The 142,379-nt window shown below is 51.7% G+C and overlaps 2 protein-coding genes, 1 long non-coding RNA gene and 1 pseudogene across 3 annotated transcripts; 3 read left to right on the top strand and 1 right to left on the bottom strand.

Moving 5' to 3' along the window:
• Positions 1 to 20,395: 20,395 nt before the first annotated feature.
• LOC120374662 lies at positions 20,396 to 26,776 on the bottom strand (annotated as a pseudogene).
• A 39,720-nt stretch (positions 26,777 to 66,496) lies between these two features.
• Positions 66,497 to 71,039, top strand: LOC120374581. The gene is made up of 2 exons (XM_039494448.1): positions 66,497 to 70,642; positions 70,700 to 71,039. Exon 1 carries the CDS (start codon positions 66,726 to 66,728, stop codon positions 70,272 to 70,274), a length of 3,549 nt encoding a protein of 1,182 aa, XP_039350382.1. The 5' UTR covers positions 66,497 to 66,725; the 3' UTR covers positions 70,275 to 70,642; positions 70,700 to 71,039.
• Positions 70,842 to 117,490, top strand: LOC120374490 (zinc finger protein 883-like). Its single transcript, XM_039494237.1, has 4 exons — positions 70,842 to 70,947; positions 85,887 to 86,130; positions 93,814 to 93,896; positions 115,614 to 117,490. The coding sequence occupies exons 1-4, from the start codon at positions 70,842 to 70,844 to the stop codon at positions 117,002 to 117,004; spliced, it is 1,824 nt and encodes a 607-aa protein (XP_039350171.1). The 3' UTR covers positions 117,005 to 117,490.
• Positions 105,136 to 107,115, top strand: LOC120374583. Its single transcript, XR_005586158.1, has 2 exons — positions 105,136 to 105,196; positions 105,852 to 107,115. It is a non-coding gene; the product is annotated as an uncharacterized LOC120374583 (long non-coding RNA).
• Positions 117,491 to 142,379: the final 24,889 nt, after the last annotated feature.

The following is a 142,379-nucleotide window of genomic DNA, read 5'->3' as shown; positions in this document are numbered from 1 at the left end:
GGAGGGGGCAATACAAGCACCATCTCTGAGCCCTTGAATAGCAGCAACTAGGACTTTGGGAGCCAGGGGATTGGTGTGTCTTGCTGGGAGAGCAGAGCTGGAGAGCAGAAAAGGGCATTGGAGGAATTGTAGAAAAGTCAGTGTCATGGCCGGGTCATGAGCAGCCAGACCTAGTGCTCAGAGGCAGAGTCTACACTCAGAAGACAGGAGTCGAGAGTCAGCTGGGTCAGGATACTGGAAGAGCAGAAGCAAAAGACCAAATTGTGTTCAGACCCTCAAATCCGAGGAGCCACAGCGAGTCACATGGTCCAGAAGACAGGGGAGCCCCGGTGAGCAGACAGCTTCTTGTTCCTGCTGTTGGTTTAAGGAGGTCCCGGGGGCCGATTAGCTGCTCTGGGACTTTGCCAATAGGCCTCAGGGATGGAGCCTCAAACTGGGTCTAGACTTTGTAAGTCGTAGGTAAGCAGTTTTTAATAGGCTTCCAGATGGCCTGCTGGAGTGTGGCTGCTCCCATGAACCCTGCAGACCCGAGTGATCTTCTGAGTGATCTCTCCCCGCTCAAACCTCCAGCAGGAAACAGTCTCCAGGATCCCAGACACGTCCTCTGAGAATAAAAAAACAAAGTCATGATGACAACTAGGCTATGGAACAGGAAGCCCAAAGTGCCCAGAAGAGTGAATACCTGGGATCTTCCATCTAAGCCTCAATGGGACCCATGTTGCTTGGTTTGACAGGATGAGATCATGTGTCCCCACTGCTCTCTGAGCTGGGCTGGCTGCAGCATACGTCTGTGGAAGAGGCTGGGCCAGAGACTGGAAGAGAGATGTTGCAGTCAGGGTCCAGGCACCCCAGAAAGAGAACAGAGGGTCTGAAACCGAAAGGCTAAGCAATCAAATCAGCAGATTCGACAGAGAATTTTTGTACCGTACAGGGACATCAAATAAGGTCTGTTAGGAAAGCGGAGATGTTAGTCTGGAAACTGCTAAGGCCACAATTGTGACTCTTATGATTCAGTTTGTCACTACAAAGTGTGTTTTGTTTTGTTTGTCTGTTTGAAATTTGTCTCTTTCTCTTGCTTAGTATCACTTAAATCTCTTCTTTGTTACTGTGCTTCCCAAAGCCCCTCAGTGTTGTGTGTGTGAGTGAAGTGTGAGTCTCCAGCCTACCTACCAGGCTGAGCTGTGCCCTGTTTCTTTCAAGGTAGCGAATAATTTCGGAGCGGTGCGGGGCACAGAGTCCACAGGCAGTTCACCAGACATCTCCTGTGAAGCCCAAAGAGAACAAAGGAGCAGGAGAGATTCAGGCCACACTGACCCATGGGAACTTCCCACAGAAGAGGCTGCACAGTGCTCCAGACACAGCCAGCAGGATCCTTCCCACAAGCTGGGCCATGTCCTTCCCCTCCCAGCCCCACAGCTTCTTCCCCACCCCAGCCTCAGTAACCCCTCCCATCTCCCTGGTCTCCCCACCCACTCGCCAGTACCAGGCTGTTTCCATAATGGAAGCAGCTTTGTACCTGAGTTCACTGGCCACTAGATCCGAGGCTGCTCTGTTTGTCCATGGGCGTAGCAGGTTCATTTCCCTTTGTAGGATCTCTGACAGGTCTTGCTGCTGCTCCTTCAAGATTACCAGCTGCATCTGCAGCTCTGCCTGCACTTCCTTCTGCTTCTGGGGAGTTTCTAGGAGCTGCTGGAGAAACCCCGAGCCCTGCTTTGCCTGCTTAACCAGTCCCTGGAACTCAAATGGGATTCCCACTTGTGGGGATGGACCTTCCTTCAGTATCCAAGACTTCCATGAGCCATCGCAGATGACGGGAGGAATTCATTTCTGCTGACGATGCCAATAATCAATGAATCTACTCATTGTTAGGTGCCTCTGGTCCTCCATCGACGGTCACTCCAGCACCATGGCAGTCTCTCTGCCTGGTAATTCGGCCCTCTGGCCAGCTCACTACTTTTAGTCACCACTTCTGTGGCTCAGTTTGTGACACAGTAAAAGTCCAAAAAGGTCTTCCCAGAGAAAAAAGTTCTTCTCCTCTCACTGGGGCTCTGGCTCAGCCTGCAGCCCCCTTGCTGGGCTTGGTAACCTCTCTGGGTGCATTTATGCCCCCTTCTTTGGGGTCAGTAGAGGAACCCGGTCCCATCCTGAACCTGGTAGCAGCCCAGGGCTCTGTGCTCAACAGCTAGGTCTGCTCTTTTCTCTTTGCTGCAGGTTTCCCTGGGCACATCCTACCTCTCTTCTCAAGTTCCCTTCTAGGCTTTCCTTGCTGCTTTCAACTTCCTACCTAGTTCTCATTCCAGTGCATAGCCCAGCTAGGCTTTATCGCCGCTGCAGTCTGGTTCTTTCGGGGCCAATACATGGTCCCTCGGAGGTAGGACTCATTCTGTAATCAATTTGGCTAAGCCCCAGGCTGTGCCGCCCAGGGGAAAGCACTCTCCTTTCCCTGGTACAGACCTGCTCTGCCCAGGCCTGCTCTTCTTGGGTCGAGGTGAGTCTTGCCCACATGCTCAGGGTTTAGCTGATCGCCATAGCTGGGCTTTTCACCTTCCTCTGCAGTACAGGGCCTGGTTCACTTGCTGGAGGAGTCTCTGCACCTAAAAGTCTTGAAACCATTATTTGAGGACTTGAGGGTGGGGTAGCACGGCCTAGTGGACAAAGTCCATATAATCCCTCTTTGCAGCAGGGTAGAACAGCCTTGCGCCAACGCTCATATAATCCAGGCCTGCACAACATAAGGCCCGCGGAGCCTCACTGTGCGCCCACGAGGATTCTAAATCCCCCGCACACGGAGCTGTGTGGGCAGCCCAGAGCCCTTTGAATCCCGGCTGCGGCCAGGAAGCAGAGAGCTCTGGGCTGCCGGCAACCGCGGGGAGCCCTTTGAATCTCAGCCGCGGCTGGGAGTCAGAGGGCTCTGGGCTGCCGGCAGCTGCGGAGAGCCCAGAGCCCTTTAAATCCCAGCCGCGGCCGGGAATCAAAAGGCTCTGGGTTGCCCACAGCGGCGGGGAGCCCAGAGCCCTTTAAATCCCAGCCGCGGCAAGGAGTCAGACGGCTCTGGGCTGCCCACAGCGACGGGGAGCCCAGAGCCCTTTAAATCCCAGCCGCAGCCAGGAATCAAAAGGCTCTGGGCTGCCGGAAGCCACGGGGAGCCCAGAGCCCTTTAAATCCCAGCCGTGGCGGTGAATCAAAAAGCTCTAGGTTGCCCGCAGCTTCGGGGAGCCCAGAGCCCTTTAAATCCCAGCCGCGGCCGGAAATCAGAGGGTTCTGGGCTGCCCGCAGCCGCAGGGAGCGCAGAGCCCTTTAAATCTCAGCCAGAGTCGGGAGTCAGAGGGCTCTGGGCTGCCCACAGATTCCCGGCTGCGGCTGGGATTTAAAGGGCTCAGGGCTCCCCGCGGCTGCCAGCAGCCCAGAGTGGTTTGAATCCCGGCACGCGACCGCTGTTTGCACCCTCCCCAACTGCCCCCCAGAACCCCCACCCCCTATCTAACACCACTGGTCCTTGTCCCCTGATACCCCTCTCCTGGGACTCCTGCCCCTAACTGCCCCCCCGGACCCCACCCCTATCTAAAAGCCGCTGCTCCTTGTCCCCCAATTGCTCCCTCCCAAGACCCCTGCTCCAACTGCCCCTTGGGACCCCAGCCCCTATCTAAGCCTCCCTTCTCCTTGTCCCCAACTGCCCCCTCCTGAGACTCCCCCAACTTTCCCCCAGGACCCCACCCCCTACCTGTCCCCTGATAAACCCCTGGGACTCCCATGCCTATCCTACTGCTGCCTGGCCCCTGACTTCCCACCTGAACCTCTGCCCCATCCAGCCCCCACAGCTCCCTGTCCCTTGACTGCCCCCTGGAACTCCCTACCCCTTCTCCAACCTCCAGCCCACTTACTGTGCCACTCAGACCAGTGTGTCTGGCTCCATGCAGCTCCAGACACATTGCTGCCATACTCCCCCGTGGAGCCCACAGCCCCCCCCCCACCCCAGTACCTGCCTTCCAGACTTGAACACCTCAGGATTCAGGAGTGCTCAAGCTCAGTTTGGGCAGCTGTTACTTCATTTCTCCCAAATCAAATATACTGATCCACTGTAACTTGCTGTAGAAAAAGCAGGATAAAATTGAGCAAGAAATGCTTATTAGGACTGGAATTGCTATTTTCAGCAGCCATTGCCTTTTTGTTTGTTTAAGGAAGACAGTGATATTGCATAGGCAAATTCCCCATAGAAAGAAAGAGTGGAACAAAAGAATAATAAAGGCACCTCAACTTTTCCTCATTTATGGAGGACAGTCTTATAATATGCATCCAGATATCCTCCAATCACACAAGCTGAAAATTGTTCCACTTTACTGCAGCTCTGTAACCATATGGGAACCAATCCTGTCTGTGTTTTGTGCACATCCAAAATTCCTGCTGAATGACCTGCCCTGGGAGCGTTACTAGTGACCCAGGGCTGGGGAGGCAGGAGGTGTGTCGGGAGGCACTGGTGGGGGGAGCCCAGGGCTGGGGCAGCAGCAGGGTGGAGGGAGGGCACTGGTGGGGAGGAAAGGGGGAAGCCCAGCGCTGGGGCAGCAGGGGGTGTGGGTCAGTGGGGGGAGAGCCCAGGATTGGGGCAGAAGGAGGGTACAGGGGGGAGCCCAGGGCTGGGACGGGGGGCAGCCAAGTTTTTTTTTGCTTGGGGCAGCAAAACACCTAGAGCCGACCCTGCCAGGTTCCCCCAGCCACCGGAGCCCTGGGCCCTTTAATTTGACCCTGAGGGCTCCCAGCCACCTCTTCAGCTGGGAGACCCTGGTTGATTTAAAATAAAGTATCACCTCCCCCCCCCAACCTTCCTTTTTGGCCCACAGCAGTTTTGGTGGGGCGGCGCTGGGGAAGGAGGGTTTGTTTCCACAGGGCTGGGCGGCCCTGGGGCGGGGTGTTTCTGCGGGGCCGGGAGGTTTCGGCCCTCGGCTGTTTTCTTTGGAGGAATGTGGCCCTCGCCGCTTTACGAGTTGTGCGGGCCTGATATAATCCCCCCTTTCAGGCGGGGTAGCGCGGCCAGAGTCCACATAACCCTCCACGGTTGGACTCGGGCCCACCCTCTCCTCTGAGCCCCAAGCCAGGGCCCTGATAGCAGCAAGCTCTACTTGCCGCTCGCTCGGCAGGGATCTGCCCGCAACACGCCGAGTGCTAATACAGCTTTAACACCGTTTATCTCTACTTTCCCCTGGGAATGGCAGTGCTTCTGCAGCGAGGGGTCCTCCGGTCTGTTCCGCCCCTGGGTCGTCCTCCATCAGGGTCTCCGGTGGTGCCTCGGCAGGGCTGACGCCCGGATCGTGGCTCGCAGGCCCTCTCTCTGCAGGAGCTAACAGCGTGCGTCCTTCCCCTCTGGCTGTCAGCCCAGACTGAGCTGATGTGCAGGCTTTTATATCTGAGCTCCAGTTGGAGCATGCCCAGCAGAACTTCTGGGGCGGGGCTTCCTCTGCCAGGGAGGAAGGGTTAACCCCTGCTATACCAGTGTGGGTCCACTCTGCCCCGTCACACACCCTCCCCCTTAAGACAGTCGCCTGGGCCGGCTGACCCTTAGTCGTCTCCTCCCCTTCCCCCTACCCCCCTACCGCCCCACAACTTGGGAAAAGAAATCTGCATCCGCATGAGCCTTTCCTGGCCGGTGTAACACTCGGAAGGAATAGGGTTGGAGGGACATGTACCACCACATGATCCGTGTGTTTGAGTCCTTCATGCTGTTAATCCACCTGAGGGGTGCGTGTTCTATTACCAAGGAGAAGGAGGGCTTCATAGAACTGCTTATAGTCATTCCTGTCCGCATATGCCTGTATTTCATCTGCTTTGGCGCTCAGCCACAAGTCCCGCATTTTGTGCAGTCGGTGCTGTACTGTTCTGCGAGCGTTGATAAAGGCCGTCTTCTTTGCCGCTGAGGATGGGTCGTTCTGATGTGCACGATGCAGGCGATGCTTCTCAGCAAGTAGGACCTGGATTTCTGCATCATTTTCGTCAAACCAGCCTTGCGGCCTGCGTGTGGAGGGCCCCAATACCTTCGATGCAGCTGTATGGACAGTGTTGCGGAATGGCTCCCAGTCTTTCTCAGCGTCATCCTCAATACGAAGATCAGCAAGCTCATTCTCTAGGTCTTCCGCTAGATTTTCAGCGATGCGGCTATTCTTCAGCTTCGACACATTGATCCTTTTGAGAGCCTTACAGCCTTGTGGTCGTCTCTTCGGCATGATACGGAGCTTCATTTTGGATACTATGAGCCTGTGATCCGTCCAACAGTCACCGCCGCACATAGCTTTTGTAACCCTGACATCTTGTCTGTCCCTTCTCCTGATGACGACATAGTCGATCAGATGCCAGTGCTTGGAACGGGGATGCATCCACCAAGTCCTGTTGCGGGTACGGAGGCGGAAGACCGTATCGGTGATCAGAAAGTCATGTGCTGCACAAGTTTTCAGCAGTAACAGGCCATTGCTGTTACACTTTCCCACTCCGTGTTTCCCGATGACTCCTTCCCAGGCTGCGGCATCGCATCCGACTCTTGCGTTAAAATCGCCAAGCAGGATCAGCTTGTCTCTGCGGTGCACTGATGATAACACAGCACCTAGTTCTTTGTAGAATTTATCCTTCACATTCTCTGGGTTGGTCATTGCGGGAGTGTATGTGCTGATCAAAGTAGCTTGTTTTCCTTTTTGAAGCGGAAGCTGCATTCTCATGAGTCGGTCATTCACAGCCTTGGGGGAACTGGCAAGTTTCCGAACAAGATGATTCTTGATGGCAAAGCCAACTCCAGATTCGCGACGCTCATCACTGCTGCGGCCACTCCAGAAGAATGTATAGCCTCTGCCTGACTCGGACAGCTGTCCTTCATTAGCAAGGCGAGTTTCGCTAAGGGCTGCAATGTCAATGTTGTAGCGTGCGAGCTCTCTGGTGACAAGTGCTGTTCTTCTCTCCGGTCTGTCTGCAGTGATGTCCAGTAGCGTGCCCACAGTCCATGTGCCAATGGGGATCGGTGTCACTCTAAGTTTTGTTTTTGTTCAACCGCTTTGATGGGATCCCCACCAGCTGCGGTATGCTGGCCAGGGTAAGGTGAAGCAGGCAATGTTTAGGGCACCTTTTCTAGCCAAGTGAGCAGTGCAGTCCTGAATAGGGCTGCTCAGTTGCTCAAGAAGATGCCGCGCTCCACTGCTGCTTCGGTCAGTGAGGAACGACCATTATACCTGAGCCGCCTGTGTGCAGGTCCGCGGCAACAGCTCCCAGTGTATCCACACCTGCTGCTTCGTCGCTTGCCCATCACCACAGGACTTGATATGTTATGATGTCGAGACTTGCGCGTGAATTGGATTAAAGTGAGGGAGAGTCTATGGTCCACAGTCTTCTGGGAGCTTTCCCCTCCTGAGCTCTGATGGCACTGTGCTCCTTACAGAGAAGATGCAGATTCTCCAGAAATGGGCTGAACATTTTGAAGCAGTTCTCAACTGCCCCTCAGTCATCAGTGATGAGGCCATTGACAAGATGCCCCAGGTTGCAGTCCATGACTCCATGAATGCTTCACCAAAAGAGGATGAAGTGAAGGAAGCCATCAACCAGCTGTCAAGTGGCAAAGCCCCAGGGTCAGATGCCATACCAGCAGAGGTGTACAAAGTCAGTGGACCCGTGCTGCTACGGAAAGTCACTGAGCTGTTTCAGTCCTTCTGGAAGCAGGGATCCATTCCACAGGAATTTAGAGATGTGTCCATGGTGCACCTCTATAAGAGGAAGGGCAATCGCCAGGTATGCAACAATCACCATGGAATCTCGCTGCTCTCTACAGCATGGAAAATTTTTGCACGGGTTCTGTTGAACCGATTGATCACTCACCTGGAACAGGGCTTACTGCCAGAATCACAGTGCGGCTTCCGCAAGGGACGTGGGACTATTGACATGATCTTCGCTGCGTGTCAGCTACAGGAGAAATGTCAAGAACAGAATTGTGAACTCTACACAACTTTTGTGGACCTCACGAAAGCATTCGACTCTGTCAGTCGCCAGGGCCTGTGGAGGATCATGTCGAAATTCAGCTGTCCAGACAGATTCATACCAATGGTACGTCAATTTCATCACGGTATGATGGCTCGTGTCCTGGATGACAGTGAAACATCTGAGGCCTTCCCAGTCACCAACGGCATCAAGCAAGGGTGTGTTTTAGTACCCACTTTGTTCAGCATGATATTCTCTGCCACTCTGACTGATGCCTTTCAATACTGCACTGAAGGAGTAGGCCTGAAATACAGAACTGACAGGAAACTATTCAATCCGAGGCGACTGCGTGCCATTACCAAGGTGAAGGAAACTGTACTTCGAGACTTTCTCTTTGCCGATGATTGTGCTCTGAATGCTAGTACAGAGCCACAAATGAAAGCCAATATGGACAAGTTTTCATCTGCATGTAACAACTTCGGTCTCACCGTTAACATCAAGAAGACTGAGGTCATGCACCAGCCAGCTCCCCACGCTCCGTACTCAGAACCGTCCATCACTGTAAATGGACAGAGACTCCAGGCAGTGGAGCACTTCACATACCTGGGCAGTACCCTTTCCCAAGCAGTGTCAGTCGATGATGAAGTAAACGGCAGAATTGCTAAAGCCAGCTCTGCATTTGGCCGATTGCGCTCCAACGTCTGGGAACGTCGAGGGATCAGCCTACCAATGAAGCTGATGGTCTACCGAGCAGTGGTGCTTCCAACTCTGCTGTAGGCCTGCGAGACGTGGACTGTCTATCAGAGTCATGCACGAAGGCTCAATCACTTCCACATTTCCTGTCTGCGAAAGCTTCTAAAAATCAGATGGCAGGACAAAGTGCCCGATACTGAAGTCCTTACCAGAGCCAGTCTGCCATCAGTTCACACACTGCTGATGAGAGCCCAGACCAGATGGGACGGACATGTCGTGAGAATGTCAGAGGAGCGCATTTCTAAACAGCTCTTCTACGGAGAACTCACCAGGGAAAGCGCTCCCATGGAGGACAAAAGAAGCGGTTCAAGGACACGCTGAAGACCTCTCTGAACTCCCTCGAGATCAACAGCGCCACATGGGAAACCCTCGCACTGAACCGTCCAGCATGGCGCAGCCTCATTCACACAGGCAGTAATACCTCTGAGGCGAGGCGTACTGCTGAGTCTGAAAGAAAGCGTGAGCTGCGCGAGTCCAGAGCTGCCCTCACATCATCGACAGTGCCATCGCATGTCTGTCCAACGTGTGGCAAGACGTTCCACGCCCAAATCGGACTGATCAGTCATCTCCGGTCTCACAGAGTCCGGTCATTGAACGAATGAGTTGTTGAGGTCTTCATCGACAACGATGGACGAACATCACAGTACCTCAGCACCACGAATGCCCATTTCACTCCCAGGGCCTCCCGCTCTGTGGTGGAATACCGGGTCTCTCTGGGGAACAGCTTGTGGCTCAGGTCCAAAATAGGGAGTTCTTCTCCTCCCACCTCTTGCGACAGTACGGCCCTGTAGTGAGGCGGCCTGGCTCCCGGCCGCACCCGAGAGGGAGGAGCCAGAACAGCTGCCACAGTGGGCGGAGCCACTGCCCCTGTCCCCGCCCCCCGGAAGTCAAGGGGCGGGACAGGAAGTATAAAAGCCCCGGTGGCCGGAGAGGACAGACGCTCCTGACCGAGCTCTTGCTGGACCGAGCCTGCCCCAAGCCCCGTACCCTGAAGAAGACTGGCCGAGCCTTCCCCGAGCCCGGTACCCTGAGGAGAACTGGCCGAGCCTGCCCCGAGCCCAGTACCCTGAGGAGAACTGGCCGAGCCTGCCCCGAGCCCGTTACCCCGAGGAGCTGCCCTAGCGTCCCCCCGACCCGTGTCCTGAGTAGCAGCCCGACCTAGCCAGCCCTCAGCACGACGAGGAGCCCATGGTATGGGACCCCGCTGCGGACACCTGCGATGAGCAGGTACCCATGGAGGGGGAGATGGGAAGTAGCCCGGGGGTAGCTGACCCCAGTCTGGCTACTGCAGATTTCGAGCCGATGTCGGTGTGTTGCGGTCAGGACCCCACCGACACAGCAGCAGACTAACTGCTGCTGTTAGGGCCCCGGGCTGGGACACAGTGGAGTGGGTGGGCCTGTGTCCCCCCATCCACCGCCTCACGGGTGGCAGTCTCCCCCTCACATCGGAGCTCAGATCCAGAAGTCTGGACTCACCTATTGTTGCTGCTCAGCTCCTGCTTTAAGGACCTGAGCCCTGAACTATTATTGCTGCTCAGCTCCTGCTTAAGGACCTGAGCCCTGAACAATTGTTGTTGCTGCTCAGCTCCTGCTTTAAGGACCTGAGCCCTGAACTATTGTTGTTTGCTCAGCTCCTGCTTTAAGGACCTGAGCCCTGAACTATTGTTGTTGCTGCTCAGCTCCTGCTTTAAGGACCTGAGCCCTGAACTATTGTTGTTTGCTCAGCTCCTGCTTTAAGGACCTGAGCCCTGAACTATTGTTGCTGCTCAGCTCCTGCTTTAAGGACCTGAGCCCTGAACTATTGTTGCTGCTCAGCTCCTGCTTTAAGGACCTGAGCCCTGAACAATTTTGCTGCTCAGCTCCTGCTTAAGGACCTGAGCCCTGAACTATTGTTGTTTGCTCAGCTCCTGCTTTAAGGACCTGAGCCCTGAACTATTATTGCTGCTCAGCTCCTGCTTTAAGGACCTGAGCCCTGAACTATTGTTGTTGCTGCTCAGCTCCTGCTTTAAGGACCTGAGCCCTGAACTATTGTTGTTGCTGCTCAGCTCCTGCTTTAAGGACCTGAGCCCTGAACTATTATTGCTGCTCAGCTCCTGCTTAAGGACCTGAGCCCTGAACTATTGTTGTTGCTGCTCAGCTCCTGCTTTAGGAACCTGAGCCCTGAACTATTATTGCTGCTCAGCTCCTGCTTAAGGACCTGAGCCCTGAACTATTATTGCTGCTCAGCTCCTGCTTAAAGATCTGAGCCCTGAACTATTGTTGTTTGCTCAGCTCCTGCTTAAAGATCTGAGCCCTGAACTATTGTTTGCTCAGCTCCTGCTTAAAGATCTGAGCCCTGAACTATTGTTATTTGCTCAGCTCCTGCTTAAGGAGCTGAGCCCCTTGAACTACTGCTTATTGCCCCGCCCTGACTAGGGCTAGGGCTTTACTGACTCTGGGTGCTCAGCCCCTGCCTGGGGGTCTGAGCCTAGAACTGCTGTTTGCTGCCCCACCCTGACTGAGGGCTTGGGCTTCGTTGACTTTTTATTTCTGCTCAGCCCTGCCTGAGGGTCTGAGCCCTTGGACCTTCGGAGACTGAACTGCTGATTTAGGCCGTGTAGTGACGCGGCCTGGCTCCCACACCGGACTCTTACACGTGGTGCCTTCTCTGAGGACCTCTCGCCCAGGATGTGGGCGCGAGCTCTTGACGCTGGTGAAAAGGGGGCCGCGGGAGAGAGGCCTCCCGCCAGAGAGATGGATCTGTCCCAGCTCCTGCCCTCATGACGGAGAGCCAGGAGCGACAACAGGCGGCCCAGTCGCAACAGCAGCAGCAGCTCGTCGAGCAGCTAGGTTCGCAACAATGGCAGCTCATTCAAGACCTGGTTACCCAGCACCAGGACTTCCAGCGGCAATGTGTCCAGCAGCTCGCAGCGGTGCTGACTCGACCGGGGGAACCCCAGCCAGGAGATGCTGCAGGGGCCCTGCGGCCCAGCCCCCCAATTCGGCTGACGAAGATGTGGCCCGGCGACGACCCCGAAGCCTTTCTCGTCACATTCGAGCGGGTGGCCATCGTCGCGGGCTGGGCCCAGGACCAATGGGCCACCATCCTGGCCCCATACTTAACGGGGACTGCTCAGACGGTCTATCGAGGCTTGTCTGTGGAGGCAGCCCAGGACTACAGCCAGGTGAAAGCCGCTATCCTAGACACCCTGGATGTGAGTCCAGAGACCTACCGACAGCGGTTTAGAAGCCTGGCGTATCCTCCAGGGGCCCAACCTCGGATAGTGGCCCAGGAGCTTCGAGAGACCTGCAATAAGTGGCTACAGCCCGAACGCCGGACATCAGAGGAGCTGATGGAGCAGGTAGTATTGGAGCAGTTCGCCCATGTACTCCCGCCGCGAGGAAGAGCCTGGGTCCTCCGCCATAGGCCGGCGACAGTGGCCGCGGCCGTTACATTAATGGAGGACTTCCTCGCGGCTGAAACCCCGCTGGGCTTGGCTGGCCGGACCGCCCCGCCCCGGACGGAGCACCCCAACCCAGAAAAGAAGGGTGCACCCACCCTCACAGATGTACGAGTTTCCTCCCGTGGAGCGGAGGCCCGGACCCGTACCGCCACGTCCTCCGGGAGACCCGCTCGGACCCCGGTTCCCGCAGCGAGAGGGGACTACCGGAACCCGCCTGGAGGTAACCCCGGGACCCGGTCACGGACGGGACGAGCAGACCTAGGGCCCTGTTTCTCCTGTGGAGAGTATGGCCATTTACAGCTGAACTGCCCAGGACTGGAGTGTACCTTTGGCCAGGTTTACTCAGGGGAAGGCCGTGCCCGGCGTTGGCAAGCGGCCAAGATCACCGTGCCCGTGGTCGTTGAGGGGCGCCCGACGGTGGTCCTCCTCGATTCAGGCTGCGGCCAGACACTGGTCTGCCAAACCATGGGCCCGCAGGCTGACAACCGCCTGGGGAAGATTCAGCTGCAGTGTATCCACGGGGATATACGGCCCTACCCAAGTACCAGGGCCCAACTGACTATTGATGGGGTCACCCAGCTGATGACAGTGGGACTCGCTCCACGGCTGGCGTACCCGGTGATCCTGGGTCGAGACTGGCCCGAGTTCCCCGCCGTACTACGCCGCCACGCCGAGGGCAACCCGCAGGTCACGCCAGCCTTGGAAGGGGATGCCCCAGAGACTGAGGAAGACGAGGTGAAAGCCCCCGACCACACCAACCCGACGGAAGGACGTGAAGATCCTCCCCCCGGAGTGGGGGAGGATCCCTCGGCGCCCACAGACTTTTGCCGGGATCAACAGGCCGACCCTACACTCACGCGGACATACGACCAGCTGGCCTCCGTGGATGGGACAGTCCTCGACCCCCATCGAGCGGCGCAGTGGCCGCACTTTGAGTTGCGGCAGGAGCGCCTGTATCACGTCGAGAGGGACCCCCGCAAGTGGGATACCCAGACACAACTCCTCGTACCTCGGTGTCACCGCCGGGCGGTCATGAAACTGGCCCGCGACATCCCTGCGGCCGGGCACCTCGGTCACGAGAAGACCCTGGCTCGGATCCTGGGGCGCTTCTTCTGGCCAGGGGTACACCAGGAGGTAAAGAATTATTGCAACTCTTGCCCGGAATGCCAGTTGGCTGCCCCAGCACGAACTCCCAAGGCACCGCTGGTCCCGATGCCTCTGATTGAGACCCTCTTTGAACGTGTGGCCATGGACCTGGTGGGGCCTCTCCCTAAGAGCAGCGCAGGGTTCCAATACATTTTGGTGATAATGGACTATGCTACCAGGTTCCCCGAAGCAATCCCTCTCCGGACCATCACAGCCCGCACCATCACAGCTGAGCTGGTGAAGGTCTTCGCCCGTGTCGGCCTGCCCCGGGAGATCCTCACGGATCAGGGGACCAACTTTACGTCACGGCTGCTCCAGCAGGTGTGCGAACTCTTGGGGATAAAGCAACTCCGGACGTCCGTTTACCATCCCCAGACAGATGGGCTGGTTGAAAGATTCAATCGGACGCTGAAAGAGATGTTGCGTAGGTTCCCCCAGGAGGACCTTCGCCGATGGGACCAGCTCCTTCCACCCCTGCTCCTGGCGGTGCGGAAGTCCCCCAGTCTTCAACCAAGTTCTCACCCTTTGAGTTGCTGTACGGTCGGCGACCTCGGGGCCTGCTGGATCTCATGAGGGAAACCTGGGAGCAAGCCCCATCGCCGGCCCAGGGCCTCTTAAAGTACGTACTCCAGCTTCAGGAGCGCCTTAAGCAGGCGGGGGCCCTGGCGCAGGAGAACTTGAAAGCCGCCCAGGACACGCAGGCCCAGACTTATAACCGGGACGCCCAGACTCGGGACTTTCATCCCGGAGACCGGGTATTACTCCTTCTTCCCTCCAGTGAATCGAAGATCCTGGCCCGGTGGCAAAGGCCATATGAGGTGGTTCGGAAGGTGGGCCCGGTTAATTATGAAATCAATCAGCCGGACCGGAAAAAGAAGACCCAACGGTACCATGTCAACCTCCTCAAGCCCTGGCGGGAACGTGAAGGTCTCCTGATCAACCCCTACCCGCCAGAACCTGAGCTAGGACCCCAGGTAGCCCATACCGAGGACCCCGGGGAACCCCAGCTCGGGGAGACCCTAACAGACGACCAACTCAAGCAGACCCGGTGCCTCCTGCAAGCCTTTTCCCGCACCTTTACGGGCCAACCGGGATACACCACCCTGGTATACCATAGGATCCAGACAGAGCCTGGGGTGGTGATCCGGGGCGCGACCAGGCCCTTGCCGTATCACAGGAGGCAGGTCGTTGAGGAGGAGGTACGAGCTATGCTGGATCTAGGGGTGATTGAACCATCGCAAAGTGAATGGCGCAGCCCTGTAGTGCTGGTACCGAAGCCCGACGGCTCACAGACATTCTGTATCGACTTAAGGCACGTTAATGCTACCTCCAAGTTCGATGCCTATCCCATGCCTCGGATAGATGAGCTGTTGGCCCGCTTAGGGGAGGCCCGCTATATCACCACCCTTGATCTAAGCAAAGGGTACTGGCAGATCCCCCTGGAACCAGCCTCCAAGGAGAAGACTGCATTCGCCACACCCACGGGCCTATACCAGTTTACCCGGATGCCCTTCGGCCTCCATGGCGCTCCGGCCACCTTTCAGCGCCTAATGGACCGCCTCCTCCAGCCACATCAGGACTACGAGGCCGCCTATCTAGATGATGTGGTCATTTACAGTCCTCGGTGGGAGAACCACCTAGAAAGGGTTGCAGCCATCCTGAGGTCCCTGCGGAAGGCCGGGTTAACAGCCAACCCTAAGAAATGTTGCATCGGCTGACAAGAGACCACGTACCTGGGGTATACTATCGGGCATGGAAGGTAAAACCTCTTGTCGGCAAGGTCCAGGCCATCGCAACCTGCCCCCCGCCAGCCACGAAGCGCCAGGTGCGCCAGTTTCTGGGGCTGGCAGGGTATTACAGATGATTTATTCCTCAATTCGCGGCAATTGCAGCCCCCTTACCGGGGCTCCTGACAAAGGATAGCCCGCGGCAGGTGAAATGGACCCGCGAGTGCGACGAGGCCTTTCAGACACTCAAGACGAGCCTCTGCAGCAAGCCAGTCTTGTATAGTCCTGATTTCCACCAGACATTTGTTTTACAGACAGACGCCTCGGAAGTGGGACTCGGGGCCGTCCTTTCCCAAGAAGTAGAGGGGGAAGAGCATCCGGTTCTTTACATCAGCCGGAAGCTGTTCCCCGAGAGAAACACTACGGTGGTCGAAAAGGAAGCCCTCGCTGTGAAGTGGGCCTGTGAAGCCCTGAGGTATTACATCCTGGGAGCCCCCTTCACCTTGGTCACCGACCATTCCGCCCTCCAGTGGTTGGCTCGCATGAAGGACCATAATATGCGGCTGCAGCGGTGGTACTTGGCCCTGCAGCCCTATGCCTTCACTGTGCGTCATCGGGCTGGGAAGGACCATGCTAACGCGGACTTCCTCTCCCAGCTGGGGGGTATGGAAGGGGCTGGCCCCGCTGCACGGGAGCCAGCCTTGAGGGGGGGGCCGTGTAGTGAGGCGGCCTGGCTCCCGGCCGCACCCGAGAGGGAGGAGCCAGAACAGCTGCCACAGTGGGCGGAGCCACTGCCACCTGTCCCCGCCCCCCGGAAGTCAAGGGGCGGGACAGGAAGTATAAAAGCCCCGGCCCAGCGCTCAGTTGCAGCCCGGCAGCCGGAGAGGACAGACGCTCCTGACCGAGCTCCTGCTGGACCGAGCCTGCCCCAAGCCCGGTACCCTGAAGAAGACTGGCCGAGCCTTCCCCGAGCCCAGTACCCTGAGGAGGACTGGCCGAGCCTGCCCCGAGCCCAGTACCCTGAGGAGAACTGGCCGAGCCTGCCCCGAGCCCGGTACCCTGAGGAGAACTGGCCGAGCCTGCCCCGAGCCCGGTACCCTGAGGAGCACTGGCCGAGCCTCCCCCAGGCCCGGTACCCTGAGGAGCACTGGCCGAGCCTGCCCCGAGCCCGGTACCCTGAGGAGAACTGGCCGAGCCTGCCCCGAGCCCGGTATCGAGAGGAGAACTGGCCGAGCCTGCCCCGAGCCCGGTATCGAGAGGAGAACTGGCCGAGCCTTCCCCGAGCCCGGTATCGAGAGGAGAACTGGCCGAGCCTGCCCCGAGCCCGGTACCCCGAGGAGAACTGGCCGAGCCTGCCCCGAGCCCGGTACCCCGAGGAGAACTGGCCGAGTCTGCCCCGAGCCCGTTACCCCAAGGAGCTGCCCGAGCGTCCCCCCGACCCGTGTCCTGAGGAGCAGCCCGACCTAGCCAGCCCTCAGCACGACGAGGAGCCCATGGTATGGGACCCCGCTGCGGACACCCGCGATGAGCAGGTACCCATGGAGGGGGAGATGGGATGTAGCCCGGGGGTAGCCGACCCCAGTCTGGCTACTGCAGATTTCGAGCCGATGTCGGTGTGTTGCGGTCAGGACCCCACCGACACAGCAGCAGACTAACTGGGTCTGGGACACAGTGGAGTGGGTGGGCCTGTGTCCCCCCCATGCCACCGCCTCATGGGTGGCAGTCTCCCCCTCACATTGGAGCTCAGACCCAGAAGTCTGGACTCACCTATTGTTGCTGCTCAGCTCCTGCTTCGAGGACCTGAGCCCTGGACTATTGTTGTTTGCTCAGCTCCTGCTTAAAGATCTGAGCTCCTTGAACTACTGCTTATTGCCCCGCCCTGACTAGGGCTAGGGCTTTACTGACTCTGGGTGCTCAGCCCCTGCCTGAGGGTCTGAGCCCTTGGACCTTCGGAGACTGAACTGCTGATTTAGGCCGTGTAGTGACGCGGCCTGGCTCCCGGCCACACCCGAGAGGGCCGAGCCCCCACACCGGACTCTTACACGCCCCCAACCCTACCTGCGTGGCGTCTGTCTGGAGCATTTAAACCCCTCCCCCACCCATGGAGTGTCCTCTTTTTTGACAGTTCCAATATGGTAACCCTACCCTATGGGCCAAGCGCCCACTCCTGACAGTTCAGGCTAACCTCCCTTGGCTGCTTGGCCTGCCTGCCGAGACAGAGGACTCAGGGATTTCCATCAGGCTGCTCGGTTGCAAATGCAGCCACCCAAAGAAGTGAAGAATGGAAGTGAAAGAGCAAAGCTGGACCATCCGCTGAGCTGCTGCAATCAAGTGAGCAGAGCCTGGGAGAAAAGAGGGAAAGCTCGAAGGTGGCTAGTGGCTGTAGGGAGCCAGGGGAGGAGAAATAAATAGTTAATGAGGAATCCTACAGGCTTTGTCTTGTGTGGTGAAGGGTTTCAAATGGGTCTTGTTACGATCACGTTACACTTGAAAATAGCTGGGGATGGCTGAAGGGCAGGTCTATAAAGGTAAGAGGTCACTCTAGGAGCTTCAAGTCTCAGATTCTGTCCCTACTGCCTGCTTGGATCAGGTGATCTCAACCCAACACATCCCTCAGGTGGGAGCAGGGGCGAGCTCTTTTTCCGGAGTAGCCGCCAGAATAGGGACAGGATACATGTGGCCAAGGAACTAGAGAGGCCTGGGGGTCAATTGCAGAGTTGCCTGTTAATGCAGCTCTTCTGGGGGAGCACGGTAGGGGACTGTGCACACAGGAGCCCCATTTCAAATGGTGGCGGGGGAGGGTAATTTAACCATGATTCCAGGGGCTACTTGCGCTCCTGAAAACTCCAGTGTTTTGGCAGGGAAGTTAGCAATGAGCTGGCAGGAGCCCTGTATCTAATTCCTTTATAAAAGAAAGAAAATTAAATCGATATTAGACCCACTGAGCTCTAATACTAATGTGGTCTGAAAATCACTGTAGGGACACTGGTTAAAATGTGACTGTATATTCTTCCTTTATTACTAACTCTGTCGGGAGAGACCCTGCCAGGAGTCCTGGGTTCGATCCCAGCTCTAGGAGGGGACTGGGGTCTAGTGGGTTACAGTGGGGGGCAGATACAGCTCAGTTAGTTATAAGGACATCAGAATGGCCCGAGTGGTCAGATCAAAGGTCCACATAGTCCAGTATCCTGTCTTCAAACAGTACCAATAAGGCTCTGTTTCCTGGCCTGGGCGTTGAGGCTGCATTAGGGGAGGGAGCTTCCCTCTGGGGTTTAAAGCTGGTACCTGCCTCTTCTGATCCCTCCTCACCAAAAGCTTCTGGCCCCTTCATTGCTGTGTCTCTGCCGCTGAGGATGGAGCAGCCCAAGCAGCAGGGCCGGTGCAAGGATATTTTGCGCCCTAGGCAAAACTTCCACCTTGCAGCCCCCTGCCCCCCACAACAGGAGCAGAGGGGCCCTGAGGGCAGACGTGGGGCTGCAGGGGCAGGACTGAGGGAGGGGCTGGGGCAGAAGTGATGGGAGGGTTGAGGAGGAGAATTGACAGCCGGGCTGGGGACAGGCAGATGTGGGGGTGGCAGGGACACAGAATGAATTAGGAGTTGGGGTTTGGGGGAGAAGCTGGAGGCTCCCCAGGAGCAGGGAGCCTGGGAGAGGGAGACCCAGAAACTGCAGAGTGTGACCTACAAGTCATGAGAGAAGGGAGGCTCTAGTGGGAAGCCGTTAGAGGGTGTGGAGGGTCAAGTACAGGGTAGGTTTACCCAAACCGGGGGAAAGAAATGAAAGAATAAAAGAGAAAAAATAAAGTAAAACCAGTGTAAGGGCAGAAGCCTGGAGAAAGTGGTGGGAAACTCAACTGAAGAGTTTTTTTGCTGTAACCAGTAACTGCACACCGCACCATAGTAACTCTAGCTCAGGAACCAACCCATGCAACAAACCTCGATGCCAACTCTGCCCACATATCTACACCAGCAACACCATCACAGGACCTAACCAGATCAGCCACACCATCACCGGTTCATTCACCTGCACGTCCACCAATTTAATATATGCCATCATATGCCAGCAATGCCCGTCTGCTATGTACATCGACCAAACTGGACAGTCTCTAAGGAAAAGGATAAATGGACACAAATCAGATATTAGGAATGGCAATATACAAAAACCTGTAGGAGAACACTTCAACCTCCCTGGCCACACAATAGCAGATCTTAAGGTGGCCATCCTGCAGCAAAAAAACTTCAGGACCAGACTTCAAAGAGAAACTGCTGAGCTCCAGTTCATCTGCAAATTTGACACCATCAGCTCAGGATTAAACAAAGACTGTGAATGGCTTGCCAGTTACAGAACCAGTTTCTCCTCCCTTGGTTTTCACACCTCAACTGCTAGAACAGGGCCTCATCCTCCCTGATTGAACTAACCTCGTTATCTCTAGCTTGCTTCTTGCTTGCATATATAAACCTGCCCCTGGGAATTTCCACCACTTGCATCCGAAGAAGTGGGTATTCACCCACAAAAGCTCATGCTGCAAAACGTCTGTTAGTCTATAAGGTGCCACAGGATTCTTTGTTGCTTTTGAATCTTGACATGCCCTTAGCATTGAGGCATCGGTGATCAGTTCACAACTAAGTGTGCTGAAATTAACAAGGTTAGATATGTTAGTAAACTGGTTACCTGACAAGCGCAAGACAAAATTTGATTTTTTTGCGTAGTCTGCAACAGAAAAAGTTTGCTGGGCTTGGGTAGCATCCTGGCAAACCCTTTTTGTGTAGATGCAGCACCACTGTGCCAGCTGGAGTTTCTAGTGTGGACGTGGCCTAAGTGAGAAGGTCTGATTCTCTTATTTACACCAATGTAAGTTAACGCCATTCGCTTTAGTGTTGCAAGTGTGTAAGTTTGAGCAGAATCAGGCCCTGGTTTATTTCTATAAATCTATACTATTGAAGTATTGCCAATCCCAGGTACTCAAATGAGAAATCAGCCCCCATCTCCTCCCAGAAATTCATGAGACTTTTAAATAATGTTCAGAGTCTCCTTATTTACAATCTGGTTTCTGGACCTTCAGGGTGTGCTTGGTTCATGTTCTCAGTTTTTTCCACAACCAGGAGGGCCAGAAAATGTTAGTTTTGGATTTGTTGTTTGTTTAAAGATTCCCAAGTGATCATTTGACTCCAGCAGCTGAAGCTTTAACAAACGCCCCAAAAATCACAAGACTCATGACAAAATCATTAGTTCTTAAGGCAATATTAAACTTGAGCTGCATGTTCTGGCTATTCCATGTCTTGCATTTAAGATTTGGTGACCTTAATGTTAACAGCCTCTGTAAAAGTTTTATAGAATTTGCAAAGGTGAAGGGGGGGGGGAGAGAGAGAGAGAGAGAGATTACTCCTCCTTTTTGCTGTTTTTATTTGTGAAGCTATTTTGCACTGTATTCTTGTATAATGATAACACTGAGCAAACACAAGCGAGAGGAGACTTGCAGCGCTTTTCAGGTTCCTTGCATTGGGCAATATCTCCTCTCGTACAGTTCTTCAATCGAACACTGACAATAATGAAAAATAAAAGCAATAATCACGGTCTGACACACCAGCTGCCCCCTAGAACCATGCTGCCTGCACACAATACATAGGGCGAGCCTCCCTTCCCCCCTTTGCCCCCCCCAATAAAAACACACTTGATGGTAACCTTAGGTCAGTCTGCCGTTTCCTTTAGTTCATGCACACTTCTTAGTGTGATTGCTTGGCTCTCGCAGGTCCACGCGTGACTTCTTCCAGGGCTGAGGCTGAGGGGCTGGTTCCTTCTGTTGTTCCTATTTCAATAACTCGGGAGCTGTGAAGAAACTCAGAATAAGAAATTCTCAGTCCTTCTCTGCTGAGCTATTGTAACATTTCTAGCTACATACTCGGAGCCTGCTCTGACTTTGTTAGGGCAACTTTCCATCCGCTAATGGAGCAGCTACGGGTTCCCCTGCTGTGTCCCCCTCCCATCAGCAGTGGGCTGGGGTGTGGCCCAATCCCCAACCAGCAGAATGGTTCCTGGTGGTGAAACTTAGAGCAGCCCCAGGGCTCTTTCAATTTATGCCAAGGACTGACCCACAACAAGCAAGAGAGAGAGGAAAAGGAACCTTAGGAGCCACTTTCTCCATCCCTCATGTGCTTTTTGGCTAGGCCTGGGGATCTGCCCCTCTAAATTTATTAAGATTTAAAATATCTAAATATGAGCAACAGGGGATGGATCACTTGATGATTACCTGTTCTGTTCATTCCCTCTGGGACACCTGGCAGTGGCCACTGTCATAAGACTGGATACTGGACTAGATGGACCTTTGGTCTGACCCGGTATGTTCTTATTTATAATGTTGATTTAAGTTAAGTTTACATTTTAACTTTATTAACTTCCTATTTTTTTACCTTGAGACCCATATGTTTCTTGGCCTAGGACTCCTGCACTTACTATTTAACAAACTTCCATCCACAATTTTCCTCATGCTCCTTTGTTCTTTCTGGAAAATGGTCCCTCCCTCAGGACTCTCCCATACACCTCTTCATTCCCCACCCTAGAACATCTACAGATTCCACCGCACCTGCATCATGGACATCCCCCTAAAAACATCCCAGGACAGCAAATGTTGTATTGCACCAAGTTGTCTGTAGGAAATCCCATTATCAGATAGAATGGTGGTGATGATGTGCAAATCACATCTCTATAAGCTTTAGTGAAATTCTTTTAAAAAGGAAGTAGAAGTAGGAGACCCTAACTTGAAACTGGCATAAGATGGGTGCTAGGTGTCTCATGAATTGTCACTCTCAAACTGCTAGCATTCTTAAGGACCAAGAATATGTATGGGGTAGTAAATGCTTATTATTGGTTCATGATATGTTGTAGGTGGAATCTGTTGCTGCCGTTGTGTCCTATTATTCTAGAGCTTTCTCCAAGCAGTTTCATTAATAGGAACAAACATGAGAAGACTCTAGTGCCATCTGTGAACTAGTGCAGGGTCAAGCGGGAGGGAATGGGTCTTGGAGAGAAGAGATCCTCTGGGAGTGACAGTGAGGAATCTGGGGAGTGGGGAGAAATTCCCACTTCCCCATTGCTAGGGCCAGTGGCTGGTGTTCCAAAGGGTGGGTGAACCTCCTCCCCATTCAGCGCTCAGCAGGTTCCACCCTCACCCCGGCGGCAAAGGCAGAACCACTCCAGAAGTTTGCTTGTCTCAGAAGTTGGGCTGAGGGGCAGCAGGGGGGCAGCCTGTCTGTGTTTGCAATGGGGAAGCCATTGCTCTGGATCTGTCTCGCTCGCTCTTGGCAGCTGTGAGGCTTGACAGGCCAGAGTGTACCAGTCACCTCTAGTCTAGGCCTACAGGCAAGGCACTGCTGCAGTCACAGTAAAGACTTTCCAGTTCCTGGACCTCTTCAGGTCAAGTGACTCAACCCTAATTGCCCCTGAGCAACTGGGAGCAGACAAGCGGTGCTGTGCTATCGCTCACAAGGCAGAGAGCTGGCACAGACCTCTCTAGTGCTGTTACCTGTCCAGCGGCTTCTCACTTGGAACTTACCTATGGCCATAAGCACCTCGGTCACTTGGTGGTTGGATTTTGCCGACGTTTCCATGTAGATTAAGCTTTCACTCTTTGCAAACTCCTCCGCCTCCTAGTTGGGCGGGGAAGGTACAAAACCAGGGTTATTTCAAAGTAGACGTAGGTGTGTTCTGCACGGTAATCACATCCAGCTTGGGAAATGTCCTGGAAAGTGGTGGAAATAAGGGCTCCATTTACAAGGTATTGGCTCTTGTCCTTAGGCCTGGCAGGGAGGCACAGCTCCTCCCTGTATGCTGGAGTGGGACACATTCCAGTGTGTTGTGCACTAACAGGCCTGTGCGTGCTGCAGTGATGCACACTAGGGAACTCTCCGTGCGTGCCAGCAGGCCCTTATGGACCAATTAGTGCACAACACACAAGTGCACCCTAGACCTTGCCCCCCGCTCGTGCAGACAAGCTCTTAGTTTACACTGACTTTAGTTCCTCACCTTTCAGAAGAGCAGCGTGTCCGGTGATAGAGCCACCGTTGCATTCCAGCAGATTCTGCTGCGAAGCCTAAAGCTTCCTATTTCCCCAGCTCACGCTCCTTCTGTTCCAGGCACACGGCTGCAGCCGAACTGTTTAGGCAACGCTTGTTTTCTCTCTTGCACAGCTCAAGGCATTGCAGCTGCTCTCTGACTGCACCATGTTCAAACTCCCTGGCTCACCGGGTTTGGATGCACTAGCCTTGCAGACGGCTTGGTTTGGACTGGACATATTCAGAGCGAGATCTTGTCCAAAGTGTGTGGGGGGGTGAGGAGAAAGGTGTCAACACATTAATACCACAGGGTCAAAGCAGGAGCACAACTGCAACCATAGATGCACTAACAGGCTCTCCTGGGCTGAGATTTGAAGCCCACAAGCCAGGAAGTTGGCAGATAAGGCTACTGCGCGCAGCCTCCCTGCCCCCTGCTCACCCTGCTCCTATCTCCGCTAGAGCTGGTCAGGGATTCTTTGCCAACGTGTTTCTATTGGAAAATGCTGGTGTGGCAAAGCAGAAACGTGGTTTTAAGCCAAACACGCACGTTTCCACAACTTTCCTCAAGAACGTTCTTCAAATCCAGGCTGGCGTTGGGGTGAGAACCCATTTCTCCCCCTCCCCCCAGCCCAGACTAGCCAACAGCTCTGTGTGTAGCGCGATCACTGGGGGTGTGGGAAGCCCAGGTTTGAATCCCTGCTCTCCCTGGTGCCTCTGTTTCTCACACAATGGAAGTCTCGTTTTCCAGCCAGTCCTAACTCCCACCAGAGCCCTGGAGAAGAGGCATCACAACAACCTTTGTCTGCATGATCAAATGGTGCTAGGCAAGGGCACGTGCTATTGATCATGTGTCCAGCTGACACACAGCCTGCGGCTATAGCTGTATTTCACCCTTGTATGTCTTCAAAGCGCTAGCTCAGGTGACTGGCACCCAAGTTGACCTAGCCTGGCTGGCAGCAGCCACATGGCAAGCCCCTAACAAATTGTGTCCCCACTGGTGCTGCGCACTCCCGTTTGTGTTGCTCTGGCTTCTGGAGGCACAGCCCGTGGTTCTGTCTGCTGCAGTACGCTGAACCACTCTAATTCCTTCCCAGGGGATTGTGGGAGAACTCCACGCACTCTCCTCCTGGGCGCACCAGGGGAATTGTGGGAAGACACTGGAGGCCTATCAGCACTGGAATCGTTTATTCTGCACCCTCGCTGCAAAGTGGGTGGGTTTGTGTGTGGATGGGTGGGGGGTTAACGGCACTGAAGACCTACCCATGTTTGACACAGAGGCCCACTAGTGGTTTGTTACTCTGTGTCAGCGACTCTTGTCGGGCATGACATACTCACCAGTGTGGTGAGTGATACTTATTTAAAAGGTGATGTGGAATATGTCATTTGAAATTTAACACCACATTGCACCGTCACTGTGAAATGTTTGGAAGAACTCTGTAGCTGAAATCACAGATATTCATTCCCAGGGCTGGCCTTACCATGAGGCAAACTGAGGTGGCAGCCTCAGGTGCCAGACTGTGGGCGGGCACCACTAGGACCCAGAGTGTAGAAAATGTGTCTGGTGCTGGTGAATATGTATCCAAGAAAGTTAGCAGCTGAAACAGATGGCAAAATGGGATTTATGACCTCTATCATCGCTGGCAGCCAGTGGGGCCTTGCTATATTGCTCACTGCTAGGAGAATGGCGTTCACGTAAACATTTACTTATAAACTGTTCAGTGTGAAAGCCTGAAGTGCAGCACTTGGGAAACACGCTGCCGTGGTGTTTTTGAAAGAGAGAATCTGCCAAGTGCTGAGATCTTACTGCAGTGCACTTACCTCAAAGGTGAATTCCCGCTGAGCAGCAAGATCTATCTTATTGCCGACTAAAACAATCACGAGCTCATCGGGAAGAAATTCCTTCTCTAATTCCCTCAACCATAGCTTTGCTCTCGCAAAAGTTGCCTGGAAAGGTGAGAGAGAGAGACACACACACACCGACATTAAACCAACAGATACTCAGCAGCTGTCACATGGCCCAAAGGAGATTGGCAGGTTAGGGGTAAAAATGGTAGAAACAAATGGGTAATGCACTTGACAGATAGTGATGCTAGGAGCACTACTCAGCATGGAACCAGCTCTAAATATACTTGCTTCCCCAAAACCAAGGATGACTTCTCCTCCATCAGACATGACCCAACCACCATGGATCCCCAGTGGGTCGTAGACCCAGCCTACAGGTGATGGGCTGAGGTGATTGGGCTCTCTTGTGATGGGGCAAGGATTCTTAGTAGCTTGGTCTACCTCTTCAATAAAGCTCTGTTACTGTGAGATGTTACTCGTCAGCAGCCTATGGTCTCCTCCTTCTGTAACTACCATGGCAGTAATACAGACATATGGCCCTCGGTGTTGCGGTTCCTGTGTGTTGCGTATTACCAGTAAAAGGGAAAAAACCTTCATAACGTAGTGGGAGATCATGCGACATGTCCCCCTGGAACAGTCCATCAGAAACAGACATTAGTGTAACTCATTTTATCTCTCTCTAAGTCAGGGCTTGGCAACCTTTCAGAAGTGCTGTGCCGAGTCTTCATTTATTCACTCTAAGTTAAGGTTTCGCGTGCCAGTCATACCTTTTAATGTTTTTAGAAGGTCTCTTTCTATAAGTCTATAATATATCAATTAAACTATCGTTGTCTGTAAAGTAAATAAGGTTTTTAAAATGTTTAAGAAGCTTCATTTAAAATTAAATTAAAATGCAGGGCCCCTGGACCAGTGGCCAGGACCCGGGCAGTGTGAGTGCCACTGAAAATGAGCGTGCGTGCCACTTTCGGCACCCTTGCCATAGGTTGCCTACCTCTGCTCTAAGTGGTGTCGGTGCCACTAGATGGGACAGGACACCACACCCATGTGTGGGGTTACATGAGGGTAGGGGAACAAAGAGCACTTAGTGATGCTCCCTCATTACCTACTTGGCTGGTGAGCTGGACTGGGCTGGGAGGCAGGGGTAGAAAGAGAAATCTTGGCTTTGAGGGGGAAAACGTGAGCATTTATTGTCCACTGTCAGTGAAATGTCTGTACCAGTTCCTTGCATGTCTTCACCCATCTTTACCAGAAGAGAAGGATAAACCTGCCCATGATGTGTAGCCCTTACGTGATGTGCGCAGGAAAAAGCAGTCTTGGTTGAAATGTCTGGAGACGTATTGGGAAGCGACCCTACACTAGAACTATTGCAGCCTACCAGCGGCGTGGCTGCATGATCAAGATTCAGTTGGGATATTTTAGAAAGATAAAGGCAAACCCTTCTGGAGGAGAGAGGCAGGAGAACAAGCCATCGCTGCTCTTACCTTTCTGGCTATGTCAAATACAAGAAGGGCAGCATTCGCCCCCCTGTAATAAAGATGGCAAACCCCCCATGGTACTTCTCCTGTCCTGCAGTGTCCCAGATCACAAGCTTGATCGTGGCAGTCTCTAAACATACCAGCTGGGTGAAGAAAGAACCTGGAAGTGACACAGATGGCACAGCTCCTTGAGAAAGCCATAGCATGCACCTTAATTAATGTTAACCTTCATCTCGGTGATCTGTGTGAAAGATGGGTGTCGAGATTCGGTTGGAAAGGGCTGCAGGGGGAGGGAGGATGAGAGAGAGAGAATTAAAACACCCCCTCCCCCACCAAAAGCAATGTAACAAACAGGCTGGTGAACTGGTCTTACCCAATCACAGCCCGGTAGTACACCAATGCACATCAGCAGGGTGTAGCTGGGAGATGGGGAGGGGAAGAGGAATGAGAACAATGGTTCTTGCTCAATCCATCAATATTAGTGGCATTAGCAAGCTTTGGTTTTGCAGCTGTCTAGCTGGAGGAAATGTGATGGCAGGGTGGGAATTAGGAGTCTTGAGTTCTAATCCAGCTGTACAGTGCCTGGCCCCTGTTGGGTGCTGCTGTAACAGAAATACTGCAATCTCCCCGACACTGATTTGCATGACCTTGGGCAAGTCACTTAAGGCTCGCGTGGGCCCCTAAGCACAGCCCTGATTATACAGAAGCAGCGCTGTCCCAGGAGTAGCCCCGGGGAGGTGCTCAGATGCTTCTGAGCTACAACTGCTTGTTCTTGCTCTTAGCCCATGCCAGCAAACCTGCCCCACCCCCAAACTGGCAGGGCTCTGCTGGCCAGTGGGCGGGGGTGACACCAAGGCCATGCCTGCTCCCCTCTCTCCCTGCTCTAGGGAAGTGAGAGGTGCACGTTTGCTCCTGCACACCTGGCCCAGAGGCGTAAAGGGGGGCAGAGGCCTTTGCTCTCCCATACTCCCCCAGGCAAATGTGTGGGCCAAGTCCCAGCCTAGCCCCTAACCTTCCTGTCTCAGCTTGCCCAGATGGAAAATGGGTCTAATTAAAATCCACCTCCCTGGAGTGCTGCGAAAGCCAGCAAATGTCTGCAAAATGTTTGAAGATCCTTGGTCTGAAAGTGCTATAGCAGCTCAAATGTGCAGCTGTGCGCAGTAGACAGGCAGAAGCCATCTGTTAAGGGCCAGATTGTCTGACAAATACACGGGCTTGAGGTAAAGGGGGCAGTACAGAGCCCAAGCTCTCCAGAGAGCCTGGGAGGGACAGAAGCTTTCTCTGAGTGCCAAGTAACGTAGGCGAATGACACCACACTCCTTGGTCTAGGCACTGTGACTGCCTGGTATGTGTGGCAGCGTGGGAGACCCCTTGGGCCCTCCATCCCCACTCTCCTGGGAAAGGTCGGGGCCCTTCTTTAAAACAGGAAGAAAAGGGTCTTTCTGCCTATTTCTGACGTAAAGACACAGAGCCAGATCCTTGCTTATGTAAATTGGCCTTGCCTCCATTGAAGTCAACATCTAACAGGTGGGGATCAGTCCCATGAACATCAATGGCCTCCCTAGCTCATACCAGGGTCTGTAAGCTTGCAAAACTTCCTAAAGAGACTTAACCGACCTTGGGTTGACATCTCCACTAAAAACTAAAGCCATGTTTTCCACCAATGTTGCCTACTGAGATGAATGTTTTTGCTTCTGATGATGAGAGCGCGTAGCAGAACTGGGTGAATAATGGTGGGTTGGTTTTGTTGTTGGCAATTTGAAAAGTCAAAACAAAATTGATTGCAAGTCCAACACCACATGAAATGTTTCAAAGATTTTGACTCTACGTCAAGAGAAATTTTATTCTGGGTCAAATGAAACATTTATTTTAACTTGGACCATTCGAAATAATTGTTATAAAATAAGACTAAAGGAATTTTTGAAAGTCATTTCAAACCAAAAAAATGAAACATTGTGATTTTTTTAAAAAACAATTCAGTGAAACTACCATGAACTCACAAGGTGGGGGAGATAAGATCTTATCTCGGACCAACCTCTGTTGGGGGAAGGGACACACTTTCATGCTACACAGAGCTCTTCTTCAGGTCTGAGGAAGGAACCGGAGTGTTACAGCTAAATCCTCCGCTTCCTACCCAGAGCCCAAAGAGCTCTGTAAAGCTCAAAAGCTTGTCCCCTCTAGGGTGACCAGACAGCAAGTGTGAAAAATCGGAATGGGGGTGGAGGGTAACAGGCACCTAGATAAGATAAAGCCCCAAATATTGGGACTGTCCCTGTAAAATTGAGACATCTGGTCACCCTAGTCCTCTCGACCAACAGAAATTGGTCCAATAAAACACCTACCTTGTCTCTTCAATATTCTGGGACCAACCTGGCTACATGAACACTGTTACCATGAACTCCTAAAATGTGATGGTGTCCCTGGATCTGCAGCTTTTTCAGAAAAAATGTTCTGCTGAAATTTCACCTAGTTCTAGTGTGAGTGGGTGTCTGTTGAAACACCAGGAAAATGTCAAAGGCAGGTTTGCTGATCACATTGGAGAGGCTAGATGGGCTGCTTTGACTAGAGTGACTGGAGCGATATCATGGGCAGAGCTGCTGGGAGTCTGGGAAGATAGCCTTTTAAATGTCATCCGTTGGAGGCTCTGTTGTCATACGTCCTCTGTCACAAACAGGGCAGAACAGAGTGTTACGTCTATTTATCTGACACCCAGGAATTCAACAAGGGGTGGTTCCAACCAAACCCACTAGATCGGACTCTGAAGCGCAGTTCCTGGGATTCCAGGATGCGCCTGTGTCAGTTTCTGCAGCGAGAGTAAGAACGTGGTGCAATGTCGCAGTGAGCGCTGGGACTGGGACTGGCACCCATCCAGAGATAATGCAGTGCGATTGGTAGTATTTCTGTGGGGGCAGCTGGGAGAGCCAGGACTAGGGGGAGAGCACGGAGAGAACGCAGAGGGGAAAATCTATAACATTGAATAGTAAATGGTGAACACTCTCTTGGGTTACTCAGAACTGGCAGGTGTAGACCAAAACTCTCCGCTGAGGTGACCTATTGAAATGCTGCACTACCTGCAATGAACCGCTAGCTGTCACTCTGACTCCACAATGAACACAGCTGTGTTGCTGGTCCCCTGTTCATGATTTCCTGTCTCCAATCTACCCCAGCAGAGAAATGTGTCCTGCCTGTGGCCTGAGCCTCCCTGCCAGTGAACTCCAAAGGCCCTTTGCCACTGGTGTCGGTGGAGCAGGAGATGCTGAGGCCTGACTTTTTTCAGACGTGCTTCTTAGGTTGGTGCCTAAAGATCCAGCTCTGAAGAGCAGCGTCAGACAAGGCCCAGCTTTTAAAATGGGCACATCAGCCTGCACAGCTTGCGCCGCCTTAACCAGACTTTTCTGGATCTCGCCGTTGTCAGTCCTGTGCCTGAGCTGAGAAACCAAACTAACCCCGTGCTCATGGGCTGTACCGTTGGGGGTCTGTTGGGTCACGTTCCGTTAGCCGCCAGAGCTGCCAGCTGGAGCCCCTAACCCTGCCTGCTGAGTGACGTCCTGCTGCTGCTCTGCTGGGCCTGACAGCTTAAGCAAAACCAAACTTCACGCTAGCGTCGCTCCGCTGACTTCAGCAGAGACACTCCTGCTACAAGGGAGACGCAGATCAGGCCCTTTGTGTTGCACCAAAGGATTGGTTCATTGCTGCCACTCACTCACATCCCACAGTGGGCACGGATTCCCTGGCGTCGTTTGTCACATGGCGGAGGCTGTGCTTGACTTTCACGGCGCGCTCCCCAGCAGAACCACCTTGGAGATGTAGGCTTGCTCCGTGGGCGGCCCGCCCCACCTGCTGCGTTCTTCGGGGCCATATTCTGCAAGAAGAGAACCCTGTTCAAAAGGCATTGACAGTGCGCTCCAGGGCCCTCGGATGATTAGCTGCGTGCACGCTAAAGAGTTAGGCCCCAGGCCTCGATTTCCCCACTCAGCGTAGCAGGAGGCGTGGCTCCAGTTTAACCCTGATATTCTATGATTCTATCTGCTATTCTATGATGCTGTATGATTTAGTTGGGAATTGGTCCTGCTTTGAGCAGGGGGTTGGACTAGCTGAGCTCCTGAGATCCCTGCCAACCCTGATATTCTATGATCCTCCCTGCACCCCCGTTCCAATCATTCAAGCTCAACATGCTTAAAAGAATCCTAATGGGAGTCGAACCCTGCAGTACATGTACAGTACAGGGGCTGTACCGACAGGCTCTGTCACTGTATTGGCCAGTATGACGCCGTGGTATAGACACAGCCCACACCAACAGAAATGGGGTTTCCTTTAGTGTAGGCCACCACTTCCCCGACAGACAGGCGCTTCAGCGATGGAAGCCTTCTTCTGTCAACACAGCTGCAGCCACCGTGCGGGTTAGGTTGCCATGGCAATGTCACGCAGGAGTGTGACCAACCACAGGGCAACGTGCTGACCTAACTTAGGTGTAGACAGGGGCGGCTCTAGAAATTGGGCTGCCCCAAGCAGCGCGGAGCGCTGCGCCGCCCTTCCCCGGTCCCGCGGCGGGTCCCCTCTTCCCGCGGCTCCGGTGGACCTCCCACCGGCATGCCTGCGGCAGGTCCACGGCCGGGGCGAGCGGACCTGCGCGGTCATGCCTGCGGGAGCTCAACCAGAGCAGCGGGAAGGCGGGACCGCGCGATCGCCTGCGGCAGGTCCGCTGGTCGGGCTCGGTGGACCTGCCGCGGGCATGCGGCGAGGCTCCACGGAGCCAAATGCGCCCGAGCGGCGCTAGCGCCTGCTTGGCGCGCTGGTGTCTAGAGCCGCCCCTGGGTGTAGACCAAGTCTAATCCATAGACTCATTAACAGCCTGAGCTGCTGTGGCCACAGTCACAATGTCAGGTGGCCTCTCGTAGCAGCACTGTGAACTCCAGACTCCCTGTCCTAAATACTAGCCATAGCGCTCCAACCTGTTTCCCCCCCAATACCTGACCTCCTGAGAGAGCTCTTCCGTCAATACACTGGCTTGGGCTCTTGGAACCAACTTGATACAGGTGGTCCCAAAGCTTCCAGCGCTAGGCTCACAAGGGGCAGTCCGGATGCACAGCCCTGAATCAGTCGGACTTTTTCCTTACCAAGAAACCTCACTGGCCCTATCCCTGTGGTTCCCCCGAGCATGGGCGCTGACTTACATGGGGCTCTGGGGCTTTAGCCCCATGAATAAATCCCAAGCAGGGGCTCTGCCCCACCAATGTCCGCCGCCGCCGCTGGAGAGCTTCCCCCCTCCCCTCCCCTCCCCTCCCCGCCCGGCCCCAGAGAGCTTAACTGCCTGAACGCAGGCAGCTGCATCTGCCTGTCTCAGTCTCTTCCTTGCCACTCAGCAGTCAGCAGTGAGTGCAAGCTGCTGCTGACTGTACCATCTCCGAGTGAGGGGGAGGGGGAGGGGGGCCCGCCGTGCTGGTGGCAGCCCTCTCCTCTGCCCCACCCCGGAGGCTGGAGGCTTAAACGCAGGCGTGTCTCTCTCCCTTGCCTTGCCTGTTGCCTCTGCTGCTGCCGGCTGCTGTTGCTTGCTGGAGCACTGGCCGGGGGAGGGGAGGGGGCTGTGCCATGCTTGGCAGCCCTCCCCTCCCCCCCACCTGCAGGAGATGCAAAGGGCACTTCCGGCCAGGACTCGGAGACTGACCTCACCCACCTGAGCAGGTCCTGGGCTTCCATGAGTGTTTGACCCTATGATTCCCCCCCAGCCCCCACTCCTGCCCAATGCTGGGGAAGGGGCAGCCCCATGCCATCCCCTCCCACCGTTCGTCCCCCCCCCCCTGAAGCTACGGTGAGGGGCTGCAGGCTGCAGCAGGGGTCAGGGAGGCAGGAAGCCATATATGAAGGCAGTGCCCCTCCCCTCCAGCATCCATCCACCACAGGGCAGATGGGGGAGGGGGATTCATAGACCTACCTGAGCAGCTGGGGCTTAGGTGAATTTTATGACACCCTGCTCCCCTGCCCCATAGCCATCACCGTACAGACCCCACTTCTGCCCCATGCTGGGCAAGGGGCAGCCCCATCCACAGTGAAGTTATGGTGAGGGGCAGCAACATGGAAGGCTACCTGTGATGGCAACCCCACCCCTAGTACCCATCACAGGGAGGTGAGTGGGCTTTCTGGACCTGAGGGGCCCTAGGAAGGAACATATGCAGTGACTGTGGTGCAGAGTGAGTGTGCTGTGGGGGGCAGGGGGGAGAAGAGGGGTCCCTCCCCTGGAGCTTGCTGCTGCCAGTGGTGGTGATGGGGAGTCCTCTCTGGCCCTAGCCCTGGGGCAGCCTGTCTGCACCCCAAGTTCCTCATCCTCAGCCCTGCCCCACCCCAAAACCTGCACCCCCAGCACCAAGCACACTCCTGCACTGTGAACCCCTCATCCCCAGCCCCACCCCAGAACCCTCACCAGAGGGGAAAAACATGCAACTTAAATTTGGTGGTCAGTTTGGAGTATCATTGTATTTAGCACAATATTTGATTATTTTACACCCTTCAAAGTATGTAACTGGTCGTATACAGGTGTTTTCTCTGAATACTGTCTGTGTGCCTCAGTTTCCCCAATGCATTTCTTAAGGCTCTAGATGGTGGGATAAGGGGGTGTGATTGTTGTAAAGCCCTAGAGGGCCAGTGTGATGCTGTCTGCACAGAGAATGGCCAACACCCTGTCTCCAGGCAACTGATGGCCTGGGCCACTCTCCTGCAAGGTGCCAACTGAAGGTGTTTGGAGTATCATTGTATTTAGCACAATATTTGATTATTTTACACCCTTCAAAGTATGTAACTGGTCGTATACAGGTGTTTTCTCTGAATACTGTCTGTGTGCCTCAGTTTCCCCAATGTATTTCTTAAGGCTCTAGATGGTGGGATAAAGGAATTGTGATTGTTGTAAAGCCCTAGAGGCCAGTGTGATGGTGTCTGCACAGAAGGGCTGCAACCTGCCTCCAGGCAACTGATGGCCTGGGCCACTCTCCTGCAAGGTGCCAACTGAAGGTGTTGGAGGACAAAGAGATCAGGTGGCCTCTAATGCCTGGACAGACAGGAGCTTCAGCGATGGAAGCCTTCTTCTGTCAACACAGCTGCAGCCACCGTGCGGGTTAGGTTGCCATGGCAATGTCACGCAGGAGTGTGGCCAACCACAGGGCAACGTGCTGACCTAACTTAGGTGTAGACCAAGTCTAATCCATAGACTCATCAACAGCCTGAGCTGCTGTGGCCACAGTCACAATGTCAGGTGGCCTCTCGTAGCAGCACTGTGAACTCCAGACTCCCTGTCCTAAATACTGGTCATAGCGCTCCAACCTGTTTCCCCCCCAATACCTGACCTCCTGAGAGAGCTCTTCCATCAATACACTGGCTTGGGCTCTTGGAACCAACTTGATACAGGTGGTCCCAAAGCTTCCAGCGCTAGGCTCACAAGGGGCAGTCCGGATGCACAGCCCTGAATCAGTCGGACTTTTTCCTTACCAAGAAATCTCACTGGCCCCATACCTGTGGTTCTCAGGAGTCTCAAAGGCCAGGTGAGGCTGGCTATGGTGGGAGGCCTGGGGGTGTGGGGTGGGGAGCCATCAGTGGCTGAACTTTCAACCCTAACAAATAGCTTCTCTTGAAGTCAGTTTCTAGTGCTTGGTGTTATGAAGATGGGCCACATTTTCAAGTCTATATTCAGTCTCTGGTCTGGCTCAGCTCAGTGCACCAACTGAGTGTGGGGGGGAGGGGTGTGCAAAGAGGTCATTCCTGCAGCTGGGGGTCCTGTCCTGCACTTTAGGAGCGGAGGGTTGCTTAGAGTTCTTGCTGATTGGCCATATAGGGTCTGGGCATTTCGCTTCATCAATAAATTAGCACAGAAGTCTTAGGAAACTGTATTTCACCCCTCTAATGTTGGTCAAGATACACATGGTGCCAGTGATGACCTGCCAAAATCTTAACAACTGGTTCCCTATAAAAAGTTCTGATTTAAGAGGGGACGGGGAGGGGCCAGGGCAGGGAGACATACCCGTGGGGCCAGGAGCCCCTGCAGGGTCTGGGGCAAATTGCCCCAATTGCCCCCCTGGCAACCCTAGAGCTTGCAGCCCCTTCCCCCCTTACCTTGCTGGCAGCTCAAAGCAGCAGGACGACTCAGGATCTCAGCTGAGCTGCCCAGCTGCTGGTCATGCTGCAGCTCTGCGGGGGGGGGGAGGTCTGGGAGGAGACATCCTCATGGGGACAGGGGCCCCCACAGCCCCCAGCCCCCTTGCCCGGCAGCCCAGAGCCCAGCTGAGCTGCAGGCTGCCTACTGGCCGTGCTGCAGCTGGGGTGGGGGAGCAGAGAGGGCCAGAACATCCTCGTGGGGCCAGGGGCCCTGCAGGGCCTGGGCCAATGGACCCACTTGCCCCCTCCCCCCCTGGCCAGCCCTGGAGCTTGCAGCAGGACCCCCCCACACACCTGCTGCCTCAAAAAGCGGCAGCAGGACGACTCCCGAGCTCAGCTGCCCAGCTGGTGCCGGCGGCTGGCCATGCTGCAGCTGGGGGGAAGCGGGGGAAGGGCCGGGGGAGCCTCAGCCTCCCCAGCTGGGACTCCTGGGAGCAACAGATCTTTGCCCACCCCTGGCCCTTTAACAACCGGCTCTCCACGGAGGTCTAATTTTAGCAACCTGTTCTTGGGAACCTGTGGGAACCGGCTCCAGCTCCCCCCTGCATGGTGCCTCCATGGGGCTCCACTGCTGAAACCTATGAGACACCAATGGTGCCCAGAGAGCAGCAACCACTCCTCTGTGGTGTGGTTCAGCCTGCCCGCCCTTGGCCAGTGTGCAGTCACTGGAGCCTGCTAGGCAAGAAATGGAGCTGTTGAGTGCAGAGCCGATCTCAAGGCATGTGCCTAGGACAGCAGCACGCACGAGACCATGACATGGGCATGATGAAAGGAGGCAGTTGGATCTTCCAGGGGTACGTCTCCCCCGGGAGCCATGCTGGTGGCTTCATCTCCTGCTCTGGAAGGGGCAGCGAGGGCAGCCCACGGCGAGTGGAGATGGCAGGAGGAGAGGCACGCAGCTTGGGAGAAGGGAAATGGAAAGCAAACAGTGCGAGTCCCGGGGCGAATGAGATTCATGTCTTCGATCCTGTAGCCCTGAGGTTTTCAGTTCAGTGTCTTGGTGCCTTGCAGGAGACTCAAGACACTGCAATTTTACTAACAATGCCTGGCCTCAGCTCAGAGCTTCACCTTTATTTCCCTCAACACATTCTCCGAAGGGCTGGACAGAGAGGAGGAGGCAGTCCCGTGGGACAGGGAAATCCTGCCGAGTTGTGCTTACAGAGCTCCGGCTCCACCTCGCTACCCAAGCAATCAAGTCCCGAAAAGAAACTTGCTGCCTGTTCCTGACAGGATTTCCAGCCCACAGTGTCTGGCAAAGCAGCCCCAGCTCTTTGTTACAGCACACACCCACTCTGTCTCTTCCCCAAGTCTCCATTGTTGTGAAACCAGGGCATCTGTCTGCATTTGAAAGCAGCGTTGTCAAGGCTGGGAGCTGGGAGGGTTAACTCAGTGGGCCAGATACATGCTGGGTGTAATTCTGGTGGCTTCAGTGGAGTGAGTTGCTTTCCTCTTGGGTTGGTGCAGAGAAGTCAGTGATTGGACCCAGCAGTGTTCAAGAGTTTGCAGTGGATTTAAAGTGCCCACTCCCCACTGCCTTGAATGGGCGTCACGTGCCTAAAACCCAGCCCAACACTCTGAAACTGTGCGGCTAGACGTTTGCAAAGGTCACTCTGCAGTTCTCCAAGTTCTTTCCATTCGCCCCTCTCGCCCCCATGGGCAGGAGCGACAGAAGCTTCCTAAAAGAGGGCTGGAGGCCACCTCAGTATTTTAAAATGGAAACATCTAGTTTAAGAATGATCCATGTGAATCCTCGTGTGAGTAACATGTCATTGCATTAGGCTTTGGTCACGAGCGGAAGCACCGAACCTCTGCAGATCCGTCCTGCAGTCACTTCATTGCAATAGCAGTGAGCTGGATCCAGAGTTACCACATCACAGGAAATTCTGTGCTTTGGGGCATTTTTACCATTCTGAAATGGAACAAAAACAAAATATTTTATCTCCAGCGGAATCAAATTCCAAAAAAAGGTTGGGGGTCAATCAAAACGTTTCATTTCTATAAAACTGAAACCTTTAATTCCCATTTCGATCTCAAAACTTTCAAATGTTTTTAGATAAAAAAGTTGTGGTTTTTTTTGAAAAAGTCATCTTCAACTGAAAAATGAAAATGTTTTAGTCCCAATATGTCAAAATTGGATATTTCAATGTTATTAAAATGCTTCTTGGGATGTGGAAAAAATTCATCAAAATCGACATTTTTTCAAAACATTCTGATTTGACAAAATTTGCATTTTGGGGGTTTAAAAAAGCAAATTTTGATGAAAATTTTCCAACTAGCTGTAGTTGTGACCAACTAATGGTATTTGTATCGTCAGCCTACTGTTCTTATTCTCTTGGTCACGATAGCTGAAATGAACCAATGCGACTTCTCCGCAGCTGCTGCCTCATTTTTAGTATAATTCATGGAGAAGCTACTTAAATGCTCAGATTCCCTTCATGACCCTTTAGAAGTCACTTCCATTCTCACTAGTATAGTCCAAGCTGAGATCCTGAGTTCTCTTTAAGTTGGCATATGGCTAGGCTGTTCCAAGAAACCAGTATAATTATCTCTCTGTTAGAAACCAACTTCTAGCCACAACCATGTCATCACAGCCCCCTGCAAGTCAATTAAATGACCAGTTGTGTATATATCTCACCACTGAGCTGACATCAAGCATAACCCAGTGACCCAGATCCTCAGCTGGTGTAAGGCAACTCAGTTGAAGTCAATACAATGATGCAGATTTATACCAGCTGAGGACACTCAGATGCCCAACTCCCAATGGGGTCTAAACCCATTGGGTCTAAACAAATAAATCCATTTTACCCTGGATAAAGCATACAAGGTAAACTCATCAATTGTTTGCCCTCTATAACACTGATAGAGAAATATGCACAGCTGTTTGCCCCTCCCCCTGGTATTAATACATACTCTGGGTTAATTAATAAGTAAAAAGTGATTTTATTAAATACAGAAAGTAGGATTTAAGTGGTTCCAAGTAGTAACAGACAGAACAAAGTGAATTACCAAGGAAAATAAAATAGAACACGCAAGTCTATGTCTAAGAAACTGAATACAGCTATAACCTCACCAGTTCCAGTAAGCTTCCTTTTACAGACTAGTCTCCTTCTGGTCTGGGTCCAGCAATCACTCACCCCCCCTGTAGTTACTGTCCTTTGTTCCAGTTTCTTTCGGGTATCCTTGGGTTTGGAGAGGCTCTCTCTTTAGCCAGCTGAAGACAAAATGGAGGGGTCTCCCAGGGGTTTAAGTAGACTGTCTCTTGTGGGTGGAGGCCTCCTCCTCTCTCCTATACAAAGTCCAGCTCCAAGATGGAGCTTTGGAGTCACATGGGCAAGTCACATGTCCCTGCATGACTCAAGTTTTACAGGCAGCAGCCATGGCTTACCTGCTACCTTGAACGTCCTCCTGTAGACTTCTTATGTGGATTGGAGCCTCCCAAGATCCATTGTCTCTTAAGTGCTTCTTGATTGGGCACTTAACTTGCACATTCCTTTCTCAAGAAGCTGCTCAAATGCTTTACAGAGGCTACTTAGAAATCAAGCAAGTATACAGCCAATATTGCTAACTTCAAGTACAAAAATGTTACATGCATACAAATAGGAGGAGTGTATTCAGTAGAACATAACCTTTACGTAGATATGTTACATGGCATGTGTAGCATAAAACATAATCCAGTTATATCATGTATACATTCATAAGCATATTCCCATGAAGCCTTATGGGGTTCACCGTCACCCGCAGTTCCCCCTTTAGTTCAGTACCAGTCTATCAGAATCTCATGACAAACTTCGGCAATGTAAATAAGACTCTAGCTTTCAGGCCATTTTGATTTATCTGCTTTCATCTGCCTCTGTCCCTATATATCTGTACATATGTTAAGTCTTACAATAAAGCCGATTTTGTGTTAGGAGATCCTAGCACCCCATTTTGCGTCTGCGTTCCTCCCTCTTGATCTCGGCAGAATTGTTTGCCTCTCCGCTGACTTTCCTCACTTAACCAGGCAGTGCAACTGCATCATATTTGCAAAATACAATTGTTAAAGTACAGGAAATGAAGCTGTGGCGTTGAAACAGAGGATGTGGGGGTTGGGGGGAGAGAAATACATTCATTAACCTGGCATGGATAACATGCCTGTGTTTTCACACTCATTCAGGAGCTACAGAGGAGACTTATTAAACAATGCCCCATACCATACATGCCCTATTGGCTGCATTTTGTTATCTGGGGCCTGTGCCGTTGTGTTTTAAGCACAGGAGCTACCAGAACATCCGCGGATTAACAAATGGGATTGATGGGATAAAAGGAAGTAGGAACAGGAGAAATTCTTTAGAACAACCCTGCCCCCACCCCAACAAAAAAGGTTTGATTTATTGGTGCATTAAGTTCTTTGCTTATTTGAATGGCCACACCTCTGCAAAGACCAAACAAATCACATTCCGATGCTGTGATCTAATTCGGGCTCATGCAGTTTGCAAGCAGGCAGGTTTCATGGTGAATCCCATCAGCTGAGCTGGTGAGCTGTTCAAAATGGCAAGCTGTAAAGTTGAAAACCATGAAAGGATTCCTGGATGCACAAACCAGAAGGGCTGTGGTCATTTTTTCTTTAACGACTGGCTTACAAATTGCGGGACACAACGGCTGATTTATGCAGCTTAACTACAGTTACACAGTAATTTCCATGAGAAACATCCTCGCCTCTCAATGCTGCAGTGCGCTTTCAATTCTGGAACAGGACAAGCGCTTCCATAAAGTAACATTTCCTCGTCAAGGCTCCATTGGCGGGAATATCCCACCCGCTATGACTAGTTTAGCAGTATCTGTGTCTATTGCCACTGTAGCCAAGACCTTTAGAATCCAGCTTTTCCAGCTGAGCAAAGCATATCCTGAGGTTTTGCCCTGATTCCGGTCTTCAGTGTAGCTGGTCTAATACAGTCCCGTTGTAGACAAGGTAAATGGTGTGTTGAACTGGTGTAGCTTATCTCTGCATGAAACCAGGCTAAGCTACACTGGTGACAATTAGCAGCATTACCTTGTTTACACTGGGGTTTTGCAATGGGGCCTGGAAACAAGCCAGATCTCTCAGTGTAGAGCAGTAGTTCTTAACCCAGGGCCCAATCAGCACACAGCTGCAGCCCATGTGACATCCTCAGAGCCATTCAGGTAGTATATATGTTGTGTGGATGCGGCCCACATAACACAGAGAGCTGCATGTGCAGCTCACAATGGTAAATACGTTGAAAACCACTGGTGTAGAGGGAGCCATAGAGAGGCTGGTGGGATATAATTGGTTAAATAACCATGTTACAGTATGTTAGGATTGGTTAGTTAAATGTCAGTACAATGACTGGTTAAGGTCTAGCTAAGCAGAACTCAAGTTTTCTATGTAGTCTGCAGTCAGTCAGGAAGTAAGGGGGGGATGGGAACAGGGGCTGGGGGTGGGGGACTTGGGATCATGTTTTGCTAAGGGGGGACTGAGAAGAGGGAATAGGAACAGGGACACAGGCAAGGCTCTGTGGTGTCAGAGCTGGGAAGGGAGACACTAAGGAAGGAAACTGGAATCATGCTTGCTGGAAGTTGACCCCAATAAACATCAAATTGTTTGCACCTTCAGACTTCAGGTATTGTTGCTCTCTGTTCATGCGAGAAGGACCAGGGAAGTGAGAGGGTGAAGGAATAAGCCCCCTAACATCTCTCAAGGATTAATTCTTGAAAATAAATATCAGTGAACTGCAACGCAATATAAAATCACTGCCACTAACGTGGGTGGGTGATAAAATACTAGCAGAGTGGTAATTAATGCTGAGGACAGGGCAGTGACGCAGAGCAATCGGATCCCGTGATAAGCTGGACCCATTCAAAGAAAACAAGTTTGAAAAGAACCAAATGAAAGGTCCTACACCTAGCAGCAAAGCATGCAGGCCACACCGGCAGAATGGGGAAGTGTATCCAGGAAAGCACTAACTGTGAAGAGGATTGAGAGGCCATGCTGGGCAAGCCATTCAACAGGAGCAGCCAGTGTGATGCTGTGGTGCCCAGGACTAACGCCATCATTGGCTGGATGAAAAGAGCAGTGAGGAGCACAGGGAGGTGACGCACCATCGGTAAGACTGACCCTGGAATACTGCATCCAGTTTTGGCGTCCGCCTTTGAAAAAGATTTTGAAATATTGGAGATGGGGCAGCAAAAAGCAATGAAACGTTTTGAGGGCTGGAGAAAAATGCCTGCTAGTGAACTAGTGAAAGAGCTCAGCATGTTTAGATTATCCAAAAGATCAGGAGGTGATGTCATTGAAGTGTTGAAGTGACTTCATGGAGAGAAAATAGCTGATATTAAAGGTCTCATTAATCTAGCAGAGAAAAGCATAACAAGTCCCAGTGGCTGTAAACTCAAAAGAGACCAATTCATATTAGAAATAGGGCACAAATAGTCAACAGTGAGGATGAATCACCAAAGGAATAAACTAGAAAGGGAGGTGGTGGGAATTCCCCATTTCTTGAGGTCTTCTAATGAAGACTAGATGCCTTTCTAGAACGTGTTTAGTCAAAAACTAGCTACTATGCTATACAGAAAGCAAGTGATATGCAGGGTGTCAGATTCCATGGTCTAATTGTCTCTTCTGTCCATAAAGTCTACTAATTTATGAACAACTGAGCGTAGCATGGGGAAGAGCGTCTCGTGTTCTACTGTATAGTCGGTGTCATCCCCACAATGAAGAGTCATTGAGTGGGGTGATCCAGGGGAAGCAGCACAAACATCCAATGTGGCTGGACAGGGCAGGACATCAGCACTGCAGGGAGCGGTGGGTGTGGCAGTGACATCACAAGGGCCTTTGGCAGGACCTCAGCCTATTGGACAAAGGTGGTGGGAGGCGATGATCTCACAGAGAGCTCTTGACATCATCCAGGCAGGACAGGGGTGCACGACAGGGGCAACCTTGGAGATCCCTGTGGCTTTGCTTCAGCGCGTCTCCATCTCGAGGTCTCTCCTTGAGTACCGAGATAATTCACGTTTACCTACGTGAGCGTAACGAGGACCCTCTTCAGAGTTTTCTCTACTTCAATTATTGATTTTGCCAGAAAACAGACGTCCCTATATAGAAGGTAAGAGCCTCTGAAAGATTTGGAACCTGTTCAGTCTGATCCATCAGGTGCCGGCTGATTTTTAGGAAAGGAAAACACTAGATTGTGGGGCAGCATTTTATTTCTGACCTAGGACTTTGTCCCTTAGAATCACTGGGGACATTGGGGTTTCTCCTTTTTGTTTTCCCTTTTCCTGTCTCTCCCTCCTTTCTCTTCTTCTCTTGCATCTTTGTCCTTTCCCCCTGCTCTCCTTTCACCACCAGGACCTGTGTGCGCATGTGGAGTGGGGGGCAGGGGTGGGGGGTTGTGCTCCAACTCTCCTTGCGGGAGGCCCTCCCAAAGATGTGGCTGGAATAGTGCTCTAAGCGTGACTCCCTCCGGTGGTGACCTGCGACAGCTGGTGAGACCTCTCCGCTTTCTGAGTCTCAGAGTCTGAATGCTGATTGGGCCGAGCATGGGGCTATTGTGAGGGAGGAGACTCAGGTCCTTGTTACTCTCTTTTAAGATCAAGGAAATAAGCCAGAACCAAACGTGTTTGTTTGCTCTTGCTGCTTTTCTCCATTCGTTGTCTTTGAGCAATTCATGAGTCTCTCTCTAATGGGCTAGTTCTTCTAAACTACTTACTGAATCATTAGCTTTTAATAAAGCCACATGCAAACCCAGCCTGCCAGTAACAGAGGAGTCAGGCAGCACCCTACAGAATGGGGGACAGTCCGCTGGAAAGCTGTGACTCTGAAAAGGATTTGGGGGCCATAGTGGATGAGCTGCTCACCATAATCTGTCAATGTGAAACTGTGGTAAAAAAGGTTAAAGCCATTCTTGGCTGGATAGCGTAGTGAGTATGGAAAGGGAAGTGATCCAGCATTGGTGAGCCTGAAACTGGAATGTTGAATCCAGTTCTTGTGTCCACATTTTGAATATTATGTTAAAAAAATTAGAGAGGGTGCAGAAAAGATTCCTAATTGAGTGATTATTTCCTGGGCTCTCTCCCTGCCTCTGTGGGGGTTGTTGTCTGTTAGTTAGAACAGGAGTCAGGACTGTTGGCTTCTCTTTCTGGCTCTGTCCCCGCTTTGCTGTGGGACTCCTTGGGTAGGTCCAAGGGGAATAGGGTGGATTCTCTAACTCCTGGCAGCAGTGAGCCTGGGTGAGGAGGGATGCTCAAGCTGTCTGCGAAGGAGAAAGGGATGTTTCCAGGTGCTGAACGTCAAGAATTCTAAACTTGGCTAAAATGGCAAGTGTAGAGAAACAAGAAAGAGTTGGGGCCAAACTTTAACCATTGTCTTCTTTAAAGCCCATTCGGGGATGTGAGGCCCAGAGAGCCCAGTCCCACAGATCAATAGGCAGCAATGGAGCCAGGAGTGACACTCCCTCTCAAAGGCAGGGAGGCGGACACTGGGGCCTGGTTGCGATTGCCAGCTGTGGGAGGAGTGTGCAGCAGTGGTTAGGAAGGGGTCCATCCATGGCTCTGACACTCGGTGTGACCCTGAGCCAGTAGCTGAGGCCTGTTTGCCATCAGTAGGGTCGGGGTCCCATGGCTACAGGCCATGGGGGTTGGGAGGCTGCAGGAAGGTGTGTAAAGTGCTGGCATGTCAGGATCCTGGAGGGAGCTGCTTGTCCAGAGTAACCGATGGTCTTTGGGACTGACCCCATTGCTCTAAAAGGATGAGACTTCCTGGATCTTGCAGCAGCAGCAGGGATGACGAGGGGAACGTTGAGGGGAGCAGATCATGCAATGAACTCCTGCCAGTGTGTGTAGCTTGCACTCCCTGCACTCCTATGGGGAGAAGGGGCTGCTGTGGTTGGAGCAGGGCTGAGGAGGGACCGAAAAGGCCCAGGAGTGACCCCAGACTCACACCTGTTCCCGCTCGATTCCAGGATGGCCAAGCTCCTGCGGGGTTCAGGAGGAAGGCTCTGCAGGTGCCCCAGAGCCTTCGGGAAGGGCGGCCATCTTCCCAAGGGGCAGAGCCACCTCTCCGTCCCGCTGGCGAAGCAGCTCCCATCCAGGCCAGAAGGCGGAAGTTCCCAGCCTTCTGGAGAACAAAGCCAGCTCGGCGCAGGCGCCGACCTGGGAGAGACCCCGACCAAGCCCAGGTGGAGCTGGTTCAGGATCAGGATTTGCGGACAGGACCCAGCCCAGGAGGGGCGCCGGGCAGGGAGGCTCTGGGGCCTGTTATGTGGGCAGCAGCGGCCCCAGGAGCCCAGCCCTCATTCCCAGCAGGGGGCATCGCCCTGCCCGGGCTCTGAGGATCTTTCAGCCCCCTCAGACCAGGAGGTGGAAGATCCCAGCACTAGCACCATCAGCGCAGCACGGGACAGCAGCAGTGCCTGGGGCTCCAGCAGCAGCGACGCCTCTGGACGCTGCTGCTTTGTTCCAGGTGAGGAGCCAGGCTGGGCTGAGGGAGGGGTGAGGACGGGGATGTGAACACCCTGGGCCCAGACACTCTCCCAGGGATATGGCGGGCGGTCCCCAGCCCAGGTGTCTGGCCTGAGCCACGTGAACCCCACTGACACCAGCAGCAGTCACACAGCTGCCCCTGCAGCAAGGGGAGCTGGGGGCGGGGGCATCAAGAGCTGCTGCCACTTTGTCCCTTGATGCTCCAGGGCTGGGGGAGTCGGCACCTCCCGTGGAGTCCTGGACAGTGGACGGGGGGGAGGGCTCTGCTATGGGCTTCTGAAGCTGTTGGGGGCTGAAGGCAGGCCTGAGAGGGAGGTGTGGGGCCCGATCTGCCCTGGGTGCCTGAGGTGGGAAGGGGAGTCCTTAATCCTGCGCTCCCAACCACACCCCTGTCCTTCCCCCAAGGGGCAGCAGACATCCCCCTGTTCCCTTCTCTCCCGGGTGCAGGGACCCCCACGGAGTCAGCGGCGGAGGAATGGCTGGAGATGACAACACACGAAGCTGCACTCAAGGACATCGGATAGCAGATCAAGGGCAGAGACAAGGTACAAATGTTCCCCACCTGGGCTGGAACCAAGATTGTCCTGTCCCTTCCCAGCATCCCCACCCCCTGCCGAGGGTCTTGTCCTTGATGATCCACCACCCCTAATGGGGCCCTTGTACATCCTTGATATGGGACCCTCAAGATGGGGGTGTTTGTCCCACAACAGCCGAGGTCTCCTCCCCTCACAGGCACTGTCCCAGTTCCCAGTCCTGCTTGTGTAGGAGTCGTGGGGGATTTGGACACTAGGCGGCTCCCCACAATCCCCACTGAGGCCTGAGCCCTGGAGCTGGTGTGGGTGGGGAGGAAGGTCCCTAGCTAACAGGTTCTCTCTCGCTATCCCCACTCCCGGTGGGTACAGGATGAGGGCAGCAGCTCAGGTTCCTGCGGGCCATCTACCCAGCGTGTCTTGCTGCACAGGACAGAGGGCAGGACACGCTGGAGCCGCTGCTGCAAGGCGGCTGTGGTGGAGAGGATTGTGGTGAGTGAGACCCGTCATCGGGGAGCTGGAGGGGGGAGAGAGACAGGGACGTGGGATTGGCCGGGGGCTGGCCGGGCTAATGGGTGGGGGCGGGGGGTGTGGGCGGGGGCAGCAGAGGGCAGGGATTGCTGGGGCTGAAGGCAGGGAGAAGAGAAGGGAGAATTGTGAGATTGGGCAGTGGGGGAATTGTGGGGCTGGAGGGCAGCTGTGACTGGGGGACAAGGAATCACATGGTCCCAGCTCGGTCGTGGGGATGGTGCTGAATGGGGCAGGTTTGACAGGGAGGAGGGAAGAAGGGGATTGGGACTGAGCTGGGCAGGAATCCTGGAAGGGGCCCAGTTTGCTGGGCAGGAAGAAATGGGAGGAGCGGGAGGTAGTGGGGGATCCTGCTGGCCATGTGGGGCACTGGCTGTGTCATCTCCTCACTGGGAGGTGTCAGCAGGGCCCGAATCCCTCATGCTCCTTTGTCTCCTTCGCGTCTCACAGGAGCTCATTGAGGAGCTTCCTAAAGACTCTCCACCCAGCGAGATCCTCGCCAGCTGCCTGGCTGCTGTGGGCAACCTCAGGTACCGAGACAGCCCCCTCTTCCCCCCCCACCTGCCCCCCGCTGGCTCCCCTAACCCCAGTGCTGCTCAGGCCCCAGGCTGGGAGACTGTCCCTCCCACTCCCAGGTCGCTCACCTCCCAGGAGTGGCTCCTCTGGCAGAGCTGGGGGGGCGGGAAGGGTCACTCTCTCCTGGCTGGGCTCTTCTTTTCACCCCACTAACATTGCAGGGGCCTTGGGGAGGGCTCACTCCCGGCCTCAGATACAGGAGGGCAGCAGGCTCCAGGGACCAGGCGCTATTCCTGCCCTGCCACTGTCTGTCTGTGACGCCTCGGCCTTGTCATTCCCTAGCTCAGTGCCTCAGTTTCCATTCTCGCCAGCCTGTGCCTGTAGCCCTGTGGTTTCGTGTCCGTGTTGGCGACAGTCCCACCCCCGCACTGCGCAGTCTAATACCAGCTCCTCTCTCTTGCCAGCACCATGAAACCAGCCCTTGAGCCTGAGCTAGAGTCCCGCCTCTTGCAAGCTGCCCTTGGCTCGGTCTTCACCCTGGGCACGGAGACGGACGCCACCGACATCCAGGTACATCCTCCGCCTCTTCCAGAGTGGTCCTTGTCCGGGCTCCCTTGATTCGCTGGAGCTCCAGATTTAGGGGTGGGGTAGGCAGAGATGGAACAAGCTGTAGGGTTGGATCCTTCCCTCCAGAGGATTACCCCCTTCTTTCTTTCTTTCTTTCTTTCTTTCTTTCTTTCTTTCTTTCTTTCTTTCTCTTCCATATGCCGTGTTTTGCCCAGCAGCCCAGCTTCCATCCATAGCAACTTGGCTGTATCCTACTCTTCCGCCTACAAGGCCGTCTGCAGAGACCTGCTAAGCTCATGGATCAAAGATCCAGGTGTCATCAATCCTTGCTAATTGCCTGCAGTGGGACATGAATGAGCGAGGCCAGGAGATGTGTTTGGGAGTCTCACCAGTGCTTCCCAGAGACCCCTCTTCCCATCCTGTGGCAGGGGTCGGCCCAGTTTCCCTAACTCTGACCCATGCTTTGCAGGCTCTACACAAAGTCATGCCAGAGCTCCTGGATGCTGTGCTGGGGAACCTGCTGGCAGAGTCCCCAGACGCAGGCAGGCTCCACTTCATCTTGGAGGTGAGTCCCATAAGGAGGGGTGGGAACCAATTTTACCTTAACTCTTTGGGGGCTGGTAAGGAGAGACTGGCAGATCCAGTTTCTATTCTGTCCTCCTAGCTGGGTCCCCATTGGGGCGTCCTTGGCTGGGACGGTCAGTGCAATGCAGTGTCAGGTCCTGCTTTCTTGAGGGACAGAGGAAGGAGCTGGGACGTCAAGCCAGAGCTCTGCCTGCTTCTGTTGAACACTAATCACAGGGCCCCTGGTTGTCTTGGGGAGTGAGAGTCTGAAACCCCCCCTTCCCCGCCCCCAACACACACACCCCACGAGTTTCCAGAGATGGTTCTCAGAGAAGAGGCACACGCTCCTTCCTAGAGAAACAGGAGGAACCCAGGGAATCAGCCCTTCTCTCTGATATGCTCTGAAATTCCTGGGGGGATTGTGCTCTCAGTGACTCCTTACATCCCACCAAGGATTTTAGTGGCAGGGAAGGGCGAGGATTCAGTCTCCTTTCTGGTGAACTCTTCAGGAATCAGGAGCTCTGGGAGGATGGGACCAATCTAGAGAGACCCTGACAAGTTGTGACCTGCAGGATACAAGCTGCGTCCTGGGGGAAAGAATCCCCTTCTAAAGCTCTGTGATCAATGACTCAGCTATTCTCTCTGCGCATAATGTCTCGGGCCCCTGGGGCTGGGGCGGGGGGTGGGGCTCATTTGCAAAGCACCACCTGCCCATTCATCCTGACCTGCCTCCTTTCCCCACAGCATGTCAACCGCTGGATCGTGTCCAGGGTGCCCCAGGAGAGCCAGGGCCATTAAGAGCAGCACGGCCCTGCTGAGATTTGCAGTCACCCTCCCCGAGTTTGACGTAAGTGACCTCTGACCCCAGCTTCCTGACTCCAGGCGCAGGCGGGCTGGCTCCACCGGGCTGTAGGATCTGCTGCTGCAGGGGCTGTGGGTTCGCAGTGTTCCTCTTGGGAGGCAGAGTCAGAGCAGGGAATGAGATAGGCTTGAGTCAAGTTCTTCTTGTCCTGGTCAAGTGTCGTCCCTGGGCCTTGAAGGGGATTGTCATAACTATAAAGGGAAGGAACAGCCCTCCTGTGTACAATACTATCCAATCCCTCCTGGCCAGAGACACCAAAATCCTTTTCCCTGTAAAGGGTGAAGAAGCTCAGGTAACCTGGCTGACACCTGACCCAAAGGACCAATAAGGGGACAGGATACTTTCAAATCTTGGTGGGAGGGGGAGGCTTTTGTTTGTGCGCTCTTTGTGTTGGGGTTGTTCGCTCTTGGGACTAAGAGGGACCAGCCATCAATCCAGGCTCTCCAAATCTTTCTGAACCAGTCTCTCATATTTCAAACTTGTAAGTACCAGCCAGGCAAGGCGTGTTAGGTTTCTCTTTGTTTTCTCAACTTGTAAATGTTCCTTTTTGCTAAGAGGATTTACCTCTGTTTGCTGCAACTTTGAACCTAAGGCTAGAGGGGGTTCCTCTGGGCTCCTTGAATCTGATGACCCTGTAAAGTTATTTTCCATCCTGATTTTACAGAGATGATTTTTACCTTTCTTTCTTTAATGAAAAGCCTTCTTTTTAAGAACCTGATTGATTTTTCCTTGTTTTAAGATCCAAGGGTTTGGATCAGTGTTCACCAGGAAATTGGTGGAGGAGTCTCTCAAGGCTACCCAGGGAAGGGTTCTAGTATTTGGGAGGGAGATATTCTAGGGGGGAGGTCGACAGAGTTTCCCAAATAACTCTTAAATGCTTTGGGTGGTGGCAGAAAAACCAGATCTAAGCTGGTAATTAAGCTTAGAGGTTCTCATGCAGGTCCCCACATCTGTACCCTAGAGTTCAGAGTGGGAAGGAACCTTGACAGGGACCATGTTCCAGCCCCTGCTTGGCATCCCAAAGCAGCTCCTGGCTCCCTTGGCAGCAGAGCAAATGAAGGGTCTGTCTCAGGCTCCTCTCCCCCAGCATCTCCTGCAGAAGGAGCCTTCTGGCCCAGGGGGGACAGGGAGCTGACAGGAAAATGCTGATGGAGTCTCCTCTCCTCTCCCTTCCATTAGATCTCAGCAGAGTTCCCTAGGCTGGGTCAGCACGTGGCCCAGCTGGCTCTGTTTGTGAGTTACCCAGACCAGGACATCAGCCGGCAGGCCAGGGAGGACTTACCGGCTGTACCAGCTGCTGCTCGAACAGAGGGGTAAGGAACCCACTGGGACACGGAACCCATCAGGGGACTGAGAGGGACCACAGGTGGATAATGGGACCCCAGACAATTTCCCTCAGCCTGACCCCAGCTGGAGAACAAGTCTCTCTCCACCTCTGTTCTTCTCCACTCCACTGGGCAGCCACCAATGGGATTGGAAGGACACAGAAACTGCAACCAGAATGATCAAAGTGTCTCTCTCTCTCTCTCTCTCTCTCTTCCAGGGCTGAGCATACACGAGGTGGAGGATCTGTGGTGCCACAACTGGTACCAGGACAGCAGGCTCCTGGGCTATAAAAACACAGCCAGGGTGGGGGAGGTAAGGACACTGTGGCAGGGTAGGACACAGCTCAGGGAGTGGGGCTGGCTGGGGTCCCTGCAGTGGATGCCTCCTGGAGACAGGACAAGAGCCCACTCCTTATTTCCAGCTCAGAGTTCCTCACCCAGCACCCAGTGGGACAGGCTGGTGCTAAAGGTCCCACATTGGAACCTCGCTAGTTGCTGTGATTTGAGTGTCTTCCATGGAGCCGTTGCTACGTGGCATAAGGCGAATCCCCGGGTGGGTGAGTTAATAGAGGATTATGGCTCTGGGTGTCTCTCTGCTCCTTGTCCCCTGGCTGATCCCCAAGTGTCTGAGAGAAGAGCACTGGGTCCGTCAGTCACTAGTGCTTGAGCAGACCCTTGTTTACTTCCCTGCACCCTGTAGAAGCAGAGAAAGGAGGTGGGGTTTGCCCAAGTCCATTGCCAGTCAGGAAGCAGAATGCCCCAAGCCGAGAACTGGGAGGAACACAGTGAGCTCCAGAGCCAATATGCACCACATGCGCCTCCTCATGTCTCCAGTCCCGGCCAGGGAATGGCAGAGTATCTGGACCTCAGCCACTGTGCCAAAGAAGCACATTGTCACTGACCCAAGTTGCGACTACTTGCTGCACAAGTAGAAAATCAAAGACCTCCCGGCCCCCTGTCTCACACCTGTGCTGAGAACATCCAAACCTTGGAACACACCATAACCCAGTGCCCCCAGATTGGAGTCAAAGGTGAAATGGGTGATTTCCACAACATCACAGAGGAGGCCTTGGAATGGCTCCTGGATCTCCAAGTGCATCTACAGAATGCTGCCCTATAGACGCCACGTGAGAGAGACTCTGTGAGCTTGTCCTGCCTCTCACAAGCTGAATTGCTGCAGCAGAAGAAAAGTTTCCTAGGAGTGTCTGTGATGGGGACTGGGACATGAGTCTCCTTATCCTGGTCAGGTTGCAGATTGGATTCCCTTTGGCAGAAACCAAGGAGCTGCCGAGGCCATAGCCAGCTACTAGAGAAATCACTAATTTGGGGGCAATAGACCTTTGGTCTGTCAGCTCCAACCCCTTTCCCTCCCCCCACGCACACTCCTCTAGCCACTGAAGTGCAGGAGATCTCTCTGCTGGAAGCAATACAGGGTCCCCTATCATCTCGGTGCGCTGCACAGCAGAGTGGGCCCTGCTCACCCACATTAGAGATCTATTTCCAGCCCATCATGGCCCCTGCGATCAATTGCCCTCCAGAAAGAGCCACTGGAGGCTTTGGTCCCTAAGCATCTGCCATCTTTTCATAAAGGGGCTTCCCTGAGCCATGGGACCCTGAAAGCCTCCTGGGGAATGAACGGCCTTGGCTACAGCAGCTCTCTTACCCTTCCTTTGGGGCACCGGACACTGAGGCCATTCTATCTCCAGGGCTTGGAGGCTGGCTCTGGGCAATCTGCTACAGCCTCCTGTCCTGTTGGTTTTAGGTCTTTGGAAAATTCTTCTCTGCGGGGCAGAGGAAATGCTTCCTCAAGACAGCCGTGCCAGCGATCTACAACCCCCTGCTGTGCATTAGCCAGGCTGGGCTTCTCCTCACGTACGCCATCCTGGGGGAAGCCGAGCAACTGCTGGGGTACACGGTAAGCAGCTGCATTCGACTCAGGAGATTGGAGCGGGGCCCAGGCCTCATTCCCATCCTATCACCATTTGCTGGCCTGGGAGCAAGGAGCCTAGTGGGGACTTGTGGACTTCATGGACTTGTGTTCTTAGGATGTGATGCTCTGCTCTCACTCCTGGGAAGGGCAGGAGAGTCCCCTAAGTGCCCTGTGTGAACCTTTCCTGCCCCACAGAGCTGCACCTATTTCCCCATGGCCTAGTGTCCATGTCACCCCAGCCACCACCCAGAGTTGCTCCCATCACTGGCAGCCTGGGAGGCCAAGGACTGATGGGTGATGGCGACCGGCCAGGCAGTTCTGAGGCACATGGGTGGGGGAAGCTTGTCCTGCTGCTGGCAGGGCTGGACCCGCTCTAGAGAGAATGGGAGGATTCAGCCAGCAGGGGCTGCTGACCTGCCCCGTTCACCAGGGCTGCCATCCTCTGGCTTCAGCATTTGTCACTGGGGTGACTTGGGAAAGGTCTCAACCTCCCGCAGGCCACTTCACTGCTGTCAGAATCCCTCCTGCCCTACCTGGGTGGGGATGGAGGCAGGGGTGGAGGAGAGGTTCTACCAACTTGGCGGTGTCCCCAGGTGGGTTGGAGGTGGAACAGCTGTCAGGGGCACTGAGGGGGAGGCGGCAGGAGCTAACCCTACAAGGAGGGGGGCTGGCACTGGAGGTCACTAGAGAGGACAAGAAGCCTCCATCCTGAGGATCAGGAGGGTGAATCCACCACTCAGACATGAGCAGCTGCTGGGTGGAAATGGTGCTGGTTCCAGGTGCCCTTAATCCTCCCTGATTCCTGGGCAGTGTCTCAGTCTCTGACATGTTCTCCTTCCCCTGCAGCTGGAGGACACCACCGCCAAGGTGATGGGTCAGCTCCGCAGCATCCGGCAGCTGCACCAGGTGCCTGAGGTGCTGCAAGGGCTGAGCCTCACCTGATGCCCTTAAAGGTCCCCCCTCAGCAACTCCGCTCCCTGCTGCAGGTACTGCTCTGTCTCCCTGGAAATGGGGGCTAGTGGAAGGAAATGGAGGCCCCTGTCACTGACAGAAACTCTCTCCCCTCTCTGTGGAGCAGGGTCCTTCCCTCTGACCCCAAACGTCCTTCACCTGGGGCATGAGCTCTTCCCCTCACTCCCATACCCCTCCCCTCTTTCCTTGCTCTCACCCCCATCCCATTCCCCGGGCTCCCAGGCAGAGCTCTCCCTGCCCCAGATGGCGCAGAAGCACCTTTGTGCCAGAGCTACATTTTCCGTCTGCCCAACTGAAGCTCAGGAAGCTCCACATTTGAGGAGGTGAGGATGGGACAGAGGCTCAGGGCCTGCTTCACCTCTTGCCCTTAATTCTTCCTTTGGCCCTTCTGTGGGCTCTCAGAGGGTGACATGAACAGGAACCTCCTCCCCACCTGTCTGCTAGGCCCTGGGGTGTGTGACAGCCTCCCAGATGGGCCACCTCAGGGAGCAGTGGGGACAGGTCACCTTGTCCTAGGAAACCAAGCAGTGCAAGTTCTCAGAGAGGCTGAGAGGGAGACCCCGCTCCCTCGTGGAGGTAAGAGCCATTGACTGCTTTGGGCAGATGGCAGTGGTGAGCTGGGCAGTTCGCAGGAACTGGTTGTTAAATTTAGAAACCCTTTTAGAACCAGCTGTTCCAGGACAACCGGTTCTGAAAAAGCTTTCCATTTAACAAAAGCTCGGGCAGCCGTCCCTCCGCCCCGCCCCAGCTCACCTCCCCTCCTCCTGAGCGCTCCGCCCTCCTTCTCCTCCCCTCCCCTGCTTCCCGCGAATCAGATGTTCGCTGGAAGCCTGAAACAAGCAGCAGGCAGGTAGGCTGGGGCTGGGGTGCAGTACAGCTCAGGGAGGCACAGCGGCCCTGTCTGGCTCCATCTGGCGGCTTCCCTGGCCCTGGCCTGGCGCCGGCCGGCGCCCAGCCCAGTCGGCCAAGCACCCGGCTCTGGCCCCAGTGGCTCGGCCCGGCTCAGCCCGTGGCGCCAGTGCTGGTCCCGGATCAGCGGCTCCTGCCCGGCCCAGCCCAGGGAGTGGGGCCTGCGGCGCCGGTCCTGGTCCTGACTGACCAGCTCCGGCCTGGCTCGGCCCAGCCTGTGGAGTCGGGCCCCACTGCACCAGTCGGTCCTGGCCAAGCGGACCTGGCCCGGCCCGGCCCCAGGCAGTGTGGTAAGGGGCAGGAAGCAGGAGGGGGTTGGAAGAGGGCAGGGAGTTCGGTGGGTTGTGGGGGGGGTGGATAGGGGTTGGGGTGGTCAGAGGGCAGGGAACAGGGGGATCGAATGGGAGCAAGGTTTCCAGGGGGGCAGTCAGGAAGGAGCAGGGGTTAGATGAGACGATGGGGGGCAGTCGGGACAGAGAGAAGGGGTGGTTGGATGGGGCAGGGGTCCTGGGGGGCCATCAGGAATGAGAGGAGGGGTTGGATGGGATGGCAAGGGGCAGTCAGGGGACAGGGAAGGGGTGGATGGGTCAGGGTCCTGGGGAGGCGTCAAGGAACATGGGGGCTGGATGGGGCATGACCCCTGAAGTGCACGGCCCCCTTGTGGAGTGAGCAGGAGGACACCCTTTGAGCGGATGGGCATGGACTTAGTGGGGCCTTTGGAGAAGAGTAGCTCCGGCCATAAGTATATCAGGTTGTGGTTGACTATGCCACACGGTATCCAGAGGTGGTACCACTATGGTCTGCCACGGCTCCAGTTATCGCCAAGGAACTCTTGCAGATCTTCAAGCGGGTCGGCTTGCTGCAGGAGACACTGGCGGACATCATCATCTACAGTGCCAACTGGAAGGAACAGCTCAGCTGCGGGCGCTGGGCAGAGCAGGACTCACATAAACCAGACCAAATGTCACCTGGGCCAGAAAGAACTGATCTACCGGGCTATCACGGTGGGCCGAGGAAAATACGGTCTTTGGTCTCCGAGCCACAAGCTGTTCTCTCAAATAGCGAACCCCTTATCCTTGGTAACAGACCACGCACCCCTCAGGTTGATTAACAGCATGAAGGACTCACACACACGGATCATGTGGTGGTACATGTCCCTCCAACCCTATTCCTTCCAGTGTTACACCGGCCGGGAAGGCTCATGCGGATGCAGATTTCTTTTCGAGATGAGGGGGTCGGAGGGTAGGGGAAGGGGAGGAGACGACCAAGGGTCAGGCGGCCCAGGGGACTGTCTTAAGGGGGAGAGTGTGTGATGGGGCAGAGCGGCCCGCACTGGCATAGCAGGGGTTAACCCTTCCTCCCTGGCAGAGAAGCCCCGCCCGGAAGCTCTGCTGGGCATGCTCCAACTGGAGCTCAGATATAAAAGCCTGCACATCAGCTCAGTCTGGGCTGACCGCCAGAGGAAGGACACACGCTGTTAGCTCCTGCAGAGAGGGCTGCGAGCCAGGATCTGGGCGTCAGCCCTGTCGAGAGCTCCACCGGAGACTCTGACGGAGGATGACCCAGGGAGGAACAGACCGGAGGACCCCTCGCCAGAAGCACTGCCATTCCCAGGGAAAGTAGAGATAAGCAGTGTGTTAATGCTGTATTACTACTAGGCGTGTTGCAGTCGGATCCCTGCTGAGCAAGCGGCAAGTAGAGCTTGCCGCTACCAGGGCCCTGGCAGGGCTCTGTGGAGAGGTGGGCCTGAGTCCACCTACCCCCACCCTGAACCGTGAAGGATTATATGGACTCTGGCTGTTAGGCGTGCTACCCCATGTGTACTGGGGATTATATGGACTCTGGCCACTAGGCCATGCTCCCCGCCTGCAAGGGGATTTTATAGACTCTGCTCGCTAGGCGCTACCCCACCTGCAAAGGAGGATTAAATGGACTTTGGCTGCAGGGGAGAGGAGGCCAGGGAGAGGAGACCAGGAGGGCTCTGACTACTGGAGGCCCGGATGTGAGTGGCTCAATCGGGCCTGGCCGCCCGTTTCAGCTGAGTCACACTCTGCATTGGGTGGGGCCGCCCAGAGGATTCAGGGGTCCCGGGGTCTTTGGCGGCGGGACCCGGGCGGAAGGACCCCCACCGCTGAATTGCCGCTGAAGAGCCAGAGCAGAAGAAGCTCCGGGGCCGGGCCCGTGAGAGTTTTCTGGGGCCCCAGCGCAGTGACAGACCCTTCTCCAGAGGCCCCCAAAAACTCGTGAGGGCCCCTGCAGTCCAGGGCCTGGGGCAAATTGCCCCACTTGCTCCCCCTCTGGGTGGCCCGAGCATTGGGAGGAAATCACGGACCTTTAGATTTTTACAAATTCCTTTTTAAAAACAAAAAGCTGGACATGTCTTGGAAAATCCGGATGCATGGTAACCATATCATAGGGACTCCAGGATCTGAAGCTGCTGCCAGCTATATGGTGAATCCTCCAACAAGGCACCAAACAGCTCTTCCACATGCTGCAAACTGGCCTCACTGGCTGACTATGTAGGAGAACAGAAACCCTTTGTTACCGCAGGAGAGTCTCTTCAATGCTGCACTCTTTGCATGGCTTTCAGAGGTCACCGTGAAACACGACTACCCTGCGCCTAGGAGTCTCTCAAGGAGCTGCCTGCGCACTCACTTGGCACCCACCAGTAATGGTCTCTGACAGTGGCATTGCAGAGGGAGCTTAGCAGACCGTCCCTTCTATGACTTCCTGAATTGCTGCCAGGACTGATTCTAAGAGAAGAGCGGATTTCTCCTCTGCGCTAGGGAGATTCTCATAGGAAAAGCAGCTGTGGTGTGGGAGGGGGCAATACAAGCACTATCCCTGAGCCCTTGAATAGCAGCAACTAGGACTTTGGGAGCCAGGGGATTGGTGTGTCTTGCTGGGAGAGCAGAGCTGGAGAGCAGAAAAGGGCATTGGAGGAATTGTAGAAAAGTCAGTGTCATGGCCGGGTCATGAGCAGCCAGACCTAGTGCTCAGAGGCAGAGTCTACACTCAGAAGACAGGAGTCGAGAGTCAGCTGGGTCAGGATACTGGAAGAGCAGAAGCAAAAGACCAAATTGTGTTCAGACCCTCAAATCCGATGAGCCACAGCGAGTCACATGGTCCAGAAGACAGGGGAGCCCCGGTGAGCAGACAGCTTCTTGTTCCTGCTGTTGGTTTAAGGAGGTCCCGGGGGTCGATTAGCTGCTCTGGGACTTTGCCAATAGGCCTCAGGGATGGAGCCTCAAACTGGGTCTGGACTTTGTAAGTCGTAGGTAAGCAGTTTTTAATAGGCTTCCAGATGGCCTGCTGGAGTGTGGCTGCTCCCATGAACCCTGCAGACCCGAGTGATCTTCTGAGTGATCTCTCCCCGCTCAAACCTCCAGCAGGATCCCAGACACGTCCTCTGAGAATAAAAAAACAAAGTCATGATGACAACTAGGCTATGGAACAGGAAGCCCAAAGTGCCCAGAAGAGTGAATACCTGGGATCTTCCATCTAAGCCTCAATGGGACCCATGTTGCTTGGTTTGACAGGATGAGATCATGTGTCCCCACTGCTCTCTGAGCTGGGCTGGCTGCAGCATACGTCTGTGGAAGAGGCTGGGCCAGAGACTGGAAGAGAGATGTTGCAGTCAGGGTCCAGGCACCCCAGAAAGAGAACAGAGGGTCTGAAACCGAAAGGCTAAGCAATCAAATCAGCAGATTCGACAGAGAATTTTTGTACCGTACAGGGACATCAAATAAGGTCTGTTAGGAAAGCGGAGATGTTAGTCTGGAAACTGCTAAGGCCACAATTGTGACTCTTATGATTCAGTTTGAGTCACTACAAAGTGTGTTTTGTTTGTCTGTTTGAAATTTGTCTCTTTCTCTTGCTTAGTATCACTTAAATCTCTTCTTTGTTACTGTGCTTCCCAAAGCCCCTCAGTGTTGTGTGTGTGAGTGAAGTGTGAGTCTCCAGCCTACCTACCAGGCTGAGCTGTGCCCTGTTTCTTTCAAGGTAGCGAATAATTTCGGAGCGGTGCGGGGCACAGAGTCCACAGGCCGTTCACCAGACATCTCCTGTGAAGCCCAAAGAGAACAAAGGAGCAGGAGAGATTCAGGCCACACTGACCCATGGGAACTTCCCACAGAAGAGGCTGCACAGTGCTCCAGACACAGCCAGCAGGATCCTTCCCACAAGCTGGGCCATGTCCTTCCCCTCCCAGCCCCACAGCTTCTTCCCCACCCCAGCCTCAGTAACCCCTCCCATCTCCCTGGTCTCCCCACCCACTCGCCAGTACCAGGCTGTTTCCATAATGGAAGCAGCTTTGTACCATTGTTCACTGGCCACTAGATCCGAGGCTGCTCTGTTTGTCCATGGGCGTAGCAGGTTCATTTCCCTTTGTAGGATCTCTGACAGGTCTTGCTGCTGCTCCTTCAAGATTACCAGCTGCATCTGCAGCTCTGCCTGCACTTCCTTCTGCTTCTGGGGAGTTTCTAGGAGCTGCTGGAGAAACCCCGAGCCCTGCTTTGCCTGCTTAACCAGTCCCTGGAACTCAAATGGGATTCCCACTTGTGGGGATGGACCTTCCTTCAGTATCCAAGACTTCCATGAGCCATCGCGGATGACGGGAGGAATTCATTTCTGCTGACGATGCCAATAATCAATGAATCTACTCATTGTTAGGTGCCTCTGGTCCTCCATCGACGGTCACTCCAGCACCATGGCAGTCTCTCTGCCTGGTAATTCGGCCCTCTGGCCGGCTCACTACACAGTCACCGCTTCTGGGGCTCAGTTTGTGACACAGTAAAAGTCCAAAAGGTCTTCCCAGAGAAAAAAGTTCTTCTCCTCTCACTGGGGCTCTGGCTCAGCCTGCAGCCCCCTTGCTGGGCTTGGTAACCTCTCTGGGTGCATTTATGCCCCCTTCTTTGGGGTCAGTAGAGGAACCCGGTCCCATCCTGAACCTGGTAGCAGCCCAGGGCTCTGTGCTCAACAGCTAGGTCTGCTCTTTTCTCTTTGCTGCAGGTTTCCCTGGGCACATCCTACCTCTCTTCTCAAGTTCCCTTCTAGGCTTTCCTTGCTGCTTTCAACTTCCTACCTAGTTCTCATTCCAGTGCATAGCCCAGCTAGGCTTTATCGCCGCTGCAGTCTGGTTCTTTCGGGGCCAATACATGGTCCCTCGGAGGTAGGACTCATTCTGTAATCAATTTGGCTAAGCCCCAGGCTGTGCCGCCCAGGGGAAAGCACTCTCCTTTCCCTGGTACAGACCTGCTCTGCCCAGGCCTGCTCTTCTTGGGTCGAGGTGAGTCTTGCCCACATGCTCAGGGTTTAGCTGATCGCCATAGCTGGGCTTTTCACCTTCCTCTGCAGTACAGGGCCTGGTTCACTTGCTGGAGGAGTCTCTGCACCTTAAAGTCTTGAAACCATTATTTGAGGACTTGAGGGTGGGGTAGCACGGCCTAGTGGACAAAGTCCATATAATCCCTCTTTGCAGCAGGGTAGAACAGCCTTGCGGCCAACGTTCATATAATCCAGGCCTGCACAACATAAGGCCCGCGGAGCCTCACTGTGCGGCCCACGAGGGGATTCTAAATCCCCGCTGCGAGCTGTGTGGGCAGCCCAGAGCCCTTTGAATCCCGGCTGCGGCCAGGAAGCAGAGAGCTCTGGGCTGCCGGCAACGCTGAGAGCCCTCTGAATCTCAGCCGCGGCTGGGAGTCAGAGGGCTCTGGGCTACCGGCAGCTGCGGAGAGCCCAGAACCCTTTAAATCCCAGCGCGGCCGGGAATCATAAGGCTCAGGGGTGCCCACAGCGGCGGGGGGCGCAGAGCCCTTTAAATCCCAGCCGCAGCGGGGAATCAAAAGGCTCTGGGTTGCCCGCAGCCGTGAGGAGCCCAGAGCCCTTTAAATCCCAGCCGCAGCCAGGAATCAAAAGGCTCTGGGCTGCCCGCAGCCACGGGGAGCCCAGAGCCCTTTAAATACCAGCCGTGGCGGTGAATCAAAAAGCTCTAGGTTGCCCGCAGCTTCGGGGAGCCCAGAGCCCTTTAAATCCCAGGCGCGGCCGGGTGTCAGAGGGCTCTGGGCTGCTGGCAGCCGCGGGGAGCCCAGAGCCCTTTAAATCCCAGCCGCGGCCAGGAATCAGACGGCTCTGGGCTGCCCACAGCGGCGGGGAGACCAGAGCCCTTTAAATCTCAGCCAGAGTCGGGAGTCAGAGGGCTCTGGGCTGCCCACAGATTCCCGGCTGCGGCTGGGATTTAAAGGGCTCAGGGCTCCCGCGGCTGCCAGCAGCCAGAGTGGTTTGAATCCCGGCACGACCGCTGTTTGCACCCTCCCCAACTGCCCCCAGAACCCCACCCCTATCTAACACCACTGGTCCTTGTCCCTGATACCCCTCTCCTGGGACTCCTGCCTAACTGCCCCCGGACCCCACCCCCTATCTAAAAGCCGCTGCTCCTTGTCCCCCAAATGCTCCCTCCCAAGACCCCTGCTCCAACTGCCCCTTGGGCCCCCAGCCCCTCTCAAAGCCACCCGTCTCCTTGTCCCCAACTGCCCCCTCCTGAGACTCCCCCACCTTTCCCCCAGGACCCCACCCCCTCCCTGTCCCCTGATAAACCCCTGGGACTCCCATGCCTATCCTACTGCTGCCTGTCCCCTGACTGCCCCCCTGAACCTCTGCCCCATCCAGCCCCCACAGCTCCCTGTCCCTTGACTGCCCCTTGGAACTCCCTACCCCTTCTCCAACCTCCAGCCCACTTACTGTGCCACTCAGACCAGCGTGTCTGGCTCCATGCAGCTCCAGACACATTGCTGCCATACTCCCCCGTGGAGCCCACAGCCCCCGCCCCCCAGCACCTGCCTTCCAGACTTGAACACCTCAGGATTCAGGAGTGCTCAAGCTCAGTTTGGGCAGCTGTTACTTCATTTCTCCCAAATCAAATATACTGATCCACTGTAACTTGCTGTAGAAAAAGCAGGATAAAATTGAGCAAGAAATGCTTATTAGGACTGGAATTGCTATTTTCAGCAGCCATTGCCTTTTTGTTTGTTTAAGGAAGACAGTGATATTGCATAGGCAAATTCCCCATAGAAAGAAAGAGTGGAACAAAAGAATAATAAAGGCACCTCAACTTTTCCTCATTTATGGAGGACAGTCTTATAATATGCATCCAGATATCCTCCAATCACACAAGCTGAATATTGTTCCACTTTACTGCAGCTCTGTAACCATATGGGAACCAATCCTGTCTGTGTTTTGTGCACATCCAAAATTCCTGCTGAATGACCTGCCCTGGGAGTGTTACTAGTGACCCAGGGCTGAGGAGGCAGGAGGTGGGTGTGGGGAGGCACTGGTGGGGAGCCCAGGGCTGGGGCAGCAGCAGGGTGGAGGGAGGGCACTGGTGGGGAGGAAAGGGGGAAGCCCAGCGCTGGGGCGGCAGGGGGTGTGGGTCAGTGGGGGGAGAGCCCAGGATTGGGGCAGCAGGAGGGTACAGGGGGGAGCCCAGGGCTGGGACGGGGGGCAGCCAAGTTTTTTTTTGCTTGGGGCAGCAAAACACCTAGAGCTGACCCTGCCAGGTTCCCCCAGCCACCGGAGCCCTGGGCCATTTAATTTGACCCTGAGGGCTCCCAGCCACCTCTTCAGCTGGGAGCCCCTGGTTGATTTAAAATAAAGTATCACCTCCCCACCCCCAACCTTCCTTTTTGGCCCACAGCAGTTTTGGTGGGGCGGCGCTGGGGAAGGAGGGTTTGTTTCCGCAGGGCTGGGCGGCCCTGGGGCGGGGTGTTTCTGCGGGGCCGGGAGGTTTCGGCCCTCGGCTGTTTTCTTTGGAGGAATGTGGCCCTCGCCGCTTTACGAGTTGTGCGGGCCTGATATAATCCCCCCTTTCAGGCGGGGTAGCGTGGCCAGAGTCCACATAATCCTTCACGGTTGGACTCGGGCCCACCCTCTCCTCTGAGCCCCAAGCCAGGGCCCTGATAGCTGCAAGCTCTACTTGCCGCTCGCTCGGCAGGGATCTGCCCGCAACACGCCGAGTGCTAATACAGCTTTAACACCGTTTATCTCTACTTTCCCCTGGGAATGGCAGTGCTTCTGCAGCGAGGGGTCCTCCGGTCTGTTCCGCCCCTGGGTCGTCCTCCGTCAGGGTCTCCGGTGGTGCCTCGGCAATGCTGACGTCCGGATCGTGGCTCGCAGGCCCTCTCTCTGCAGGAGCTAACAGCGTGCGTCCTTCCCCTCTGGCTGTCAGCCCAGACTGAGCTGATGTGCAGGCTTTTATATCTGAGCTCCAGTTGGAGCATGCCCAGCAGAACTTCTGGGGCGGGGCTTCCTCTGCCAGGGAGGAAGGGTTAACCCCTGCTATACCAGTGTGGGTCCACTCTGCCCCGTCACACACCCTCCCCCTTAAGACAGTCGCCTGGGCCGGCTGACCCTTAGTCGTCTCCTCCCCTTCCCCCTACCCCCCTACCGCCCCACAACTTGGGAAAAGAAATCTGCATCCGCATGAGCCTTTCCTGGCCGGTGTAACACTCGGAAGGAATAGGGTTGGAGGGACATGTACCACCACATGATCCGTGTGTTTGAGTCCTTCATGCTGTTAATCCACCTGAGGTGCGTGTTCTATTACCAAGGAGAAGGAGGGCTTCATAGAACTGCTTATAGTCATTCCTGTCCGCATATGCCTGTATTTCATCTGCTTTGGCGCTCAGCCACAAGTCCCGCATTTTGTGCAGTCGGTGCTGTACTGTTCTGCGAGCGTTGATAAAGGCCTTCTTCTTTGCCGCTGAGGATGGGTCGTTCTGATGTGCGATGCAGGCGATGCTTCTCAGCAAGTAGGACCTGGATTTCTGCATCATTTTCGTCAATCCAGCCTTGCCGCCTGCGTGTGGAGGGCCCCAATACCTTCGATGCAGCTGTATGGACAGTGTTGCGGAATGGCTCCCAGTCTTTCTCAGCGTCATCCTCAATACGAAGATCAGCAAGCTCATTCTCTAGGTCTTCCGCTAGATTTTCAGCGATGCGGCTATTCTTCAGCCGACACATTGATCCTTTTGAGAGCCTTACAGCCTTGTGGTCGTCTCTTCGGCATGATCACGGAGCTTCATTTTGGATACTATGAGCCTGTGATCCGTCCAACAGTCACCGCCGCACATAGCTTTTGTAACCCTGACATCTTGTCTGTCCCTTCTCCTGATGACGACATAGTCGATCAGATGCCAGTGCTTGGAACGGGGATGCATCCACCAAGTCCTGTTGCGGGTACGGAGGCGGAAGACCGTATCGGTGATCAGAAAGTCATGTGCTGCACAAGTTTTCAGCAGTAACAGGCCATTGCTGTTACACTTTCCCACTCCGTGTTTCCCGATGACTCCTTCCCAGGCTGCGGCATCGCATCCGACTCTTGCGTTAAAATCGCCAAGCAGGATCAGCTTGTCTCTGCGGTGCACTGATGATAACAGAGCACCTAGTTCTTCGTAGAATTTATCCTTCACATTCTCTGGGTTGGTCATTGTGGGAGTGTATGTGCTGATCAAAGTAGCTTGTTTTCCTTTTTGAAGCGGAAGCTGCATTCTCATGAGTCGGTCATTCACACCCTTGGGGGAACTGGCAAGTTTCCGAACAAGATGATTCTTGATGGCGAAGCCAACTCCAGATTCGCGACGCTCATCACTGCTGCGGCCACTCCAGAAGAATGTATAGCCTCTGCCTGACTCGGACAGCTGTCCTTCATTAGCAAGGCGAGTTTCGCTAAGGGCTGCAATGTCAATGTTGTAGCGTGCGAGCTCTCTGGTGACAAGTGCTGTTCTTCTCTCCGGTCTGTCTGCCGTGATGTCCAGTAGCGTGCCCACAGTCCATGTGCCAATGGGGATCGGTGTCACTCTAAGTTTTGTTTTTGTTCAACCGCTTTGATGGGATCCCCACCAGCCGCGGTATGCTGGCCAGGGTAAGGTGAAGCAGGCAATGTTTAGGGCACCTTTTCTAGCCAAGTGAGCAGTGCAGTCCTGAATAGGGCTGCTCAGTTGCTCAAGAAGATGCCGCGCTCCACTGCTGCTTTGGTCAGTGAGGAACGACCATTATACCTGAGCCGCCTGTGTGCAGGTCTGCGGCAACAGCTCCCAGTGTATCCACACCTGCTGCTTCGTCGCTTGCCCATCACCACAGGACTTGATATGTTATGATGTCGAGACTTGCGCGTGAATTGGATTAAAGTGAGGGAGAGTCTATGGTCCACAGTCTTCTGGGAGCTTTCCCCTCCTGAGCTCTGATGGCACTGTGCTCCTTACAGAGAAGATGCAGATTCTCCAGAGATGGGCTGAACATTTTGAAGCAGTTCTCAACTGCCCCTCAGTCATCAGTGATGAGGCCATTGACAAGATGCCCCAGGTTGCAGTCCATGACTCCATGGATGCTTCACCAAAAGAGGATGAAGTGAAGGAAGCCATCAACCAGCTGTCAAGTGGCAAAGCCCCAGGGTCAGATGCCATACCAGCAGAGGTGTACAAAGTCAGTGGACCCGTGCTGCTACGGAAAGTCACTGAGCTGTTTCAGTCCTTCTGGAAGCAGGGATCCATTCCACAGGAATTTAGAGATGTGTCCATGGTGGACCTCTATAAGAGGAAGGGCAATCGCCAGGTATGCAACAATCACCATGGAATCTCGCTGCTCTCTACAGCGTGGAAAATTCTTGCACGGGTTCTGTTGAACCGATTGATCACTCACCTGGAACAGGGCTTACTGCCAGAATCACAGTGCGGCTTCCGCAAGGGACGTGGGACTATTGACATGATCTTCGCTGCATGTCAGCTACAGGAGAAATGTCAAGAACAGAATTGTGAACTCTACACAACTTTTGTGGACCTCACGAAAGCGTTCGACTCTGTCAGTCGCCAGGGCCTGTGGAGGATCATGTCGAAATTCAGCTGTCCAGACAGATTCATACCAATGGTACGTCAATTTCATCACGGTATGATGGCTCGTGTCCTGGATGACAGTGAAACATCTGAGGCCTTCCCAGTCACCAACGGCATCAAGCAAGGGTGTGTTTTAGCACCCACTTTGTTCAGCATGATATTCTCTGCCACTCTGACTGATGCCTTTCAATACTGCACTGAAGGAGTAGGCCTGAAATACAGAACTGACAGGAAACTATTCAATCCGAGGCGACTGTGTGCCATTACCAAGGTGAAGGAAACTGTACTTCGAGACTTTCTCTTTGCCGATGATTGTGCTCTGAATGCTAGTACAGAGCCACAAATGAAAGCCAATATGGACAAGTTTTCATCTGCATGTAACAACTTCGGTCTCACCGTTAACATCAAGAAGACTGAGGTCATGCACCAGCCAGCTCCCCACGCTCCGTACTCAGAACCGTCCATCACTGTAAATGGACAGAGACTCCAGGCAGTGGAGCACTTCACATACCTGGGCAGTACCCTTTCCCAAGCAGTGTCAGTCGATGATGAAGTAAACGGCAGAATTGCTAAAGCCAGCTCTGCATTTGGCCGATTGCGCTCCAACGTCTGGGAACGTCGAGGGATCAGCCTACCAATGAAGCTGATGGTCTACCGAGCAGTGGTGCTTCCAACTCTGCTGTAGGCCTGCGAGACGTGGACTGTCTATCAGAGTCATGCACGAAGGCTCAATCACTTCCACATTTCCTGTCTGCGAAAGCTTCTAAAAATCAGATGGCAGGACAAAGTGCCCGATACTGAAGTCCTTACCAGAGCCAGTCTGCCGTCAGTTCACACACTGCTGATGAGAGCCCAGACCAGATGGGCTGGACATGTCGTGAGAATGTCAGAGGAGCACATTTCTAAACAGCTCTTCTACGGAGAGCTCACCAGGGAAAGCGCTCCCATGGAGGACAAAAGAAGCGGTTCAAGGACACGCTGAAGACCTCTCTGAACTCCCTCGAGATCAACACCGCCACATGGGAAACCCTCGCACTGAACCGTCCAGCATGGCGCAGCCTCATTCACACAGGCAGTAATACCTCTGAGGCGAGGCGTACTGCTGAGTCTGAAAGAAAGCGTGAGCTGCGCGAGTCCAGAGCTGCCCTCACATCATCGACAGTGCCATCGCATGTCTGTCCAACGTGTGGCAAGACGTTCCACGCCCGAATCGGACTGATCAGTCATCTCCGGACTCACAGAGTCCGGTCATCAAACGAATGAGTTGTTGAGGTCTTCATCGACAACGATGGACGAACATCACAGTACCTCAGCACCACGAATGCCCATTTCACTCCCAGGGCCTCCCGCTCTGTGGTGGAATACCGGGTCTCTCTGGGGAACAGCTTGTGGCTCAGGTCCAAAATGGGGTGGTGTTCTCCTCCCACCTCTTGCGACAGTACGGCCCTGTAGTGAGGCAGCCTGGCTCCCGGCCGCACCCGAGAGGGAGGAGCCAGAACAGCTGCCACAGTGGGCGGAGCCACTGCCCCTGTCCCCGCCCCCCGGAAGTCAAGGGGCGGGACAGGAAGTATAAAAGCCCCGGTGGCCAGAGAGGACAGACGCTCCTGACCGAGCTCTTGCTGGACCGAGCCTGCCCCGAGCCCGGTACCCTGAGGAGATCTGGCCGAGCCTGCCCCGAGCCCGTTACCCCGAGGAGCTGCCCGAGCGTCCCCCCGACCCGTGTCCTGAGGAGCAGCCCGACCTAGCCAGCCCTCAGCACGACGAGGAGCCCATGGTATGGGACCCCGCTGCGGACACCTGCGATGAGCAGGTACCCATGGAGGGGGAGATGGGAAGTAGCCCGGGGGTAGCTGACCCCAGTCTGGCTACTGCAGATTTCGAGCCGATGTCGGTGTGTTGCGGTCAGGACCCCACCGACACAGCAGCAGACTAACTGCTGCTGTTAGGGCCCCGGGCTGGGACACAGTGGAGTGGGTGGGCCTGTGTCCCCCCATCCACCGCCTCACGGGTGGCAGTCTCCCCCTCACATCGGAGCTCAGATCCAGAAGTCTGGACTCACCTATTGTTGCTGCTCAGCTCCTGCTTTAAGGACCTGAGCCCTGAACTATTATTGCTGCTGCTCAGCTCCTGCTTTAAGGACCTGAGCCCTGAACAATTGTTGTTGCTGCTCAGCTCCTGCTTTAAGGACCTGAGCCCTGAACTATTGTTGTTGCTGCTCAGCTCCTGCTTTAAGGACCTGAGCCCTGAACTATTGTTGTTGCTGCTCAGCTCCTGCTTAAGGACCTGAGCCCTGAACTATTGTTGTTGCTGCTCAGCTCCTGCTTTAAGGACCTGAGCCCTGAACTATTGTTGCTGCTCAGCTCCTGCTTAAGGACCTGAGCCCTGAACTATTATTGCTGCTCAGCTCCTGCTTAAGGACCTGAGCCCTCAACTATTATTGCTGCTCAGCTCCTGCTTTAAGGACCTGAGCCCTGAACTATTATTGCTGCTCAGCTCCTGCTTAAGGACCTGAGCCCTGACTATTGTTATTGCTGCTCAGCTCCTGCTTTAAGGACCTGAGCCCTGAACTATTGTGGTTGCTGCTCAGCTCCTGCTTTAAGGACCTAAGCCCTGAACTATTGTTGTTTGCTCAGCTCCTGCTTTAAGGACCTGAGCCCTGAACTATTGTTGTTTGCTCAGCTACTGCTTAAGGACCTGAGCCCTGAACTATTGTTGTTTGCTCAGCTCCTGCTTAAGGAGCTGAGCCCCTTGAACTACTGCTTATTGCCCCGCCCTGACTAGGGCTAGGGCTTTACTGACTCTGGGTGCTCAGCCCCTGCCTGAGGGTCTGAGCCTAGAACTGCTGTTTGCTGCCCCACCCTGACTGAGGGCTTGGGCTTCGTTGACTGTTTATTTCTGCTCAGCTCTGCCTGAGGGTCTGAGCCCTTGGACCTTCGGAGACTGAACTGCTGATTTAGGCCGTGTAGTGATGCGGCCTGGCTCCCGGCCACACCCGAGAGGGCCGAGCCCCCACACCGGACTCTTACACGTGGTGCCTTCTCTGAGGACCTCTCGCCCAGGATGTGGGCGCGAGCTCTTGACGCTGGTGAAAAGGGGGCCGCGGGAGAGAGGCCTCCCGCCAGAGAGATGGATCTGTCCCAGCTCCTGCCCTCATGACGGAGAGCCAGGAGCGACAACAGGCAGCCCAGTCGCAACAGCAGCAGCAGCTCGTCGAGCAGCTAGGTTCGCAACAACGGCAGCTCATTCAAGACCTGGTTACCCAGCACCAGGACTTCCAGCGGCAATGTGTCCAGCAGCTCGCAGCCGTGCTGACTCGACCAGGGGAACCTCAGCCAGGAGATGCTGCAGGGGCCCCGCGGCCCAGCCCCCCAATTCGGCTGACGAAGATGTGGCCCGGCGACGACCCCGAAGCCTTTCTCGTCACATTCGAGCGGGTGGCCATCGTCGCGGGCTGGGCCCAGGACCAATGGGCCACCATCCTGGCCCCATACTTAACGGGGACTGCTCAGACGGTCTATCGAGGCTTGTCTGTGGAGGCAGCCCAGGACTACAGCCAGGTGAAAGCCGCTATCCTAGACACCCTGGATGTGAGTCCAGAGACCTACCGACAGCGGTTTAGAAGCCTGGCGTATCCTCCAGGGGCCCGACCTCGGATAGTGGCCCAGGAGCTTCGAGAGACCTGCAATAAGTGGCTACAGCCCGAACGCCGGACATCAGAGGAGCTGATGGAGCAGGTAGTATTGGAGCAGTTCGCCCATGTACTCCCGCCGCGAGGAAGAGCCTGGGTCCTCCGCCATAGGCCGGCGACAGTGGCCGCGGCCGTTACATTAATGGAGGACTTCCTCGCGGCTGAAACCCCGCTGGGCTCGGCTGGCCGGACCGCCCCGCCCCGGACGGAGCACCCCAACCCAGAAAAGAAGGGTGCACCCACCCTCACAGACGTACGAGTTTCCTCCCGTGGAGCGGAGGCCCGGACCCGTACCGCCACGTCCTCCAGGAGACCCGCTCGGACCCCGGTTCCCGCAGAGAGAGGGGACTACCGGAACCCGCCTGGAGGTAACCCCGGGACCCGGTCACGGACGGGACGAGCAGACCTGGGGCCCTGTTTCTCCTGTGGAGAGTATGGCCATTTACAGCGGAACTGCCCAGGACTGGAGTGTACCTTTGGCCAGGTTTACTCATGGGAAGGCCGTGCCCGGCGTTGGCAAGCGGCCAAGATCACCATGCCCGTGGTCGTTGAGGGGCGCCCGACGGTGGTCCTCCTCGATTCAGGCTGCGGCCAGACACTGGTCTGCCAAACCATGGGCCCGCAGGCTGACAACCGCCTGGGGAAGATTCAGCTGCAGTGTATCCACGGGGATATACGGCCCTACCCAAGTACCAGGGCCCAACTGACTATTGATGGGGTCACCCAGCTGATGACAGTGGGACTCGCTCCACGGCTGGCGTACCCGGTGATCCTGGGTTGGGACTGGCCCGAGTTCCCCGCCGTACTACGCCGCCACGCTGAGGGCAGCCCGCAGGTCACGCCAGCCTTGGAAGGGGAGGCCCCAGAGACTGAGGAAGACGAGGTGAAAGCCCCCGACCACACCAACCCGACGGAAGGACGTGAAGATCCTCCCCCCGGAGTGGGGGAGGATCCCTCGGCGCCCACAGACTTTTGCCGGGATCAACAGGCCAACCCTACACTCACGCGGACATACGACCAGCTGGCCTCCGTGGATGGGACAGTCCTCGACCCCCATCGAGCGGCGCAGTGGCCGCACTTTGAGTTGCGGCAGGAGCGCCTGTATCGCGTCGAGAGGGACCCCCGCAAGTGGGATACCCGGACACAACTCCTCGTGCCTCGGTGTCACCGCCGGGCGGTCATGAAACTGGCCCGCGACATCCCTGCGGCCGGGCACCTCGGTCACGAGAAGACCCTGGCTCGGATCCTGGGGCGCTTCTTCTGGCCAGGGGTACACCAGGAGGTAAAGAATTATTGCAACTCTTGCCCGGAATGCCAGTTGGCTGCCCCAGCACGAACTCCCAAGGCACCGCTGGTCCCGATGCCTCTGATTGAGACCCTCTTTGAACGTGTGGCCATGGACCTGGTGGGGCCTCTCCCTAAGAGCAGCGCAGGGTTCCAATACATTTTGGTGATAATGGACTATGCTACCAGGTTCCCCGAAGCAATCCCTCTCCGGACCATCACAGCCCGCACCATCACAGCTGAGCTGGTGAAGGTCTTCGCCCGTGTCGGCCTGCCCCGGGAGATCCTCACGGATCAGGGGACCAACTTTACGTCACGGCTGCTCCAGCAGGTGTGCGAACTCTTGGGGATAAAGCAACTCCGGACGTCCGTTTACCATCCCCAGACAGATGGGCTGGTTGAAAGATTCAATCGGACGCTGAAAGAGATGTTGCGTAGGTTCCCCCAGGAGGACCTTCGCCGATGGGACCAGCTCCTTCCACCCCTGCTCCTGGCGGTGCGGGAAGTCCCCCAGTCTTCAACCAAGTTCTCACCCTTTGAGTTGCTGTACGGTCGGCGACCTCGGGGCCTGCTGGATCTCATGAGGGAAACCTGGGAGCAAGCCCCATCGCCGGCCCAGGGCCTCTTAAAGTACGTACTCCAGCTTCAGGAGCGCCTTAAGCAGGCGGGGGCCCTGGCGCAGGAGAACTTGAAAGCCGCCCAGGACACGCAGGCCCAGACTTATAACCGGGACGCCCAGACTCGGGACTTTCATCCCGGAGACCGGGTATTACTCCTTCTTCCCTCCAGTGAATCGAAGATCCTGGCCCGGTGGCAAAGGCCATATGAGGTGGTTCGGAAGGTGGGCCCAGTTAATTATGAAATCAATCAGCCGGACCGGAAAAAGAAGACCCAACGGTACCATGTCAACCTCCTCAAGCCCTGGCGGGAATGTGAAGGTCTCCTGATCAACCCCTACCCGCCAGAACCTGAGCTAGGACCCCAGGTAGCCCATACCGAGGACCCCGGGGAACCCCAGCTCGGGGAGACCCTAACAGACGACCAACTCAAGCAGACCCGGTGCCTCCTGCAAGCCTTTTCCCGCACCTTTACGGGCCAACTGGGATACACCACCCTGGTATACCATAGGATCCAGACAGAGCCTGGGGTGGTGATCCGGGGTGCGACCAGGCCCTTGCCGTATCACAGGAGGCAGGTCGTTGAGGAGGAGGTACGAGCTATGCTGGATCTAGGGGTGATTGAACCATCGCAAAGTGAATGGCGCAGCCCTGTAGTGCTGGTACCGAAGCCCGACGGCTCACAGAGATTCTGTATCGACTTTAGGCGCGTTAATGCTATCTCCAAGTTCGATGCCTATCCCATGCCTCGGATAGATGAGCTGTTGGCCCGCTTAGGGGAGGCCCGCTATATCACCACCCTTGATCTAAGCAAAGGGTACTGGCAGATCCCCCTGGAACCAGCCTCCAGGGAGAAGACTGCGTTCGCCACACCCACGGGACTATACCAGTTTACCCGGATGCCCTTCGGCCTCCATGGGGCTCCGGCCACCTTTCAGCGCCTAATGGACCGCCTCCTCCAGCCACATCAGGACTACGTGGCCGCCTATCTAGATGACGTGGTCATTTACAGTCCTCGGTGGGAGAACCACCTAGAAAGGGTCGCAGCCGTCCTGAGGTCCCTGCGGAAGGCCGGGTTAACAGCCAACCCTAAGAAATGTCGCATCGGCTGACAAGAGACCACGTACCTGGGGTATACTATCGGGCATGGAAGGTAAAACCTCTTGTCGGCAAGGTCCAGGCCATCGCAACCTGCCCCCCGCCAGCCACGAAGCGCCAGGTGTGCCAGTTTCTGGGGCTGGCAGGGTATTACAGACGATTTATTCCTCAATTCACGGCAATTGCAGCCCCCTTACCGGGGCTCCTGACAAAGGATAGCCCGCGGCAGGTGAAATGGACCCGCGAGTGCGACGAGGCCTTTCAGACACTCAAGACGAGCCTCTGCAGCGAGCCAGTCTTGTATAGTCCTGATTTCCACCGGACATTTGTTTTACAGACAGACGCCTCGGAAGTGGGACTCGGGGCCGTCCTTTCCCAAGAAGTAGAGGGGGAAGAGCATCCGGTTCTTTACATCAGCCGGAAGCTGTTCCCCCAAGAGAAAAACTACGCGGTGGTCGAAAAGGAAGCCCTCACTGTGAAGTGGGCCTGTGAAGCCCTGAGGTATTACATCCTGGGAGCCCCCTTCACCTTGGTCACCGACCATTCCCCTCCAGTGGTTGGCTCGCATGAAGGACCATAATATGCGGCTGCAGCGGTGGTACTTGGCCCTGCAGCCCTATGACTTCACTGTGCGCCATCGGGCCAGGAAGGACCATGCTAACGCGGACTTCCTCTCCCGGCTGGGGGGTATGGAAGGGGCTGGCCCCGCTGCACGGGAGCCAGCCTTGAGGGGGGGGGCGTGTAGTTAGGCAGCCTGGCTCCCGGCCGCACCCGAGAGGGAGGAGCCAGAACAGCTGCCACAGTGGGCGGAGCCACTGCCACCTGTCCCCGCCCCCCGGAAGTCAAGGGGCGGGACAGGAAGTATAAAAGCCCCAGCCCAGCGCTCAGTTGCAGCCCGGTGGCCGGAGAGGACAGACGCTCCTAACCGAGCTCCTGCTGGACCGAGCCTGCCCCAAGCCCGGTACCCTGAAGAAGACTGGCCGAGCCTGCCCCAAGCCCGGTACCCTGAAGAAGACTGGCCGAGCCTTCCCCAAGCCCGGTACCCTGAGGAGGACTGGCCGAGCCTTCCCCGAGCCCGGTACCCTGAGGAGGACTGGCCGAGCCTTCCCCGAGCCCGGTACCCTGAGGAGGACTGGCCGAGCCTTCCCCGAGCCCGGTACCCTGAGGAGGACTGGCCGAGCCTTCCCCGAGCCCGGTACCCTGAGGAGGACTGGCCGAGCCTTCCCCGAGCCCGGTACCCTGAGGAGGACTGGCCGAGCCTTCCCCGAGCCCGGTACCCTGAGGAGAACTGGCCAAGCCTGCCCCGAGCCTGGTATCCAGAGGAGAACTGGCCGAGCCTGCCCCGAGCCCGTTACCCCGAGGAGCTGCTCGAGCGTCCCCCCGACCCGTGTCCTGAGGAGCAGCCCGACCTAGCCAGCCCTCAGCACGATGAGGAGCCCATGGTATGGGACCCCGCTGCAGACACCCGCGATGAGCAGGTACCCATGGAGGGGGAGATGGGAAGTAGCCCGGGGGTAGCTGACCCCAGTCTGGCTACTGCAGATTTCGAGCCGATGTCGGTGTGTTGCGGTCAGGACCCCACCGACACAGCAGCAGACTAACTGGGTCTGGGACACAGTGGAGTGGGTGGGCCTGTGTCCCCCCATGCCACCGCCTCACGGGTGGCAGTCTCCCCCTCACATCGGAGCTCAGACCCAGAAGTCTGGACTCACCTATTGTTGCTGCTCAGCTCCTGCTTCGAGGACCTGAGCCCTGGACTATTATTGCTGCTCAGCTCCTGCTTAAAGATCTGAGCCCCTTGAACTACTGCTTATTGCCCCGCCCTGACTAGGGCTAGGGCTTTACTGACTCTGGGTGCTCAGCCCTGCCTGAGGGTCTGAGCCTAGAACTGCTGTTTGCTGCCCCACCCTGACTGAGGGCTTGGGCTTCGTTGACTGTTTATTTCTGCTCAGCCCTGCCTGAGGGTCTGAGCCCTTGGACCTTCGGAGACTGAACTGCTGATTTAGGCCGTGTAGTGACGCGGCCTGGCTCCCGGCCACACCCGAGAGGGCCGAGCCCCCACACCGGACTCTTACACGCCCCCAACCCTACCTGCGAGGCGTCTGTCTGGAGCATTTAAACCCCTCCCCCACCCATGGAGTCTCCTCTTTTTTGACAGTTCCAATATGGTAACCCTACCCTATGGGCCAAGCCTCCACTCCTGACAGTTCAGGCTAACCTCCCTTGGCTGCTTGGCCTGCCTGCCGAGACAGAGGACTCAGGGATTTCCATCAGGCTGCTCGGTTGCAAATGCAGCCACCCAAAGAAGTGAAGAATGGAAGTGAAAGAGCAAAGCTGGACCATCCGCTGAGCTGCTGCAATCAAGTGAGCAGAGCCTGGGAGAGAAGAGGCAAAGCTCGAAGGTGGCTAGTGGCTGTAGGGAGCCAGGGGAGGAGAAATAAATAGTTAAAGAGGAATCCTACAGGCTTTGTCTTGTGTGGTGAAGGGTTTCAAATGGGTCTAGTTACGATCACGTTACACTTGAAAATAGCTGGGGATGGCTGAAGGGCAGGTCTATAAAGGTAAGAGGTCACTCTAGGAGCTTCAAGTCTCAGATTCTGTCCCTACTGCCTGCTTGGATCAGCTGATCTCAACCCAACGCGTCCCTCAGGTGGGAGCAGGGGCGAGCTCTTTTTCCGGATTAGCCGCCAGAATAGGGACAGGATCCATGTGGCCAAGGAACTAGAGAGGCCTGGGGGTCAATTGCAGAGTTGCCTGTTAATGCAGCTCTTCCGGGGGAGCACGGTAGGGGACTGTGCACACAGGAGGCCCATTTCAAATGGTGGGGGGGGAGGGTAATTTAACCATGATTCCAGGGGCTACTTGCGCCCCTGAAAACTTCAGTGTTTTGGCAGGGAAGTTAGCAATGAGCTGGCAGGAGCCCTGTATCTAATTCCTTTATAAAAAAAAGAAAATTAAATCGATATTAGACCCACTGAGCTCTAATACTAATGTGGTCTTACATCTTGTGGAAAATCACTGTAGGGACACTGGTTAAAATGTGGCTGTATATTCTTCCTTTTTTACTAACTCTGTCGGGAGAGACCCTGCTAGGAGTCCTGGGTTCGATCCCAGCTCTAGGAGGGGACTGGGGTCTAGTGGGTTACAGTGGGGGGCAGATACAGCTCGGTTAGTTATAAGAACATCAGAATGGCCCGAGTGGTCAGATCAAAGGTCCACATAGTCCAGTATCCTGTCTTCAAACAGTACCAATAATTCTCTGTTTCCAGGCCTGGGCATTGAGGCTGCATTAGGGGAGGGAGCTTCCCTCTGGGGTTTAAAGCTGGTACCTGCCTCTTCTGATCCCTCCTCACCAAAAGCTTCTGGCCCCTTCATTGCTGTGTCTCTGCCGCTGGGGATGGAGCAGCCCAAGCAGCAGGGCCGGTGCAAGGAGATTTTGCGCCCTAGGCAAAACTTCCACCTTGCCACCCGCCCTCCTCATAACATCGCCACATTGAGGGGCAAATCCCATCGAGCCCCTCCTGCCCAGGCTGTGGCCCAGCACCCTCCCTCCTGGGGGCTCCTGCAGCAGATGCATGCGGGCAGAGGCCCCCGTGCACCCCCTCAGCTCCCGCCTCGCCACACTCAGGCACTGCTGCGCCTGGGAGTGTGCACGGCTCAGGGCACCGCACCCTGGTGCTGGCTCACATGCCTGGGACCCACAGAGCCCAAGTGCAGCAAATGGGGAGCTGGAGGGCACATGGGGGCCGGCGCCCATGTGCATCTGCTGCAGACTGCAGGAGCCCCCAGGGGGACGCCAGGCTGCAGCCTGGGCAGGAGGGGCGGGGGTGCTCCCCGCTAGCAGTGCTGCTGGCTTTGCAGGGCTCCTGCACCCCTGCTCTGCGCCGGCTCCTCCATGGCTGGAGCTCACCGCCCCCACAAGCCGACGCTCTGGCTCTCTGGTGCCTTTGCAAGGCGGCTCCTCCCTGACGAGCCAGGGCACTGCTTTTTGGCACCCCCAGGGCCATCCTTAGGATTTATGGGGCCCTATGCAGTATTATTAAACTAGTGCCCCTATGCCCCACGGCAGCCTGAGCTTACAGCCTGGTGGGAGGCTGGGGGGTGGAGGGACAAGGCAGAAAGAATAAGACGCCCGGCCCACCTCACGGTGGCAGAGAGTCACAGTTCCCCGCAGAGACCCCTGTACCCTCTCCCTCACGCAGAATGGATGTGCAGAAGGTACCTAATTAAAAGCACTACACTTGAGAATAAAAAATGTCAGTCACAGGTTTTTTGATAAGCCCTGAAGTTTGTCTGACATTTATTTGCAAAAACTTTGTAGTAAGTGTGAGTCAGCTGTCTTGCTGAGTACAACATTAAATATTACATGATGCAGCTCTTCTCTATTTTACATTTTCTTAATCAGTAATTCTAAGCTAATTTTATATTTTAAATGTACTCTTAAGCCTTCATAAAGCAATCATTCCAGATTACTACATGTTTAACTCACTGAAACAGACATTTTAAATTAATCAGTCACAGAGGTTTAGTGTGTTCATAACAATGCTCATTGCTTTTAGAAAAAGGGGACACTAATTTACTGTGTGTGATCCCCATAACAATACACGTTTATGAAATTCTACCAACTTTACAAAATATGTTTCCAAAGATTTTAGGCCTAACAAATGATTTTCTATCTTACTAAGGTACTGATTTTGCTTAAAACTAGTTTATTATATAGAGGTAAAGAAAGGGAAACTCTTTGTCCAGCTATCTAAGGGCTCTCTTTGGGAGTGGGGGGTGGGGGGGCAGTGAAGGGAGAAATGGATCGACAGAAAGGACAGGAGGATTTTGGAAGTAAGTTTTTTTACTATAGTAATTAAAAACTGTATTTTAGGTAAGGGTGGTCTTTTGAAGAATTTATTTAAAAAAACGTGTCTGAAGATCCAAGCATTAAAGGCTAAGGATGATTGTGCATCTAAAAACCTATGCAAAGATTTTTAGAGATGTGATTTTATAATCATCACTAACTCACTAATGAAATATTTTTAAAGCAAATTTTAAGCCAGGGGTAGGCAACCTCTGGCACACATGCCGAAGGCAGCACGCGAGCTGATTTTCAGTGGCACCCACACTGCCCGGGTCCTGGCCACGGTTCCGGGGGGCTCTGCATTGTAATTTAATTTTAAATAAAACTTCTTAAACATTTTAAAACCTTATTTACTTTACATACAACAATAGTTTAGGTCTATATTATAGACTTATAGAAAGAGACCTTCTAAAAACGTTAAAATGTATTATGGGCTCACAAAACCTTAAATCCGAGTGAATAAATGAAGACTTGGCACAGCACTTCTGAAAGGTTGCCGACCCCTGTGCTAGAGCTTTCTCCAAGCGGTTTCATTAATAGGAACAAACATGAGAAGACTCTAGTGCCATCTCATGGACTGCCAAGGTAATGGCAGCGGTTTGCCATTTGTGCACTAGTGCAGGGTCAAGCGGGAAGCATACCCCACGTTTGAATCCCCATATGGCAATACAGGGTCAGCTGGCTAACGTCTGTGGGGTAAGCTACGTATCAGAGGCCCAGGAGGCGAAGTGGGATGGGTGGGACAGAGCCCCAGGGTTCCAGGCCTGCATGCGGGGAAGAAACGGCTCGCCAGAAGTGTCTGCAAACTGCTGGTTCTGGTTAGCCTCCCATGAACCCAGCGTCGTTGGCGGCTTGGCAGTAGTCGGCGTTCGTGTGAAGGGAGGACTGACCACTCGGGATTGTCTCTGGGCATAACTGGTTCTTGGGAGGGGGCTGGATCTGTCTGTCCTCTGAAGAAAGAAGAAAGCTCAAAGACTCTCTGGGCCAGTAGCAGATGAGGGTGGATGGGGTCATTCACTCCTGTCAGAATTTTCTACCCCTCTGAAATCTCAATATGAAAGAAAAAAGATTCTAATTTAGAAAATATTATTGTAACAAGGTGTCACTACAAGAATATTTTAATTTACATTTCAACAGTATCTCAAATACAAGCATCTAAACATATTTTTAGAAATGGAATTATTTACATGTATTTTTTTATTCTTCTCTCAAATCTATATTGAAGTTTAACTTCTCTAATGTTATTGGAATGCTGTGGAATTTCAATACATCTAAAATATTTATCTTAACAAAATAAACTATTAAATTGTCAGACTGGGTTGTTCAGTTACACTGTACATGTGTCATAAACATCACAACTACACATATGTGCAGCTGCTCTCTCTCTTGCTTCCCCTTTTCTTTATTGTCTTGACTGGTTCTCTCTGCAAGGCAGGGCACATACACCCACCTCCTGCACTATACCTGTCAGCATTAATTCATGTGATTTTTTAATTTTTTAGCTACTGTGACAAAGATCCTCCTCTACCTTGGTGGGTCCTGCACTTATTGGCAGATTTGCTCACCTTAGTGATCTTCCCCACAGTCTGGGTCAACCCCTCCTGTGTCTGATTAGGAGTTGGGAGGTTTCGGGGGAACCCGGGCCCGTCCTCACCTCCGGGTTCCAGCCCAGGGCTCTGTGGACTGCAGCTGTCTAGAGTGTCTCCTGGTACAGTTGTGCAACAGCTACAACTCCCTGGGCTACTTCCCCATGGCCTCCTCCAAACACCTTTATCCTCACCTCAGGACCTTCCTCCTGCTGTCTGATGACGCTTGTACTCCTCAGTCCTCCAGCAGCACAGCCTCTCCCTCTCAGCTCCTTATAGGGTGACCAGACGTCCCGATTTTATCGGCACTGTCCCGATATTTGCTTGTTTGTCCCGCGTCCAGACCAATGTTAGGTCGGGACACGGGACAAACAAGCAAAGGCTCCGGAGCCCGGAAGGGCTCGCGCCCTCCCCCGCCCCAACTCCGCCCCTCCTTCCCCCATGGGATCCCTCCCCAAATCCCCCCCTCTTGCCAAGCACCCCATGCCCAGGAGACTCATGGGAGCATGGGGTCAGGGTGAGTGAGAGTCCGGCCTGGCCCCGAGCTGGCAGGACTCGGGCGCGGTATCTGGAAGGAGTAGGGGGTGGCCTGCGGGGCCAGGCAGCAGCTGTTCTCCCTACCTGGGCAGCGGGACTCGGGAGCAGCCGCTGCTGCAGCACCCACTGCCACGGGGGAAGGAAGTGGCCGCTGGCCAAGCTCGGCGGCTGCGGCTCTGGCGCCCACGAACCCCCTGAGCCTGGGCCTACTGCGGGGACCCAGCAGCGCACATGCTGCACCCAGCCCCTGGCCAGTCGCGTCTGGGCTGGCTGCCCAGCTGGTGCAATCCCACAGCGGAGGCATCGGCAGCCCAGCCCCGTTCGTTCCCCTGCGGGACCCAAGTGGGATCGGGGGGCTGGGGCCTGCTGCCCCCACTCCGGGGCCGCCTGCGGGATTGCACCTTAGTCTCATCTCAAGCTCTTTCCATCTATCGAATGTTCCATGGTGACTTGCTGCCTTCTCATGGCATGCCAGATTTCTAGCCAGAGTTTTCCAGTCCTTTGTCCCTGTAGAACCCAATGTGGCTGGAACATTAGACTGGAAGAGTTTGCAATAAAAACAGTATGCAGCATTCTGGGTTTCTGAGTACATAAGCCGTGGCCTCTCCACTTTGTCACCATTGGGGATTTCACACCAGTAATGTGTTGGATGGAAACTTCTATTTTCATTGTCTTTGGGGAACATGAAGTTTCACTTGCTGTGGCCCATGCAGAACAAGGAAGTCCCTCAGGCTACTGCTCAAGTGGGTCCACAGTCCTGGATCATCTAGACTTAAGGAACTAAACTCAGCAGCAGCTGCTTCTTGTGCCTCCACCACACTCTTCTCTGATCTACAGTTTTCTTCAGGAATGTGCTTGGTTACATCCATTTGAGATGGAGATATGGATGCTGCAGTAGCTGCCAGGTCACCTACACTCTGCCTAACTGGAAGATCTGGCATCTCCTCACCACTCACATCCTCACTGGCCGGAAGGCTCACGGTAAACGTTTGTGTCTATGTATCTCAGGAGAGCTCCTTCCTGCTTAGATAGAAAAGCTTCCTTTGCTTGCTTTCTTTTTCTGAATGCTGCCCCAGAGGGGAGTTTTCTTCTTTCACTCATGACTGTTGTTCTGTGCCAGCTAGAGTGACTCTCAACATTCAGTTGAAGGGGACAAATAAGCAGGCTGGTAGCAGGGCCTAAGTGAGGGAAGATATCAGCATCTTAAGGGCCTAACTGGCTCCTATTATGTCAGTTGACTGCCTGTTCTCCTCAAGTGGGTTCAGGGAAGCATCAGGAAACAGGAAGCTCCCTAAGAAGCTGGTGTTAATCAGTCCAGGCTCCTGGGGGTGCTGGAGAGGTACATAAGAGGCGCCTCCTCCTCTCTCTCCCTGCAGCTCCTGCTGCTTTCTGTCATTCCCTCTCACCTTTCCTCCTGCCTGCCTGTTATGTCTCTTTTGCCCTCCTTCCTCCAGCACAGCACTCCACCAGCTCTGTGCATCTAGAGCAGGGAGAATACATATGCACCAGCACCAGACACAATTTTCTACACTCTGGGTCCTAGTGGCACCCCCCAGAGTCTGGCACCTGAGGCGGCCACCTCAGTTCGCCTCATGGTAAGGCCAGCTCTGTTGCCACCCCATAAACTTTGGGTTTGAAACTAGGACAGGGTTCTTCCACTGCCTCCTCCCAGTCCTCTCCAGGGAGTGGGGAGGGCAGTGAATCTACATTCCTCCAGTTGTCCACTATCTTGGCTATAGCCTGGAGAGTCTTTACCCCTTGGTGGTAGTAGGAAGTGAACCCTTAAGAATGGTGGCCAAAGCATGAAGGGGCATGTCAATGTTTAGCATCTCTGGCACGCAGTGACCTAGCTAGTGGGGTGCAGGGGAAGCAGTTGCTTCCCCTCAGCACATTTTCAAAAAAGCTGCGCCTTAGGCGGGGTTATCATGGCACCAGGGGCAGGGCCCATGCTCCGCTCTGAAGCTTGGCCTGCCCGGCTTCCCCCAGCATGCTGCATACCCCGCCGATCAGCTGTGTCTCGCAGCAGGAGGGAAGGGGAGGGGAAGAACTGAGCTCCAGCAAGCTGGGCTCCTGCAGGCAGGCTTTGCCGGCTTCCCCTGCATAAACCCTGCCCTGCCGATTAGCTGTCTCCCAGCAGGAGGGAGCCAGACAGCTAATCAGTGAGGGGAGGGGGAAAGAACTGAGCTCCAGCAAGCTGGGCTCCTGGGGAGGAGGAGAGGCTGGGGCCTTGGGGAAGAAGGGGGTCGGTCAGGGCATGCCCCTATAGGGGGCAGGGGCATCCACCCACCAGTCAGCTGTTCGGTGGGGGCAGGAGGGTAGCTAGCTAGGGGAGTGTGAGTGCTCGCAGTTTAGCTGGGTTTTGGCCACCAGCCAATCAGTGAGGGGAACTGCTCCTGGAGCAAGGGGCTGAGCAGCTGAGAGACCCCACCTCCTTCTCCTACCTGCTTCTTGTGGCACTGGGGCAGGTGCTTTCTCGGGCTCTGCAGCAGCAGCTCCTAACCTCTCGCCCAACTAAAGGCAGCCAGTAGCAGCAGCCTGTAAGTGTATTTCAAAGGGGGTCTTTCTTGTGGTGAGGGTGGCTTGAGGGAGGACTGGAAACCCCCCAGGTGGCTGTGAGAGCCAGCACCTGGCTGCTGGTGGGATGGTCGTCTGCACGGTGGGGGGCAGGGGGCTCAGCCAGAGGCATCTCCAAAAACATCCCCTGCACCCGGCAGCTGGACCAGGACAGGCATTGGTGGGGGGAAGGGGGAGGTGTATCTCCTGGTCTCCTGTGGGGTGGGGTGTCCCTGCTTGCCCTCCCTGCCCAGGGAGAGACGCCTGCCTCACCTCTCAGAGCCAGTGGCCATGTAGTGTGCTTGGTTCCCCCCTCCCTGGCATCTGGGTGACTGCCTCTTAGGGGGTGAGGGGTGGAAGGGAAGAGGCAGTGGGGAAGGGATGGGGTGGGGGGGTAGGAGAGGAAAACTGAGACTATCAGGGGAAATCGTCATAGCAGCACAATCTCTGCCTTGGTGGTGTGGATGGAATTGTCTCCCAAGGGAAGGCTGGAACGAACTATCTGCTGTTGTAGTTTAGTTTAGTCCATGTGCTCTGGCAAACACAAGTCCAGGCACCATGTTGGGGGGCAGGGAGAAGTTGCCTGATTTTCCCTCTCCTATCGGGGGAAACCTGAATTGTCTCCTAAGGGTGTGGCTACACTTGCAGCTGTACAGCGCTGCAGCAGGAGCGCTCCCGCGGCAGCGCTTTGAAGTGCGAGTGTGGTCGCGGCGCCAGCACTGGGAGAGAGCTCTCCCAGCGCTGCAGGTACTCCACCTCCCCGAGGGGATTAGCTCCCAGCGCTGGGAGCCGCCCTCACAGTGGGGCTTTACAGCGCTGTAACTTGCTGCGCTCAGGGGGGTGTTTTTTCACACCCCTGAGTGAGAAAGTTGCAGTGCTGTAAAGTGCCAGTGTAGCCAAGGCCTAAGGGAAGGGCTTGTGATCCTGTTGGGAGGAGCGGGAGGCATTGCTGAGTCCCAGGGTTGGGTCATTCTCTGGTGATGGTGGTCATTAAGTTACTAATTGTCATTCACTTGCTGCACACAATGGCTGGTGATGGTTGTTTAACATCCACCAGCCCTTTGGTCAATGCCTTGTTTCTTGGGAGTTGCCTTCTGTAACTTCTCTAATTTCATCCCACCGTCCTGTGAGTACAAATTCTGGTTCTAAGGACCTGGTGCCTGGATCCCATATTGCCTTGCACTGGAGTTGGGAATTAGTGCCCTGACATGCAACTCCTCCTATTGTGCCAGTGTAGATCCTGCTGTTAGTACAGCTATTTGCAGGTGCCCTTGTGTTTAGCTGAAACTTTGGACTTAGTTTAGTGGGGATGGACTCAGAGGCTGAGAGCTAAACTGACACTACTATCCTGCTGTGTGGATCCCAGTGCGCTTGTACTGTGAATTTTTGGCATGCACTTGTGGCTGTATTTATCTCATTGTGCTGATAGTGCTACTTCCTCGGTGTGATGATGACATTATGCTAAGATGAATTGTGAAAATAGTGTCCTGGTGTGATGATGGTCACTCTGTGCTGTTCATGTGAATCTTGCATTTTTGTATGCTGGCTTGGTGTAGCCCTGTTGTTCCCAGGAAATTAGAGCCACAAGGTGGGTGAGGTAATATCTTTTATTGGAGCAACTTTCATTGGTGAGAAAGAGAGAGAAGCTTTGACAGAGTTCTGTCTTCTTCCTGAAGAAGAGTTCTGTGAAAGCTCAAAAGCTTGTCTCTCTCACCAACAGAAGCTGGTCCAATAAAATATATTTTACCTCACCCACCTTGATATATATTCCCCCACACACACACACACTCACCCAGCTTTCCAGGAGTGAGTTTTCATGATGACATGGGAAGTGCTCTGACTGGTCCTGACTTCTCTGTATCAGCCCCTCTTGCTTGCACTGCAGCCCAGTACCTGGGGGCTGGGTGCCTGCAGCACTGAGGGCTGGTCCACACTAAGAAGCGGGGTCAAACTAGGGTACGCAAATTCAGCTACGTGAATAGCGTAGCTGAATTCGACGTACCCTAGTTCGAACTACTCACCCGTCCAGACGCCGCGGAATCGAAGTCCGCGGCTCCAAGGTCGACTCCGCCACCGCCGTTTGCAGTGGTGGAGTACCGGAGTCGACCGCGGCGCTTCCGGAGTTCGAACTATCGCATCCACATTAGACGCGATAGTTCGAACTCCGAGAAGTCGAACTCACCGCGTCGACCCAGCTGGTAAGTGTAGACTAGCCCTGAGACTCTGAGATCAGGGACACACAGACCCAGCTGGGAGGGGAAAGGCACGTCCTCCTCGGCCTCTCTCTCTTGCTGCCTCCTTTTCCCGAGTGGCCTCATGATGCACAGAGCCAGCGTGGCTAGGTGCTGCATTGGAACATAAGAACATAAGAAAGGCCGTACCGGGTCAGACCAAAGGTCCATCTAGCCCAGTATCTGTCTACCGACAGTGGCCAATGCCAGGTGCCCCTGAGGGAGTGAACCTAACAGGCAATGATCAAATGATCTCTCTCCTGCCATCCATCTCCATCCTCTGACGAACAGAGGCTAGGGACACCATTCTTACCCATCCTGGCTAATAGCCATTTATGGACTTAGCCACCATGAATTTATCCTCATAGTCTACCTTCTCTAAACCTTCCATATACATTTTAGTTCTTCTTTAACTTTTCTTTAGTTGCTTTTTCTTTTTTGAGGTTTTTTGAGATAGGAGATGACACGAGTACAGACAGATGCATCATGCGTATATATTGATATATGATATATAAATATATATTCTCTCTATTTCTTTAATCTCCCCTAATTTTATGTTTGCTTTCCTTTTGCTTTTTCCTTTGTTGCATGACATGCACAGAACTATCCAGAGAACTAGAGAGATATAACCGAGAACCAAGAGATCTTTTCCTGTAGCTAAATAGCTAAATATCATGTATTATGTTGTATATTGTTAGTTTTTTTTTTTACTTTACATTTACATACATTTAATTATTTTTCATTTCATTTTTTTTTTTTAATCACTTAGTTTTGTTTTGTTCTTTTTTTCTCTCTTTTTTGTCTGATCTTCTCTTAACTATCTTGAGTAGTCTAGTATCATCTGCTCACTTTTGCACCCTTGTTTTTTTTACCCAGATCATTTTATGAATAAATTGAATAGGATTTCCTTGGACTAGGACTGACCCTTGGGGAACACCACCCCCTCTCCATTCTGAGAATTTATTTCCTTCCCTTTTTCCTTTTACCCTTTCCTTTAACTCAATCCATTCCATGATCCTTCCTTTCCCTTTATCCCATCCATGACAGCTTTATTAATTAAGAGCCTTTGGTGGACCTTGTCAAAGGGCTTCTAAAATCAAATTGGATCCCCTCCCCTGGTCCCCTTGTGGTTTGTTGTCCATGTTTCCTCTTCTAATAGATTAGTAGATATAAGACACTTTTTTCCCTTAGATAAATGTTGTTGATTATTGCTCAGAGTTTATGTTTTTCTATATGTCTGACAATTTTTTTTATTTTTATTGTTTCAACTAATTTGCGACCGATGTTAGACTTACCGGTGTCTGTGTACCACAATCTCCCCCCCCTAGAGCCCTTTTTTAATTATTGCATTAGCTAACCAGCTTGGGCAGTCATTGGGGCCGATTTAAAGGCTTCGCTCTTTTTAAAGTCTCCCATGCCCATGCGAACAACCACCCCCCCCCCACTCTGCCCAATTCTCTCTCTCATATGCATGACTGTGCCCCCAACCCCCCTTGCCTGTGTGTGCCTGCTGCTTCCAGGAGCCACACAAGAATGATATTGTTTTATAAGTACATGTGTTATTTTGCATTTAAAATATAAAAAAAGGTTTACAGTATGAAATATAAAATAAGTAAATAATGTGTTTTTATTGTTTTGATTTTATATACAATACTGTAAACTTTTTTTATATTTTAAATGCAAAATAACACGTACTTATAAAACAATATCATTCTTGTGCATTTTATTTTAAGTACAAAATAAATATGTATAACAAATTTAAAAGTATGTATCTAGTAATTTGATATGGCAGCGGGTGGTGCCTTTTTTTATGTGTTCGCTCCCCCTTATGTTAGAACCTGGCTACGCCACTGCTGGCACATAAATACCTTGCAATGCTGGCTACAAAAGTGACATGTGAATGCCTGTTTTCACGTTCAGTGACATTGTAAATAAGAAGCGGGCAGCATTATCTCCCATAAATGTAAACAAACTTGTTTGTTTTAGCAATTGGCTGAACAAGAATTAGGACTGAGTGAACTTACAGGTTCAAAAGTTTTACATTGTTTGGTTTTTGAGTGCAGTTCCCCAACAAAACAAACAAACCTATTTTTCTAAGTTGGACTTTCACATTAGAGATTGCACTACGGTACTTGTATGAGGTGAATTGAAAAATACTATTTCTTTTGTTTCTCTTTTTAACACTGCATATACTTGTGTAAAAAAGTAAAGTCCTCTCTCCACTCCAGCCACCCGAGTTGTGTGTTGGTGGGAGGCTCAGAGAGAGATCGAGATCTGTCAGAGAACAGACAACAATTCAAGCCACACCTCACACCATCCTTAGCTTAAGAGCCAAGAGTAAGAGTAAGTGTTTTATTTAGGGTGGAGCATCAATGTTTATACACAGACACAAAAAAAGTGATTAACAGATCATAATGTCATGCATAATAATCAATCAGATTCTACAGGAAAAAACAGGTAAAATGTAAAATTGAGAGAAAAAAAGGAGGAGATGGCTACTTATTGGGAGGGGAAGGGTCATGAGTAGTTCGCAGGTCAAAGCTTTTGATTAAAAGTTTCAGACAGAGACATGTAGTGTGAGTTAAGTTTCAGTTCATAAAGAGTTCAGACTCAACACTTGTAATCAAATATAATAATATACACCTTTACCCCAATGCAACACTGTCCTTGGGAGCCAAAAAAAAAATCTTACTGCGTTATAGGTGAAACCGCATTATATCAAACTTGCTTTGATCTGCTGGAATGAGCAGCCCTGCCCCCTGGAGCGCTGCTTTACCACGTTATATCTGAATTCGTGTTATATTGGGTCGTGTTATATTGGGGTAGAGGTGTAAAGTGAGCACTGTACACTTTGTATTGTAATTGAAATCAATACATCTGAAAATGTTGAAAAAACATCCAAAATATTTATAATTTTTAATCAGTATTATTATTGTTCAACAGTGCAATTAAAAACTGATTAATTGTTATTAATTTTTAATCAAGTTAATTTGTTTTGAGTTACTCACTTAAGTTAAATAAGATTGACAGCCCTAACAACGACTATTCTTTGAAAGGTGCATGTAAACTATTTTGGTGAATCCATGTTCCTTTGGAAGAGTGAAACTACCTTTACAGTGGATAACAAGAAAATGAGAATCAGATTCGGGGAATTGGAACGGTAGATAAGACAAATTTGTAAACTGTTATGAGGCTTGATGTGGACATATAGCTGATGAAGGATTATTTTAAATACTAAAAATATGTCTGACAATTGTAATTGGAGGGGTGTATGTAAAATATTTCCCTGACTCCTCACTCCTTCAGTAGTTCAGTACATCATTTCACATAGGGAAGGGCAGCCAGGGCTCGGCATTGGGATGCACTGTGCCTTTAAGAAGGAAGCCCGTGCTGAGACATGCCACCCACCCCTGGTCCCCCATGTCAGACAGCGCAGCTCGGTCAGTTTTATCCTCTCTGCCCCGCGGTTCCCCCTCCCCGGCGGTGCCTGTGCCCCAGTCTTACCCCAGCTCCTACCCCCCGCCCCTGCCTCCCCCCGCCCCCTGCACAGACTCCGCCCATCCCCGCGGTTTGCCCCCTGCGGCCCCAGGCCAGCAAGACCCGGGCCCAGCCCCGGGCAGGGGCAGATGTGCCCGAGCAGCTGGAGGAGCCCGGCCCGGCCCAGCCCGTCGGGCGCCTGCAGCAGCGCGGGGACCGGCCGCCCCGGCCCGGGAGCGGAGCTGGGCCGGGGGGGCAGAAGCACTTTCCTGCCCCGAGGTCTCCCCTGCCGGGCCCGGCCCGGAGCTGCTGCAGGCGGAGCGAGCCCCGGGGCGGGGCGGGCGCGCTGCAGGCAGCCGGGGGGCGGGGGGGGGCTGCTGCTGCGGGACACAGGAAGGGGCTGGAGCAGCGGAGCGGGCGGCGCCGGGAGCAGGGAGCGGGCGGGGGGCGGCGCTGGGGAGAACAAAGGGCCGAGCGGGGCCGGGGCTGGGCCATTGCAGGGCGCTGCCGCCTCCCTCCGCCCCGAGCCGGGGCTGAGCCGCTGCTGCTCCACGGGCGGAGCCGGGGAGACCTTCGCTGCAGCTGGGACTAGCCCCGGGCCCGGCTCTGCCGGCACCAGCTCCGCCTGGAGACCCAGGTAACCGGGCCGGGCCGGACCGTGACTCTGCGCCGCGTCCCCCCCGCCCCGGGATCTGCGCCCGCGGTGGGACCGCGCCGCCCGCGGGGGGCCCCGGGACAAGGCCGGGGGCTGAGCTGGGAAAAGACGCGGCGGGGCGCGGGGGCTCGGCAGGCGGGGGGTGACAATATGGCGGGGGCGGAGGGGAAAGGAGGGTGGGGGGCAGAGAGCCTATGTGAGGCGGGGTAGATTTACCCATCTCTGTGCAGCCGGGACATCGCGGGGGGGGGAGAAGAGCGGGTGCCCACACGGGGGGGGGGTGAGTGAAATCCCCTCTGATTTCACCTCTTCCCTCTCCCAGACTGATCAGATCCTCCCGGCTCTGCCCCCGTCGCTCCGGAATTAGCAAACAGGGATGTAAAACCCCGGTCGCTTTCCCGTCTGCTCTCTCCCATGCCTGAGTGTCTCTGTTCTCGGCCACAGCGTTTGCCCCGTTCGCTCCCCAGTGCAGAATTTACAGTCCTCAGATTAGGGGGGTTTCCTGCCCATTTTATCTGCAGCAATTTGTCCTTGTTCAGGGGAAAATTGTTGCCGCGAGTCATTTGCCAAGTAGGAACAGGGTGATGGGTGCAGTTTGGCAGAGCCGTGGGGCACAGCTGCATCTGGGGTGGGAGGCTGCCCAGCCCCATTGATTCCCTTTCTCCCCCACCCCAGGCCCCTTCAGCCACTAGCTGCCAGTCCCATTGCCAGACCCCACTGCCCACCCCCATGGCCTTCTGGCTCCTCCACCCTCTGTGCTTTTGTTAAAGGAGCATTGCCCACTGCCCCAGTGAATGTCAGGCAAGGGGGACCCGGCTCTTTGTGCTGTTTGTTGTACACAGCTGTATAATCCCCTAGTGGGGCACTCACCTCTGGAGGATCTCCGAGCAGCAGGGTGCAGCATCCCAGACCTTTTCTCCTCCTGCTGTTCCCTGCAGGCCGCCGGCCAGCTTGGTGGGAATTCCGTGGTCAGGCCTCTGGCCGAGTCCCAAAGTCTCAGTGAACCCTTGCCGGGGCATTAGAGTCCAGCAAAGAAGCAGTCAGCGTCTCCTCACCAGGGCCTTTTAATTCAGCCCTTTGTTCAGGCTCCCAGAGGAGGCCTGTCCCCTTTTGGGGCTTACCCCATTTTACCTGTTGCCAGGGGAGCCCGGCCATTACCCCAGGTTCCAACCCAGGGACCCTATACACAGCAGCCATGTGCTGCTCACTCCAATCCATCACTGCTATTTCCCTGGGCCTCTTCCTATGGGGCCCTTGTATCTGCAGCCCTATCGCAGGGCCACCATCCTCAGGTTCTTCTCTCTCACCAGGCCAGGGAAGAGCCCCCTTGCTTTCCTCTTCTGCTCCCAGCCACGGACTGACTGACCTGCTGTGCCCCTGCAGCTTCTTTTATCTGAGCCTGCTGGGCTCTGAGTGGCTGCTTCTGTGAGGCCTGTGTAGGCACTAGGCAGGCCCAGAGGATCCACCTTCGCTGGTTTCTGTTGTGGGGTGTAGTACGATCTTGGGGGTCTCCTGTAGGGATCTGCAAACGCCACACACACCCCCCGCCAATCCCTTCAAACGTTCTCACTTTTCCTTCCAGTTTTTCAGTATCGATATGCAGTCCCCTCAGATGTTGGTGTTTTCCTCTTATATTAGGAAATGTTTAGTTTTTGCTCAATTTTTTCTCCTCAGTTCTAAAATATTAACAGAAAATTCCTGAACATTTTGCCCCATTTTCTCTCTCGTTTATTATCCCCTGAGATTTTCCCCATCTAATCATCTGATATTAACATCAAATCTCCTCAGATGTCTTTTTCTTAAATCCTTGAATATTGATTGATATAAAATCCTTCCACATTTTGCCCTTTTTCTCCCTGATTATCAACTATTGATATAAAATCCCTCAAACTTTTCCACTTTTCTCTAATTTGTGACAAATTTCTCATATTTTCCCCTTTTTCTGTTTAATTACTGAACACTAATGTCCCATTTCAGATTTTGCCATTTCCAGGTAATTATCAGTTATTGATTTTAAAAAATCCCTTCCAGCTTGTAGGTGTTCCCTGTGTTTTTCATATGAAGTCCCTTCTCCTTTTTTGGAGGGAACCTGTTGCCCTGAGTCATTCTCCACAGTGGAGGTTGCAGAGGGGTTAAATTCCCCAGTGATCAACTTCCCCCCTCACATTTGAGAATCATTTGTTTCCCTCTTTATCTCCACAGGGTTGCTGATCAGAATGACTTGCCCTATTTCAGATACTGTGAGGCCCTGCCTGGGATGTGTATATAGGGGAACCAAGATAAGGCATTAAATGCTTAAAGTTATTTAGGTAGTGCATTTTAGAAACAAATGAGTAAACAAAAGATTTGAACATTTAAAGAAGAAAGTTATTATCTTATTAAAAGTTTTAACTAATAAGAATGGGTGAAAATGCTATCAAGTTATTTGTCCACTTTGTTGTATTAATTTAATGAACTCAATGCAGTTGACATGTGTACTTTTAAGGATGCTACTCTATGGAACCAAGGAAAACCTACATTTCATATGTTAGGGGCTAGGATTAGAAGCAGAGTTATCATTTCTGTTGCTTAGCAACCGTATCTGGAAAAAAGTTAGTCACTTCAACTGTTGCATTCCTGAAGCATTAGAATAGTTACTTTACTGGACTTATTTACATATTTTAGTGATGTTTTTAGTTGCGCCGTTTCTTCCTGCGACCTGGGTTTCTGAAATAACTCTAACTTTGAAAACAAAGAGGGCAGAAGCGAGGAGCGAGCGAGTGGAGCGCAATATAGGAAGGGAGGGAGACATGAGCCAAGAGAGGTTAATTAACTCTGTGTGGTCATTTCAAAGTACAGACAGCAGCAGTGAGCTTGGCATCCGCCGAAATTCTGCGAAATGCCGCCAAAATTGTCAGTGGCAAGCGGTGTCAGCGAGAGACGTTGCTGCCGAAATGCCACTGAAATTCGGCGGCATTTCGGCGGATGTTCGACCGCCGCCATGGTCTTTCATCTGGCGGGCACCAGACGAAAAGGTTGGGGACCACTGAGGAAAACTTAACCAGTATGTGAAAATATTTGAGCATAAAGGTTCTATAATTAGCTCTGCGTGGGGAGTGGGGCTCCGTGGGTTAAAGCAAAGGGCTGGAAACCTGTACCCCTGGTTTTGTTCCTGGCTCTGGGAGGAGAGTGGGGGTTGCTACCTGCATCCACAAAACCTGAATTTGTTCTCCCAGTGCCTGTTGCTTTTGTCTGCCTGCCAAATGAATTGCTGGGGTTCCCTGCTGCAGTTAGCCAGTTCTGGGGAACTCCATGCATATTTTAAAGATTTTTAGCCTGTGTTTGCCAGCCTGAATTTTTTTCCTCTTGCTGGCTGCGTTTTTTCTGACGATGCATTAATTCCTGGTGTTGGCCCACGTACTCTAGGTGTTTTACTTTGAAATCCTTTTTTATCCACTCTCCTGTGATCAAAAGCAGCCCCTGTTGCCTAATGTGTTCTGTGACCTATTCCATTTCCTCCTCCATCTTCTTTACCAATGTAGGGAAAGTATTGTTTGCTACTTCTCCCTCCTGTGTGCTTACTTCTCCCGTTCTGACAAGGCACCAATCTGGGTTTCGGTATCACTGGAACACAGCTCTCATCATACGGTGGTGGCTGCAGTGTGATGGCCCCTATGCGTGGGCTGCTTAGTGGCTCTTGGTTTGGGTCATTCTACATGTCCCCATTCCATCCCAGGTTCCATCCCTTAATTTTGCTCGGGCCACCCTTCTCCATTTCTGTTCCCACCCATCAGGCACTATCTAAGTACCCAGAACCTGTTGTTGCTCACCAAGATGGATAGTAGGGGATGGCAATTCTCTTTTTTGCAGATTCTCTACAGCTGTTTCAAATTTTCTATTCTGTTTATCTGCTTGCTATGACATATCATGTGTCTGGATTGCTTGCTGCCCTGCCAGCACAGCTGGTGCTTTCCCGGGCTCTGTTGCTTCTGTTTCTTCTTTTTCTCTTTTTTTTTTGTTTTGTTTTTGTTACTTGCCCTGCCAGTTTTGTTGTTCGTTGTCTTAGCCATCTAACAGCCATGGGCAGGGTTTGCAATATTCTACGTTTCTTACTGTTCTTCTTCAAGGTTACAGTCTCTGCCATTGTCTTACAAATTCCAGTCCATGTTTCCCCACTTTCTTTTTGGCCTGATATGGACCGCCTCTACTTGTTACCTGGTGTGTCAGAGAAGCTTTGAAAACGAGTTTCATGACTGGCCAGGCTACGGTGTGAGAGTTCTGTTTGTTTCTCCTTAATGAAAACCTGCCCCCTTGATTGACTCATTCTCTGTAAGTAAGCCACCCACCTTCTCCCTTCGATCACAGCTTGCTTTCAAAGGAAATAAAGTCACTGTCATTTAAAAATCATGTATTCTTTATTAATTGATTATAAAAATGGGGAGACAACTGACAAGGTAGCCTGGGTGGGGGGAGGAGGGAAAGAAAGAAAAGGCCACTTCAAAAGTTGTTGAATGACAGCCTTTTGCGTGGGCTGTCCACTGGGGTGGAGTGGCAGGGTGCACGGAGCCTCCCCCCTGCGTTCTTGGGTGCCTGGGTGAGGAGGCTATGGAACATGGGGAGGGCGGTTATAAAGGGGCTGCAGTGGCACTCTGTGATCCTGCTGCCGTTCCTGAAGCTCCACCAGATGCCGGAGCATGTCCATTTGATCCTGCAGTAGGTGCAGCATTGCATCCTGCCTCCAATGATCTTCCTGCTGCCACCTCTTCATCTCAAGCATCCCTACCGTCCTCATGTTCGTCCCTCCTGTCCTCACGTTCGTTGGCCTCTTTCTTGTACTGTGATACTGTGTCCTTCCGCTCATTCAAATGAGCTCTTTCACTGCGGGTCGACTGCATGATCTCAGAGAACATTTAATCTGACATGCATTTTTTTCGCCACCTTATCTGAGATAGCCTTCGGGACGGAGGAGGGAGGCTTGAAAAATTTGCAGCTGCGGGAAGGAAAAAAGGGAGAAGTATTTAAAAAGATACATTTTACAGAACAATGTGTATACTCTTTCACGGTGAACAACACTATTCACATTACATAGCACGTGATTTCGGTACAAGGTCTCATTTTGCATCTTAATATTGAGTGCCTGCGGCTTTGGTGTTAGCGATCACAGATGCAGGGCTGGGCAACAGAATTTGGCTTGCATGCGGCCATGGTAAGCCATTGTCTTTCGGCTTCTGCAACCTTCATAAAAGCAGCGCCCTCCTTTCCCATACCAAGCAAAGCCTGTTGAGTGCTGCGGTTTTCGAGTTAACGTGCAGCAGCAGAAACCAAAGTAACTCACCCCTCCCATCCAGTTCTCTGGGATGATCACTTTACACCTCCCCCCACCGCGTGGCTGGTAGCAGGAAAGATCACTGCTAGCCAAACGCAAACAGCTCAGCGCCAATGCCCCCGCCACCGCTTGGCTAACTGCAAGGAAGGATTTCTTTTCAGCCACAGGCAAACAGCCCCGTAGGAACGGCCACCTCTGTCCCCTTAATTAAATTCCAACCAGGTTACCATTAATGATATCACTGTCCTGAGGATAACACAGCGAGATAAAGAACGGATGTTGCTTGAATGCCAGCAAACCCTGGCACCATACGCTGCCAGGCTTTGTCATTCAACAATACCAGATTACTTGCTACTAGCATGGCATGGTAAAGTGTCCTACCATGGAGGACGGAATAAGGCTGCCCTGCCCAGAAACCTTCTGCAAAGGCTTTTGGAGTACTTCCAGGAGAGCTTCATGGAGATGTCCCTGGAGGATTTCCGCTCCATCCCCAGACACGTTAACAGACTTTTCCAGTAGCTGTACTGGCCGTGAATGCATCCCAAGTCCTCAGGGCAAATTCATCATTAAAAAAGTTTGCTTTTAAACCATGTTTTATATTTACAAAGGTACACTCACCAGAGGTGCCTTCTATGGCTTCATGGTCCAGGATACCGCCTTGGGAGGGTTGGGAGGCTACTTCAGTCAGGCTGAGAAAAAGATCCTGGCTGTTGGGGAGAACGGTGTGCTGTGTGCTTTCCACAAGCTCGTCGTCCTCCTCCTACTCCTCATCTTCCCTGGCCACAAAATCCTCAGACATGGCTGAGAGTACCCCCTCCTCAGAATCTACGGTCAGGGGTGGGGTAGTGGTGGTGGCCCCCCCTAGAATTGCATGCAGCTCAGTGTAGAAGCGGCATGTCTGCAGCCCTGCACCAGACCTTCCGTTTGCTTCTTTGGTTTTCTGGTACACTTGCCTGAGCTCCTTAACTTTCACGTGGCACTGTAGTGAGTCCCTATTGTGTCTTCTCTCCATCATGCCCTTGGAGACTTTTTCAAATGTTTTGGTATTCCGTCTTTTGGAACGTAGTTCTGCTAGCACGGAATCCTCTCCCCATACAGTGATCAGATCCAGTATCTCCCGTACGGTCCATGCTGGAACTCTTTTTCAATTCTCAGACTGCATGGTTACCTGTGCTGATGAGCTCTGCATGGTTACCTGTGCTGATCAGCTCTCCAGGCTGGGTAAACAGGAAATGAAATTCAAAAGTTCCTGGGGCTTTTCCTGTCTACCTAGCCAGTGCATCCGAGTTCAGATTGCTGTCCAGAGCACGGGGCCGGCTCCAGGCACCAGCTGAGCAAGCTCGTGCTTGGGGCGGCAGAGTCTACGGGGCGGCTTCCGCCCAAACCTAGGGTGGCACGGCCACTTTTTTTTTTTTTTTTGGTTCGCTGCTCCGGCCGCCCTGTAGGGGGCGGCAGCGCAGAGGAGGGGAGCGCCCTGCAGCAAACTCAGCAGGGCAGCCCGCGTCCTTCCCTCCCCACCGACCGGAGTGGAGCGGAGCCCTCCCGGCAGGCGGCGCAGCGGTCGGGGCGGTGGGGTGAGCGCCCCGCTTGAAGCCCTGGCCGCCCCCCTTCTCTTCCCCTTCCCCCGCTCCCTCCCCTTCCGTCCCATTAGACTGGGCGCGCACTCTGCAGCACAGGGAGTCCCTTGGCTCCAGCCGCCCTGTAGGGCTTTTTGTTTTGTTTTTCCTTGCATTGCTGGCCGCACTGTTGTTTCTCCTCCCGCCACCCCCCCCACCCGCTTTGCTGCACCAGCCGTGCGGTGCGGGTTCCCCCCCCCCCCGCTTTGCCGCTCCAGCCGCGCCGGGTTCCCCCCACACTCTGCTTTGCCACTCCAGCGGCGACATTTTTTTTTTTTTTTTTAATTCCCTTGCTTTGCTGCTCCAGTGGGCCCCCCCCCTTTTTTTTTTTTGCTTGGGGCGGCAAAAAACCCAGAGCTGGCCCTGCAGAGCGGTCACAATGGTGCACTGTGGGATAGCTCCCGGAGGCCAATACCGTCGAATTGCGTCCACACTAACCCTAATTCAAACCAGAAATGTCGATTTCAGTGCTGCTTCCCTCGTCAGAGAGGAGTACAGAAATCGATTTTAAGAGCCCTTTATGTCAAAGTAAATGGCTTCATTTTGTCGACGGGTGCAGGGTTAATTCGGTTTAGCGCTGCTAAATTAGACCTAAACTCATAGTGTAGACCAGGCCTAAATGTTTCTCAGTGCATCAGAACCTAGAATGTCTATTTGCAGGAAGAATGCCTGGGATGAATGGAGAATGTGAAATGGACAAAACCACTTCTGAAATTGCTCCAATTGCCCTTCTCACCCTGACAGGCTGCAGAATAACATCCACATTTTGCTCCGGATTGTCCCATCCTCCCAGGAGAAAGGAAATGGCATCAGTGGAGCTGGCTCAAGTAAGGGATTGTCTGGGAGCTGGTGGTGGGTTCTGGTGGGAGGGAGGGGGCAGTAAATGCACAGGAGAATGGGAGCTGCTGGAGGTGGGAGGAGGGGGGCAGGAAATAGACAATGTGGAGAAAGGGAGGGGACAGGGTGTGACCATCCTGCTGGAAGTAGTTGACTCTGGGGCTTGTTTTTGAGGAATGGACTCATGGGGCTTGAGAGTGGGACTTCTCCTGTTTGTGGAACAGGAAATAACCCCCCTGGCCAGAACTGGGAAAACTTCCCAGACTCCCAGTGCTGGAGCCTGAATCTACCGATACACTTCGTTATTTGCCACTCCCCCAATCTTTGTGTCATCTGCATACTCTATCCAAGACAACTTCACGTTCTCTTCCGGGTCATTGATAAAAATGTTAAATAGCACAGGGCCAAGAACTAATCCCTGTGAGACCCCACTAGAAACACACCTACTCAACCATAGTTCTCCACTTACAATTATATTTTGAGACTATCAGCCACTTTTTAATGTATTTCATGTATGCAATGTGAATTTTGAATTGTTCTGGTAATCAAAAGATCATTCTGTACCAAGTCAGATGCCTTACAGAAATCTATGCATCTTACATCAACATTACTATCTTTATCAACCAAACTTTGAATCTCATCCAAAAAGACATGCAGTTAGTTTGATAGGTTCTAAATCTATGTTGATTGATATTAATTGCATTACCCTTCTTTAATTCTTTATTAGTACATTTATCAGGTGCTCCATTATCTTTCCTGGTATCAATGTCAGATGGACAGTCCTATAATTACTTGTGTCCCTTTTAAACCTTCTGAACATTGTGTGATACAGGAGGGCCAGGGAGCAGTGGGAAAGTGGTAGAGGGGAAATATATAAGCCCTAGGCTAATTAAGGCATGGTTCCTTGTAGACTAGGGAGGGTTGCTACTGGTTAATTGAAGCGCCTATAGTCAATTAAGGCCCTATCAGGAATCTAATAACCCCACCTGCTTCTGGCAGTCAGGGGAGGAGGAGGAAGCAGAGAGGACTGGAGCTTGGAGGTGCACTGTGAGATTTGAAAGACTAGAGATCCGAAGTAAGGGAGACTCTGCCCCAGCAGGGGAGGGAGACTCCCTCCCCCAGCGTCTAAGAACCGAAGTTACCTCACCCAAGGGGGACAAGGGTAAGAACCCGCAGAGGTTGAGAGGGGCTGGGGCTCAGAGTGAGGAGCCCTTCCCGGGCCACTAGCGGGGACCTCGGCGCCCAAAAAGCAGGGGCAAGGGGTAGCGTCTTAGCCCCCCCACCAAGAAAAGCGCAGGACTCGCCATACTAACATCGGCCATCTTGCCACACATGATGTTAGCAGTGGGATTTCTGCACTGTGAACGTAATCCAGGGTGGGTCACGACCACCCTGTCCCAAGATGGAGGATGTGGTCAAAGCACTAGTGCAAGCCACTGCCGCCCAGCAGGAGGCTACCCAAGTCCAGGCAGCTGCCCAACAGGAGGCCATGCAGCAGCAGCAAGAGACCAATCACCTGCTGACGACCCAGGCCACCCAAGATCGGGCCAGGCTGCAGGAACTAGTGAACCAGGTGAAGGCCCTTACGGAGCTGAGCCGCGGATATGACGGGACGCAGACCATACGGGCCAGCTACTGTCTGCAGAAAATGACCCGGAAGGATGATGTGGAGGCATACCTCTTGGCCTTTGAGAGGACAGCCCTGCGGGAGGCCTGGCCCTGAGACCAGTGCTTGGGCATGCTCGCCCCATTTTTATGCGGGGAGGCCTAGAAGGCCCACTATGATATGACAGCAGAGGAGGCGGCAGATTACCCCCGACTGAAGGCGGAGATCCTGGCCAGGGCAGGGGTAACGACAGCCTTGCGAGCCCAGAGGTTCCATGAATGGCAGTACTGCAAAGATAAGACACCGCATTCACAACTGTTTGACCTAATCCACCTAGCCTGGAAGTGATTACACCCAGAGGCTCTCAGCTCAAAGAAAATGATGGCGCTCCTGGTGCTGCACTGCTATACGAGGGGACTACCTGTGAGCCTGGGTAGGCCAGAATGACCCCTCCACCTATGACGAACTGGTCACCATTGTAGAGAGACAACTGGCAGCCCGTGAACTGTTCAAAACCCCGGGAGGTGAAACACGGCGTTTCAGGAAACCTGTCCTGACCCTGAGGCCCCAGATCATCGAGAACTCCAGGAAAGTCATAGCGGGAAGAACAGGCACCAAGGAGCAACCTGAGGCCCCAAAGGGACCTGGGAGTCTGGGGGGAAAGGGAGGGGACCTGGGGGTCCTGGGGGAGCGCGTCAGAGGACCCAAGACAGAGGGCAATCTCCAGGATGAGATATCACTGTTATGAGTGTGGGGAGTTGGGGCATATAGCAGTCCAATGCCCCAACAGGGAGGAGCCCATGCAATGCAATCTGGGGGATCCTGGGGACCAGTGTGGCCTAGTCAGCCTGGTGGGGGTTACGACGCCCCTCATGAGTACATCAGGCTGGTAAAGATGAACGGAATCCAGACCATAGCTTTGGTGGACTCTGGGAGTGCTGTCACTTTCGTCTCAGGGAAGTTAGTGGGGCAAGACCAACTGAGCCAGGCCAAGAGCACCGGAGTGACATGTGTCCACGACACCGTAAATTTCTACCCCACAATTTCAATACGGATTGAGATCCAGGGAAACACTACCAAGATGACTGCAGGGGTGGTCCTCAAGCTCCCCTACCCGGTTTTAATTGGCACGGACTTTCCTGGGTTTGAGAGCTTACTCCCCCCCTCTCACCTCCTCCCCCCGCAGCTGCATAGCCCCTGACCTCAGTTAAGGGCCCATTGCTACCCTTGCCTATAATTGAAGTTCCTTTTGAAAGGATAGCAATGGGTCTAGTGGGCCAACTAGAAAGAATGGCCCAGGCCACCGAAGCATACTCCTCATCCTGGACTACGCTACATGGTACCTCGAAGCCATTCCTTTAAGAAACCCCACATCCAAGGCGATCGCAAAAGAACTGTTGCAGGCTTTTGCTAGGGTAGGCATCCCTAAGGAGATCCTGACAGACCAAGGGACTCCCTTCATGTTGAGAGTAATGAAAGACTTATGTACCACCTAACAGGCAATGATCAAGTGATCTCTCTCCTGCCGTCCATCTCCATCCTCTGACAAACAGAGGCTAGGGACACCATTCCTTACCCATCCTGGCTAATAGCCATTAATGGACTTAACCTCCATGAATTTATCCAGTTCTCTTTTAAAGGCTGTTATAGTCCTAGCCTTCACATCCTCCTCAGGCAAGGAGTTCCACAAGTTGGCTGTGTGGTGTGTGAAGAAGAACTTCCTTTTGTTTGTTTTAAACTTGCTGCCCATTAATTTCATTTGGTGGCCCTTAGTTCTTGTATTATGGGAATAAGTAAATAACTTTTCCATATCTACTTTCTCCACATCACTCATGATTTTATATACCTCTATCATATCCCCCCTTAGTCTCCTCTTTTCCAAGCTGAAAAGTCCTACCCTCTTTAATCTTTCCTCATATAGGACCCGTTCCAAACCCCTAATCATTTTAGTTGCCCTTCTCTGAATCTTTTCTAATGCCAGTATGTCTTTTTTTGAGATGAGGAGACCACATCTGTATGCAGTATTCGAGATGTGGGCATACCATCGATTTATATAAGGGCAACAATATATTCTCCATCTTATTCTCTATCCCCTTTTTAATGATTTCTAACATCCTGTTTGCTTTTTTGACCGCCTCTGCACACTGTGCAGACGTCTTCAGAGAACTATCCATGATGACTCCAAGATCTTTTCCTGATTTGTTGTAGCTAAATTAGCCCTCATCATATTGTATGTATAGTTGGGATTATTTTTTCCACATTAAATTTCATTTGCCATTTTGTTGCCCAATCACTTAGTTTTGTGAGATCTTTTTCAAGTTCTTCACGATCTGCTTTGGTCTTAACTATCTTGAGCAGTTTAGTATCATCTGCAAACTATGCCACCTCGGTTTTTACCCCTTTCTCCAGATCATTTATGAATAAGTTGAATAGGATTGGTCCTAGGACTGACCCTTGCTTCTTACATACTTAAAAAACATTTTATTACCTTTTGAGTTTTTGGCTAACCGTTCTCCAAACTCCTCTTTGGCTTTTCTTATTACATTTTTACACTTAATTTAGCAGTGTTTATGCTCCTTTCTATTTACCCTACTAGGATGTTACTTCCACTTTTTAAAAGATGCCCTTTTTCTCCCACTGCTTCTTTTACATGGTTGTTAAGCCACAGTGGCTCTTTTTTAGTTCTTTTACTGTGTTTCTTAATTTGGGGTATACATTTAAGTTGGGCCTCTATTATGGTGTCTTTAAAAAGCGTCCATGCAGCTTGCAGGGATTTCACTTTAGTCACTGTACCTTTTAATTTCTGTTTAACTAACCCCCTCATTTTTGCATAGTTCCCCTTTTTAAAATTAAATGCCACAGTGTTGGGTTGTTGAGATGTTCTTCCCATCACAGGGATGTTAAATGTTATTATACTGTGGTCACTATTTCCAAGCGGTCCTGTTATAGTTACCTCTTGGACCAGCTCCTGCGCTCCGCTCAGGACTAAATCGAGAGTTGCCTCTCCCCTTGTGGGTTCCCGTACCAGTTACTCCAAGAAGCAGTCATTTAAAGTATTGAGAAATTTTGTCTCTGCATTTCGTCCTGAGGTGACAGGTTCCCAGTCAATATGGGGATAATTGAAATCCCCCACTATTATTGAGTTCTTAATTTTGATAGCCTCTCTAATTTCCCTTAGCATTTCATCATCACTGTCCTGGTCAGTGATAATAGATCCCTAATGTTATATTATTTTTAGAGCATGAAATTACTATCCATCGAGATTCTATGGAACACTTAAGATTTTTACTTCATTTGATTCTACATTTTCTTTCACATATAGTGCCACTCCCCCCCCACCCCCCGCACGACCTGTTCTGTCCTTCCGATATATTTTGTACCCTGAAATGATTGTGTCCCATTGATTGTCTTCAGTCCACCAGGTTTCTGTGATGTCTATTATATCCATAGCCTCCTTTATCACAAGGCACTCTAGTTCACCCATCTTATTATGTAGACTTCTAGCATTTGTGTACAAGCACTTTAAAAACTTCTCACTGTTTGTCTGTCCTTTTCTGATGTGTCCGATTCTTTGTGAATGTTTCTCGTCTGATCTGGCCCTTACATTATCCTCTTCCATCCTCTGCTCCTGACTATAACCTAGATAATCTCTACCAATAGACTCTCCTCTAAGAGAAGTCTCTGTCCGATCCACGTGCTCCTCTGCAGCAGTCGGCTTTCCCCCATCTCCTAGTTTAAAAACTGCTCTGCAATCTTTTTAATGTTAAGTGCCAGCAGTTTGGTTCCACTTTGGTTTAGGTGGAGCCCATCTCTCCTGTATAGGCTCCCCCCATCCCAAAAGTTTCCCCAGTTCCTAATGAACGTAAACCCCTCCTCTCTACACCATGGTCTCATCCATGCATTGAGACTCTGAAGCTCTGCCTGCCTACCTGGCCCTGCGCGTGGAACTGGGAGCATTTCTGAGAATGCCACCATAGAGGTCCTGGATTTCAGTCTCTTCCCTAGCAGCCTAAATTTGACCTCCAGGACGTCTCTCCTACCCTACCCTATGTCATTGGTACCTACATGTACCACGACCACCGGCTCCTCCCCAGCACTACACATAAGTCTATCCAGATGCCTCAAGAGATCCGCAACCTTTGCACCAGGCAGGCAAATCACCATACGGTTCTCCTGGTCATCACAAACTCAGCTATCTACGTTTCTAATGATCGAATCTCCCATTACTAACACCTGCCTTTTCCTAGTGACTGGAGTTCCCTTCCCCAGAGAGGTAACCTCAGTGCGAGAGGCAACCCCAGCACCCTCTGGAAGGAGGGTCCCAACTATGGGAATGTTTCCTTCTGCTCCCATTGACTGCTCTGCTTCCCTGGGCCTTTCATCCTCCTCAACAGCGCAGGGGCTGTCTGAGCGGAGGTGGGACAGTTCTACAGTGTCCTGGAAAACCTCATTAACATACATCTCTGCCTCCCTTAGCTCCTCCAGTTCCACCACCCTGGCCTCCAAAGCCCGTACGTGGTCTCTGAGGGCCAGGAGCTCCTTGCACCGAATGCACACACATGCCACCCGCCCACAGGGCAGGTAATCATACATGCTGCACTCAGTGCAATAAACTGGATAGCCCCCACTCTGCTGCTGGGCTTCTGCCTGCATTGTCTCCTGCAGCTACCTAGCTAATGAAAGGTTTTGTTTTGTTTTTTTTAAATCAAGTTTTGAATGTAGTTTAGTTTACAGGTTTTAAAGAACAGCAAGTGAACCTTGCCCCATTCCCACTCTCCTTCCACCTCCCTTGCGAAACTCCCTGTTAGCAGCCTCTGTTCGCCTGGCTGTCCTGCCGGCTCCATCCCAGGCAGATGGCCCACAAGGGCAGGTACAGATATCCCCGAATTAGCCCCAGAACAACGAACAGAGGTCATTGAAATTATCCAGCGGAACCAAGACGTGATCTCCACACAACCAGGCTGTACAATGCTGATCCAACACCACATGGTCACCTGTCCCGGAGCAAGGCTGACGATAAAACCATATTGTATACCAGAGGCAAAAGGAGACGAAATTGGGGCAGAAGTAAGGAAGATGCTGGAACTTGGGGTGATTGAGGAATCACACAGCCAGTGGTCCAGCCCTATTGTCTTGGTCCCCAATCCCGATGGCACCCTGAGGTTTTGTAATGACTTCCGGAAGTTAAATGAGGTATCCCAATTCGATGCCTACCCGATACCACGTATTGATGAGCTGGTGGATCAGTTAGGCAAGGCCTGATACTTGAACACCTTAGACTTGACAAAAGGATACTGGCAGATCCCCCTGGCTGAGGACACTAAGGAAGAAACTGTTTTCTCTACACCCAATGGCCTCTTCCAATATACCGTCCTCCCTTTTGGGCTCCATGGGGCCCCCGCAACTTTCCAACGATTGATGGACAGATTACTTTGACCCCATGACAAGTATGCTGCCACCTATTTAGATGATGTGGCGATCCATATCCCTGAGTGGGAGACACACCGGGGGAAAGTGGAAGCGATACTAGATGCTCTCAGACAGGCTGGCCTCACCACTAACCCATCCAAATGTGCAATAGGGTTAGCCGAGGCCAGATACCACGGGTATGTCGTCGGAAGGAGCCTGGTGAAGCTCCAATGGAACAAAGTGAAGGCAATACAGGAATGGCCCTGCCCGTTCCGCATAAAGCAAGTCAGAGCATTCTTAGGGACAGGGGTACTATTGCCAGTTCATCCCTCACTTTGCCACAAGGGCAGCACCTCTGACAAGAGCTCGGGGCCCGGAGATAGTTCAGTGGACCGAGGCAGCAGAAGAATCTTTCACAGACCTAAGGACGGCCCTTTGCAGCCATCCAGTGCTCATAATTCCTTTTTGAAATCTGGGACTCATCCTGCAAACAGACGCCTCGGAGGCAGGACTTGGGGCCGTCTTCCCACAGATGGTGGGGGATGAGGAGCACCCAATCCTTTACCTCAGCTGAAAGCTTCTGCTCAGGGAGCAACGGGACGCCATAGTAGAAAAGGCATGCCTAGCGGTTAAATGGGCTATGGAGATTCTATGGTATTACCTGCTTGGGCCGCGGTTCACCCTTGTGAGAGACCACGCCCCACTTCAATGGATGCACACAAACTAGGAGAGGAATGCACGAGTGACTAGATGGTTCCTATCCCTACAACTTTTCTACGTCCAGATACAGCATAGAGTCGGAAGCCAACACGGCAACATGGACTCATAATACACTGTCTCTCATCCCAAGTTGCCCAACCCCATGGTGTTGGGGGGAAATATGTGATACAGGAGGGCCAGGGAGCAGTGAGAGAGTGGTAGAGGGGAAATACATAAGCCTTAAGCTAATTAAGGCGTGGTTCCCTGTAGACTAGGGTGTGTTGCTACAGGTTAATTGGAGCATCTTTAATCAACTAAGGCCCTGGCAGGAACCTAATAAAACTCCCTGCTTCAGGCAGACAGGGTGTGCAAGGAAGGAGAGAGGACTGGAGCTTGGAGGTGTGCTGTGAGATTTGAAAGACCAGAGAACTGAAGTAAGGGAAACCCTGCTCCAGCAGGGGAGGGAGACTCCCTCCCCCAGCGTCTAAGGACAGAAGGTACCCCACCCAAGAGGGAAGAGGGTAAGAACCTGTAGGGGTTGAGAGGGGCTGGGGCTCAGAGTGAGGAGCAAACCCAGACCCCTTCCCTGCTTCCCTCCTTTACCACCTTCCCGGGCCACTTGGCACCCCAAGAGCGGGGGCAAGGGGTAGTGTCTTAGGCTCCCCCCCGCCAAGAAAAGCGCAGGACTCACCGTACTAACGTCAGCCATCTTGCCACAATTGACACAGGACTATCCTTCTTCCATTCTTCTTGAGTTCTCCCATTGTTCCAAGACCCATTGAGAATCAGCAGTAATGGTCCAGTGGGCTCCTCAGCCAGTTCTTTTAAAACTCCTGGATGAAAGTTATCTGGAGTCTGGACCCATTGATTTGAAAATGTCTATCTATAGTAGCTGCTGTTTAACATCCTCATGTGTTACTGGAATGGAAAGAGTTTTTCCCAGGTACAAGAACAGAAGTATTCATTGAATGTTTTTGCTGTCTCTGTATGATCACTGATAATTCTATCATAGTAATGGACCAATACCATTGTTAGGCTTCTTTATGTTCTTAATATACTTGAAAAAAATCTGTCACATTGGCCTTAGATTTCCCCTTTTGACCCTTTGGATATGTCTACACTACGGGATTATTCTGATTTTACAGAAACCGTTATTTGTATAAAGTCAAGTGCACGCAGCTACACTAAGCACATTAATTCGGTGGTGTGCGTCCATGTACCGAGGCTAGCGTCGATTTCTGGAGCGTTGCACTGTGGGTAGCTATCCCATAGTTCCCGCAGTCTCCCCCACCCATTGGAATTCTGGGTTGAGATCACAATGCCTGATGGGGCAAAAACAGTGTCGCGGGTGATTCTGGGTAAATGTCGTCAGTCAATCCTCCCTCGGTGAAAGCAATGGCAGACAATCATTTTGTGCCCTTTTCCCTGGATTGCCCGGGCAGACGCCATAGCACAGCAACCATAGAGCCCGTTTAGCCTTTTTTCACTGTCACCATATGTCTACTGGATGCTGCTGACAGACGCGGTACTGCAGTGCTACACAGCAGCATCCCATTGCCTTTGCAAGTTAGCAGAGACGGTTCCCAGTCATATTGTACCATCTGCTGCTGTCATGGGTGCTCCTGGCTGGTCTCGGTGAGGTCGGCCGGGGGTGCATGGACAAAAATGGGAATGACTCCCCAGGTCATTCCCTTCTTTATGTCTTGTCTAAAGGGAGAGTCAGTCCTGCCTAGAATATCAGGCAAGTCTGCTAAAGAACCAGAGAGGCAAACAGCTGCTCCAGGTCAGAGCCCCAGACATCCCGCAGAAATGAAGAGCTGCATGCCATTCTAGGGGGTGCCCCTGCAACAACCCCACCTGTTGCTTCCCTCCTCCAACACCCCTCCTGGGCTACCATGGCAGTTATCCCCCCATTTGTGTGATGAAGTAATAAAGAATGCATGAATAAGAAACCACACTGACTTTATTGAGATAAAATGGAGGGGAGCGCAGCCTCCAGCTGCTATGATATTCCAGGCAGGACTGAATCTCCAGGAGACCAAGCTTAAAGAAGGGAATGACCAGGAGTCATTCCCATTTTTGTCCAGGCGCCCCCGTCCGACCTCACCAAGGCCAGCCAGGAGCACTCACGGGATGATGATGACTGATACCAGTCCTATTGTACCGTCTGCCATCAGGAAGGGAAGGCAATGGGATGCTGCTGTGTAACGCTGCAGCACCGTGTCTGCCAGCAGCATCCAGTAGACATACGGTGACATTGAAAAAAGGCGAGAAATGATTGTTTCCCTTTTCTTTCATGGGGGGGGGGGGGGGGATTGACGACGTATACCCTGAACCACCCGCGACAATATTTTTGACCCTTCAGGCATTGGGAGCTCAGCCAAGAATGCAAATGGTTTTCAGAGACTGCGGGAACTGTGGGATAGCTAGAGTCCTCAGTCTCCACTCCCTCCCTCCCTCCGTGAGCGTCCGTTTGATTCTTTGGCTTTCCATTACGCATGTGATACAGCACTGTGTTGAGTCCCTGCTGTGGCCTCTGTCTATCATAGCCTTGGAGATTTTTTCAAATGCTTTGGCATTTTTGTCTATTGGAACGGAGTTCTGATAGAACAGATTCATCTCCCCATACAGAGATCAGCTTCAGTATCTCCTGTACGGTCCATGCTGGAGCTCTTTTTCGATTCTGGGACTGCATGGCCACCTGTGCTGATCGGCACTCCAAGCTGCGCAAACAGGAAATGAAATTCAAAAGTTTGCGGGGCTTTTCCTATCTACTTGGCCAGTGTATCCGAGTTCAGATTGCTGTCCAGAGCAGTCACAATGGTGCACTGTGGGATAGCTCCTGGAGGCCAATACTGTCGAATTGCGGCCACACTAACCCTAATCTGAAATAGCAATACCGATTTCAGTGCTACTCCCCTCGTCAGGGAAGAATACAGATATCGGTATTAAGAGCCCTTTATATCGATATAAAGGGCTTCGTTGTGTGGACGGGTGCAGGGTTAATTCGGTTTAATGCTGCTAAATTCGATATAAACTCGTAGTGTAGACCAGGCCTTTGTTTCCCTTATGAATTTTCTACAATTTGAAGCTGCTGACTTGTATTCTTTCCTGTTGACTTCCCCTTTCCTCCATTTGCTATCTGTTGTGTTTTGATGGTTAGGGTTTTGGGATTCCTACCAGGGACTGTCCCTGGACCCTGCTGGGGTTCCATCTCCTGTACCAGCCCCTGGCTAGTAGGTGTGTGATAAATGTGAAGGCCCTTGCTCCCTGTGTGTGCTGGCAGGGACAAGGGGCTCTCTTTCTCCCCTCAGCCCTGAGTGGTGCAGGGCTGGGACTCTGCTACCGTGTCCCTCCCAGAGCATTAATTTTGCTGGCCCTGCTCTCCTGTGAATACTGGTGTTGTCACTGGGCAGCAGGTACTGAGTGGGTGACTCTTGTTCTTTCAGGGGGCGGTGACCTTCGAGGAGCTGGCTGTGTACTTCACGGAGGGGGAATGGGCTCTGCTAAACCCTGCTCAGAGAGCCCTCTACAGGGAGGTCATGCAGGAGAACTATGCCATTGTGGCCTCACTGGGTAAGGATTCCTGTTCCCTGGTTATTAGAAGCTGTGCGGTCTCTACAGAACCCAAGTAGTAGTAACTCTAGGCCTGTAACTTTTGGCAGGTTTCCATGCCCCGCTTTTTGCCTTATGTCCTTCCCCGGACATGTGTATATTTGATATTGGCCATTTTTACTTAACATTTTTTTTTTCCAACTATTAAACTCTTGTCCTCCGTCCTCCACTCACTGCTCCCCACACAACCCCTCACTGCCGTATCTACCCACTGTGACCCTGGCCACCACTGCTGAGTCCTTGCTTCATTCCTCCCTCCCAGAGGACAACCACTGCCCCGGCACAAATGTACACTTTGTCGATGATGTCACAGGGTGGTAGTGAGAGTTCTCGTGACTTGCTAGGTCTTTCTCCTCCCTCTGCCCCATCTCCAGCAGCCATGGTCTGCCTTCCCTCCAGGCTCTTTGGATCTTTTAGCAGGTCCCTTCTGAGGCCACATTGCCAAATTCTTGTTTCTTACATTGTCCTTTTCCAGAGGAATTAGTCTGTTGCTCTTGAATTATGGATTATTCTCCAGCCTTCCCCAGACACGTGTGTGTTAATACTCCCTCCTACTGTACCTGACTCACTGGATAATTCTCCTAATTCCCCAAAATGCGCTTGTCTGATGTCACAGGTGTGGAGGAGCTGCACCTTTGACCTCCTCCAGAGTCTGCTCAAGGAATGCCCTCTCAGGTACCAGGCCTCCAGCCATCACCTCTCTATGGGCAGGGACATAGGAGTCGCTGCATCTCGACCAAGGTTTGAGGCTTGCAGTCCCCTCACCCTTCATTGCATTCACTGGCCCAAAGTCCAGCCCCTGTGCTTTGCTTCTCTCCAAGGGCTGTGACCAGCACGTGTGTGACGGATGTGGGAATTTTGGTAAAATTTCTGTTATTCCAGTACATCCCTCGGCTGCCCTCTGTATTTGGTGTTGCTCAGCTCTGAGTGTGAAGAGCTGTGACAGGGTGATACAAATGGCTCATGAAGACACTGACTGTGACTAACCCATATCAATGGAAGACCTTACAGAGTCCACAGTAACCCCCAGGACTGAGCACTTGACATCTATCAATGAGAGGTTCCCAGCTTGTCTGGGTGGAGCGCACGTGAACTCAGCATGTTCTGAGGAGCGGGAAGAAGAGGGCTCCCAGAAACAGGGAGCTTTCCTGGAACTAAGACAAAGGGACAGACACAGGGAAAGGACACCCAATGAGTTCCTACAGCAGTGTGGCTCAAGGGCTTTGTCCAGTATGGATTATGTCCTAACCTTTACTTCTCTGTGGTAACCTAAGGACTTGCCCATGCTGCGTTCCAGTTGACTAATAAACCCTACTCTTTTTTAAAAGGCTGCTGGGTATCACTGCAGATACTTTCTGGGTGCATTAATCCCTGAAGAATGTAACAGTCTCTGACCAGGAGTCTATCTCAGCTGGACTTGCTGGGTACAGCTCATGGCGTAAGGCAGGAGAGCTGGAGCCCAGAGACTCAGTCTCAGAGGCATTAAGGCTGCATGGCCTACCCTGAGGGAAGAGCAGGATCCTTGGGGATTTGGCACACTGAAGGGGTTCCTCTAGGGACTGTTTAAAAGCTGAGGTATAGGACAGACTGAGGATCCATGACAGTGGGTGGCAGCTGGTGGGATTCTGAATGCAACAGGAGGATTTTGCAATAAGTAACTTGTAGCAGTGAAAACAAGACTAGTCAACGGAAAGTGGAAAAAAATGGAGTATATCCACCTCCCTAAGAAGAGCATCACAGAGCTGTGCAGTGGGAGCGTGTTCAGTGTTGGGAAATTACACAAGGCTCAGCCGAGTGCATGGCTGGAGAAGGATGATCGAATCTAGGTCTAAACCCAGGTGGGATTTTGAGAGAGTCCCAGGGCCACAGAGGCACCTGCAGCAGCAGCAGGGGGACATCCTGACAATCCAGTTCCCCCTTCGCTAGAGTTGAAGCAGTGGGAGTTGGAGCAGAAAGCAAAGGAGCTTCAGATGGAGGAACAGAGACTAGCAGACCGCAAAAGGGAGCGGTTTGATTGAGAGGAAAGAGGAGAAACCTGAGGAGGAGCAGAGGGAAAACCAGGAAGAGCAGCGATAGCATGAAGTGGGTATGGAGAAGCAAAAAGTCCCATATAGGGGAAAGTGGGGAGAGATCACAGGAAGCTAGGTCTTTAGGAGCCTAGATGCCAAATGGCTGGTCTGGTTTAAGGAGAGGGGATATGGATGCCTGCCTCACTGCCTTTGAGAAGGCTTGTGACTGGAACCAGGTTGATCCTGTTGACTGACTCCACTGTCTTACCCCTTACTCAATGCCAAAGCGATAGAGGTATATACCCAAATGGATGGATTTGATTACTTGGGACTATGAGGGGCTCTACTGCTTAAGATTGAATTGACACCTGTGGCTTATAAGAAAAGGTTTGGGGATATGCAAAGAACCAGGGTGTAATGTACAGTAAATCCTTCTATAACACAGTAGTTACATTCCTAGAAAACAGGTTATGTAAACTGAAGAATAAATGGGAAAAATAGGGTTCGGTTCCCAGACATGACAAAGTTGTACATATTGGAGGGTGCTCAGGGCAGGGGGTTGGGGCGTGGGATCCGGGAGGTCCTCACCTCAGGTGGCTCCCTGTGCCTGCTGTTCCTGGCGGAGACGCGGCTAGGTGGCTCCGGGCACTCGCCCCGTCCCTCCCCGAGTGCTGACTGCAGGGGCAGCCCCTTCAGGCAGAGGCAGCGTGCAGAACCCCCTGGCTGCGCCTCCACCTCCACTAGGAACAACAGACATGGGAAGCCACTTGTGGGGAGCCACCCAAGGCGAACGCCCTCCCACATCCAGCACCCCGAGCACCCTCCCGTGCCCTAACTCCCTCCCATGAGCGTGCACTATATAAAAATTGTGTGCGCAACATAAAAATGAGTCACTAAAGGAAAACCGCGTTATGTCATAAATGTGTGTTATGTAAGACTTTACTGTATATGGAAACTACTGCCCTGGTGGCAAAATATCTCTGCAAAGAGGGTAAAGGTGCAGGTGCCACTATGCTGGAAAGTTTTTATGACCTGGTGAGGTTAGAGCAACTCTGTGAGATGTGTCTCCATGAGCTTCAAATGTGGTTAGTGGACAAGAATCCTGAGGATCCGTGTAGCACATTCCAGGTGGCAGATGAGTTTGTGGATAGTAGGACCCATAGTGAAGAAAACCAAAGGGTGACTGGACCAAGTTGGGGACCCAAAGGGGGGGTGTTACATAGGGGCACCCCAGAAGTGGGATTCAAGTAAATTGAAACCAGGAGTGACAGGCAATGTGGGTAGACCAGCTCCAAGGGATCCTGAAAAGCTGACATGTGGCATACACGGGTGCGCTGCTCAAGGCTGGAGAAGATGGGGTGTGTCCGGGCCCGAGGGGCTCATCCATCCTGTGTCCAGCCAAGAAGGCTGCCTGTAGCTCAGCCTCATCTAGTGAGCTATGTGACTGAACTTCTGGAGGAAAGCAGTCTCACAGCCATCTCCTCTGGGCTAAAGGGTGAGCTGGAGGATGAGCTCCCTCCGCAGGCACTGGGCACATGTCCCGTGTGCTCAGACTCATCATCCCCAGCAGAGTGGAAGGTGGTTACTGGGGGGACATTACTTGGGTGGAGAGATGCTGGGAATGAGAGACCCCTTGTCAAAGCCCGTGTGGTAAAACCCACTGAATGCTGAAAGGATGCACAGCCTGGTGCAAGGGGCCAAAGGTGAAGCCATTTGCCCTACCTGTGGCTCATGTCCCTGTGCAGACACAGGACGGAGCCAGGGGCTAGCTAGGAGTGGGTTCTCCAGGATCTCACTGTGACGCTGTCGGGGTTCCCAAGGTGTCTGGGGTGAATCACTACCAGCTGCATGCAGCGTGAGAGATCCTTGGGTGTGCCCACCTGGGGAAGTTCTCCCAAACCTGCCGGCTGCTGGCAGCACAAGCACACCGATGTGCTCTACGAGCCTCACGTGTTCCCTCTGCAAGCTAGCAGTTAATGCACCCACCTTGTTACACTGAAGTGCCCACTCCCTTGTCTTCTGGGCACCCACTCTGTACAGCGATCTGCTGCCTCGATGGGAAGCAGTGCACCCTGGGGTCGCCAGCCTCCCCTCCACTTAACACACTCTTTAATATCAGTCATTTGGTCGTGGCTATAATAAACCAACTAGAAGCGCATTTAACTGGCTTAAGGCAAAGATCCAAACTAAAGGCAATAATATGTCTAATAATGTGTTCCTCCCCCACTGGTCAGGCCTTACCGCACTTGTCCAGTCCAGAGAGCTGGGATCTGCTTTTCATGAGACACTCACACTGGCAATGTCGTCTCTGTAATGGATAACACCTTGTGGCCGCTCTTCTCTTCCAGAGTCCCGGGCTTTTGTCTCTTTTCAGAATCGGGGTGGTTCATTGATTTCGGCTCAGCCCTGAGGGTTCCCTGTTCAGAGTCTTTTCTTGGAGTTTGTGACAGAGTGCTGGGAATCAGCAATTGAACCAGTGCTCTCCTCATTGTTTAACCCACTAGGCCTTGGGCAGGGCTTGATTAAGAGAGGAGCTCCTCATTATCAGATCAAACTGGGGCAGTGAAGCTAATGAGCTAATTAACCCAGTAACAAGGAGATTGGATAAAAGAGTATAGGGAGGAAGTTCAAGGGGGGAGAAGCAGGAGAGAGAGAGAAAACCAAGGCTAGTAGGGCCTGAAAAAAGAGAGTTGTATGGAAGGAGTTGTCTTTCCCCTCCCCGCTCCTTTGGACAACATGTAGTGAAGCTGGATAACACTGTGACCATTTCTATACTGCAAAATGTTGCCAGTGCAAGTTGTGTCAGTGTACAGCCGCTTCATTTAGTACATGGTACATACGTGGTCCTTTCCCCCCCCCGCTGCACATAATCACTAGGAGTGCTTGCATCAGTGCACATGGGTAGATATCCCAGTGAGCAACCTTCCACCATCAGCACACTATATTTTGGGTAGTTTTGGCAAGGCATGGTGGGGCAGAAACGAGTCGCACAGGTGTGACCGGGAGCAAGGGGTCAACTTCCTGTAATACAATGTTCTCCATCCCATATCGTCATATCAACTCTAGCCCATAATTTTGTGCTATTTCCCATGATCCTGTGCTGGACTTGTTGCTGTCTGCCATCTCTCACAGAAGCATGGAATCTGCATGATTGTTATGAGCGTTGCAAGTATAGGATGCACGATTCTCCAGTACTTCCAGAGTTGCAAAAAGGACCGCAGGGAACATGATGATTTCATAGTTGTCAGTTTGCTGTGAGACACAGCACAAAGCAGTTCATGATTGTTAGTGGCATTTATTGCCTGCACAAATTTAGAGCCTTCACCTCCCCCTCTTCGTGCAATGGCCCTCTATGGGTTAACGGGATCTTTTCCCAGTGAAAGAGCCTTAATGTACGTTTATTAGCATTAATCAACAGAATACGCGCACTAAGCATCTAACGCCCACCACTCCCAATAAAGCAAGCAGACTTTTCCTGATGTCCAGTCAGGACTGGATTTCACCTGGGGCTTCAGCTGCTGCACGGTATGCTCCAGGCACCTCTGGCACCACCCACACGGCAGCTGCTGCCATAACCCAGCACTCCGGTACAGAGTCTAAGGGCTCTGAGCTGCCCTTCTCCACCATGGCACCATCGACAGTGCTAAAGGAGACGGCACTGACAACTGCTCTGATTACGGTGACACAGCCCAACGCTGCTAGCACAATAGCACCAACACATAGACTACAGCAGCTCAGCATGCCTTATTCCCGATGCAGTCGGCACCTCACTCTACGCCACTGACGCTCTCAGCACTGCACCACTTTCTGCAGCAGAAGGATCTGTTGTCTTTGTTCCCCAGTCTCCTTAAACAGGTAACACCAGTCACTGCTCTTAGCAAAGGGGGACCAAGTGTCAAACGCTGGATATCTGCACAATCAGCCTTGGAATTTGGCATTAATCACCCCCCGCTGATAGCAGATTCCACAGGAAACCCATTCCCCCCCCCCCCCGTGACCCAGGAACACACAAAGACATGACACTTATTGATACAAAGGTGTGTGAATACTTTATGGGCCGATATAATCTGTCCTATCTCAGTATAATACTTAGTAACATTTTCATGCTTTCAAGGGCTATTTCAAATATACAGGTAAAATTCATAACATTCCAGTTTGTTCAGGGAGGATAGGTGGCAGCATATCTGGTTTCCCATCTCTCACCCCAAAGTGTGGTGGATGTAGAGATGTCTACACCTGCTTTTAGGCCACAGGCATCACAACTTTGGCCTGTCTTTGGCTTAGCTCTCAAGCGGGACGTGGTAGGGAGACCTTGGCCTTCCCTCTGCACCGGGTCCCAGCCCTGGACCCTGTGGGAATAAAGAGTAGCTAACTCCTCCATGCAGAGGATGTGAGTCTGCCACTCTGAGCTACTTCCTACCTCTCCTCTCTTTCAGCTTGTGGCATGGTCCCTTAGAGTCCAAACAATCAGGAACTGAACAGAGTTCTGATGAGCAGAGCCCCGCAGGGCCTGCTGGTTCTCAGGAAAGGGCAGGGTTTGGTGAAGGCACTGCAGTTGGGACTCACCAGCATCGTGGTTCCCTCCCAAGTTCAACTTTCCGTGTGGCTTGTCTGAAAGACCTGGCTTCCCTCCAGCCTGTTCACTCTACCCCATTTCCTCGCTGCTCTTGGCTGGGCTGCAGGTTCGTCCCTGCCAGTACTGTGATGTTATCTTGGGTGTGGGGGCCTGAGGGCCTAGTTTGGGGTCGGGAGGGAAAAGGATGGCGAGGAGGCATTCCTGTCCCTTCCAAACCTTGGGCAGGTTGACATAATATATACCTGGGTTGTCTTCTTTCTTCTGGGTTGCCAGACCTCAGAATCAATCTCCCCCACCTGTTTTACCACCTTGGCGGCGCCTTGCCATCAGGCCAGAAGCTTGGATTTCAATGTCAGCAGCAGAAGTATCGCTCAGTCTCCAGGTTGGAGCTCTCAGAGACGGGCTTTGCTGTTGACCTGCTCCTGGTTGTGTTCTGTCTTCTCCAGGTTTTCCCTCGCAAGTGCCCCCAGGGTCTTCAGTTTCTTTCTTGACTTTATAACATACCGCGCTACGTTGGTTGTTCTGGAGTTCTGCCCTTCCCATGTCTCATGGAGGAAATCCAAGATTCCCCTTGATTGCCTCCCTTATAGTAATTGGGGAGAGGGATAGCTCAGTGGTTTGGGCATTGGCCTGCTAAACCCAGGGTTATGAGTTCAACCCTTGAGGAGAGCCACTGAGGGGTCTGGGGCAAAAATCAGTACTTGGTCCTGCTAGTGAAGGCAGGGGGCTGCAATCAATGACCTTTCAAGGTCCCTCCCAGTTCTAGGAGATAGGTATATCTCCTATTATTATTATAAATGGAGAGAAACCTGTGGGTGCCTGGGGCACTTCACAGGTGGTGAGCAGGACAGGTGGGATGGTCCCAGTGTCACGAGTCAGTGGATTGAACTACCACAACTCTTTAATGTTTTGTTAAACTGTTCCACCAGACTGGCAGTTTGGTGGTGGTATACTGATGTCTTCAAGTCATACAATTAGTTCACTAAGGGTATGTCTACACTACCCACCAGATCGGTGGGTAGCAATCGATCCAGCAGGGGTCGATTTATCGCATCTGGTCTAGACGCGATAAATCGACCCCCAGCGCTCTCCCATTGACCTCTGTACTCCACTGCCACAAGAGGCGCAGGGGGAGTCGACGGAAGCGGCAGCAGTCGACTCACCATGGTGAAGACACCACGGTAAGTCAATCTAAGTACATTGACTTCAGCCACGTTATTCACATAGCTGAAGTTGCATAACTTAGATTGATATCCTCCCCCACCCCCCCGCCCCAGTGTAGACCAGGCCTAACTGTGAGATGTTTGCCCCTTGCTTTGTCAATAATTGTTTGCAGATCCCTACTCAGGCAAATACTTTTATGAGCTTACTGGCAATGACAGCTGCCATTTCTGACCAGAGGGGAATGGCCCAGGGTCTCTGGTGGCACAATCCAGGAGCACCAATATATATTAGTACCTGGCTGCAGACGTTTTCAGTGGACCCACCAGCTCTGTGCCTGTCCATAAGAACATAAGAACGGCCATATTGGGTCAGAGCAATGGTCCATCTAGCCCAGTAGCCTGTCTTCTGACAGGGTCCAATGCCAGAAGCTTCCTTGGAAATGGACACAACAGGGCAATCATCCAGTGATCCTTCCCCTGTCCCCCAACGCAGCACCTGCCAGTCAGAGGGACCCCTGCAGAGGGGAATAGTATGGGGGGGGGCTTTGAGATCTTTTTCTGGCTCACCCTCTGGTACTTGGGGCAGGAGGCACAATAGTCCCGTGCCTCTGGGGTGGATGCCCGGCCAGTAGAACTCCGTGGTCACTCTGTTGAGTGTCTGCTCTGTCCCCAAGTGCCCCGGCACAGCGCTGCATGGGCCAGCTGAAGCACCTCCCCTTTGGAAATTCCTGGGTACCAAAGCTGCATTTGACCAGCCCTGTCTCAGCCTGCTTCATCAACTGCTATGGTCTCTCCTCTAGCAATTCAAAATAGGGCCACTATTTCAGCTGCTGCGGGTCTAACACTTTGTCATCCACATGGGTGAGATGTTCATAAACCTGACTCAGGGTTGGGTCCCTCCTTTGCTCTCTCACAATGTTTATTTGCTAGACAGCAGGTCCAGGTTGAGCAGTGGTAGCAGGCCCCTACTGCTCCAGTTAAGTTCAGGTGAAAAGTCATTTGCCCATGAGGGTGGTCCGTCTCCTGGATCTTTGGCTTCCAATGGAGCCATCTCCTCTTGGCACCTCCTCTTGGCCACCATGGCCATCTGCTGTCATCCTGGTTCTTCCAGTCCAGGCTCTAGCCCCTCTGCAGATGCTCCAGGCCATCCCTGGACATCCTTCCTGAAAAACTTCCTGTCATGCCGAAGTATGACCAGAGAGGCCAGGTCTTTGGCCACTTTGGCCTGCACTGTCTCAGTGTGGTCTTGCAGAGTCAGTTGCACCTGTTTAATCGGACAGGTTTGCATGTCCCCGTGGATACACTGGAGGAAGACCATGCATCTAGATTCTCCTCCCGACCCCATCAACCACTTCCTGACTAAAGTCTGGCTGCAGCCAGAGTCTCAGTCCTCCATTCACTAGCAAAGGGACTAACATTTTCCCTCGGCCCCTTTTCTGAGCCCAGTTATCTGCTCTCCGGGCCTGCCCATAATTATAGTCCATGAATGGGCAGTCCCATCTGAAATGGCCTGGCTGCTCACATGCAACTAGCCCTCATGGGAGAAAGAGGTTTCACCATTAATTCTCCTGAGTGGGATGGCCCCTTTGGATAAGGCTACTCTGCTTTACTCAGATGTCTCCTGGCTAGCTGAGGGTGGGCTTCCAGGCGCCTCTATTGGCCGTTGTATCCTCGTCACCCTCAGTGAGGTTTGGGTTCAGTGGGACTTGCGGCCTCTGAGGTGCACCAGACTGGCGTTTGGCATTTCAGCTATGGACCCATGGTACATCAGGTAGTTCTCCACCATGGCAGCACCCTCTTCCAAGGTCTCTGGTTGGTGTCTCATAGAATCATAGAATATCAGGGTTGGAAGAGACCTCAGGAGGTCATCTAGTCCAACCCCCTGCTCAAAGCAGGACCAACATCAACTCATCTTCCACTCAAGCTCCCCCCTGGAGTTCAAAAGAGCAGAGGCCTGTGGGGTCTGCTGGTTGTCAGAAAAAGGGGGGTGGGGGTTGGAGATGGCACAACCTGTGGGCCTCACCAGCATCATGCTTCCATCCCAGCGCCAACCTTCCAAGTGGCTTTTCAGGAGAAGGACCTGTTTTCCCTTCAGCCTGGTCACTCTCCCGCCCCCTGTTTCCCTGGGCTTCTAAGCATCTTTTAACCAGCTCCTCCAGTTGAGGCATGCTTCGCAAGCTGGAGGGGGTGGGGCTGCCTGTGCCCAGTAGTGTTCTTTAACCCCATCTGGCCCAGTATGGGGACTGTGTACCCCATCACAGTTAAATACAATAGTATCAAGTTATGCCTGTGTTTGTCATATCTGTCTGCCATTACATTGTTCATTTTGCTTGTGTAGTCTAATTCTTCCCCCACCCGGTGTGTGTCTTGTCTATATAGATTGTAAGTTCCTCAGGGCATGGGCAATCTACTACTCTGTGTCTATACAATGCCTAGAACAATGGGGCCCCGTTTTTTATTGGCCCTTTGGCACTACTGTAATAAACCTGATTAATAATAACTGTCCTGCTGCTTGGATCCCAGGAAGGTGGCCTCAGGATGCTTAAAATGAGCTGAGGGTAAAACCATGGAATGCTGACAAGTATCCCACAAATTCAGCTGAGCTCTCTTGATTTTGTTCTCTTGTGCAGGGTTTCCAGTTTCCAAGCCTGATGTGATCTCCCGGCTGGAACGTGGGGAAGAGCTGTGGGTCCCAGATCTCCAGGGCTCTGAGGAAAGGGAGCTCCAGAAAGGTGCTCAGATAGATGAGGCATCCATTAAAGCAACTCAGAAACTGGAACCACATGGCACATTAGCAGGAAGATGCAAAGAGAAAGTTTCTGGGAGGTGTGGAGAGGCAAAAGCCTCTGAAAATCAGCATAGGCCAGAGAAAAGCGTCAGTAGTGGCTCAGACCTTATTCGACATGAAAGAATTAATATGGGAAAGAGACCTTACACATGCTCTGAGTGTGGGAAAAGCTTTAGTCAGAGCTCAACCCTCATCACACATTACAGAGTTCACACTGGAGAGAGGCCGTACACATGCTCTGAATGTGGGAAAAGCTTCAGTCATGGCTCAGCCCTTATCACACATCAGAGAATCCACACCGGAGAGATGCCTTACACATGCCCTGAATGTGGAAAAAGCTTCAATCACAGTTCAAATCTCATCAAACATCGGAGAATCCACACAGGAGAGACACCCTACACATGCTCTGAGTGTGGGAGAAATTTCTGTCGGAGTTCAGCCCTTATCACACATCAGAGAATCCACACGGGTGAGACACCCTACTCATGCACCGAGTGCAAGAAAACCTTCAGTGAGAGTTCAGACCTTATTAGGCATTGGATAATCCACACAGGAGAGAAACCCTACACATGCCCTGAGTGTGGGAAAAGCTTCAACCACAGCTCAAACCTGATCACACATCGGAGAATCCACACCAGAGAGACACCCTACACCTGCCTTGAGTGCGGGAAAAGCTTCACCCAGAGCTCACACCTTATCACACATCAGAGAATCCACACAGGAGAGCGCCCCTACACATGCTCTGAGTGCGGGAAAAGCTTCTGTCGAAGCTCAAACCTCATCACACATCAGAGAATCCATGTAGGGAAGACACTCTGCTCATGCTCTGAGTGTGGGAAAAGCTTCAGTCGGAGTTCAGCTCTTATTAGTCATCAGCGAATCCATAGAGGAGTGACAAACTTCACATGCCCTGAGTGCGGGAAAAGCTTCAACCGGAGCTCACACCTCATCACACATCGGAGAATCCACACGGGAGAGAAACCTTACACGTGCTCTGAGTGTGGGAAAAGCTTCAGTCGGAACTCAAACCTGATCACACATCAGAGAGTCCACACTGGAGAGACACCCTACACATGCTCTGAGTGCGGGAAAAGCTTTAGTCAGAGCTCAACCCTCATCACACATCGGAGAATCCACACAGGAGAGAGACCCTTCACGTGCCCTGAGTGCGGGAAGAGTTTTAGTCAGAGCTCAACTTTTATCAAACATAAGAGAATCCACGTAGGCGAGTAATGTCATAAATGCCTTGACTAGGGCTGGCCAAAGAATTTTTGTAAAATACATTAGCGAATTCCCACATAGTTTGCACCATTGTCTTCAGTGTGGTGTCTCAGCGCCACTTGAGTTTCCTGCCTCTATTTTGCACCTCCCCCTTCTTTGGGGTGATTTTCGTGATCCTTTATATCAACTCCTTTGTCTTTGGGAGTGTCCTCCTCCTGCCAGAAATATCCATCAGCGCCAGCTGGGGGAGATGGGGTTGACCTTGATTAGCTACACTGAGGTAAAAGCTACCTGTGTCTTGTCTCCACTGGGATTGTACGTGGAGGTAACTGCCCAACATAGCGATCTTGTAACAACAAAAGTACATTTGCAGTGCAGACATGACCTGGGTACAGTGGCTGGGTTAGTTTTCCCCTTCACCTGAGCTCAGCTCCATAATTTTTCCTAGTCTAAACAAACCCCAAGGATCACGTTGATACCATTCCCCCATTCGGCCTCTGTGATACCTAAAGGAGATCGGGTGAGTCAAAGGGATTCCCTCCTTCCCCATCACTGTGACAGTCCCCCCTCGGCCCAGCAGCATTAGCTTCTGTGTAAGGCACAATAGCGTTTATCCTCCCTACGTTCTACCCCTGCACCTCCCAGTGTCATGTGATGCCATGTTCTGTATGCTCCCTGTGCTTAGGTGTCACACTTTGATCCTAAATCAGACTCACTGGGGCTAGAAATGAAAGTGTCACAGACCTGGATGGGGGATTTGAATGGATCCCAAACACAGAGTAGTCATTCTGTGCTTTCATCTCTGCTTCCATCTATTGGCAAAGCTGCTTCTGGGCTTTTTCCTGCTGAGCTGGGATTGTTTGCAGATGGGAAAGTTGGCTGCATTTCCCTCTTGTGATGAAGCTTAAATCTTTTGTACATAACATGACAATAATAATGAGGTGGCACTGAGTGAAGAAAGTTTGAATGGACCTGAGGAGAACACAGTGGGAGAATCTGTTTTGATTTATCAGATATAACCTGCTCTGGAAATTCATTTTATATGAAACTGAAGGTGTTTTAAAGCCCTCTGTGTTGTGAGTTTTTCTCTTTCCTGAAGATGGTTTGGTCTCACAATTAGATATTACCTTTGTTTGACAGAATTTACCTCTGATTTACTGAGGATTTTGAGACAAATGACCATTTGGTACAACAGAATTTCTTTTATTTGTGGCTGCTCCTCACCCCTCCATGATGACAGGGAGGAAGTTCAAGTGCGGTTCAGTCACTGGGAGATAATGCTCCAAGTTACTGGGCACGGTACCAAGGAAACAGTAGTGTTTTAAAATTTCTACTCTGAAGTGGTGAACAACAGCATACCATAAATTGTGCAACTAACTGAAGTAACTGGACACAAGCACACTTGTTGTGGGTGGAATATAAATATATAATAAGAGATGTCCAATAACTAGGCTTAATCAATTTATTAATTAAGGATTATTAGTCAAAGATTAATACATCATAATACCGAAAAGAAGAGTGCCTAGGTTACCAATCCCTCTGGAAGACAGGAGTGCAGAGCTCACACTGTCTCAAAGATTCTGTGCTTATCCCTCCTCTAATTGTACCTAACTGGGGGGGCGGGGGTTCACAATTTTCCCCATATCACTTTACCTGATACATCTTTCTTCTCTGTTTTCTGTGACATGTTTTTCATAGACAATGATTGTTACACTTTCTATGTGAGGGATATGTTGTGATTTTCAACATGACATATTTTACATTTTGACAATTATGTAGACCTTACTCATTGAGCAAAAATGGAGAGGCATGTACACAAGACAAGAATTTTGATTTGAATATTCCAAGTGTAGCAGTCTCTCTTTTTCTGCTATATTTATGCCTACCCCTGAAATGAAAATACTTCAGCTATCTCATTGTTTAACGTAGATGAAAAAGCATTTTGGAAGATCTTAACATGAGGACAATTCAAGAAACATACGTGATATTATATATAATGTTAGCAGTGTATATACTGTTCATATTGGCTAGCACTCTAGAAGTTACAGACTTTCTCTCTCCTAATTCCATCTATATTGTAGTAGCCAGGGATAGCACAACACCAAGAAGCTACTGTATTTAGGTGTATCTTACAAGCTTCTTGTATCTTAGTTTTTGCTAAGCTTGTATTCTCCAGCACAGATACTAAGGAGGAGTTCTTACAAAGGTCACAGCATCTACTGTGTGGTAATACATAGGGCCCTACCAAGCTCATGTTCATGAAAAATGTGTCTCAGCCAGTGAAATCTGGTTTTTGCCCATGAAACATAGTCTTTTGTTTGCTTTTACCCTATACTATTCAGATTTCACAGGGGGGACCAGTGTTTCTCAAACTGGGGGCCCTGACCCAAAAGGGTGCTGAGGGGGTCGCAAGGTTATTTTAGGGGGGTCACAGTATTGCCACCCTTACTTCTGCATGACCGGAGAGTGGCAGCTGCTGACTGAGGTCCCAGATATGAAGGCAACAGTGCAGAAGAAAGGGTGGCAATACCATAACATGCTATCCTTACTATGCGCTGCTGCTGGCAGTGGCTCTGCCTTCAGAGCCGGGCTCCCGGCCAGCAGCCACCGCTCTCCAGCTGCCCAGCTCTGAAGGCAGCACCACTGCCTGCAGCAGCACAGAAGTAAGGATAGCAGTACCGCAACCCCCCCCTACAATAACCCTGTGACCCCCCACAACTCCTTTTTGGGTCAGGACCCCTACAATTACAACACCCTGAAATTTCAGATTTAAATAACTGAAATCATGAAATTTATGATTTTTAAAATCCTATGACTGTGAAATTGACCAAACTGGACCGTGAATTTGGTAGGGCCCTAGTAATAGTTACAGAGAATGTAACATGAATATAAACGACTTCAAATATAACATACTTTATAAATTCACTATTGACTACTTTCTTATTTTGATTAGATAATACCACTTTATAATACTTACTTATAGTTGTTACAATAATGAATTATATTTTTATCAGTTATCACACTTTTCACCTTTTACTTAGAAGAACTGATTTTCCAATATACCTTATCCAGACAAATTAGTAGTTTGTAATAAAACAGTTTACATCCCTGAATAATAGTTCCATGGTAGAAATCAGGTTTTAGTAAAATTCCATTCTTACATGGTAGCTGTCACTGCAACAGCACTGCCGTGATTTCACAAGCTGTGTTTTTCCACTTTAGTTTAGCTGAAGAGAATACTGATTCAATTCACTCAATAGCCCCAGCTGCAAATCCCTCTGGTCCAGTTTGGTCAGCTAGTGTTATGAAGCATTGTGGGTTTTAATTTAGTTTGGTCATCACACTGTTATTCAGCTGGTTATGGCAATATTGTTTCAGATGATCTGGGAAGTGTATTCCCCAGTCATTGATTTGGAACTCAGCAAAAAGCTGATTGGATTTGGATCCCAAACCAATTGTGGTCGAAGCTCTGCAGGAGGTTACTGTTGAAGACATTTTCTTCCAAATCAGGTGCACATTGCCTACTGTTTGGGAAGCCCAATCCCTAGCTCCGTAGAGATGGAGAAAATGGAAGTGACATTTTTGATGAGTTCACCCCTTGTAGATGCTGCAAATGTGTATAAAATGAACTCAGTGTTGAATGTGACATAGCTGCAGAATTATACCTGTTTTTAATAAATACTCCACCTTTAATGGGTGACAGGGATTCTAACCCAGGCCTGGATCTAGTCCCTATCTTAGATCTGTGGCACGAGATTAAAGAAATAAACTGGGCATGTTTGGGGAAGCTATTCCTTACTAACACTACTGACATTTGGTGTGATTTAGTAAGGATCCTACCACTGAAAAGTATCAAGTTACCTGAACCAAGGCTAAGGATTATACAAGAACTCAGGTAGAAATAGCAGGTACCCAGCAGTTTTTTTTCACCCCAGAGATGGAAACTGTGATGTTCCATGGCCCAGCTATTTATTTTTAGAACACTGCTCCTTAGTTCAGTGGCATTCATTCTGGTCCCAAAGGATGTCATGGTTAAATTGGGAGCAATTGTCCTTTGCTTTTTGCATCCAAAATTTCATGAGGCAAAGAGAGAAACAGTTGATGCCTTCAGAGGACATTCCTTCTCCCTGGATCCCCATCTGACAGCCTTTTTGGACAAGAAGAACTTCCATGCTGTGCACGTGATGATGCTCAGTAAAGGAATGAATGCATCAGACTCCAAGTTCAAACTGCAGGATACCAGAATGTTGAATCCTGATTCTATGCTTTTGTCTCTTAGCTTTGCACTTGTGTTTTATGCATTTGCATCACTTTTTGCTACTCTGACAGATTAGAAAATGTGAAAATAGAATACAGGTGATTTTCTCATAATGAAAAATCTTTCCACCTCATGTGAGATCTCTTCCACCAACACTTACAGCAGAAGATGGTGGGTATGTCTACACTGCAATGTAACCCCAGCTTAGTGGGATTTGAATCATATGACCCGTGTGAAGAAACCCTGGGTTTGAGTGTCAGCATTGCATTTTAACCTTATGTTAAGACTTTTCTAACCCATGCTGGAACCTAGGGCTCTGGAGTCCACACAACAGACCTGAGTCAACGTAACCATATCCTAATGTCCCCTGCCCAAAAATGTGGCTGCTCTAGCTCGAGGACCGTGGTGCACTGTGGGAAAACTTTACTGCCCACCATGCATGTTACCAGGAAGCCACTCATTTTGCCAAAGGCCTAATCGGTTAGCTCTCTTTTGCAAACCCAGGGTGCTCTCTCATAGTGTGCTTACAGATTGGTAGTCAGAAGAGAATCGGTTAATGCTAGGGCTGTCGATTAATCATAGTTAACTCATGCGATTAACTTAAAAAATTAATTGCGATTAAAAAACTTAATGATTAATTGCAGTTTTAATTGCACTGTTAAACAATAGAATACCCATTGAAATTTATAAAATATTTTGGATGGTTTTCTACATTTTCATATATATTGTATTCTGTGTTGTAACAAATCAAAGTGTGTTTTTATTATAAATATTTTCACTGTAAAAATGATAAAAGAAACAGTATTTTTCAATTCACCTCATACAAGTACTATAGTGCAACCTCTGTCATGAAACTGCAACTTACAAATGCAGATTTTTTTTGTTCCATAACTGCACTCAAAAACAAAACAATATAAAACTTCAGAGCCTACAAGTCCACTCAGTCCTACTTCTTTTTTAGCCAATCACTAAGAGACAAACAAGTTTGTTTACATTTGCTGGAGATAATGCTGCCCTCTTCTTGTTTACAATGTCACCGGAAAGTGAGAAAAGGCATTTGCTTGGCACTTATGTAACCGGTGTTACAACCACCAAAACAGAAAAACAACCATCTGCTGGTGGCATCTGACTCAGATAATGAAAATGAAGATGCATCAGTCCGTACTGCTTTGGATTGTTATCAAGCAAAACCCATCATCAGCATGGACCCTGGAATGGTGGTTGAAGCATGAAGGGACATATGAATCTTTAGTGCATCTGGCACGTAAATATCTTACGATGCCAGCTACAACAGCACCTGTTCTCACTTTCGGGTGACATTGTAAACAAGAAATGTTTATCTGCTGCAAACATATGAACCTGTTCATCTGAGCAATTGGCTGAACAAGAAGTAGGACGGAGTGGACTTGCAGGCTCTAAATTTTTACATTGTTTTATTTTTGAATGCAGTTTTTTTTGTTTTTTGTTACATAATTCTACATTTGTAAGTTCACCTTTCATGATAAAGAGATTGCACTACACTACTTGTATTAGGTGAATTGAAAAATTCCTTTTCTCTTTTGTTTTTTTTACAGTGCAAATATTTGTAATAAAAAATAAATATAAAGTGAGCACTGTACACTTAGTATTCTGTGTTGTAATTGAAATCAATATATTTGAAAATGTAGAAAACATCCAAAAATATTTAAATAAACGGTATTCTATTAATGTTTAACAGTGCAATTAATAGCGCGATTAATTTTTTTAATTGTTTGATGATCCGAATTTTTACACTTCATTTGCCAGAGTTTATGCTCCTTTCTATTTTCCTCACTAGGATTTAACTTCCACTTTTTAAAGGATGCCTTTTTGCCTCTCACTCCTTCTTTTACTTTGTTGTTTAGCCACGGTGGCGCTTTTTTGATTCTCTTACTATGTTTTTTAATTGGGGGTTGAGCCTCTATTATGGTGTCTTTCAAAAGTTTCCATGCAGCTTGCAGGGATTTCACTTTTTGCGCAGTACCTTTTAATTTCTGTTTAACTAACTTCCTCATTTTTGTGTAGTCTCCCTTTCTGAAATTAAATGCGACAGTGCTGGGCTGCTCTGGTGTTTTAATTATATTATGGTCACTATTACCAAGCAGTCCAGCTATATTCCCCTCTTGGACCAGATCCTGTGCTCCATTTAGGACTAAATCAAGAATTAGCCTTCTTGGCAACAAGGGCACACTTGACTCATATCTAGCTTCTTGTCCACTGTAACCCCTAAGTCCTTTTCTGCAGAACTGCTGCCTAGCCATTCGGTCCCTAGTCTAGTATCAGAGGGGGAGCCGTGTTAGTCTGGATCTGTAAAAGCAGCAAAGAGTCTTGTGGCACCTTATAGACTAACAGACGTTTTGGAGCATGAGCTTTCGTGGGTGAATACCCACTTCGATTTCAGAAAGGGGTCCCTAGTCTGTAGCAGTGCGTGGATTCTTCCATCTTAAGTGCAGGACTCTGCACTTGTCCTTGTTGAACCTCAGATTTCTTTTGGCCTTATCCTCTAATTTGTCTAGTTCCCTCTGTATCCGATCCCTACCCGCTAGCATATCTACCACTCCTCCCAGTTTAGTGTTATCTGCAAACTTGCTGAGGGTGCAGTCCACGCCATCCTCCAGATCAGGGGTCAGCAACCTTTCAGAAGTGGTGTGCCGAGTCTTCATTTATACACTCTAATTTAAGGCTTCGCTTGCCGGTAATAACATTTTAACTTTTTTTTGAAGGTCTCTCTATAAGTCTATAATATATAACCAAACTACTGTTATATGTAAAGTAAACAAGGTTTTCAAAATGTTTCAGAAGCGTTATTTAAAATTAAATTAAAGTGCAGATCTTATCAGTTTAGTGTGATCCTTTCCATTGCTTTTCCTTGCTGAGTTTTCCAATGTCTGGCATGTATTTGGATACTTTAAGCTGCACACAGGCTTCTGAGTGATCAGTTGTTAACTGGCTCCGAGAGGGACAGAGGACAGATTTCATGTGTGAAAATACCTGTTCACACAGGTATGTGGATCCAAATGCTGACAGCATTGCAAACGCAATTTTCTTCTAACAGTTAAATTTCACTGGCAGGGATGTCCAGCAGGTCAGAATAGAGGCCCCATGATCTCTCTCGGTAGCTTCAAGTGCACTTCGCAGATCCACAAACTTTGATGTCCACAATAATGAGCTTTTTAACTGAATGAGCTGCATTTCGAAATCTTCAACACCCATCCACTGAAATACAGACAAATCCAAGTTGCTTTTGTTGAACTTTTCAGGTTTAATTAAAAAAGAAAACATTGGGCCAAATTGCTGGAAATCTTGAAATCTGTCAGAAAATTCTGATTCCAGTTCTTGCATGTACTTTCCAATCTCATTGACACTGACAGTGCAACCTGTTGATAGCTCTTTTATGTGTTGGAAGTAGCAGAAAAGTAGAAGATTGACTATCCCTGGAAAAAACTGCTAGTTTCACAACAAATGCTTTCCAGGCTTCATAAAGATCCAGAACTGTTTGCCCTGCACCCTGGAGACAGAGGTTGAGTTCGTTTAGGTGAGCGGTGATATCAGTTAGAAACATGATCTTACACAGCCATTTGTCATCATCCAGTTCAGGGTAATTTTGTTCTTCTGACAAAAAGGCCTTGATTGCCTCAAAACAGTTTACAAAGTGCACCAAAATCTTGCCACGACTTAGCCACTGAATGTTGCTGTGAAGTGGGATGTCGTTATAAGCACTGTCCATCTCTTCTAGCAGTGCTTGAAATTGTCTGTGAGTCAAAGGAGATTGAGCAACAAGGAAATTCACAACTCTCACCACTGTATTCATCACGTTTTCTTGATGGATGATACAGTCAAATTTCACTGTTGGACGGCCAATTTGATCTTCAAGTAACTTTACAAATCCCTTCTGTTTTCCGACCATGGCAGGGGCACCATATGTTGTCACACAAAATATTTTTCTAACGTCAACTCCTCGTTCTTCAAAATGGTTTACAAAACTTTCCAGTATATCTTCCCACATTGTTGTGCCATGCAGGGGTTTTAGGCCACAAAGTTCCTCTTGGATTTCATTGGAAGCACGATATCTTGCAATAATTGCCAAATGTGGAATGTCGTTTATATCCACGCTCTCATCAACTGCAACACTAAACACTGCTGTGTCTTTCAATGCAGTCATCTGCTTTTCCTTAATGTTTTCTGCCATTTCACTTCTGCATCTCTCAACTGTCCTGGCAGAGATGGGCAGTTCTTTTATTCTAGATATGATTGTTTCCTTATTTGACAAATCATTGAACAAAATCTGCGAACTGCTGAGAAAAACTTCTTTTAGATATTTCCCCATCTGTAAACGACTTTCCATGTTTTGCAATGCACTGTGCAATCTTGTAACTTCCTTCCGTAACTTGATTTTTACTTACACTTAAGCTTTTAAAAAACACTGCTTTGCTTCTCATAGGCTGCTACCGCCTGTTTGATTGATTCAGTCTTGTCTGCTTTGTCAAGAAAGGTTTTCTCGTGCTTCATTTCAAAATGTCGAACACTTGATGTGCGACAAACAACACTTTTATAACAGGTTTCAGAGTAGCAGCCGTGTTAGTCTGTATCCGCAAAAAGAACAGGAGTACTAGTGGCACCTTAGAGACTAACAAATTTATTTCAGCATGAAATAAATTTGTTAGTCTCTAAGGTGCCACTAGTACTTTTATAACAGAAAGCACAAATAGCACGGTCCTTCTTTTCAATAAATCCAAATGCATCTGTCCAAGCAGGCTGAAATGATCGGACATCTGGCTTCACTTTCTTAGGAGCTGCCATTTTGTCAAATGTTCCCTTGAACTCTCAGTGGGGGGAAAATAGTGATAGAAGGCAGGCACACGGTCAAACGCAGTATGGTTTGAGATAAGCAATTTTAAGATGGGGGTGCTGAGCTGCACCCCCTCTTGCCTGATGTGCAACCCTCACTGTCTCAGGCTGGGGACAGTGTGCCACAGCGGGGAGGCTGCAGAGCACTGATCCAAGGCCAGGAGCAGAGCCCAGGTAGCCTGCCGGGACTCCAGGCCAGAAAGCAGGCTGAGCAAGGCTGGAGAGCCAGACCCCGGCTGCAGGAGGTCAGCGGCGGGAACCCAAGATTGGCAGCTGAGGTGAGTGGAGCTGGCGGCTGGTAGGCCTGAGCAGGGCTAGAGGCCTGGACCCTGTCTGCAAGGGGGCCACCAACCGGAAGCAAGGTGAGTGGAGCTGCGCGGTGGGGACCCCTGCTGGCAAGAGGCCAGCAGCCGGAACCCCAGAGCAGGGACTGAGCGGCTCAGCCAGCTGCCACCCTAGGGTTCCTACCCCCAGCTCCTGCCAGCTGGGATCCCAACCCGCTGCCAGCCTGGGGTTCCTTCCCCCAGGCCAGCAACGGGTGCTGAGTGGGACTGCCAGCGGGACCCAGGATGGCAAGGGGCCAGCAGCAGGAACCCCAGAGCAGCAGCAGGCTGAGCGGCTCAGCCCACCCCGTGTGCCATCAAAAAATCGGCTCGTGTGCCACCTTTGGCATGCATGCCGTAGGTGGCCGACCCCTGCTCCAGATCATTAATGAAGATATTGAACAAAACTGCCCCAGGACCAACCCTTGGGGCACTCCGCTTGATATCGGTGCCAGCTAGACATGGAGCCATTGATCACTACCCATTGAGCCGGACAATCTAGCCAGCTTTCTATCCACCTCATAGTCCATTCATCCAGCCCATACTTTCACTTGCCAGCAAGAATATGGTGGCAGACCATATCAAAAGCTTTGCTGAAGTCAAGGAATAACACATCCACTGCTTTCCCCTCATCCACAGAGCCGGTTATCTCATCATAGAAGGCAATTAGGTTTAGTCAGGCATGGCTTGCCCTTGGTGACTCCGTACAGAGTGCTCCTGATCACTTTCCTCTCCTCTCAGTGCATCAGAATTGATTCCTTGACGACCATGAGGAAGGATTGATTTTTTCCAGGGACTGAGGTGAGGCTGACTGGCCTGTAGTTCCCTGGATCCTCCTTCTTCCCTTTTTTAAAGATGAGCACTACGTTGGCCTTTTCCCAGTCATCCTGGACACCCCCCCCCACCCCCATCGCCATGAGTTTTCAAAGATAATGGCCAATGGCTCTGCAATCACATCCACTAACTCCTTTAGCACCCTCGGATGCAGCGCATCCGGCCCCAGGGACTGGTGCTCGTCCAGCTTTTCTAAACAGTCCTGAACCACTTCTTTCTCCACAGAGGGCTGGTCACCTCCTCCCCATGCTGTGCTGCCCAGTGCAGCAGTCTGGGAGCTGACCGTCTTTGTGAAGACAGAGGCAAAAAAAGCATTGAGTACATTAGCTTTTTCCACATCCTCTGTCACTAGGTTGCCTCCCCCATTCAGTAAGGGGCCCACACTTTCCTTGACTTTCTTCTTGTTGCTAACATACCTGTAGAAACCCTTCTTGTTACTCTTAATATCTCTTGCTAGCTGCAACTTCAAGTGTGATTTGGCCTTCCTGATTTCACTCCTGCATGCCTGAGCAATATTTTTATCCTCCTGCCTGGTCATTTGTCCAGTCTTCCACTTCTTGTAAGCTTCTTTTTTGTGTTTAAGATCAGCAAGGATTTCACTGTTAAGCCAAGCTGGTCGCCTGCCATATTTACTATTCTTTCTACACATCGGGAAGGTTTGTTCCTGCAACCTCAATAAGGATTCTGTAAAATACAGCCAGCTCTCCTGGGCTCCTTTCCCCCTCATGTTATTCTCCCAGGAGATCCTGCCCATCAGTTCCCTGAGGGAGTCAAAATCTGCTTTTCTGAAGTCCAGGGTCCATATTTTGCTGCTCTCCTTTCTTCCTCGTGTCAGAATCCTGAACTTGATCATCTCATTGTCACTGCCTCCCAGGTTATAGGCATCAACTTTCTCCTGCACCGGTGGGTGCTTGCACCCCACCCATCTCTTTCTGTGCCCCTGGCCCCGCCCTGACTCCACCCCATCCCCGCCCCTGACCCTAACCCATTCCAGCCCCGTCCCCAAAGTCCCCGCCCAAACTCTGCCCCCTCCCTGACCCTATTGGATCCCGTCCCCAAATCCCCACCCTGGCCCGCCTCTTCCTCCAGTGCGCCACGTTCCCCGTCCTCCCTCCTCCCTGCCCCGCGAATCAGCTGTTTCACGGTGCCAGCTCTGGGAGGGGGGAGAAGCAGGACGCGGCGGCGCACTAGCAGAGGAGGCGGAGGTGAGCTGGAGCAGGGGGGTGGGCAGGGCCACGGGGAGCTGCCAGTGGGTGCTGAGCATCCACCAATTTTTTTCTGTGGGTGACCCATGGAGTCAGTGCCTATGTCCCAGGTTCCCATCCACATTTGCTTCCCCTACTAATTCTTCCCTGTTTGTGAGCAGCAGGTCAAGAAGAGCTCTGCCCCTAGTTGGTTTAGTTGGAAATTGTCCCCTACACTTTCCAAAAACTTCCTGGATTCTCTGTGCACCACTGTATTGCTCTCCCAGCAGATATCGGGGTGATTGAAGTCCCCCATGAGAACCAGGGCCTGTAACTTCTAGTAACTTCTGCTAGTTGCTGGAAGAAAGCCTCGTCCACCTCATCCCCCTGGTCTGGTGGTCTATAGCAGACTCCCACCACGACATCACCCTTGTTGCTCTCACTTCTAAACTTAATCCAGAGACTCTCAGGTTTTTCTGCAGTTTCATACTGGAGCTCTAAGCAGTCATACTGCTCCCTTACATACAATGCAACTCCCCAACCTTTTCTGCCCTGCCTGTCCTTCCTGAACAGTTTATATCCATCCATGACAGTGCTCCAGTCATGTGAGTTATCCCACCAGGTCTCTGTTATGCCAATCACATCATAATTCCTTGACTGTGCCAGGACTTCCAGTTCTCCCTGCTTGTTTCCCAGGCTTCTTGCATTTGTGTATACGCACTTAAGATAACTCGCTGATCATCCCGCTTTCTCAGTATGAGGCAGGAGTCCTCCTCTCTTCCGCTCTCCTGCTCGTGCCTCCTCCCAGCATTCCACTTCCCCACTTACCTCAGGGCTTTGGTCTCCTTACCCTGGCGAACCTAGTTTAAAGCCCTCCTCACTAGGTTAGCCAGCCTGCTTGCAAAGATGCTCTTCCGTCTCTTCGTTAAGTGGAGCCCGTCTCTGCCTAGCTCTCCTCCTTTTTGGAAAACCATCCCATGGTCGAAGAATCCAAACCCTTCTCTCCGACACCACCTGCGTAGCCATTCACTGATTTCCATGATTCAACGGTCTCTACCCGGGCCTTTTCCTTCCACAGGGAGGATGGACGAGAACACCACTCGCACCTCAAACTCCTTTATCCTTCTTCGCAGAGTATTGTAGTCTGCAGTGATCCATTCAAGGTCATTCTTGGCAGTATCATTGGTGCCCACGTGGAAAAACAGGAAGGGGTAGCGATCCGAGGGCTTGATGAGTCTCGGCAGTCTCTCCGTCACATCGTGAATCCTAGCTCCTGGCAAGCAGCAGACCTCTCGGTTTTCCCGGTCAGGGCGGCAGATAGATGACTCAGTCCCCCTGAGGAGGGAGTCCCCAACCACCACCATCCGCCTCCTCCTCTTGGGAGCAGTGGTCATGGAACACCCATCCCTAGGACAGCACAACTCGTGCCTTCCAATCGGTGGAGTCTCCTTCTGCTCCCTTCTCTCAGATGTACCATCTAGTCCACTCTCCGCATTAATACCTGTGGAGAGAAGATGAAAACAGTTGCTCACCTGTAACTGCATTGCTGGTACATGGATGCTCCTCTTTCTTCTTCTGGAGGTCACATGCTGCCAAATTTCTTCACCGTCCTTCTGTCCCCGCTGCGCAGCCTGCTCTGATTCTTCAGAATGTTGTGCCCATAGAAGCATATCCTGACGTCTGTCCAGGAAATCTTCATTTTCTCTTATGCAAGGTTGATACTTGTTTCTCCAGACCTTGCATCTTCTCTTCCAAGATGGAGACCAGCTTGCACTTTGTACAGACTAAGTCGCTTCTGTACTGTGGAAGAAAGACAAACATGGCATATCCTGTGCAGGGCACAAGAAGCTGACCGCTCACCATCCATATTACAGTCCAAGAGCTTCCTCAGCTGTTGCAGCAACTATTCAGAAGAGTCTGCAAGCCATGCGGTTCTCCTGGTCATCGCAAACCCAGCTATCTATGTTTCTAATGATCGAATTGCCCATTACAAATACCTGTCTCTTCCTAATAACTGGGGTTCCCTCCCCCTGGAGAGAGATCCTGAGTGTGAGAGGTGGGATACTTCCAGCAGACTCCTGGGACCCCAGTGAAATGGGGCCATATCTACACTGCAATACAACGGGACCCAGAACCTGGGTCTCGGATAAGTCCAGCTTGGGCCCTCCAGCCCTGCAGGGTCCTGGGTCTGAGCCATGGGTTAGCACAGTTACAGTGTAGATGCAAGGGGAATTAGGCTTGAGCCCAGGCTTACATTGCAGTGTAGACATACCCCAGAGACAAATGAACTCACGGAAATGGAAGGCACCTGTGTTAGTGGAGAACAGCACGATGGGGCTCATTTGGAGGAAATGAGGATTGAGAGGGAAATAATGCATATGATAAGATTTTGTAATCTTTGAATATGTTTGTTGTTACTAGTGAGAATGGAATTAAAGATGATGTTAATTATTACAGAATAAGAGACTGATTATGTGATAACCAGAATTATATTGTAATACTGCAAATTATATTGGTTTTCTTCCTCTTTTTTTCCCCTCATCAGTATTATAGGAAATGGTAACTAATACTCAAAAGTTTATTTGCTGTAATTCAGCCCCTTTGGATTAAGCAGTGCTGAAGTAAAACCTCACTTCAAATGGAATTTATGTTGATCAGCTTTAAAATAAACTTTCTGTGAAGAGGAAAATTACGGAAGGAGACAAGTTGTGTAACTGTCTCCCCCGTCAGACTGTAACAGTCACTGCAATGTGAGCCCGGGTGTGTGGGACTCGATCTGCAGGCTCAGTGTGTCTAAGCCTGTGCTGGAGAGTCCACACTGAACGGTGACCCTGGGTTTAGAATTTCAAGACCTGAGTCTCACACCAGCATTCACGTGCCCACAGTGCACTGCGCAGACCCAGTCGAATCAGCCTCTCCCAGGCTTCCTAGCGCTCCCTCAGCTGTAGCCTCTTCAGTCCTTTGTTCCTTGTGCTCCATGGAAACACTTGAGTGTCCCTCCCACAGCACTTTATCAGAAGTTGTCTCACTTGCAATACAGCCAGCCAAGCTGAGTTTTGGGTCTGCAAGCAGCCGGCAACTGGAGCCAGTAACATTGGGGAAGAATTTGCCATGTTTGCATTTTCACTCCTGTTTCATAAAGTGAGCAAAACATAGGTGAGGAGCTGGTGGCAGATTCTGAGCTAGTGAAGGCTCCTGTCGGAGGAGGAGGATACAAGTCAACTGGCTGATGCTGCTCATGATTCTTGGTGTAGCTGCTGATGCCTCCTATGTAGTGCAGCACCTGTGGAGAAGGGCCACAAGCACAGACTGGTGGGATCGCAGTGTCGTGCAGGCCTGGGATGACCAGCTGTGGCTGCAGAACTTCCATATGCAGAAAGTGATGTTTCTGGAGCTCTGTGAGCAGCTTGTCCTGACTCTGCAGTGTCAGGACACATGCAAGAAGGGGTGAAGTTGGTCCAGAAGCGGGTTGCTATAACCATCTGGAAATCGTCTACACCTGACTGCTGCAGGTCCACTGCAAACCAGTTTTGTTTTGGCAAATTAACTGGGGGGGCAGAGATTTCCGAGGTATGAGGCATGTGATTTACCCAAAGATAGGGAGCATAAACATACAGTTAAGAACATAAGAATGACCATACTGGCTCAGACCAATGGTCTGTCTAGCCCAGTACCTTGTCTTCCTACAGTGGTCGGTGCCAAATGCTTCAGAGGGGTGAACAGAACAGGTAAATGCATTGAGTGATCTGTCATCCCTGTCACCCCATCCCATGTTCTGGCAGTCACAGGTTTAGGGACACCCATAGCATAGGGTTGCATCCCTGACCATCTTGGCTCATAGCCATTGATGGCTCCATCAACTTATCTAATTCCTTTTTGAACCCAGTTATAGTTTTGGGCATATGTTGAATGAGGAAATACAGCCAAACCCTGTTTATCTGATTGAATAGGGACTGGGGCCAGATCGGATAATTTAAAAAATTGGATAATTCAGAGAATAGATAAGTATGATGCTGCATCACCACCTAGTGCCCACAGGACAGAGCACCTGCTTCTGGACCTACATGCACTGGTTGTGCAGTTAATACACACAGCTGGATAATGGAGGGTCAGATAAACAGGGTTTAACTGTACTTCCTTTGGTTTGTTTTAAACCTGCTGCTTATTAATTGAATTGGGTGATCTCCGGCTCTTGTGCTATGTCTAGGGGTAAATAACACGTCCTTATTCACCTTTTCCCCACCAGTCATGATTTTACAGACCTCTATCATATGCCCCCTTAGTCATCTCTTCTTCAAGCTGAACAGTCCCTGTCATTTTTCTCTCTCCTAAGACGGAAACTGTTCCATAGAGTTAATAATTTTTATTTCCCTTCTCTGTACCCTTCCCATTTCTAATGTTTCTTTTTTGAGATGGGGCAACCAGAGCTGCACACAATATTCAAGGTGTTGGTGTACTGTGGATTTTTACGGTGGCATTGTGATATTTACTACCGTTTTATCTATACCTTTCCTAAGAGTTCCTAACATTCTGTTAGTGTTTTTGACTCTTGCTGCGTGTTGAGTGGATGTTCTTAGAGAACTATCCACAATGATGCAAAGACCTTTCTTGAGTGGTAACAAACCTAGTCATTTTGTATGTATAGTTGGGATTATGTTTTCCAATGTGCATTACTTTGCATTTATCAACTTTGAATTTCATCTGCCATTTCATTGCCCAGACATTCAGTTTTGTGAGATGCCTTTGTAGCTCTTCGCCATCTGCTTTGGATTTACCAAATTTACTCAAGATGGGTATCTTCTGCAAACTTTTCCATCTCACTCTTAACCTCTTTTTCCAAATCATTTATGAATATATTGAACAACACTGGTCCCAGTTCAGATCACTGTGGGATCCTGCTATTTACCTCTGTGCACTGTGAAAACTGAACTTTTATTCCTACAATTTCTCCCTATCTTTTAATCATTTGCTGATCCACAAGAGGATCTTTCCTCTTATCCCATGACTGCCTAATTTGCTTAAGAGCCTTTGGAGAGGGACCTTGTCAAAGACTTTCTGAAAGTTCAAGTACACTATATTCACTGGCTCACCCTTGTCCACATGTTTCTTGACTCCCTCAAAGAATTCTAATAAATTGATGAGACGATTTCCATTTAGAAAAGTCATGTTGACTCTTCCCCAACAAATTGTGTTCATCTACTGGTCTGAAAATTCTGTTCTTTACTATAGTTGCAATGAATTTGCTTAGTACTTAAGTTAGGCTTACTGGTGTGTAACTCTGGAGCCTTTTAAAAAAAACTGATGTCATATTAGCTATTCACCAGTTATCTGGCACAGAGGCTGATTTAAGTGATAGGTTACATTCCACAGTTAATAATTCTATAATTTGAGTTCTTTGAGAACTCTTCAGTGAATCCCATCTGGTCCTGGTGACTTATTACTGTGTAATTTATGAATTTGTTCCAAAATCTCCTCTATTGACTCCTGAATCTGAGACAGTTCCTCAGATTTGTCACCTAAAAAGAATGGGTCAGGTGTGGGAATCTCTCTCACATGCTCTTCAGTGAAGACAGATGCAAAGAATTCATTTAGCTTCTCCCCAATGGCTGTGTCTTCCTTGAGTGCTCCTTTAGGCCCTCGAGTGTCCAGTGGCTGCACTGATTGCTTGGCAGGCTTCCTGCTTCTCATGTACCTGAAAATATATATATATAGTTGTTTGCTTGTGTGTCTTTTGCTTATTTGGGGTGTGGCAAATTGCTGACACTGTTATGATGGGTCTTGTGCTTTCTCTTCTTTGAGGGGGGTTCAGGGCACCATTTCTTGCCCCTGAATTGGAATATTAACTGCCCCACTAGTGTCCTAGAGGTGGGGAGTGGAGAGGGAGGGACCTGGGCCTTCCCTCTACTCCAGGTCCCAGCCCAGGGGCCCTGAGGATAGTGGTGAACTACTTGAACTGATGGTTCGTTCCACTGGGCTACTTCCCTCTCCTGCCCTTCAGCTTGTGGGGGGGCTTCCTGCTCTCCCTCTGCACAAGCCAGGTGCCCCTTACCTAGGGTCTTGGACTTCTTAGCCCACCGCAGCACTTCTCCAAACGTTCCTCTGCTTCCCTTCAAACTGTACTCTGCTCCAACACCAATCCTCTCTGCTCCAACTCCTCCCAACTCTTCTCTGCTCCAACACCAATCCTCTCTGCTCCAACTCCTCCCAACTCTTCTCTGCTCCAACACCAATCCTCTCTGCTCCAACTCCTCCCAACTCTTCTCTGCTCCAACACCAATCCTCTCTGCTCCAACTCCCACACTTTCTGATTGAAGCAGGGGGTTTTATCATGTGACTGACTGCAGGTGCTCTAATTGGCTTCAGGTGCTCTAATTAATCTATAGCAAACTTTCTTCCCTCTACAGGGAATAAGACTCCCTTCTAACCCTCTCCTGCTGCCCTCTGGCCATGCTGTATCACAGAGGTATAAAAATAGTTTGAGCCTCTATTATGGTGTTTTTTAAAAATCTGTAGGCTTTTCAGTCTTGTCACTTTTGCCACCCAAGGCTGGCCCACAACATTTTGGCACCTGAGGCAGGGAGCTCAAATGATGCCCCCACGTTCCCTTGCTTGGGCCAAAACTTTGAAAGGTCTCAATTTTGCCTTCTTCCTGTTCTACTTTTCTCATGGTACTTCTCTGCTACCTACCCCAATAAAGAAGAACTAACAACTTAAAATGCCTTGTTCAAAAAATTTTAAGTAACACTTAACTTTCAAATGCCTGAACAGCAAATGTAGCTTTTCTTGTCTGCATAGTAAACACTGGCATTTTTATCTGTTTGAATAATCAAAGTGCTGCTTTCCGGGCCTTCTTGGTTGCAAAGCTTTGAACTGCTTCCTGCTGAAGATCCACAGTCTGGGCCAGCTCATGCTCTATGGAGATGGTTGCAAGGCCGACCAGCCTCTCCTGTGTCATTGTGGAGCGTAGACGTGTTTTTATTAACTTCAGCTTGGAGAAGCTGCGTCCTCCACTGGCAACTGTTACAGGAAGTGTTAAAAGTATGCGCAGAGCAACAAAAGCATTTGGAAAGAGGGTGGTCATCTTATCTGTGCACATATATTCCAGAGCAGCCTTTGGAGCTGATCCTTCTGAAATGTATCTTGAAAGGGCTTTCAATTCATCACCTAAATCACTCGCATCAATATCGCGCATGTCATCATGTGTCAACACGGTCTCTAGTGCCCTGCATTGCTGGTGTAGGTCTTCTTCAGGTATAGGGAGGAGTTTTGGAATATCATACAACATCCCAAATATACTGCTGTGTTCCTTGAGCTGCATGAAACGTTCAACTGACTGTATTGCACAATCTAGCACCTGGTTAAAGAATTCAACTTTGAATTGTTGTTTGGAGTCTCTTATGGGATTACCCTGTGCCTTGTAATCAAAATGTCTTCTTCTTCGGTGACTCTTGTATTCTTGAATGGGTGGGAAAATAGCTTCAGTGTGAAGTTCCTCTGCCAACTTCTGTGAAGTCTTCAGAACCTTTTGAAATCCCTCATCTGACCCATAAGAGACTGTAGGTATGACTTTGCTTTGTCCAGTTGTTCCATTGCTCCAGATATATCAAGGTCAACACCTTGGAGTCTCTTGCTTACATTTATTTCAAACAGTAGGTCATGCCACAACACTAAGCTACACAGAAATTTGAAGTTACGTTTTGTGACAAAGTTCTTCCTCTACCTTGGTGGGTCCTGCGCTTATTAGCGGATTTGCTCGCCTCACAGATTTACCCTGTGGGTCGGGAAACAGCCCAGAGACCTTCCCCTCTGGTAGAAGCCACAGTCCAGGTCAATTCCTCCTGTGTTTGATCAGGAGTTGGGAGGTTTGGGGGGAACCCGGGCCTGGCCTCTACTCCGGGTTCCAGCCCAGGGCCCTGTGGACTGTAGCTGTCTATAGTGCCTCTTGTAACAGCTGCGCGACAGCTACAACTCCCTGGGCTACTTCCCCACGGCCTCCTCCAAACACCTTCTTTGTTCTCACCACCGGACCTTCCTCCTGGTGTCTGATAACGCTTGTACTCCTCAGTCCTCCAGCAGTGCCTACTCACTCTCACTCCTTGCACACCTCTTGCTCCCAGTTCCTCGCACGCACTTCCTCTCCTCCGGCTCCCTTTGGCCTGACTGGAGTGAGCCCTTTGATAGCATCAGAGGGGCCTTAATTAGAGTCAGGTGCTTAACAGCCTCGCCTGACTCTTAGCAAGTTCATTGGAGTCAGGTGTTCTCATTAGTCTGGAGCAGCCCCTGCTCTGGTCACTGAGGGAACAGAAAACTGCGTATCCAGTGGCCAGTACATCTCCCTTCTACTCCTCTGCTGTTCCCAGCTGGCCTGGGTCTATCACAGTATGTTTCTGGTGATTCCATTTCCCTCTGCCACTGTTCTCCCATGAACAGTTCCTGTCATAGCATTATCCTCCACAATGGCAACTATGGCATCATCTATCTTCCCAGTTTGGTGTCTGATAGGCTTTATCACCTCCACTCGACTTTCCCATCATGTGGCACTCAGTGGTTTCAGTGTCACAGAGGATGTTCCCAGAGGTTGCTTCAAAATTTGCCATCAATGAGTTGATGCAGAGAAAAGTAGATAGATGCTTTGAATTACATTAAAAAATTCAGCAGCCTCACTAGAAGCTGATGCTGCATCACTGACCACCAAGTTCAATGAATGAGAACTGCATAGGACAAAAGAAGCTCGAGGGTTTAATTCTCGGATCCGTGTCTGCACTCCTCTGTTCTTTCCTCTCACGTTGGCACCATGATCGTAGCCCTGACCTCTCATGTCAGCTATCGCAATTCCTGTATCTTCCAGCTTTTTAAGAAGCACATTTGTCATACCAGCTCCTGGAGTATCATCAATGTCAATAAATTCTAGAAAATGCTCTCTGACAGTCACCATTGCAGGGACATTTTCACTAGGTTCTGTTGTTGTTACAAAATGCACCATTAAAGTCATTTGTTCCATATGGCTGATGTCAGGTGTGCAGTCCAGAATAACAGAGTAATATCTTGCTGACTTCAGATCTGCCACAGTCTTCTGTTTGACTTTTGTTGCCAGTAACTGTATGATCTCAATTTGAATGGTTTTTCCAAGGTAGGCAGGTGTCTAGGGGGCAGCAGGCGCAGCGGCGGCTCGCAGGGGAGCGTCTGGCGTCGGGCATTTTGTGAGCTCCGCGCCGGCATGCTGCGTCGCGGCACGGGCAGACCGGGCGGACCTGCGCCCGGCCGCTGCGGCGGTCCGTTCGGTTCCCGCGGCTCGGTTGAGCTCCCGCGCTCGCCTGCGGCAGGTCGCGGGTCGCGTCCTCCCCCGGCCGTGGCTGCGCGCGGGCATGCGGGCAGGGCTCCAGGCTCCAAAAAACCGCCCTCCCCAGGATGCGGGAAGAGGGGAGGAGGACCCGCGGGACTGGGGAAGGGCGGCGCAGCGCTCCGCGCTGCTTGGGGCAGCCGGATTTCTAGAGCCGCCCCTGGGTGTGTGTACATTTCTTGGGTGGTGACTCTTCTTAGATGCTCCTGGACTACAGCATCAAACTCAGCCATCAGCTCCACAATTTTAAGGAAGTTTCCATTGTTTGGCACATACAGCTGATCTGAAGTGCTAGGTTTTGGGTAGCAAGCATTGTCACAATGACAATGAGCCTTTTCAGAACATTTTGCCAGTAAAGAGACTCTGATGCAATCTTCTCTTGATGCTGATCATCTAGGGTGGCCATTAATCTTAGTCTCATCTCAAGCTCGTTCCACCTATGCAATGCTCTCTGGTGATTTGCTGCCTTCTCATGGCATGCCAGATTTCTAGCCAGAGTTTTCCAGTCCTTTGTCCCTGTAGAACCCAATGTGGCTGGAACATTAGACTGGAAGAGTTTGCAACAAAAACAGTATGCAGCATTCTGGGTTTTTGATTACATAAGCCATGGCCTCTCCACTTTGTCACCACTGGGGATTTCACACCAGTAATGTGTTGGATGGAAACTTCTGTTTTCATTGTCTTTGGGGAACATGAAGTTTCACTTGCTGTGGCCCATATAGTACAAGGAAGTCCCTCAGGCTACTGCTCAAGTGGGTCCACTGTCCTGGATCATCTAGACTTAAGGAACTAAACTCAGCAGCAGCTGCTTCTTGTGCCTCCACCACACTCTTCTCTGATCTACACTTTTCTTCAGGAATGTGCTTGGTTACATCCATTTGAGATGGAGATATGGATGCTGCAGTAGCTACCAGGTCACCTGCATTCTGACTAACTGGAAGATCAGGCATCTCCTCACCACTCACATCCTCACTGGCCGGAAGGCTCACGGTGAACATTTCATAGAATTCAAGATCAGAAGGGACCATTATGATCATCTAGTCTGACCTCCTGCAAGATGCAGGCCACATAAGCCGATCCACCCACTCCTTAGCAAGCGACCCCTGCCCCATGCTTCGGAGGAAGGCGAAAAACCTCCAGGGCCATTGCCAATCTTCCCTGGAGGAAAATTCCTTCCCGACCCCAAATATGGCGGTCAGCTGAACCCCGAGCATGCGGGCAAGACTCTCCAGCCAATCCCTCTGGAAAAGGTTATATCATACCATTGACCCATTGTACTAATTACCAGTGTGGCACTTAATTGACCTATTGACTAAGCCCGTTATCCTATCATACCATCCCCTCCATAAACTTATCTAGCTTAATCTTAAAGTCATGGAGGTCCTTCGCCCCCACTGTTTCCCTCGGTAGGCTGTTCCAGTATTGCACTCCCCTGATGGTTAGAAACCTTCGTCTAATTTCAAGCCTGAATTTCCTGACTGACAATTTATATCCGTTTGTCCTCGTGTCCACATTAGCACTGAGCTGAAATAATTCCTCTCCTTCCCTGGTATTTATCCCTCTGATATATTTAAAGAGTGTAATCATATCTCCTCTTATCCTTCTTTTGGTTAAGGAAAACAAACCGAGCTCCTCAAGTCTCCTTTCATACGAAAGGCCTTCCATTCCTCGGATCATTCTAGTGGCCCTTCTTTGTACCCGTTCCAGTTTGAATTCATCCTTCTTAAACATGGGAGACCAAAACTGCACACAATACTCCAAATGAGGTCTCACCAACGCCTTATATAACGGGACTAGCACCTCCTTATCCCTACTAGAAATACCTCACCTAATGCAACCCAAGACTGCATTAGCTTTTTTAACGGCCACATCACATTGCCTACTCATAGTCATCCTACGATCAACCAGGACTCCTAGGTCCTTCTCCTCCTCCGTTACTTCCAACTGGTGCGTCCCCAGCTTATAACTAAAGTTCTTGTTAGACATCCCTAAATGCATAACCTTACACTTCTCACTATTGAATTTCATCCTGTTACTAATACTCCAGTTTACAAGGTCATCTAAATCTCCCTGGAGAATATCCCGATCCTCTTCCGAATTGGCAATACCCCCCAACTTGGTGTCATCCGCAAACTTTATCAGCCCACTCCTACTCTTGGTTCCCAGATCAGCAATAAATAGATTGAATAAAATCAGACCCAAAACCGAGCCTTGAGGAACTCCACTGGTAACCCCCCTCCAACCGGACAGTTCCCCCTTCAATACTACCCTCTGCAGTCTCCCCTTTAACCAGCTCCTTATCCACCTCTGGATTTTCATTTCGATCCCCATCTTTTCCAATTTAACCAGTAATTCTTCATGCGGTACCGTATCAAACGCCTTACTGAAATCCAGATATATTAGATCCACCGCATTTCCCTTGTCTAAAAAATCTGTTACTTTCTCAAAGAAGGAGATCAGGTTGGTTTGGCACGATCTACCTTTCGTAAATCCATGCTGTAATCTATCCCAGTTGCCATCGGCCTCATGCTCCGGAACCACTCTCTTTTAAGATTTTTCCATGACTTTGCATACTACAGATGTTAGACTAACAGGCCTATAGTTCCCCGGGTCAGTTTTTTTCCCCTTCTTGAATATAGGAACTACATTAGCTAATCTCCAGTCAGTCGGTACAATCCCCGAATTTAGTGATTTATTAAAGATTATCGCTAACGGGCTAGCAATATCCCTCGCCAATTCCCTTAATATTCTAGGATGAAGATTATCCGGGCCCCCCGATTTACTTCCGTTAAGCTGTTCAAGTTTGGCTTCTACCTCAGATACCGTAATGTCTACCCCCATATCTTCATTCCCATCGGTCGCTCTATCACTATTCCTTAGCCCTTCATTAGCCTCATTAAAGACCGAGGCAAAGTATTCGTTCAGATATTGTGCCATTCCAAGATTATCCCTAATCTCCACTCCGTTTAAAGTTTTAAGCGGTCCCACTTCTTCTTTCTTGGTTTTCTTCCTATTTATATGGCTAAAAAACTGCTTGCTATTGGTTTTAATCCCCTTCGCTAGGTCCATCTCCACTCGTCGCTTTGCCTTTCTCACAGCTTCCCTGCACCCTCTGACCTCAATAAGGTAGGTTTCCTTGCTGATCCCTCCCATTTTCCACTCCTGGTGCGCTTTCTGCTTTTTCTTAATGACCCCTCTAAGACGCTTGCTCATCCAGCTCGGTCTAAAACTGCTACCTATGAGCCGTTTCCCCCTTCTCGGGATACATGCCTCTGACAACTCCTGCAACTTCAACCTGAAGTAACCCCAGGTGTCATCTGCCCTTAGATCCCTAAATATGTTAGCCCAGTCCACTTCCCTAACTAGTCGCCTTAATTTAGTAAAGTTAGCCCTTTTGAAATCGTACACCCTAGTCTCAGATGCACTATTGATTATCCTCCCATTTATTTGGAAACGAATTAGCTCATGATCACTCGAGCCAAGGTTGTCCCCTACAACAATTTCCTCAACAAGGTCCTCGTTACTCACCAAAATCAAATCTAAAATGGCATCCCCCCTCATCGGTTCAGCAACCACTTGATGAAGGAATTCATTAGCTATCACGTCTAGGAAAAGCTGAGCCCTATTATTATTACTAGCATTTGTTTCCCAATCTATATCCGGGAAGTTAAAGTCCCCCATGATCAAGCAGTTCCTATTAGTGTTTACCTCCTTAAAAACATTAAAGAGCTCTCTATCCGTCTCCAGGCTAGATCCTGGCGGTCTATAGCACACCCCAATCACTATCCCGGGTGAGGCTCTGGTAGTTTTCTTCCCCAATGTGACCATTGCCCAAACAGACTCTGTATTGTCCATTGCATTGCTAGTTATCTCATTACATTTCACCTCATTATTGATATACAGTGCTACTCCCCTACCTTTACCTTTGCATCGGTCTTTCCTAAACAGCACATACCCTTCCATACCTGTACTCCAGTCATGGCTACCGTTCCACCATGTTTCGGTTATTCCTACGATATCCGGTTTCAATTCCCGGACCAGGAGCTCCAGTTCCTCCATTTTGTTACCTAAGCTTCTTGCATTGGTGAACAAACATCCTAATTTTTCCTGTTGGGCTCCTCTCACTCTTTTCACCCAACTCGGTAGGGACACAGTACTTCCAGTATGACTTATAGATCTAGTATCTGTCCCCCCCCTCTTCCTTACATGTAACTGCCCCCCTCTGGCTATATCTGTTGTTATCTTGTTGTCCTCACTCCCAATGTATACATTTGGCATGGAGAGCACCAGGACCTCTCCCGACCGTCTCCCCCCAGTGTCTAGTTTAAAGCTCTTTTAATCAGATGAGCCAGCCTCCCTCCTAGAAGTCTACTTCCTTCCCTACTTAGGTGGAGCCCATCCCTTGAGAACAGTTGTCTGTCCCCAAAAGCCTCCCAGTGTCCATACATCCCAAAGCCCTCCTTGTAACACCACTCCCTCAGCCAACTATTAATCGTCACGATCCTGTCATCCTGTCATTTGTGTCTATGTATCTCTGGAGAGCTCCTTCCTGCTTAGACAGAAAAGCTTCCTTTGCTTTCTT

The sequence above is a fragment of the Mauremys reevesii genome, linkage group 11 (genome assembly GCF_016161935.1).
Source record: "Mauremys reevesii isolate NIE-2019 linkage group 11, ASM1616193v1, whole genome shotgun sequence".
In the NCBI taxonomy this organism is placed as follows: Eukaryota; Metazoa; Chordata; order Testudines; family Geoemydidae; genus Mauremys; species Mauremys reevesii.
Note: the sequence above shows the minus strand (reverse complement) of the source record. Positions and strands in the feature narration are given on the sequence as shown.

Bases quoted from the DNA above. Each gene is read 5' to 3' on its own strand.
- LOC120374581 (XM_039494448.1), top strand. From the start codon at position 66,726: ATGACGGAGAGCCAGGAGCGACAACAGGCAGCCCAGTCGCAACAGCAG.
- LOC120374490 (XM_039494237.1), top strand. From the start codon at position 70,842: ATGCGGCTGCAGCGGTGGTACTTGGCCCTGCAGCCCTATGACTTCACT. The intron at 86,131-93,813 runs GTAACCGGGCCG...TCACCCTGACAG, and splicing joins AGCTCCGCCTGGAGACCCAG to GCTGCAGAATAACATCCACA. The intron at 93,897-115,613 runs GTAAGGGATTGT...TCTCTTGTGCAG, and splicing joins CATCAGTGGAGCTGGCTCAA to GGTTTCCAGTTTCCAAGCCT.